Below are 144,179 nucleotides of genomic sequence, written 5' to 3' on the forward strand. Positions count from 1 at the left end.
CTTTTACACTTTTAAAAATTGTTGGTGACCTCAAAAATATTTTTATGTATGTGCACTTTATTGAAGTTTGTGTACTAGAAACTAAATCTGAGAAATTTAAAAATAATATATTATTTTAAAAGTAATAATAAAGCCCCATGTTAACCTAAATAACATAGCTTTTTTTAAGCAATTTTATTGAGATATATTAACATACCATACAGTCATTCAAAGTGCATAATCAATTGTTCACAGTATCATCATATAATTGTGCATTCATCATCACAATCAATTTTTGAACATTTTCATTACTCCAAAAAAATAAAAAATAAAAAGAGTAAAAATAAAATTAAAAGTAAAAAGAACATCCAAAACATCACATCCCCTCATCCTCCCTATTATTCATTTACTTTTGTCCCTATTTTTCTACTCATCTGTCCATATAATGGATAAAGGGAGTATGAGCCACAAAGTTTTCACAATCACATGGTCACACCATATAAGCTGTATAGTTATACAATTGTCTTCAAGAATCAAGGCTACTAGGGTTTCAACAGTGTCAGGTATTTCCTTCTAGCTATTCTAATACAATAAAGACTAGAAAGGGATATCTATACAATGCATAAGAAAAACTTCTCAAATGACCTCTCAACTCCATTTCAAATCTGTCACCATTGAAACTTTATTTTGCTTCATTTCTCTTCCGTCTTTTGGTCCAGAAGGCTTTCTCAATTCCATGATGCCAGGTCCAAGCTCATCCCTGGGAGTCATGTCCCACTTAGTGTGGGGGAGGGCAGTGAGTTTATCTGCAGAGTTGGCTTAGAGAAAGAGGCCACATTTGAGCAACAAAAGAGGTTCTATGTGGGGGACTCTTAGGCATAATTATAATTAGGCTTAGCCTCTCCTTTGCAGTAACGAGGTTCATAAGGGCAAACCCCAAGATTGAGGGCTTGGCCTTCTAAATTGGTAGTCCCCAATGCTTGCCAGAATATCAGGAATTCCCCAGGTGGAGTAGTTTAATATTTCCATATTTTTCTCCAGTCCCTCAAGGTAGCTTTGCCAATAATTTTTTATCTTCTGCCCAAATTACTCTGGGATGTATTGGGACTTCACATTAATCTGTAAAAACCAAGCAGATCTCACTTCCTATTCAAGGTTCCATGTAATCATAGTATTTGAGTAAACTCACCATACAAGTTAAATTATATAGTGTGCTACAGAAAATATAGATTTCATATCAAACAAACATCTCTTCCTTTGGTCTCACACAGAAGTTGAAGTTTTAAAACACAGTCAGTATCCTTTAGTCTGATTTACCTTATTCCTAACCAAGTCCATTTTGTTCATATTTCTAACTGAAGTCTGATCTCTTTTTCAGCTTCTTTAACATTTGCTGTATGGGGTAATGCTGACTTTCATGGCTGCCTACTCTGGCTCTGAGTCTCAGGTGTCACCAGATACCCAAAGTTCCAGGGACTGACCAGATTATACACAAAGAGCTCAGCATCTTAGAATTTAAAAATAACCATAACAACTCAGGAATAAGATGTGACTGCCGTAAGAGCTTACAATCTAGAAACCTTTAAAATAAGCCTTCTCCTGATAACCCATGTTCCCAGGTTCAATTCTCAGAGTTTGCACGTTATTGTCAGCCCATATTAGTGAAATGTTACAATGATTGTCTTTTCATTTCTGGCTTATTTCACTCAACTTACTGTCCTCAAGGTCTATTCACCTAGTTGCATACCTCATTAAATAACATGGTTTTTAAGAAAATAAATATATTTTCCAAAACAATGCATGGCACTATTACATGTGTGCAAATCTCTTTAATGTCTGGCTTAACGAAAGTTTGCTAGATTCTCTGACCTGCTTCTATATTCAGTCTTTTGCAAGGTGTTGTTTTGGCTGAAGTATGTGAGAAAAGTTTGGTCTCATAGAGATATGTAGTTGGAATGCCAAGTAGCATTTTGATAGTAATCTCAGATAATTGTAAATACTCTTCTTTGACATTACATGAAAATGGGACAAAAGGTAATTTCTTTTTAAGATTATTTGTAATGTGGAGTCTGAAACCGTATGATGAAATTAACAGCCTCTGTTGCATTAAGTTCCACTGATCTTTCTTGCACTTCAAATGCATCTTGTATGAATGCATGGTTTTTATTATGTCACATATTGGTCACTTGGAAAATATTGGTTCACTAACTTATGCAAACTTTTCTTTAATTGTTCAAATCTTGAAAGTCTGAGGTGCTTACATTTTCACAAACTGTGGGTGAGCTGTGAAAACTGTGAAGCCACCAAAAGAAAGCACAATCCACAATTCAGATGTGGCTGTCCAGCAGGAAGACAAGGAAGAACCTTCAAAGAGCCACAGAAAATGATGGACACTGATGATTCCTCCCCAAAATAAACTCGGGGGTTAATTAAGGAAACTCCCCCAACTCCAGAGTGAGCAGCTGTGCTAATGTCTCACTGACAGGATTTATGTATACTAAGGCTGTTTCTCCACTTTCTGAGGTTGAGTTTACTGAGGTTGTATCCCACTAAATATCATGTATGCATGATCACATAACTCATCTTCTTAGTTTATAGACCACCAGGCAATAAACAGGCAAATCTGCACCTAAAGGAGAAAGTTGTGAGTCACCCAGATATTCTGTGATTGGATCTGGTTGTGTTGCCTCAGTGGGACTTGGAGTATCTTCCTTGGGGCGAGAGTGAATGTTCCTTTTTGAGAGAAAGCGTGAAATGGAGATTTGGGCACAAGAAGGATGGACTGGGGAAGAGACCACTATAGCCTCCTTACATCCTGTTTTCTTTTCCTCTGGGTGCAGAGTTAGGCTATATGTCCCAGCATTTCTTGCAATTAAGTGGGGACAGTGAAATCTGTCCTCATGAAAGGGTTGCTCTGCACCCAGAAAGAATACTTGGTTGAGTTAGAGATCTTGAGAGAGAAGCGATGTCCTATTGTGATAAATAACAGACTTGCTTGTTGTTTGTTGTTGTTCTTTTTGTTACACTGGATTTACTTAGCTGATGTCAACACAACACGATTGCACATTTTAATGCTTACAGTATTCTTATTTAATAGTTGGTGGCTATACAGGGCCTGATTTGATAGCATTTCTGTGAAAAATATTATCTGGATGTATTATTTTACTCCTAACTCAGTGTAGTCCGGAGTATGACATAGTGGCTAAAAGCCTTGCAAAAAAATGTCCTTCCAAGAATGTGATAGAGTGAGAGGTGATCTTAATTATTCCATAAAAAGCATTCAAAGGAAAGAAAATTTGTTGCAGCAGCAACAATGAAAAGACCTTTCCTAGACAATAGGGCTTTCAACATTAAATAATTTCAGAAATATAGCCTGTAAAATGTTTCCATGTTTGGTTATACCATCATTTTGAACCTATACCATTTCTCTCCTATGAAGGGTTTGGTTATATGTACGTACACCCCAAATAATATCACCCTGAACTTAAATATCTATTAGCATTGAGGATATTGGAATAATTTATCTATATATTTTCCCTTGGAACTTAGTAGGTTTCTCTATTAAAGCAAGCACCTATAGGGAGAAATAAAGACAACTCTTAGAAATGAATGAGACACTATAACAATATAATATCACATTTAATGATAAACATATAGGAAATCATCAGAAATAATGGAGTAATGTTTAGGGACTTGGAGGAAAATCTTTTCTTTGAAAATATTTTCTAAAGTCAAACAAAGTTTAGAGAGTGGTCATTTTTCTCAATTGATAGATTAAGGTTATGAAATTGTATAACATAATCTCAATTAGATTAGAGAGTGTTTCATGTATCAAACAAATAGCAGAGACAGAAAGAGAATGCATTGAAAGGAAAACCTTAACTAACTAAGTAAAATAGATTCAGAAGCAATTAAAGAGTAGGATTTAGCTTGCAAAAAGTTTAATCAATGATACAATAAAACTAAGAAACACTGAGGATTAAAACAATTTAGAAGTATAATGAAACAGAAAATAGTACAAGGTAAAGTAATCTATGTATGAAAGGAACCTTTGAAAACAGAGCAAATAAATGACAATATATTATGAAAAGTAAAGCAGAAGAAAATTATCTGGGAACAAATGAACAAACAAACCTCTAAAATTGCTTAATAAAAGAACTAATCAATTTTTGCAACAAATACAAATAATTCCAGAGAATTAAGAGGCATACTGTTCATCAAGAATAAAATGGATAGAACTCTGATATATACATACAATGGAAAAAACCACACAGCGGCAGTTATGAATGAATTACACTATAAGAAAGAACTTGGATCAACCTTACGAATGTAATATTGACAAAAAAGAAGCCCAACCAAAGAGACTTTATATTTTATAATTCCATTTATGAAGCCCTATTATATGTATGACCAGATTTTTTTTATTTTTTTGTATTTTTATATGTGAAGACATTTTACTATTTCTACTATTAATGCCCTTAATAAATGTCCTGAGCTATTATCAAAACATCACAAGTTGTTTGATTTTGCTTCTTCTTATAGACTTCTCAAAATAGATGCAGCTTCCGAAAATATTGGACCTTGAGTCACAAGTATTTAAGTTGAGGTTTGTCTCTACTACAATACTAATATACAATCTTGGGAAAATCATTTTATTTCTTTGGAGATCACTTTCCTTTTTTGCATACCAGAGAGTTTGTGGTTTACTAGGAATAGAAACAAAGGGCATCTAATTCTTGGGACAACATAGTAGCAACTGATAATTATGACTTTAGCAACAACAATGATGACACTATCTCTTTTTTTCTGTACTGTGCAACTACTCCAAAACTCTGACATGTGGAAAATAATCTTACGAAGCTCTAAGGGAAGTTATGAAATGACTGTAAGCTATTATTAAAAAACAAATGGAAGAATCAAGCCAGTAATTCAAATAGTACACAGATAAAAATATAAACCAATGTTGACTTTATACTTTTCTGTAATAAAATGTACATATTTCTGAAGCAAACAAGAACTGTAGCAACTGAAAACTGCTTGCCAGTTTAACAGTTATTTGGAGACTGCAAATTATTAGCACTTGCACTCTACTTGGAAGCCATTTTTTGCAAAAAATAGAAAGCAATTTTAGCTAATATGGATTTTAAAGCAAGCACATTGGTTGTGAGCAAACACAGGGCAGAGATTTATACCAAACTGACACTTTGAATAAAGAGCGTCATGGGAAAACTTAATTTTACTTGTCTCTTGGAAACTGACCGGGCTCTGACCTTAAAGGAACCACAAGAAATTTTCTCTCTCAACAACAAAATTGATACATAAGTGTGTCCTTGAGTAAGCAAAAACTCAATAAGAGAATCCCTCTAGCAATGGATGACTGAATGTGCTTCTCTTATAAAGTTTTAAAATCACCGAGTTACAAAGAAAAATAAATTAGATCAACCATATTTCCATTTCTCAGAGATAACAAATTGGCATATTAATTCTCCATCTTGCTTTTATTCACTTAATATTCTATAGTATAAATTTCCCTACATCATTACTTACTTTTTAAAGTAAAATTTATTATGCTTAATGGGTCTATTATAATTTGCCCAACCATTCCTTTATTTTGGAGATTTACTCTTTTGCCCTTATTTACAAAGATGTGGTGAATATAGAAATCTTTGTCTGCATTTTGGATAATTTGATTAAAATTTTTGCTAAGAACAAATGGAGTATTGGATCATGGGGTGTCTTCATTTTGAGTGTCTTGAAACTTATTTTTAAATTGCTTTCCAGGAAAGTTTTATCAATTTTGTGTTCATAACCGGTGTGCTTTGAGGGACAGGACATAATTAGAATCTATTTGTCAACTGATTAAAGTATTTATTCCTCCTTGAACTATCAAAGGAAATAAAAGATATCTTTTGCACATATACAGTGTCTTCCTGTTAATGCCCTGCAAGGGCCCTGAAAGTGTATTTGTGTTATTTTAGCAAAAGCACCACTTCCTACTAATGCATACAGGCTAGTGCTAGTGCTTGGCTTAGTGAGGGGAGGTGGGATGGAATTCAGCCTACATACTCAGCCCCACTGGGTGACTGACTATCTTTGTACAGAGCTCAACCACAGCAGCTGCTTGTGACATCAGTCCCCCATAGTTCCCATGTTGGGATATTTCCTACTATGATTCACAGGCTTGACCTGGTGAGACTAGATACCTCCTTACCTACCCAGGTTCTGTATAAGTCATCATATCAGGATTAGGTAAGCTTAATCCTTCTAGACTATTTGCATTTAACATGCACCCTGTTTTTGACCTTGTGACTTCTAAGCATATGCTAACTGAAGAAATGCATCCTTTAAACATGCCCAAGTTTAAGTTCAAAATCTTCTTGGCATCTGACTTCCAGGAAGAAAGTTGAATCAGATTTTGCCATATGCACCAACACAGCCATCCAAGTCCCTAATAATTGCAGGTTTATGAATGTGTACCAGATATAACCAAACTATATTTGTCTTTGCTCAGGTTTAATAGCCAGATGTTTCATTGGACTAAAGTATATTGGCAAGAGGTCAGCAGGCCTTCAACATAAACCATCATTTGTGGAGCATAAAACTTTTCCTGATATGGCCTCAAACCAGATTATGAGGGGTAATATTATTGGCAATCAAAGAAAGTAAAACATGAAAACTCTGGATGGAGATCAATGGATCCTGAAAACCATCTTTATGAGTTTTTAATTATAGATAAATTTTAAAGGAGTTAATTTGAATTCTATAAGATAGGTACTATCCACAATTCTGTAAATTTAAGCCTGTGAGGAAATACAGTGTACTCTAATTTTCTAGAGTCTGTAGTAGAAGGACCAGGATGGAATACAGTCAGCTTAGTTTAATAAATTTGTTTTCTTATGTTCCAACAGGCAATCTCATAAATAGAAGCTGGAATTTATTAAACATTAACATTTGTCAGGGACTTTTCTAAACTTTTTTCATATGTATCAACTCATTTAAGAAATTCAGTTCAGCCAGGTCACAAGAAAATTGGGATCTGAAGATATTTCACATCTCTGCTTCTGTTTCCTGAAAACCTGAACATCAGTATCTGAAGCCACTTTTTGCTACCTTTCAGGAACTGCATGGCACTTCTCTCATGTCTGTTCCTCATAAATTATTCTTTTCCTGACCCATTTACTCGGTTTGCACATGGCCAGAGATGACTTGCCCATACTTGCCCACAGGAAATCTCAACTGCTAAGAGCAGAATCTGTCTAGCTTAGTTTATTCTATGGATTGACTTTTCTGCATCAAATGCTTGCTTGTGTCTAGTCATCTGCGGTGAGGTAGGTGGGGATCATGAGGTATAAACATTACCAGGGATTGCAGAGTCAAGGAAGGGTTATCAGGTGTCCTTGATTGCATCCAGGGACCCACTAAAAAATGGAGGCCTCTGCAAGAGGGAGGGACCTCTTGGTGCGTTTGGCAGCCGCGATTACTGCGGCGTGAGCTGCTTCTAGGTGACCCTGGAGATCCCAGGCTTAAGCCTTTCAGTCTACCACCACAGACCATAGATTCCTGAAGGTTCTTCCTCTGAAACATCTCTCAATTTTTCTACCATTGCTGTGTTACTCCACATCTTTATCCCTTCAGTTTGGGACCATTGAAGTTGATTTCTAACTGTGACCTCTCTCTTTTAACATCTGCCTTTCTTCCATGCCACAGCTAGGGTTATCTTTTGCAAATGAAAATTGATCCTATAGACTCACAGCTAAAAATCCATTCACTAATCTTTATGACTTGCATCAGCAGCTGCTATGGGGGACCGGGTGCACTGATAAGTCCCAGCCAGTTTTGAGTACTGGGTGGAATTCTAATAGGTTGTTGGGATTGGTGGGTACACTGTAGTTCTCGCTGCCGCCACTAGAGGGCAATGGTCACTTCCATGGTACTGCATTCGGGTAAGAGGCAGTTATGACCAGTGCCATTGGAGAATACATACTGAGAAACTTTGGCCCAAATAACAAAGCTGGAAAGCCTCTACAAGCCCTTTAGCATTCTCCATGACGTAGCTTCATCTCTGGTCTTTCTCCACCTACTGCCTCCAACTCATCCCATAAGGCCTAATATTCTACTTCTATCAGTCTAGTAGGTGTTTTTTTTGAAAGGCCTTTTTCTCGCTCATCTTCTTTCTTGCTAATGTTCTATATTTTGCTTAAAATGTTCTTCTCTATCCTCTCTTTGCCAGGCTGAAAAATTCTACTTATTCTTAGGGCATGAAGTCTTCCCTGTTCCCATCAGGCAGAGTTAGTCCATTTGCCCCTCCCCTGGTTTCCCCATACTGGCATGTTAATTATGTACTGAGTTTTGGTGCTTACCAAATTGTTATAAAGTTACGTGCCTGTTCTTCTAATCCTTATTGTGAATTCCATGAAGATGAGAGCATTTTAAATCATCTTCCTTTCCTTAGACTGAATTTAGCCTTTTTTACATGGCTTCCTTGAATGTTGGGGTTTCCAGACCTAGGGCACCCTCCAGTCCTCTATTTCCTTCATGACACTCCCCAACTGATCGCCTGGACAGTGGCTTGCTTCAACTTGCGTGTTCATAAGACTAGATGCAGCGAAGTCAGGAGGTGCTGAACCATTTCTTGACTTCCTAGACATTCTGGGAGTGTCTCTATTTAAAATTTTCATGTTATTTTACAAGAATCAAATGGCCCCTTTATCTCTGTCACAGGGTGAACAGACGTTCTGACTTGTCCAGGACCTTCCCAGTTTTAGCTCTGACAGTCCCACATCCCAGGAAATCCCTTAGTCCTTGGGCTAACTGAGACTATTATTCACCCTAATTTAGACTGCAGGTTTGCCCATTGCAGGGGCTCTACTCTTTCATCTTTTTATCTCTGTAAGTAGTGTGGTACTGGAGCAGAGGAAATGCTCAGTAAACCTTTGCTGAATGAATAAATGAATGAATGGATTAATTGCAAAAGGCTGAATATCAGCAAGGAAACAAACAAACAAACAAGCAAGATTCAAACTGCTTATTAAATGGAGGCTTTCCCCACAGCCCCCGTGGAACAGCTGAAACTGAGGCCTTAACCTAGTAGCATGTATTTCAGTGCTAATCACTTGATGGTAATTTATGATTCCCAGGGAAGGGAGAACACTGATGCTGAGTAAGCTGCGTACTTTTTTATCTGTTGCATTTCAAGTAGGAAGCAGAGAACAGAAGGAGGAGGCTCTGAGGACACAGGCTAAATGTGCTTCTAACTATTAAGTTGGCTGTGTTATTCACTTCTGGACTTGATATTGATTTCATTTATTTTACTCCCAGATTTGTGGCAATATAATTTCAACAGAAAGTTTACTATTCAGCAATGGTCCTTGTAACTGTAAAAAACTCTATTTCATTGCCAATTTTTCCAGCCTCCTAGTTTGGAGCTATGGATCTGATGACACAGTATGTTACAAGAAGGGGTTGAAAATGATTCTGTATAATTCTTGGACTCATTTGCACACCAGGGTTTTATTTCAAGCACTTGCCAGAATGAAAAAATAAAATCTACTTGTGCTTATTCTGTGCAAGGAACTTTCTGTGGCCAAATCTTCTACTCACAAAACCAAAGTTAAAGGGCTCCTGGATTAGGTTGGGTTTGGGGTTGGAGACACCTGGGTCCACTGTGGGGAGAGCTTGAAACATGGAGAAAGGACTCAGAAGGCAACGTGGGGAAGCACACATCAGAGCCATGTAAGCCATCCAGGGAAGTAAAGAAACTGAAGGGGGCTTGACAAAGAGAGAGAGAATGTAGACATGAGGTGACAGGAAAGATGCTAGGGAAACTCTGTGCAAGGAAAGAGGTTTGGAACGGAGAATTGGAAGCAGAATCTGGAGATGTTCCCTAATCTGAAAGAGAGGATGCAGAGAAGCCCTTTTAATTCCTGGGCAGGAAGGGAACCGATAAGGGCCAGCCTCACCTCCCTGATCAGTAGTCCACTGCACCGCTGGGAGAGATCCGGTCCTTAAAAACGTCAGTCTGAAGCGGTGCAGAGAAGCCCTGCTCAGTGGCAGCCAGAGGAATCAAGTCCTGTCCCACCTCCTTCTGCAAATGATTTCATTCCATCAAGCCTCAGTTTCATTACCTATAATACTAGGCTGAGAATCATGCTGTGCAGGCACAGTTTTTGAGGTAATTAAATGAAGTGTTTTGTGTAGTCCATGAAGCAGAAACTTGGTGATAGTTATGTACTGTCACTCATTCAAGAATCCCTTTTGATAATGTCATTCATTCAAGAATCTCTTTTGATAATGTCTATGAGTTGAAAGCACACAGTGAGGCAAGGACATGCAATGCCTAGTAACATGCACTGTGTGCCTACAAGGAGCTCTGCAAAACTGGGGAAGTTCCCTGCTATGAACGAGCTTGCAATCTAGGAGTCACAGTAACAAAAATATATGGGTGACTGTAATAAAAGATGATAGCCAGAAGTACAGCTAAAATGCCATTGACATTCAAATAAGGGAGAGAGTTTTCTCTCACCTGGAAAACCATGGAAAAGTCCGTGGGGGTGTCTGGAGAGGGGACATCGGGGCCACTGGTTCTTAACCTGGCTGTGAGTCACGTACGGAACGTTGAGAAGTTAAAGAAGCCTGGCCTCACCTCGGGTCTGATGACTCCAGTGGGCAGAGTCCTGTGCCGTGAACCAGACTCCCTGGGTGGCTCTGCTGCTCTTTCAGGAGCCAACCAGCAGTTTGGCATACGGAGGAGAAGATCAAGGGCAGTCCAGGCAGAGGCATACGCAAGAGCTGAGGTGGGCAGTTAAAGGGTATCCACAGCAAATGGCCAGTGGTTTGTTTTGGGCACATGCAACTCATAATGAAATGCAAATAGGAGGCTGTACTGCAACCAGCTCTGTGGGCTGTGCAAACGGGTTTGAGCAACTGTCAATGGATTTGGAGAAGACACACACTGTTAGATGTAAACTTAGGAAAGAGTCACCTTGGGAGCAGAAAATACACGTTTAGAGACCATGGAAATGTTCCAAGTGAGAAATGAAGATGGCTTTTGTAAGTGGTGGCTATGGGATTGGGGGCAGGAATTAGACATCCCTGTGAAGAGGTAGTTGGGGCTATTACTTGTTCTTCTATTATTCTTCTAACAAACACTGGTTGTGCCTCGTCTAAGTGAATCTCTGTGCTAGGGGCTGGGGCTAGAGTGGCAGTGGAGAAGATATACCTGCTGCCTCTGTAGAGTTTACGCTACACATTAGTTTGCTATTGGGGTTGTAACAAATTACCACAAACTTATTACCTTACAGTTCTGGAGGCCGGAAGTTTGACATGGGATTTATTAGACTACAATCAATGTGTTAGTAGGACTGCTTTCCTTCTGGAGGCCCTAGGAGAGAACCCATTTCCTTGACTTTTCCAGCACTTAGATTTCCACATTTCTTGGCTCCTGTTCTTTTCCTCCACCTTCAAAGCCAGCAATGGCCAGTCGAGCTTTTGTCTCCTCTCATGGCTCTGACACTCTGATGCTTTCATTTCCCTCTTCCACATTTAAAGGACTTTTGGAATTACACTGAGCCTTCCCGGAGAATCCCAGGATAACCCCCTTGTCTGAAAGGCAGCCAGTTAGCAGCCTAACCTTAATTTCACCTGCAACTTTAGACTCCATTGTCAGCTAACAAAACACAGTACAGCTTCCAGGGATTAGGAGGTGGGCATCTTTGAGGGACAACTATTCTGCCAACCACACACTACAGTGAGGGGCGACAGATAAACAGGTAAATAAGCATACATTCTTGGGTATATAGGTGTTTGTACATATACATAATTTCAAACTGAGGAATGTGCACTGGAAGTAGTTTGACTGTCAATAGTTTTCTTTTTTTCTTTTTTATGAACCTATATCAGGATAATAATGATTATAAACCTGACTTAGTGGAGACAAAAAAGAGCTATGGTAAAAGCAAGAGCTAGAAAATAGAGAGAGAAATTTTGAGACCTTTTAACATAGAATTAAACATGGAAAATGCATTATTGTAGTGCTCCTCCCAGAAATGTGGAGTGAACACCACTCAGCTATGGATGGCTGGAGAACGAACTTTGCTTCCTTGGAGGAGTAGGAGGAGGAGGAGGAGGGGGAGGAGGGGATAATGTAGAGCAAGGCTGTCCCCCAAGTCACCCCTTCAGATCTTGCCAGATGGTGGAGAAGAAGGAGACCAAACCAAATCTTGAGCACCTCATGTTTCCTCCACCACTTGGGGTTCCTGCCTTGGAATGGTGAAGGGATCTGTAGAGCAGCTTAATTGATATTGAGTGTGACAGAAACAAAAGGCTTGCAACAGACTTCGCTGGGTGTGGAGTTTGCAGTCTTCTAGGCCAATGGATCTCAAACTTTAGGGTCCATCAGAATCACCTATAACACTCTTGTTAAAACAGATTGCTGGGACCCACTCACAGCATTTCTGATTTGATACGTCTGGGGTGGGCACAAGAATTTGCTTTTGTGGTAAGTTCTCAGGGGGTGCTGGTTCAGGAGTTCTGAGCACCACACTGCTCTAGGGGTCGGCCGCTGTCCACATTAACAGAACAAAAGTGAATCAGCTGTGGGAAGCTTATAGCAAAATGATCCTGCAGTAGCATTTCTAGATGTCTTTGCCCTTCCTGTGCTAGGTAAAAAAACAGAATGCCCGTGTCCACCTACAGGGGCTGAGAATACAGGTGGACTAGCCAAGCTTGGGGTTAGGGTTAGGATGACCCTGCAGGCAGAGAGTGTGCGAAAGATACTGCAGGCAGGAACTTCTATAACAGGCACTGTTTGAGTAAGGGAGGAGGAATCTAAGTGATAGAATATTTCAACTAAAGAGAATAAGATTTAGCTAAGAAGAGTGTTTTAATTTTATAAGTTAACCTAGGCTTTGTGGTTGGTACTAAAATGTATTTTGCTTTATCTATTTATCTATCTATCTATTTATCTATTTTTCACAAGTAGCCAGTGGAAGATTATGTGAAAAATGGATTATAAATTAAATTTAAAAATCATTATTTTCTCTGCATGTAGTTTGAGCATGGTGCTGTAAATTTGGGATCTTACTACTTTTGCTCACGTGTTAATCATTAGACTGTAAGTCCTTTGAAGACAGGGACTTTGTCTATCATGGTCACCTTGATTTCTCAAGCCATGATTAGCACAGAGAAAGTGCTCAAAAGATATCTGATAAATTGATAAAGAAAGAGAGGAAAGATCAAAGTGGGATGGAAATGGTCACAATGGCATGAAGAGATATAAAGAAATAGCTCACAGCCATTTCTAATGTATTTTAAGTTACATAGAAATGGTTATATTGTTGTGTTCAGAGTAAAAACCAGAATTCAGTATATTTCCAATATGCAGAGGGAAACTACTCTGAGAAAATCACATCAAATGAACAGTTACTCTGGGAGGTGGGTGCATGGGTCATGTTTATTTCTCTCTTTATGCTTTTCTGCTTTTACTAAATTCACCTATTTAATGTTGGCACAGGCTCTTGGGTGAAAAACGCTATGCAAGTGCACACAAACATTGGCCAATGTGCCCCCATTAAAGAAGCATTATTGTAAATGGAAGTTAATGCTTTAAGGAATGTAACCGGGAGAACTGCAATGATCGGAGCTCTGGGGCAGGAGGAATGTAATTTAAAGGTCCGAGCAAACCATGACTGCATAATGCAAGCTAATGCCAGCGATGGCAAGTAAAAGGGTTACAAGTGTTCTAGCCAACTCAAACGCCTCGGCCTCCTGCAGCCCCCACCACATCCAGGATGTAGGAAGATGACAGCAAAAGGTGGATGTTTAGAGAAATAGGGGGGAAGATTGCCTCGCCAAAAGTCATCATCTTTTAATATCAAACACAGCAGAGGTATTCTCTATACACTGAATGCAGAGGAAACAAAAATGGAAACACTTCAAGGACATTATCTTGCTCTCCTCCCTTTTATCACATGGGTTGTAGGCAAGTCAGGTATAGATATAGATAGATATAGATAAAGAGATAGAGATATAGAGATATACATATATAGATACAGAGACCTAGAAAATGCTATAGATCTATATCTAGACATGGATATAGATATAAATATAGATATAGACAATACAGATATCAATGATGCAAATACAGATATAGATACACATACAAGTATAGATATAGTTACAGATATAGATATAGATGATATAGATACAGATACACATATAGATATAGACACATATAGAGATATGGCTGTAGATCTAGAGATCCTATAGCCTGACCTCTATACGTTTCTGCAGCCTCCTCTCCCTCCTTATTCCTCACGCTTTATGCCTCAGCTCTTCCAGATCCTTCACTGCTTTGTGAGTACACAATGTTGCTTCCCCTTGCCTTTTCTAATGATATTTCCTCTGTTTTCTCTTCCTCTGCCAGGCTGGCTTCCTCAAGAGTTAGCCCAGGAGTCACGCTTTTAGGAAAAATTTCCTATATCCTTAGGGCAGATGGATTAGTGTCCCTCTGCAATGCCCTGGACCCTCTGTGTACTTTTTTTTTTTTTTTTTTTTTTCTGCCTTGGGGTTGACCACTCAGGAAGATACTTGCTTTTATTATTAGGAGAGGTTTGGAGGGAAGCAGAAGAGCATGATAACGAATTTCTCAAACCGGGATCCACAATTTCTCTAGCAGATGCTTAGTTTACACCTGAGCACAGCCAAGAGCTTTTAGGGCCCAATGTGGGTTTGTATTTATAATCGAGTTGGTGCCAAGGAATATTTCTTTAGCCATCACAAGCTAATGGGAAAAGTACTGGGGTGAATTAATTCATAAATGATGTTCTTTCACCTCCTGGAGGCCAGATGGTACTGTGGCAAGCTGGACTGATGAAGTTTCATAGTAACTCAAAGGTAGAGAAATAGTGGTAGACATGAGTCACTGCAGACGTCTGGGCTCCCCGGTGCTCCAGGACTCAGATGCCCTGAGCAAGTCAGGAAGCTCCAAGCTCAGGACACAGGTAGTGATTTATTATTGGCAGAGCTGCATATCTTCTGCCTCATTTGCGTACTACTGCAAATTTAAATTCTGTTGGTTTGGTGGCTTGTGTGTAATTTGTAGATGTGTTGCATATTTTATTTGCCTACTGGCAAAAGGAATCTAAACTTAGGTTTATGTCTTTTAGACAGTTAACTTGACCGGAAGGGGACATGATATCCTCCAATAAAAGGGAAGTTTGAGAAATGAAGGTCTGGGTGTTAAGCTCGTGGAACCAACGTAGACTTTGGTTAAAATTCCTCCTTCTCTACTTACTCTATGGGTGACCTTAGGAAAATACGTGTTGAGGAATGAGTCATGTCCCACACAAAAGGCATGTTCAGGTCCTAAACTTAGTCCTGTGGGTGTGAGCCCATTTGTAAATAGCACCTTTGAAGATGGTATTAGCTAAGGTGTGCCCAAATTAAACGAGAGTGAGCTTTAATCCAGTATTGCTGATGCCCTTATAAGCAAAGGAAATTGGACACACAGAGAGAAGACACAATTGCTGCCAGAAGCTGGAAGTGAACAGAATCTGGGAGAGAAAGGAGAAGATTCCTCCATGTGCATTGCCAGGTGATGGAAAAGCCAAGGACCAAGGATCTTTGGCAGGCAGCAGTCAGCCCCAGAATGCCAGAGTTTTCGGGGAGGAAGCAGTGCCTTGCTCACACCTTGATTTTGGACTTCTAACCTCAAAACCATGAGCCAATAAATTCCCCTCGTTTAAGCCAAACCATTTTATGGTATTCATTTTAGCAGTTAGGAAACTAATACAAGTCCTTAAGCTTTTTAAGTCTCAGTGTCCTCATTTGTAAATGGGGATGTTAATACTTACTTTATATGGTTGTCATAGGGATTAAATGAGATAATCCATGTAATGTGTTTAGTACAATGCATCACACTTGGAATATGTTGAGTGTAAAAAAAGTTCGTTAAAATAAATTCCTTCTCTTCTCTGTAGTTTCTTGCAACTTGGCTTCCTATTGAAGGTTCAGACTCACCATGATGCCTGGGATGGTTTGAAGCAGTAATGTACCCTAGAAAATCATGTTCTTAAGTTTAACCCATTCCTGTGTGTGTGGACCCTTTGTAAGAAGGATCTATTGGTGAGTAGGAACTTAAGATGTGACCCACCTCATTCAGGATGGGTCTTAATCCTCTTACTGGAATCCTCTATAAGAGGATGAAATTCAGAGAGAGACAGAGACAAAGACACCAAAGCTGAGAGAGAAAGCCACAGAAACAGAGAGGAGGCACTGAAGCCAGAAGCTGGAAGCATCGAAACCTGGGAGAGAAGGAAGAAATCAGTAGATGTCGCCATGTGTCTTACCATGTGACAGAGGAGTCCAAGATCGCTGGCAGCCTGTCTTCAGGAAGAAGGTATCGTCTTGTTGATTCCTAGATTTCTACATTTTCATGGCTTCAGAACTGTAAGTTTGTAAACTAATAAATTCCCATTGTTAAAAGGCAGCCCTTTTCTGGTATATTGAATTTTGTCGGTTTTGGCAAACTAAAACAATGCCTCAGTAAATTGTGAATGAGGCAGAAAATATGTCAACGGCTCTGCCTTTCAACATTTGGGGCCTTTAATTAAAGCACCAGCCCTTCCCTGGAATATATAGCTGTTGACTCCTGGAACCCAAAATGGTTTTAGAAACTCCTCTGCTGCAAAGCAGATCTGTGTCCTTTTGTTCTATATAAATGATCTCTAGTTCCCCGACGTATCTTTAAATCATAACTTGAGTTAGTCCCATCCCCCACATCCATGCCCACTGTGTTGAAGCACAGACATTTGCCTGAATCCCCACGCCACATTTCTGGCCAGTTACTTTGCACATCCTCCAGGGCTACAGCATTCCAATGGCTCTGCTGCCTTCATTTGTTTTCACTTGCCTTCCTCATGGGGAGCTTAACTAACTTTGTCTTCATTCAGTGGACATGGATTTTGAAGGATGAACATCTCTTCATTGATCCTTTATTACTTCCTGATGCTTGGATCCCCTTTCCTGTTTGCCTCTTGCCACATGACATCTAACCTTGTTTAAACTTGGGTGCTCTGCCTGACGCACCCACCGGAAGCTTCTAAAGTATCCACTGAAACCGGAGCAGATGCCTTATCTGATATATAGCCTAATTCCAGGAGGGAATGTCTTGAGCCAGACACTGTTTTTTCCTGTCTCCTCACCTGACTAGCATAAAAGTGACTTACTTTAAAATCTTAAGACAGTAAAATTCGTTACAGATAAGAGTAGTGAGAGGATTCACAGAGGGTGAAGATCTTGGAAATGGTTATATTCATACAGGGTGGGATGCTGAGGCAGTTTCCCTTGTGACAGACTCATTATTAGCATGGACAACAGATAAAAATATGGGTGAAGATCTGAACAGGCATTTTTTTAAAAAGAAAAACAAAAACACATGTGTCCAATCAACCTATGGAGTTTTTTTTTTGACATCATCAGTACACAGAGACATGAAAATCAAGAACACAAGGAGACAGTATAAAATACCGAATCCTTTATTCAGTAGGCATATATGAAAAAGTCTTCAAATGTCAACTCTGGGGAAGACTCTGCCAGAGAGCATATGGAGGGCATAAAACAAACTCACTGCCTTACTTGTCAGCAGCCCTCTGGAGGAGGACAGGGGTTCTGAGGGGCAGGTGGGGCACAGCAAGGGGAGCCTGAGGTGTGGGGAGTGTTTGAGATGAGTGGGGACATCTGGCCCAGGTAGGACGGCATGGGCTTGGGGGCAGGGCTCCTGTCATGGGATGGAACAGAAGGTTCTGGACTGTCAGGACTGGACGCAGTAGCAGGGTCTAAGCAGTTATGAAGAAAGTGAATCTGGGAAAAGAGAGCACTAGTCAGAATGAGGCTGAACAGATGATAAATAGGGAGGGTTGAGGGTTGGGTCACGTGAGTGAGGAATGTTGGGGGCCAGGCTGGGTCTCAGAGGACATAGGAATGAAACAGAGTTCACAGAGAAGTGCAGACCCTGCCTCTGGAGCCCAAAACCAAGATCTAATACTGTCCTACCAGATGCTACTGTGTGATCTGCCTGAATTTATTAACCTCTGCGTCCCTACGTTTCCCTTTCTATAAGTTAAATAATATGCAATAACATAAAGATATATAATGTTCAATAAAATTTGTATTTTAAAAATGAATTATTGATAACATATAATATAATGCCATAGGAATTCCCTCATTGGGTTGCAGTGAGGATTAAAGGAGTTTGTACTTGAAAAGCAGTTACATGGTGCCTGAGCTATACAGAGGAAGTGTCAGATATTGTTATTTATAGAATTACTGTAAACGCTATATAAACCTTTTAAATATTGATTTTCCAACAGGTTTAGATCATGTGTCTACTGACAAAAGAGAATGTGTAGCTCCAGAGCAGACCCGTCGATATAATTTCCCAGGCTAGCAGCAGCCCCTTGCTCTTCTCTGTTTTCTCAGCATAAGGTTTGGGTAATCAACACTTGTGTTCAAATCCGAGCTCTATCATTTATTTGCTCTGTGATCTCTGACACGTTACTTAACCACTCTGAGTCTTAGTTTCCATCTTCAAAGCAGAAATAATACAATGTACTTCAAGATTTACTGTGAAGGTTAAACTACCTAACACGTCATCTTTGCTTTGCAAGGATGTGTGGAACTGTAAAAAATGACCATTCAAGCTGCAACTGTGCAAAGTGATCTTAATAATCAATGTGAAAATTCATGATTGGGGGGGGGGGGGACGTTTAAACATTTTTGTCAAAACATTAAAAATTCTCTTACTGTTGATTATAAATATATAAAGAAATAAACAGTAAAACTAATATTTGTTTAGTACACTGTAATTTAAAATATTAGAAACATTGAGAAATAAAGTGTTTAATTTCTTTTCAAAAATTTGTCAGGAGTGGTTCAAATAGTGCTTGCCTTATTCTCATAGTACAAACACATGATATAGAGTGAGCATCTGTACTCAGCCTTGGTGAATTGTCACACTCCTTTCTACATTTGAAATCAGTTTCCAAAATGTCCTGTGTGCTTTGATGCTGTGAAATATCACTGAGAGTTCCTTTAATGGGAAATCTTTGACTGACTTCTCTTCCTCTGTGACATCTTCATCCTTTTTGCCACTTTCCTCTTCTATGTTGATGTGTTTACTTTCTCTGAGTTTCTCTGGCTGCACATCCAGAGTCTCTTGAACAGTGAAAGTGTCAACATCCCTGCCATCAGCTATTTCTTTCACACTTTTATTTACGTTCTATCTGGATTTCACTTACAGCATTATTATTCTCATTTCTGGCTGCATTTCATCTTTGCAGGCCAGTTTTCTCTTTCCATGATTCATTTTTGTCTAATGTTGCCTTGGGTTTATCACGGGAGAAAGGAGGCAGCACAACCACAAGCACTGCTGTCTGTGTGTGACCTAATAACAGATGTGTGGCCACCAAACATGTATGGGCTTTGAGAGCAGTGACATGATTGGTTACTGACATTATGTGCATCTGTTATTTAGGCAGTAATTGGTGGACTGAAGAGCTAGCAGCTAAGTTTGTGCTTTATGCAATTACTCACAGTTAACATACCATGGCAACTGAAAGGAAAATGTGTTGTTGGAGGGACAGGTATTATTTAAATTGTGGTAACAAATTTGTGCATTTCAGAACTGTGCAAAAGGAGAACCACCTTTCTATGTTATTTGCTTTATCTTAGTACCAACCACATAGAAGATGCTCAGTGCTATTCAGTATTTCCTTTGGCCCTGAGTCCCCCAGGCACATGTCTGCCATTTCCATAATGTGGCCTTCATGTCAGGTGACGTTCCAGCTGCGTAATGTGTCATAGCATTCCTCAATGAGCATTGCTAACTTCCCCCAAGTGTGGTTTAGCTCCAAATGGAGTGCAGGGCCTCAAACAAGCCTCCACAGCCTGCTGTCTCAGGATATCCCTCCACTCACAACCCCAGCCGTCAATTTTAACTGGTTTGCTGCCCAACAACTAACTTCCGGCTTTCAGGTCTTGTCCCCCTGAGATGTGACACTATTCGAATGACTCACAAGGGGAACCTCTTGGCGAGTCAAACCTCAGTTCGACTCTGCTTGCTCTTCTCACTGCTCTCACACATTGAAGTTTCAAAGGATTTCCTTATTTATTGATATATTGATTTGTCGATTGTACTGAGTAATTGATTAATTCATTCATTTTCAAATATTTATCAAGCACCTGATATGTGTGGAGGACAATGCTAGTGTCTCTGTCATTTACAAACCCATCTCTGGGCAAGTTTCTTTACCTTTCTGTGGCTTCAAGTATGAAATGGGACAGTGACAGATCCTTCCCCCAAGAAGGGCATAAAGTTGAAGGAGGCAATGCTGGGGAGTGGTAAGCATGCTTCTGCTACACCAGGAGGTTCAGTAGGTATTAGATGTCCTCACTCTCACGTGGATGACGGTGTGGCCAGCTCCAGTCTGCCCTACCTTACATTCCTAGGTAAAGTCTCTTTTAGGATAGCCCGGGAGAATGGTGTTCAGCGCTGCCTGCACTGAACAACACTGAAACACAGACATCTGAATTTGAAGGAGACGTTTTAAAATGCAGTTGAAATCATCACTGAGTACCAATATTTCACCTGGAAAGAAAATTGAAGCATTCCTTTCTATGTTTTGCAGCAGGCAGAGACAGCTTCTCTTTGGCCTACTCCTTCCGGGCTTGCTGCCCTCGGAGTGGATCAATTTCCGTGGCAAATGAGGCACCAATCACTTGCTCCAGTGAAGGCAAAGAGAGGGCAGGCTGCTGGGAGGGGCCGAGAGCCTCCGAGGGGAACCTTACAGGAGCTGCTACTCAGGGCCCAGCCCCACTGTGGAGTCCCCTCTCCCAGTGGAGGGCCCGGCTGCTCCCTGTGAGGGCCAAAGGGCCGTCGACACAAACTCTGATCACCAGCACCCGCACGCGTCATTTCAGAGGCCACAGGGCGTTCATACGCATCCCCTTGTGTTTCTGAGGGCGCAGCACGTGGGGCTCCATGTGGACACCCCTAGTACCCCTGATGGAAACACGGTGGGCTCGCGGAGGGAGACGGACCCTTAACAGGCGCTCACTGCATGTAGAAATGGTTTTACCTCCACCCCTACACCGGGACTTTAAATCTTTGTAGGCCTTCAGTTCTTTCAAAGAGCGAGGTTGTCCATACAATCCCTGTCCAGAGCAATGAAGAAATGCCATGTGTCAGAACAGAGGAGAACTGAGAGAGCATTTACTTTAATGTCTTAATTTTAGAGAGGAGCGACTTGTGGCCGGAGAGATGGAGTATCATAGGGACTCTCCACTGTGCTGGGCACAGAATAAGACAACGTCTAGCACAAAGACTGCTCTGCTGACTGCATCATGTTAAAGGCAAAGCCAGAGGTTTGGTGTGGAAAACAATACATGTCAACCCTCTTTCACAAAGAGTCACTTTTTTTTTTTTTTTTTTCACTACAGGTGAATGCACATTTTGAATCTGAAAAAAAAAGTGGATCTTTTATGAGGCATTTCATAAACTCTGGTGAACAGGGTTTTTTTTGTTGTTGTTTTCTTTTTTTCCCCCCAAGAGCCTCTCACTGAGAAACACCCAATTCAGAAAAGTCGCAAGGGACATTGGCTGACACGCTCGTGATACCATTTTACCATTTACTGGTTTATCAGTGCTTTGTTCTTCAGGACAAAGACTCTAGGTCCTTTCAGATTTGTTTTTGTTTTTTTCCCCCCTAAAAAATACAAAGTAAGTTATTCTGAGTTGTTTTTATGAGAAATTATTTTTTTAAAAGTGTGTAAGGCACACTAATAAAATAAAACTGAGAAACAGAGTAGAATGAACTTTGTAGACAAGTGAACTAATAATTTGGAACCATATTTGGCAAGTTACACCCATGGGCCAAATCCAGGGCCAGGTGTTGTGCATTCATCAAGCATATTTGTGTTTTTCAGAATGGTTTGCACATTTTTAATGGCTGTGGTGAAAAAGGAAGAAGAAGATGCATCAGAGTCCACATATGTAACCTCAAAACCAAAATTGTTTACCATCTGGCCCTTTATAGAAAAAAAAAATGGCCGTCTTGTGATTTAGAAGATAAAATAAAGGAAACCCTCAAAAACATGGAGTGGAAATAGAGTAATGAAAATTATGTGGAGGAAGTTCAGAAACGTGGAGATACATGGATGATACCTGGTTGATAAAAGCTCCAGAATGAGAGGACAGGACATATGGAAATGAAGCAATAAACTTAAGACTTCAGTTCAAAAGGGCTCATTGAAGGTCAACTGGAATATTGAAGAGAGTTATATACATAGACCTTTCTTAATCAGATGAAATTTCAGGACTCTAAAAATAAATAGAAAATACTTCAAGCTTCTGATTGACCCAAAATCCCCCCAAATCAGTGGGTCATGTATTAAAAAAAGAAGTCAGAATATCAGCAGCCTTATCATCTTTACCACTAAATGCTTGAAGGCAACAGATGTATACTTGTGTTTCCAAGGTGTTGCAGGTGGTAATCCTAAAATTCTATGTCATTACTAAGTCAAAAGAAGATATTTTAGGATTAGCAAGGACTTGAAATCTACTTTCTTCCATTTACCATTTCTGAAATTAATTACTCAAGTAAGGATTCCAGATAAATGTTGAAACAATCAGAATAAAGTGTTCAAAAAAGTAGGAAATATTGCATATAGGTCTCATTGGTGGATAATAGAAAAGCAACTCAGATTACATTATTTGAGTAATTTTAATTACTATATGTTAGGTGAAAGAGGGGCAACAGCAGGTACAATGATTATGACTTTGCTTCAGGTTTATGCATTTTTTAGTGACCTCTGGAGAATTACCTTTCTCTGACATGCCTCTCATATGTTTTCTTTAATGGGGAAGCCCTGGATGGAGACTAGGTGTTAGTTTGATTGCTTCCTGGAGGAGTCTCCTTGCCTTCTGACTGTTTCCTGTATTTCTCTAGCAAAGAGCCCATGTCCCATCATCGGGTGCCAGTAAGAACAGAGATGTGCTGTCTCACTTGTGTTTGATTACCTCCTGGAGTTTCACACTCACTTTTGTGAGGTATAGATGTTGACTGGGCAGAAAAGGCACTCAGAGTACAGAACATTATGAATAATTCCATTCCATTGATCTCCTGTCCATGACTTCTTTAATTATAACTTTTATTATGTGAGGTTCTCAAAGGAAAAGCAAAGAGAGCAGATGGCAGTTTTACTAGTACATGTCATGTTAGCAGGGATGATTTCTTATAAAAAATTCTCATTGAAATGTCCCCTGTCTATTCAATGCAGCACCTAAAGCTAGCCAATTAACCTCTTCAGCTAAATATTATTAGCTGCAAGAGATACCTTTTCTCACTTCTTAGAAATGGGGTTCCACCAGAGCTGGCAAGGTAAATTTGGGAGTGGTTGTGATTCAGATTCAAAGTCAGCAAACATTTACTGAAGGCTTGGTATGTGTCAGTAGGTAGCTATATACATTTCCTTACATTATCTTAGTTAGGTTTCAAAACAACTCTGTGATGTTGTAATACTACATGCATTTTATAGATTAGGATGCACAAGCATAGAATATTTTTTCCTCCACAACTTTCCCAAGGAAACCCAGCTTTCAAAATTGGAAAGATAAGACTCAGGCTTCAATTCTGACTTACGGATATAACCTTAAGTGGAAACCTTGGATTTCTTTTCCCTAGATTCTTTACAGGGAATATAATCTCAAACTCCCTGCCATATATTTCTTATCTCACACTTAGGTTTAAGTGCCTGTATTCATGGATGATTGCCTGATGAATATTCAATTAATTTGTTCCTTTAGCTCTTCCCAAATGACTCTTTTATTTAACCAGATTAAAGGAGAGAGCACTTGGGACTCAGGGAATTGGCCCCTTTGCCAAACTGGATGTTCCACCTGCATGTTTGCTTTTTGTCATCTGCTGAATTGTAGATCACAGAAGGAACTGTTTGGAACTTGCTGTTATATTTATAGGTGGACAATGTGGAAGTTGTTGTTTAGTGTATTGCATGGGGTTTCATTTATGACTTCCAAGCAGACAATTGTAGACCCAAGTCTAGCAGCTGGCAATATACAGAGAGATTGGAAAGGTGCATGCACAGAGCCTTAGGGGCTGGGATATCTTTTTATAGTGATTGGGGAAGAAGTGGGGCCAAGGTCATGAAGAAATGTGGACATTGGATAGGAATCAAGGAATTATATCAACTGCAGAGGAAAATATAAGACTTGGATCCTGAAAGTGATGCAGAATGGAAGTAGTGAAAAATATATGGGACTTCAAGTCAGAAAACCTGTGTTGAACCCAAGTGATTTGCATTTTCTGAGCTTCAGCTTTTCCCTTATAACATGGGGATATAATACCAACACAGGAATGTTTGGAGGATTACATAGGATAAGGCAGATGAAGAACCTAGAATGATGATTGACACATAGATGATGTTCAAAAACATGGAGAAAAATCACAAGCAACCCCCACCCATGTGCCAGGGCCCAGAAGTCTGGGTACTAGATCAGAAAAATCTTAGCAGAAAATCTGAATGAATGCTTGCCTTCTGCAGATTTTCCTTCCTTACATCTTTTTCTTCTCTCTAGACTGGAGGACTTATATAGCCCAGAGTCTATAGTAGTGTCAGAAAATTGTTCCAGATGCAGAGAGAAAAAGCTGTAGGGCCAGCCAATTAAAGGGGCTGTTAGAACACTTCTAACTCCCTTACTGCTTCCTTCTGCTCCATCTTGGCACTTTCCCTTACCCAAGTTCAATTTGAAATGATGACCATAGAAATATATCTGCATAAACCAAGTCAGGGAAGTTCTGCAAGAAACTTTTCTACACAAAAAAAAATACTTCAATTTAAAGAAATTTAGTTTCCTTTGTTAGGCCATCTCTTGTGAGGCTCATGCTTGCTTAGTGTCTTTGTTGGGATATTATCATAAATACCACAAACTGGTTGACATAAACAAAGAAATGTATTATGTCATAGATTTTGAGGCTAGAAATTGAAAATCAAGGCCATGCTTTCTCCGAAATTTGTAGCACTTTGGTGGTGGCTCAATCTCTGCCTCCGTGACATGGTGATCTGTCTCCTCCAGTCTCTCACTTCTGATTGTGTCCAAATTTCCTCAGCTTATAAGGACTCTAGACATATTGGATTGAGGCCCACCCTGATTCACTTTGGCCTCATTTTAATAGGAACTTCAAAGACCCTATTTACAAATGAGTTCGCATCCAGAGGACTGGGGGTAGGGGCTTGAACATGTCTGTGTGGGGGGCATGATTCAATCCATAATACCTGTGGTCTATTTATTTTTGATATTAATTCATCCCCTTGGTTACCCTCTTTTGTGAATGCTTTCCTCACCTAAATCTTTCTCTTTCATTATCCAAGAACTGGAAAAATACACTCATTTAAATATTTAAATATTTAAATTCTTTCCTTCCACTATGGTACAGTTTCCATTTATTATCTTAGGAATCTGATTATATAATTCTCCTCACAAGGAAAAATAATTAGTAGGCCCAATTTTCTTTTAGTTTGAGAGATCTAGTTCTAAAAAGGGACATTAATGTGAAGAATGTAATGTTTAAAGAGAGAAAATAAACTTTAATGTTCTTATTCCTCTGTGTCCCAAGAGAAAGAAAGAAGGGAATTTTAATTTAATGTTTGCTTACTCTGTAACAGAAAATGTCTTGGTAATTTCATACACATTATCTCAATTTTTGGTCACAGACTTCCTGTGATGCAGTTATTATTTTTTTTTCCATTTTCTAGTTGAGCAAACAGGATCATAAAAGCCATGCAATTAGCATTTGAGGGGAACCAAGATTTGAAGGCAGGTTTGATTTAAAAACATGTTCATTTCTATTTATATTTGTAGAAAGAAATGAGTGCAAGAAACCTGTGGTGTTATGATAATTTTAAATCAAATAACACATTTCTATGGACCATATATTAATTGTGGGGGGCTCTATGATGATTGCAAAAAGTAAAAACATTAGCCTCTGACTTACAGATAATATTTTCTACTGATACCATCAGTAGATTTTCATGTTTTCAGTTGAATATTAGACTCAATAACAGATTTGATGAAGCCCATAATCACTTTATATGTCTGTCATGTTGGAGTTTGAGCAACCTTGCTCCTGGATGCTGGCGTTGGGTAGAGTGAGGGCTGTAAGATGAGCCCTATGGAGGAGGGGCACACTCCAATGGGAGTGTCAATGACCATGGCCACTTCTGGTTGACCAAGATGACAGTGTAGGATATACTCAAGCGTTCTGTCTCCCATGGAATCTTTGAATAACTAGGAAATAAACAAAACAAAACAAAACTAAAAACATAAAAATGGCAGAGCCATCTTCCTCCAAGCTCTGAAAAACAGAGTGTTGTAGTAATAGGAAAGCGCTGAAACAAGAAAACACAGTTTTAAAGGTAGGAGAAACTCATGGCACCCTTAGTAGCTTCTCTCCCACCACCTCCTTGGCAGTCTGGGGCTGGCTTATCCTCTCATAGTGGCTCCCTGGCTCTGTTCCAGAGGGAGCAGTTTACCCCATTGACATACTGGGATGTCTGTATGTCAGTGCTAATCTAACAGGAGGCAGCTTGAAGGAGTGAATCAAGACACTCATCTCTGGCTCACCTTCCAGAATTTGCCTAGCAGGCAGAAACAGCTTGCAGTTGGCTAAAGTGATGTTAGAAACAATCAAATTGAAGTGACTTGGGGCAAAGGATTACCAGCTTTAAGACATAAAACAGAGACCCAGAAAGGGAAAAAAGTCTTTTCAAAGGCAGTAGAGGGGACATTTGGATCCCTGTAAACAGGGAATTCCTAAGGCCACAAGCACATGCCCACGACAGAATGCTTGCTCACAAAAGACAGAAAGGGCCCCCTGTTTCAACCTTGTATGATCTCAGGAAGAGGGCTAAACTCTGAAGAAGAGTAGCGGTCAACACACAGCCAACTTCCAAAACTGAGAAAGGAATTTTTTGCTTTGTTCTGTTTGTTTGGGGACTCAGGGAAGTCTCTGTTATGTCACTAGCTGGGTATGAAATTAAGGAACAGACAGAAGGTGGACTTAATTCTAGAATTAATAAATTAAAATATTAAAATATACAGTGTGCAAAAAGGCATCAAAAGACAAAGAAACAGGAAATGATGGCCCATGCAAATGAATAAGATAAAATTTCAGAAACTATCAACAAAGAAAGTCAGACTTTGGACATGATTAAGGAAAAATAAAGATCTTTAATATGCTCAAAGAACAGTAGGAAAACATGGAGAAAGAACTAAAGGATAACAGGAAAAAGATGAATGAGCAAAATGAGAATCTCAGTAAAGTGACAGAAATTATAAAAATGAACTGAGGAGAAATATTGATGTTAAAGACCACAATAACTGAAATAAAAGATTCATTACAGGGGTTGAACAGCAGAGTGGAGCTGGCATAAGCAAGAATCAGTGAGCTTGAAGATTATGCAATTGAAATTATTCAAACTGAAGAATGAAGAAAAGTGAACAGAGACCAAGAAACCTGTGGGGCGTCATCAAGTGCATCAATATACACATTATGGTAGTCCCAGAAGAAGAAAGAGAAAAAGGGAAAGAAAGAATATTCAAATAAGTAATTGCAGAAAATTTCCTAAATTTAATGAAAGACATGAATATGCCCATTCAAGAAGTCCAACAAACCCCAAACAATATACCTAGATATGTAGTACACAAACTGTCTAATTCCAAGGGCAAGGAGAGAGTTCTGAAAGCTGTCAGAGAAAATAAATGTGTCACATGCAAGGGAGATCCAATAGGATTAACTGCTAATTTCTCATCAGAAACCATGGAGGCAAGATGGTAATGGGACGAAGTATTTAAAGTGTTGAAAATAAAATAATTGCCAACCACAGATTTTATATCTGGTTAGACTATCTTTCAGAAATGAGGGAGAGGTTAAGACACTCCCAGATAAACAAAAGCTGATGGAGTTTGTTGCCACTAGATGTATACTACAAGCAGTGCTAAAGGGTTATCTTCAAGTTGAAAGGAAAAGACACTAGACAGTGGTTCAAAGTGGCATAAAGAAATAAAGCCTCCAGTGATGGTAACAATATGGGTTGTTATGAATTCAAGTACCATTGTGTTGTACTTTCTGGAATATGAATACAATTTTTACTTCTTAAATATTCTAAAAAGCAAATACACAAAAAGTAATGATAAATCTAGTGTTTTTGAGCACACAATGCATAAAAATATAATTTGTAACGAGTACTACAATAAAGTAGGGGAATGGAGGGGTATAGGGACACAGTATTTTACATTATTGAATTTAACTTGGTATCAAATCATATAGATGTATAGATTTAGGGTGGTACATAAATTTAAGTGCTAGTGATAAACACAAAGAAAATATTTGAAAAACACACAGAAGGAAAGGAGAAGGTGGCTCAAAATGGTTCACTGCAAAAAATCATGAAAATAAAAAAAAATAGGCAGTAATGCAATAATTATATTGGACAAAGGTATAAAACTTAACAGATTGTAAAAAGCTCTACATTCTCAGTAGTTTCTTTAAATGTAAATCGATTACACTCTCCAGTCAAAAGACAGAGATTGGCAAGATAGATATAAGAATGAATGAGAAAACTCTATGCTGTTTTCAAGAGACTCACCTTGAATTCAAAGACATAAGTAGATTGAAAGTGAAAGGATTGGAAATAAAAAATGTACCATGCAATAGTAACCAAAAATAGCTGGGGCAGCAATACTAATTGGGTAAAATAGACATTAAGTCAAAAACTGTTAGAAGGGACAAAGTGCTTGATATACTAAAAAAGGGGTCAATTTAATTCAATATACATATCAGCAGAGCCAAAAAATATATGAAGCAATATTGACAGAATTGAAGAGAGTCAGTTCCACATTAATAGTAGGAGACTTCAATATGCTACTTTCAATAATGGATAGAACATCCAGACAGAAGATCAATAAGGACAAAGACTACTTTAACTGTAGTATAAACTAAGTAAACTTAACAGACATATATAGAACACATTTTTCTCTAGTGTATATGAGTCATTCTCCAGGATAGACCATATGTTAGGTAACAGAACAAGTCTCAATAAATTTTGAAATGTTCAAATCATGCATTATATTTCTGAGACAAGTTAACACAAATCCCACTCAAAATCTTCCAAAAAGTTGAAGAGGTGGGGACACTTCCTAACTTACTCACAAGGCCAGCACTTCCCTAACCAAACTCAGATAAGGTATCATAAGAAAAGAAAATTACAGGGCAATATCCTTCATGACTATAGTTGCAAAAATTCTCAACAAAGTACTAGCAAATGAAATACAACAACATATTAGCAGAATTCTATACTATGATCAAATGGGATTTATCCCAGGAATATAAGAGTAGTTCAACATAAGAAAATCAATTAATATAATACACCCCATTATTGGAACATAGGAAAAAAAACGACCATCTCAAATGACACAGAAAAGGCATTTGACGAAATCCAGCATCTCTTCTTGATGAAAATACTCAGTAAATGAGGAATAAAAGGAAACATCCTTAACATGATATAGGGCATATGAAAAACTCACAGATAAGATCATACTCAGTGGTAAAAGACTGAAAGCTTTCCCCCTAAGATCAGAACTACACAAAGATACCCACTGTCACATCACTGTTATTCAACATTGTATTGGAAGTTCTAGCCAGAGCAATTAGGCAAGAAAAAGAAGTAAAATTCATCCAAATAGTAAAGGAAAAGGTATAATTCCTCCTATTTGCAGATGATATGATTCTGTATTAGAAAATCCTGAGAAGTTCACAACAAAACTGTTAAAGCTAATAAATGAATTCAGCAAAGTGGTGGGGTACAAGATTAACATGCAAAAATAAGTGGTGTTTTATACACAAATAATGATCAATCTGAGGAGGAAATCCAGGAAATAATTCCATTTACAGTAACAATTAAAATAATCAAGTATCTCAGAATAAATTTAACCAAGGATGTTAAGGCCAGGTATATGGAAAACTACACAGCATTGCTGGAAAAAAATAAAGAAGACTTAAATAAATGGAAGGACATTCTATATTCATGGATTGGAAGACGAAATACCATTAAGATGTTAATTCTACCTGAAGTGATTGATAGATTCAGTGCAACTGTAATCAGAATTCCAACAGCCTTCTTTACAGAAGTGGAAATTCCAATCATCAAATTTTTATGGAAGTTTAAGGAGCCCTGAATAGCCAAAACCATCTTGAAAAAGAAGAGCAAAGTTGGAGGACTCACACTTCCCGATTTTAAAACTTATTACAAGGCTACTGAAAGCAGAAGCACATGGCACTGGCACGAGTATGCACAAAATGGACCAACTGAATCCAATTGAGAGTTCAGAAATAAACCCTCACATCGATGGCCAACTAATTTTGACAAGTGTGCCAAGTCCACTTAATGGGGAAAGAATAATCTCTTCAAAAAATGGTGGTGGAAAAACTGGATCTCCATGTGCAAAACAATGAAGGTAGACTCTTCCCTCATAGCATAAACAGACATTAATTCCAAATAGATCAGAGATCCAAATAGGAAAAGGATAATTATAAAATTTCTGGAGGAAAACATAGAGAAGCATTCTTCAGGACATGTATTAGTAATGTTTTCTTAAACTTTACACCAAAAAAACAGCAACAAACAATTAAATGGTACCTCATCAAAATTAAAAACTTTGGGGCATCAAAGGACTTTGTCTTGAAAATTAAAAAATAAAAAACACAAAAAGCTACTTACCAAATGAGAGAAAATATTTGGAAACCATATGTTTGAAAAGGATTTAACATCCAGAATATATGAAGAACTCCTACAACTTAACAGCAAAAAGACAAACAACCCAATTAAATATGGACACAAGACTTGTATAGGTATTTATTCAAAGATGCTATACAAGTATCCAATAAGCACTTGGAAAGATGCTCAACATCATTGACCATTAGGGAAATGTAAATCAAAACCACAATGGGATACCTTTTCACAAACACTATAAAGAGTACTATTTAAAAAACCAGAAAATTGCATGTATTGGAGAGGATGCACAGAAATATAAATGCTTGTCCATTGTTGGCAGAAATATAAAATGGATAGTCACTGTGGAAAGCAGTTTGGCACGTCCACAGAAAGTTTATAGAATTAGGACCCAGCAATCCCACTTCTAGGACTATACCCAAAAGAATTAAAGTAGGGACTCGAATGGATATTTACATACCCGTGTTCACAGCAATGATTCAGAAATGATTGCTAAAAGTGGAAGCAACCCAAATGTCCCTCAACAGATGAATGGATAAACAAAATGTGGTCTATGCATACAATGAAGTATTGTTTGGCCACAAAAAATAATGATGTTCTGATGCATGCTACAATATGGGGATTAACCTTGAAGACATCATGTTGAGTGATCTAAGCCAGACACATAAGGACAAATATTTTATGATCTCACTGATATGAAATAATTAGAATATGCAAATTAATAAAGTCAGAAACAAGAATACAGGCTACTAGGGGCCAGGAGTTAGGGAATGGGGAGTTAATGCTTGATTGGTGCAGAGTTTCTGTTTGGGGTAGTGAAAACGTTTTGGCAATGGATGGTGGTTATGGTAGCACAACATCATGAATGTTATTAACACCACTGAATTGTATAGGTGAAATTGAAAAAATGGGAAATGTTAGGCTGTTTATATGTTACCAGAATAAAAATTAAACTAAAAATTAACACTCATAGAGGTTTACAACATAAAGATTGTACTCTAACGTAGACTATGGACCATAGTTACTAGAATAATTATAGTTTCATCAATTTTAGCAAATGGACTACACTAATGCAAAACATTAGTAATACGGAAAAGTGCATGGGTGGATGGGTATATGAAAACTCGGCACTTAAATGCATAATTTCTTTGTAAACCTACAACTACAGTGCTACCAAAAAAAAAAAAAAAAAAAAAAATTAGCATGGCCCACACTGGCCTGGCTACATAGAAGGAGGTCTGTATATATATGCATCTCTATCTAAGGACTAGGACTACTGTGGTGGTGAGATGACCAGAGACTTTCAAAAGGAAAGCAAGGCCCCAATCATAATCTGTGTTGCAGGGGAGCATCAAAATTCAACCTTTGGGAAAACTGGATGGTATTAATGATAATAATAATTATCAAGGTAGAGATCATTATAATGTAAAGGTCTTTACATCCTTTAATGCTAATTTGCTCCACATTGCACTGAAGTTCAGGGAGGATATTTAACTTGGAAGCATTCAAACTCAGGAATGCTGAACTCTAAATCTGTGATCCTTCCTTCTACCTGGCTAAACTGAGCAATTTGGCTTTGGGGCACTTGTCCAATTCCAGGAGGAAACTAGAGGTTGCTTAGACAGCTTTGTCATACCAGACGGTCACTTTGTTTGTTCCTTAATTTCAGTCTGACCAAAATGCCCAGAGATATTTCTATTAATAGCAAGGGGAGTGGGCTAGGTTAGAGTTGTTTGAATCATGCATGTTGTTATGGATTGGGATGTCATAGTTCTCGGATGTTTTGGGATTGCTAACTGCTGGGGATGCAGAGATAAAGCAGTGGTCTTGAATGATTCTTATTGATGGGCAGACAGGGGTCTTGGTTTCGCCCCAGGGATCCTAAACATGGAAACCCATTTCTTGTGGCACTGGACAGCTTTGGCTCAGGTCCAGGGCAGGGAAGACCTGCAAGTTCTTTCTTTGAGAGTGCCCTTGGACTGCAGGGACTTACAGTCCAATAAATTTATTTTAGTACGTTTTCAAAAAGTCTCATTAAACTCAAGGAAATGCTTCCTATTCAAAAACCTGGAAGAGATGATTAAATCTTGTCTGTGGCCTCTTCTTTCTTCACCCCTCTGGGAGGAGGCATGCATTCTCCTGGAATACATCTTTCTGCCTCCAGTACTCCATCTGTCTCACCAATCCTTGCTCATTTATCTGGACTTCTATTCTCTCTCCCGGAGCCTTTAATCTGACTCTGGGTTTCTGCTCTGGCCAATCTATTCCATCTTTCTTCTGCTTCCTGGCAGTGGCTTTGGTTGCCTCTGGATTGATTCTCATTCCTCTTCCTTCTGTGACCTCAGACAGGCCCACAACTCAGTACAGAGAAGTCTGAGGATTTTTTATTCTGTTGAGGAGCAAGAATGCACATATGCACAAACAAATTATTTCTCCGAACTTATGCAATTATCAAACAGCTGTGTGGAGGATCCTGGAATTTTGAGTAGTCATATGCATTTGATGGGATAGACAGAGGTCATCATTGTGTAACCAGTGCTAAACTGGACGTCCAAAAGCCAGATGCTAATTATAGTTCAACTGCCTCTCTTGTGATGGTTGAAAACACTTAATTCCGCTCCACTTCTGGCTGCTCTTTTCTTTTGAGTGAGGTAAGCCTGTGGATTTACCTCTAGCAGTCTGGAGGGGAAAGATATTATTTCACTCCTTCCTTTTTTTGGGAGTTTTATTTATTTTCGCTATGGTGTCTTGCTCTCTCCAAACCCTCTTAACCCTGTGCTTGGGTCATTGGACAAAGAGATTGTCAGAACAAGGCACCCATTCTGTCTAGTTCCCTGCTGCATTTATTTATATCTTTGATAGACAGTCTACCAAAGTTCATCTGAGTCTTTCTTTTCTGAACCATCAGGATATCAAAAAATGAACTAGGTCCAAAGTTAGCATGCAATTTAAAAATAATACTTCACAAGCCACAGTTCTTCATCTATTCAGTTAAAGAGACAAAAGATTCAACCAGAATTTTTTTTTAACAAGTTATCAACAAAAAAAGCACTAATGGGATTTACTGAAACTATGCTTGGTTCATGAGTCTGTTATATTTGGAACAGATGGCTTTTTTGTAGCCATTGTCCCTGTCATTGGCCTCTCACACTGACACCTGCAGGGGAACTTGCCTTGCCCCTAAGAGGTCCAGCCATGGTTCCTGCATCTCAATCCAGTGCTTAGATGCCTCTGATCATTTCTCTTGATCTGAAGGCTTATATTCTGTAGCTGTTTCATCCATGTGTGTGTGGTGTCTTAGGCTCTTTCATTCACAGCCTTATAATCAGGACCCAAAGCACTTCTTTTCCTAAAATGAACTGACTTCTTATTTCCCTGCCCAAAGAAGCTGTGAGCTCTCACAATTCCTGAAATCTCACTTAATTCAGAATTCAGGTGCTGGGATATAGGGTCACTTTCTAATATCAAAAGCAACAAAGGCCCATGGATGTCAAGCAACTCTATACAACAGAAACTTATATTTATGTTAGGGGAGAGAAGAAAACAAAACAGAAAGTCTATAAACACCTGGGATTGACTTTGGGGCAGTATCTGTATCCAAATAGGCCTGGAACACATCCTAATCTCAGAGGACACTAAGAAACGCATTGTCTGATACCTAGCAGACACCCTAAGAATTTGACGGATAGATTAATGAATTACTTGGACACTGTTGTTGCAGAATGGATAATGGGTAAACACTGCTTCCCAGTATCATGCAAGGTGCTGTCCTCCAAAGAAAAATGCATGTCAAATTTTGTAATTAACATAGTACCTGGCATATGATAATTGATAAAGATGAGCTTAATGTAAATCTACTCTTTTTAATTTTCTTCTTTGTATTTTCGTATTTTTTAGATACTAGCCCTGGCCCTGGCCCCACAATGTCAAGTTAAATGCATCCAAACCTCCTGGCCAGTGCCTACAGATTTTCTTCAAGTCCTTTGAGAGAGTAGACTCTAAAACCGACAGAAGTAGGTTGCAATTTGTGAGCTGTAAGTAGGAGCTGAGATCGATTAGAGTCAAGACATTCTGAGACTAATCTAGGAACCTGTAAACACTTGGGCAGAAACCACACTTCCAATTTGAGAAGCTGTGACAAATCAGCACTGTGCATAATGCAAGCCTTGGGAGACATGGGGAAAAAGATGCAAGTCTCTGCAGAAATTGCTAAGGAGAGAGGTGCAATAAGACTAGAGACCTGAAACTCTGGTGAAGAAATCAGGCAGAAACACCACTGTATTTGAATCCCAAGCCTTTACTCCTCTCTGAAGCTGGTGAGCTTGCATGAAAGACGTATTGCCCACAGTATAACAATCCCACATTGGAATGAAAATAAAAACAATTGTGTTGCATATAGCTACTTAACTTTTCTATAACGGCTTTAGGAAAGCGAGTATCCCCCTATTGTCTTGCTTTAGAAAGAGGGATGGAATTGGAATAAGTAGTCACCAATTAAATCTTCAATGTTTCAAGTTCCAAACGATCAGACATTTTGTAGCAGATTCAGGTAGACAGAAAAAACTATGGACTTTGAAGTAGATCTGGTCTCAAGTTATAAGTCACAGTGTAGCTTGTTTCTATGCTTTTAGGGAAGTTACCAAATCCCCTCTAGCCTCAGTTTTCACATCTATAAAATGGGGCTGTGGCTTTGTCTCCAGCAACATAGTAAACTGAAGCAGTGAAAAATCTCTTGCTCAGAACCCATAAAAATGCTGGGTAAAATATAACATCAGGAGCAACAACAACGGAATCCATAGCTGTGTTCAAGAGAAAGAAAGAGAAATACAGAGGTGCCAGAAATGGAGAGAAAATTTGAAACCATAGGTGAGAGCTCAGGACCTGATGCTTTTGTCAGGGAAAAGGCCAGTGTGTGAGTTAAAGAGGGAGATTCCTGGGAATAGGGGTTTGGTCTGTGAGGCTGGAAGGTGGGGTCCACCAGTAACTGTGGGCTCCTGCAGTGGCTGCCTGTGGAAGTACCTAAAATGACCCCAAGTTTACATGAAGTGGATGAAAAAAGAACATAAAAAATTATATGTATACATTCCCACCCATGTGAGGAACTAAAAAAAATTCACGAGAGTGTTCTTTATTATTAATACACATGTGCAGTGGAAGTATAAAATGCAAAAAACACCACCTTTGCAAGGGACAGTTGCATAAGTTGTGTGTTAGGGCTCAACTATATATATAATGTTTTATTTTTTCAAAAGAAAAAGAAAAGAAGTACAAAGAAAGAAGAACACAAGAAACAAGGAAGCAAGAAAGGAAGGCAGGGATGTTCTGGAGAACACACGGTAAAATGTAAATATTTTACTAATCTGGGTGATACGAGCAGGGTTGTTTTTGTGCTATCTCTGTGATTTTTTAAGTTAAAATATTTTGTATTGAATAAAATAAAAAACGGAGATAAAAATACCTACTTTATTGTGATTGTTACATATTTTATGGTAAATATCTTCTAATGTGATATATTTAAATATTACACTAAATATTATGCATATTATTAGCACACTATATAAATGCTAGGGATTATATATCTAAGTATATGCTAATAAGATATACAAATATATCATTTATACCAAATTGGACACATAATCATTATATAATACATATGGCTTTTTATCTTATAATTGCTTTCATTGGGTTTAATTTTAATCAATATTTAATTAATTAAATAAATAAATTTAATAGCAATTAAAATTTAATTAATTGTAATTAATATTTTAAATCCAAATATAAATCTCTTTCTCTCAAGGATTTGAGCTTTTGCAATTTCACGAAGTCCATAAAAAGACACCACAAATGACTCAAGCCGGGTTTCCTGGTCTTGGTGAGCCCTGCAATGTGGAAGGGAGGTCTACCATCAAGGAACAGAGGCTGTGAGGCCAGACTGCTGGGATTGAAACCCAGCTCCCCTGCCAATCAGCCGGCTGGTTTTGGGAGAGTGAATCTCTGAACCTTGCTTTACGTGGTGTCTCATCTGTAACCTATGCACCATTGCAGCCACCTCAAAGATTGTTGTGGTGATCAAATTAGTTAATAGGTGAAAAGCACTTGGAACATTGCCTGCCACAAGTAAATACTGTGTATCATTGGTGATTTTGAAACTGAAGACAATGAAACTACAAAAGTGAATTTATTTCCATAAATTTAGACAAACATTCAGATTCAACTTGTGTGTAAGTTTTACTGACCTTCCCTTGTATATGATGGATCGCTTTTCTCTTGCTGCTTTCAGAATCCTCTCTTTGTCTTTGACATTGGACAATCTGACCAGTAAGTGTCTTGGAGTAGGTCTATTGGGATCTATTCTATTTGGGGTACGTTGTACTTCTTGAATCTCTAATTTTCTGTCTTTTATAAGAGTTGGGAAATTTTCAGTGACTATGTCTTCTATTACTCTTTCCGCTCCTTTTCCCCTCCCTTCTCCTTCTGGGATACCCACAACACGTATATTTGTGTCTTTCATGTTGTCACTCAGCTCCCTAAGACCCTGCTCATATTTTTCCATTTTTTTCACCATCTGCTCTTTTCTGTGTATGAATTCGAATGACCTGTCTTCCAGTTCACTGATCCTTTCTTCTGCCTGTTCAAATCTACTGTTGTGTCCCTCCATTGTGTTTTTCATCTCCTCCATTGTGGCCTTCATTCCCATGAGTTCTGCCATTTGTTTTTTTAAGTTTATGAATTCTTCTTTATGGTCATCCAGTGTCTTCTTTATATCCTTCAGCTCTTTTGCTACATCTTCCTTCATTTCATCAAATTTATTTAGCATTAGTTGCCTCCACTCCTGTATCTCAGCTGAGCTATTAGTTTGTTCCTTTGGCTGGTCCATGTTTTCGTGTTTCCTGGTATGGCTTGTAATCTTAAGTTGTCTAAGCATCTGATTCTCTTGATTAGTTTATTTTGGAGCTTGTTTTCTCTCTTTTACCTAGTGGTTTTCTTGTTGGTTGGCTTAGTTCTCTGGCCTCTGTTATTCAGTTCAACTTATTCTAGACCTCTAACTTAGGTTCTATTTAGTTGATCAGAATTTTTCCCCTCTTGTTTTTCTGTTTCTTGCTCTGCCTCTATGTAACCTTTTTGTGAGTGGGTCTCCTCAGATATGGTCGACCCTAGTCAGATTTTCCCAGTCTAGTGAGGCCCAGGTCTCAGTGGGAGGATATGGAGTTTTCCTGAGAATGAGACCCTCCTATGAGGCCTTTAGAATTGGTGCTTTTCCTCTCCTGTCCAGCAGGTGGTGCTTGCCAGCCCACAGCTCCCCCACCAGTGTAAGGAGGTGTGGAGCCTTTAGTTCTCCTGGTGACTCTGATCCTGTTGGGGGCGTGGCTGACTGAAGCCGGAATCTGAATTCCAGCCCCTGGGGTCTGAGTTCCCAAAAGGAGGACTGCCAGTTGAGCTGGACCTCCCTCCACTCTCCCAATCCTCAGAACTCCAGTTGTCTCTCAGGGGCACTATTCCCTTCTCCCCTCTCCTCTTTGGGGCCTCTCCAGGTAGAGTCCTTGATCAGCCTGAGTTGCCAATTAAAGACGGGGGTGGAGACCTTCAGTAGTGAATACGGAATTCAAAGACACTGTGGGTACTCTGTCTCCCCCAAGCCCAGCCTAGTCCCTCAACCTGGGCTTTCCGATAGAAAATAACCACATATATTACTTTTAGATTAAAAAAAAGAAAAAGAAAGAAAAATATGAAAAAGAAAAAAGGAAAAGAATCTCTTTTAAAAGTCTTTCCCCAGCCTGGAAGTTTTGTCAGTGTCAGAACAGAGCATTTAAGGATATGTTTTGGGCTATTGTCTGATAATTACTCTCCAACAGCTTCAGTTCCACCCCTGCCAGGGGCTATTGAAATGCAAAAAGATAAGGGATCAGTGAGAAGCCAGAGGGGACAAAATGTAGAGGAAAAAAAATGGCTTTTTTGGAGTCTGGGAATGGATGCCCGCTTTTAAGTGCCCCCACTTCTCGGAGCCCAGCCCTTCTTTAGCACCCCAGCTCCCAAAGTTAGTTAATTAATTTGTTAATTAATTCTGCAGTTGAGGCTGGGTTGAGCCTCCCTTCCTGCCCTCAGCAGATTGCTGTTCTTTGTTTTTTTTTTCCCCCCTTTCAGGGAGCCGGCAGCAAGACAGTCTGTGAGGTCTGGGTGGGGAGGGGCGCCAGACCCCTGGTCCGGGGAACTTACAATGCTCGCTGCAATCTCAGCTTTTCCTCCAATTCCAAACTTGCGTCCAATGTGTGACTGGTTACTGGAGACCCCGAAAACACTGTTTCATATAGTTCTTGGGTAATTGCCAGCTGCTCTAGGGGAGAGACGAAATTCTGCTCCTCAGCACTCAACCATCTTCACTGTCTCTTGTGTGTAAGTTTTAGTCAGCGGTCACTGATGCAGTAGATGATGTCTGAAGGATCAAAGAGAAACGTCTCACTGTTCTCCCACAGTCGGGCTTCTCCTCAATTCTCAAGTTTGAGCTGAGAGATGCAACTGCTGAGCTTTCACCCCGTTGCTGAACTGCAGAATTTCCTTATTTTTCAGCTACTTACTCATCTCATAAGGCTCAGGTTGGTACATTCATGGTGATATTTAACTCTAATTCCTTTCCCAAATTGTTGTCATGAGAGTTCAATAAACATTTAAAATAGGGTGTAAAAGGTAGACTCTATTGTTTAAATCAGCATTGCTATTTCTAGAGGCTTTGCCCTCCTGTTTTCCTGGACTAGTCTTTATCTCACCTTTTAAGGAAAAGAAAATAAAAGACCCAAATTTGTTCTCCAAGGCTAAGTACTGCATATTTTTATGGGTGTGAACAAGACTTATGAAGTGAGTTGTACGCTCCAGAGCAGTAACATTGACAAATTCCTAAGAGGCCTTCTAAAGAGAAAGCATTACTGGTAAGGTTTGTATTTTGCTTGCATTTTTCAGAGTGTGCGAGGTGAAAGGCACAGGAACTCTGCTTCTGCCTTCCTCCCCAAGTCTCTTCTTCCAATAACTACTGAACAAAGACTCAAAATGACCACTCTGATGGTCTAAATGAATTGTTTGCTTGCATGAGGATCCTACAGGTTTCAGCTGAGCCCTCAATACAATAATGTATAAAACAGAATAAAGCACCACAAAGACCCTGCAAGAGGCCTCTTCCCATCTGAGGAAATAGAAAAGTGCACAGGTAACTGCAGTACAGGGTGTGATTCCTAACCTGTAAACCAGCACTTGGTTCTCTGAGAGCACCCAGAAGTGGGGCACACTTTAGGTGGAATTGGGAGGTCTTCCCTGATCAAAAGCAAGAAGCCTGGCATTTTACAGATGCATTAAGACACTCTATGGCATTTTATGAACTCCTTTCTTGAGTCTTCTGGGTTGGCTATCTGTGATTCCTAAATTTACCACCTGAGAACTAACATCTTCATTCCCTTTTACTGAAGGCATCCAATCTGGTTATGTCTATTTATAACAATATAAAATCCTTCTGTGAATGAGGCTAATAATATAAAATGTATCAAAGGCATGTCCAAGGACTGCAGGGCATATTAATTTGCTTTCACGGGTTTTAACTTGGCAGTTGCCATTAACATTAATGGGATTATTAGTTTAAAATGCAATGTAATAAACAAAGAACAGATGATCAAAAATAGGCACACACAATTCACATAAGAAAAAAAAATTCGTTAACTTATATATTGAATTTATGTACTCGAATAGAAGTGCCACAGAAGAGAAAGTATAGTTATTCACTAATATGATCATAAAATCTAAATGCATGCTGGACTATAAGCTGGTCACTTAAACCCTGTAATTCCAAAAATGTGAGTCCCTCTCCTTCACCAGTGATTATTGCTAAGGAGAAACTCTTTCTATCCCAGAGTGGTTCATTAACAAAAGCATCTGTTATCCATGTATTATCAAAATGAAACTTTTGTTTTCAGAAGGTGAAACTCATGGGAACTCAGTTTTTGCTGCATGATTTTGGTAAATATCTGCAACTTCAATAATAACAAAGATTTCAAGCATAATGATATTAAGATAGGTAAAAGCTTGTCTGCAAGCTAAACAATTTCCAAAATGAGCTCACAACAAAAATTATCTTGGCAATATATATCAATAAGGATTATTTGTGCAGTTAGGAGTAAATGCAAAAATAGCTTCTAAAAATATACTCTTTTCTGAGCACCTAATTTATTATTTTTCTCAAAATAATTAGAACTGCAAATTAGGGTCCATAGGTAGAGTGTATGTAGGTATATATACACATATATATGTATGTGTATATGTGTGTGTGTGAGACACACACACATATATATACATACAGATAATAGAGTTTTTTTTTTTTAAACATTTTCAATTTTGTAGCACGCTATGTTTAAAAATGATGGGTTCACTTTCTCAAGAAAAATTCAGGCTGTTTAAAGGGATATGATTTCATTTCACTATTGCTTTTTTACTCTAGGTGGTAGAGCTGTTGATGAAATTTTCATCACCAATGCTATATGCTAAGTGCTGAAATAAGCAATCAAATTCAGTAATTAGTTTCCTTCTATAAATGAATTTTCCCAAACTTTACTTTTTTGGAAACTGTCTCATAACTCTGTGTATTCTCTCACTAACCAATTTTCCCTTTCACTCTTTCTCTTATTCCTTAAAAATGAAACATGACATGATGGTTGTTCTGGTTTGCTAATGCTGCTGTTATGCAAAACACCAGAAATGGATTGGCTTTGATAAAGGTGGTTTATTTGATTACAAATTTAAGAGTCTGAAGGCCATGAAAATGTCCAAATTAAGGCATCAACACAAGTATACCTTCACTGAAGGAAGGCCAATGGCATCTGGAAAAACTCTGTTAGCTGGGAAGGCATGTGGTTGGCATCTGCTGATCCTGGGTTGTGTTCCAGCTCCTGTCTCAGCTCCTGTGCTTTCTTCAAAATGTTGCTCTTGGGGCAGTTTTGTTCTCTCTTAGCTTCTCTGGAGCAAACGCTGGGCTAGCATCTCCAAAGTGTCAGCAAAAGTCTGCTTTCAGCAGCTGTCTCCAAAGTGTCTCTCTTAGCTGCTCTCCAAAATGTCACTCTCAGCTGCTGTGAGGCCCTTCTGTTTGTGAGCTCTTTTGTAGGACTCCAGTGATTAAATCAAGACCTACCCTGAATGGGCAGGGTCCATATCTCCATGGAAATTATCCAAATATTTCACTTACAGCTGATTGAGTCACATCCCTATGGAGACGCTCAATCAAAGGATTCTAACCTAATCAACACTAGTATGTCTGCCCCCACAAGATTACATTAAAGAACAGGGTGTTTTGGGGGACATAACATATCCAAACTGGCACAATGGTCAACATATGGGCTTTGGAGCAAGGTGGTTTTCACTGGGTTTTCATCTGGATTCTTCTTCTGTCCTACAATAAAAACTGGTCACTTTTCTCTCTTTAATATGGAGTTGCCAATTCTTAGTCTTCAAGATTATTGAGGGTATTTAATAATTTAATGTATTGTGAAAAACCTGATCTTGGCCCGAAGATAGTCATCAATATTTGCCAGTTTTTTCCTTTCAATGTGCAGTTCATTTACAACAAAGCAAAGAAAAAAATCCAGCAATCTTCAAATGCAACTTTAAATATACATTGTGTGGATTAATTTTCCAGGTGAATAAAACAGCCAGCTTTCAATCAGAAATTGTTATAAACATGTTTTTAATGGGTATATAATCTGTGTAGGTGATAGATAAATTACTGATTTTCTAATGAACCAGTAACAGAATCCTGTTTTTAACAACAGATGTTGTTCTATTATAAAAACCTCATATAACGCAATTGTCACAAATGGTTTCCCTTGTAATAATTGGGTTTGCATTTAATTCACATCATTATATGAAATATATATATCTATAGATATATAGATATAGATATCTCAAACAATGTGTTTTTCCTTAAATGTAGAAATGTATCAATGACAAAATCATTTATAAATCCACATTTAAGCTTTAGATCTAGAAACAATTCTAGAGCTGGTAATATAGATAATGATTGTTAGTTTCACATCCAAAGAGCCAGATTTCCTGGTTACAAATCTTGTCTTTTCAACTACTATTTCTGTACATTGAACAAGTTACTTCAATTCTCTGTGCCTCAGTTTCTTCATCCATGAAATGGGAAAAATGTCATCTCACTCACTCAAAGGTAAACACTTATGCAAAAGTTAGTACTGTAAAGACTCTACTTACCATGAAGTCTAATACAAAACAAAGGAACTCCAACTCTGCCAGGTAATACGTTTCTAAGTGGATTTAAAAATTATCATTAGCTAATCATTTTTGTCTTTCCAAAGTAAAAATAGTTTTATAGTTTATTAAGCATAATGAATTATATTCATTTTAGAAAGTCTAAATTTTAACAAAAATATTAAGAATAGAAAATTCCCCCATAAATTCTATAACTCATAGATAATGACTGTTAACATCCTTCCAAATCTCTCTCTTCTTGTACACATATGTGTACATGCCAAGGCATGCATTTTTAATAAACAAAATCATTTAATACACATTAGATTACTAGAGATTTTAAAGGTTCATGGTGATATTGCTAATATAATAGTTATAATTTAAGCTCTTTATGAGTTAAGGATTGATACTTTGTACTGGATTTTTTTAAGAGAGAGGTACACAACTTTGCTCATTTAATAAAATATTCATTTACAAAGATTTCTGAAGCATTGCCCAATGTTAGAAGCTGAAGATATGAAAAAAAAAAAAAAGGAAGGATAGGGAGTTTTTGCTTAATAGGTACAGAGTTTCTGTTTGGGGTCATAAAAAAAGTCTTGGTGATGATGGTAAAGGCAGCACAAGATTATGAATATTATTAATGATAGTGAAGTCCGTATGGAAAGTTTCATGTAGTTTTACTAAGTGGTTAAAATGGGAAGTTTGATGTAGTTTTACTACAATGAAATAATTAATGAGAAGTGGTCCTATGAGGGATTCAGAGAAGTTGATTTCTTCTGAACTAGAAGCCGGCTTTTGAAAATTGTATAGGACTTTTCTAGGTAAATGGTGGGTGGAACAGGGCCAGTGGAAGAGGAAAAGGGGCAGGAGAGAATGAACCCCACAGGCAGAGAAAAGAGCAAGGAATTCTGAGGGCATGAGGAGCAGCTCAAAATTGCTGAGCCAAGGAACTTCCACCTGAGCTGAGATTGCAGAGGTGGCCTGGATCTTAAGGGACCCTGCACAGCACTGAAAGGAGCTGGGACATCCGTGAGGTGACAGCGCGAGCACCTACGATGGTTATACATATTTTATCAATAGGTCAGTAAAAATTTTTCTAGAGAAGAAAGAAAGAAGAAAGTCAAAGATGAATCATAGGTTTCTAGTTGGGGGGACTGGGAGAAAATCAGTGCCAAATATTGAGACAGAAACAGAGATTTTTGTAGAACACTAGATATCCATTCCATTTTGCAGTCCTGGAATTCAGAATGGGCTGCTGGGAGAAACACGTGCTACCATCAGGTAATGTGCATGTGCTGGAGACCATACATTCCCTAAAGAAGCAGGAAGGGTCAGAAAAGGGAAGGGCATGAGGAAGCAACTTATTTATAAACTTCTACCTCTTATTTGTTACAGAGAAAACAATAATTTTAGCTTTGTTTACATTACTTTAGAGCTATGTGGTAGATTGAATCATGTACTCCAAATTAGACATGTTCTTAATCTTGTGGGCATGAACCCATTGTAAGTAGAACCTCCTGAGGACATTATTTTAGTTAAGGTGCGGCTCAGCCACATGAGGGTCTTAATCTGGTTTACTGGATGCTAGAAAGGAGAAGACATCCCTATGTGGCAGGAGGAGATAAAAGCTAAGGAACTGCCAGAATTGCTAGAGTCTTGAGGGAGAAGGCAAGCTTTGCCAGCATTTTGACTTTGGACTTCTTCTAGCCTCAGAACTATGAGCCAATAAATGCTAGTTGTTTAAGCTAAGCCATTGTATGTTATTTGTAATAGAAGCCCGGAAAACCAAGACAAGCTATATGTACATACACCACTCATGGGTTCCACAAAATTTTGAATAAAAGGTCAGACTATCTTTCTAAAAAGAGATGTTCAAATAATCATATTGATCCCTCACCCCCACTCCCACTTTCTCTATCTTATTATCACTATCCTGAATTTTAAGCAGGAAAACTAAGAGAAACATGAAGAAATGGGAAGAAGAAAGTCAAGAGAGATGAAAAATAAAGAATGGTCATTCTTGCTACAAGGAAATGGATTAAGAACCAACTTGTAAAAAAGATTTTCTGTTTCAATTGGACCTCAGTATTGCTAGAAAAATACACAAAATTCTCATTTGACCCTATCTCCCTGTTGTTTCCATTCATCCTGATTTTTATTTTATGCACTTCAATGTTTTTGAATTACAATGTATTTACAGTGATGGAACACGATTGATTTTAGAATATTTTAATCACCCCCCAAACTTCATATCCTCTAGCCATCACCCGCAACCTCCCCATCTGACCAGCCTTAGGAAACTGCCAAACTAGGTTAACTCTATCTACTTACTTGAAGAATGAGATGCTGAAAGGAGCTGACCAGAGCTGAAAAACTGGGAAATGGTGAACATCAACAAGACTCTACCTGTTGGCCTGGAGCCTAGAGGGAGCTCTGCTAGTGAGAGTAATTGTTTCTGGGAGTGAGGCTTCAGGAAGATATTTTTTGATAAACAAGAACCAACTTGATGGTCCAGTTGTCAAATTCCTGTCATATGCTTTTATACCAATACAGGCTTCAGCACTTATCTTTTAATGTGCTTCTTTTCCAAATGACGTTGGGACCCAATAATATGTAGTTTTGGTAGCTAAGACCTTTGTCTTCATGTGTAGAAAAAGGTCCATTCTTTATGTTGTATCTATACAAAATTTTTTTATTAGGGTTCCCTCATGAGTGATAAGTCATTTTTCTCTTGCTGCTTTCAAGATTTCCTCCTTGTCTTCGGCTTTTAGGACTTTTATTTTGATTCGTGAGTGGGAATCTCTTTGTACTTTTCCTCCTTGAAGTTCACTGTGTTTTCTGGAGATATATATATATATATATATATATATATATATATATATATATATATATATGTATATGTGTGTATATATATATATATATATATATATGTGTATATATATATATGTGTGTGTATATATATGTGTGTGTGTGTGTGTGTGTGTGTGTGTGTGTGTGTGTGTGTGTGTGTATATATATATATGTATGTATATATATTTGTTTTACCAAATATGGAAAGGTTTTAGCCATTATTTTTTGAAACTTCTGTTGCTCTCTGCTCTCTTTCTGGCACTCCCATTACACATATGATTGTGTGCTTGTGTTATCCCACATTTATCTGAGTATGTGTTCATTTTTCTTCATTCTTTTTTTCCTCTGTCTTCCCTGGATTGTATAATCTCTATCAACCTATTTCACTTTTGCTCATTCTTCTTTCTGCCAGTTTAAATCTACTGTTCAGACTCTCTAGAGGTTTTAGATATTGTACTTAAGGCTTTCCATTTGACTTTTTATAATTTCTGCATCTTTATTGAGAGTCTCCATTTGATGAGGCAACATCCTTTACTTCATTCCCTAAAGCATGGTTTCCTTTAATTCTTTGAATATACTCATGATCGCTACCTTGAAGTCTTTGTGAAACGCTTTCTCTCATCTCCTCACCTGTGTTACCAACTTGTATGACCTGACAGACAAAACCCGGTTACCCTATAGACTCCCCCAAATTAGTACTTTATAACTAAACACAAATACCCACAGAAGTGTAAATTTCCCTTCTTCTAATAGCCAGATAACTTGCAGTCTATGTAAACCTTCTACCCAATAAGTCACTTAAGTACTTTCTGTACTCCTTTATCAGAGTTGAGAGTATTATGCATTTGTGTATGTGTGTCTGTGTATGTGCATTCCTAATAGACATATATTTTCCTATCACGCCTCTGTTTGGAAGCTACTCCTCACTTACCACAGAACAATTCCAGTTTTCTTGAATAGCAATTAACACCCTCCACACTTTGTTTACAATCTATCTTCCAAAATCCCCTCCCCACAATTCCCCCCATTTTGCACTTCACTCTGCTGTTATTCTCATTGACGCATGGTTTCATTAGCACACTATGGATGCTTGGCCTTAATAATTTCAGTAGTGCAATTTGGATCTTTAGAATATTATCTGATAATGATCCATCCTGTTCATCAGAATCACAACACAAAACCAAAAAGCCTAGAAATGATGCATGTATATTTAAAGAATTATAATAAAGTGGACACCCCTGTAGCTACCATTAAGGTTAAAAAAACTGTGCTCTGCTCCCATTGCATCTCTCCCTCTCCTTAGAGATATTTTGATATTTGTAATAATTGTCTCTTTGTCATTTGTAATTGTATCACCTCTACATGCATGTCTGTGGTAGATTGAATCATGCCCTCCACAAGGACATGCTCAAGTCCAAATCCCTGCTTTTATGGATATAAACTCATTTTTAAATAGGGTCTTTGAAGATTCTACTAATAATCAGGCCAAACTAAATCAGGGTGGGCCTTAATTCATTACAGCTAGAGTCCTTACAAGCAGAGAAATTTGGATACAGAATTACAAGCCACAGGAGGAGACAGAAAGAGATAGATGGCCATGCTATAGGAGTAGAGATTGAGTTATGGATTGCCTGCAAGCCACCACTGAAATGCTACAGTCTTCAGAGAAAGGTGTGACCAGTTGATACCTTGATTTTGGACATCTGGTCTCCAAAACTGTGACAAAATAAATGCTAATCTCTTCCACTTATCCTTTCAATCCTATTGCAAAACCAAACTGCCCTATTTATTACAACTTCACAATAAATCTTAATGTTTGGTAGGGCTAATTTCGCCATCTTGTCCTATTTCTTTAAATGCCTTGTTTTTTGGAAGTGCAGAGAAATTTTGGAATTAATTGGTCAGGTCCCCCCTAAATCAAATAAGTAAGAAACAGAAACAAACAAACAAAAAACTCTTGAGGTTTTGGTTGAAACTGCCTTGAATCTAAAGACAAAAATCATAGACATGGAATTTTTAAAATTTTTAAAATATTCTGATCCATGAACATGATTTTCTCCTACCTGCTTTATACACATTTCTATATGTCCCATTATTATCATTCAATAATATCAATAAAGATAGCTATAAAATCTTTCAAATATTTTATTAGATTTAATTTTAAATACTTTATATTTTTTATATTACAGCAAACGGTATCTTTCTTAAACTTCATTTTTTCCTTATATGTAAAAAAGTATGATAAATTTTCAAATATTGCTTTTGTATGCAGTTTCCTTGTTAAGTATTATTACTCATTCTAATAGCTTACCTATAGATTCTTTCCTATTTTCTATTATACAGTGTAATCATGTGTAGAATAGATAGTTTTCTTTATTTCTTTCTGATTCCTATACATTTTAAAATTTCTTTTCCTTGCCTTACAACACCAGCTAAAACTATACCCTTGAGTAGCAGTGGTAAGCAGACATCTTGATCTTGTTTCAAAATCTCAAAAGAAGTTTTTTTGTGGTTGTTGATAGCCTTTATCAGGTTAAGGAAGTTGTTTATTTTTAATCTAGTATGTGAAGAGTTATTATTTTATTGTGTGTGTTTAATTTCAAATGAAGGTTGTAATTTATGAAATGTTTTTTTCTGTATCTATTGAGATGACCAAAACATTTGATACCTTAATCTATTAGTGTTGTTAATATTAGTTGATTTTTTTAAATGTCAAATCCATATTGTATTGCTGGAATATATCTTGACTTGATCATGATGCATCATCAATGTTATACATTGCATTATTTGGTTTGTTAATATTAGGTATGGAATTCTGCAACCATATACATAAGTAGCATTGGATTTTCTTGTACTGCCCTTTGTTTATATTGTTTTGCCTGCCCTAATTTTGCACCTACACTGCTACAAATATGTTCAGTGCAGATAAATATAAATGACTAAGGAAACACTCATGGCTCTTATTAATTTGAGAGCTTCTCAGACATGTGAGGGAGTTTCAGTTTTAACTGCTGCATAAAATGTGGTTTGAATGCTGGTATGAATACAAGAATATTTCTTGAACTAGTGAATATAATTTGAATTATCACTTCCTGGGCCTGGAAAAGGCCTGAACAAAATAGCTACTCTTTTACTAAAATCATCATTGATTTCTGCTGCTCTGGGAGAGGCTCAGATGCTGCACCTCACTGAGGGACTTAGTTGCCCACGTCTTTCTATTGGAAGTTCACTGCAGTGAGGCATGCGTGACAGTTAAAATGCCAATGGGATAGAATGAAAAAAAATTTGGCATAGTCATCTATGGCACGTTTATTATACTGCCTCTGTGCTGATGTTTTTCTCCAATTAACAGCTCACCTTTTAGACTAATTTTTTGCAGGAAAATACTTGGCAAAATTTCAAAGCCATGAAGTTTATAAGTATTCAGAGATCTAATTTGCATTTAAAAAATACTCCTCTGGCTGTTATATAAGGTTAGAGGGCAAGTGTGGAGGTGGAGAGATCAGCTAGGAGACTGTTGCTGTGCTTGAGATCAGATATTGTGCCAAATTTTCCTAGAATCAGAGAAATGCAGATGAGGAAGAAATAAATAGATGCATTTGGGAAGTTGAAAGGAAGTCCAGTCTCCAACATATAAGAGCTTGGAAATCGTCGCTCTTGTCCTTACAACAAGAAAACCAACTAAACAAACTGAAAATCAAAGACTTCTCTTGAATCCATTAGAGACCAGAGGTCACAGGAAAAACTGTTTCTCCCAAATCTGGAGAGACAAGTGAATCCAGAGAGTCACAGCTGAGATGTGCTCATCTAGGAAACTCCTAGGGGCTGCATATTAGGGGGTCCCCCACAATATCATGGATTTTACCTTCAGAAACCCCACCCCAGGTTCTCACAGTTAAGAGCCACACTTAGCTCTGACAGGAAATACCTGGAGAATTTTCCATAAGAAACACCTCGACTCTATGGAAAAAGACTAAACCAGAGCCTTGTCTAAACTGGGGGAAGGGAATTTCTTCTATTCCAGGCTCTTCTTGCCTCCCTGATTCACCTAAGTGTAAGAGAAAACACCAATAAACAATTATGAAGGTCAGAACCCAGGGGCACAGACACACTCAAATACCAAGATTCAGTCATAAGATTATAGATATTTTAAGATCTCCCCAACTCCTTTCCATCACACCAACAGGGCTCCAGTATAATAACAGTACATTATAGCTGAAAGAGCTGCCATAATGAAACTCTACCTAAGGAGGGGTTCTTAAAGAAGCTCAAAGACAATAAGGGACCTTGTGGGGACCCAGGACCTGGGCCCCCTCCCCTCCATAGTGAAAGTGAGTTACTTCATGTAGCCCCTCAATTGACCAGGACAGACATTAAAGGTCAACAGGTCTCCCAGGGGGTGAGGGGAGAAGAATGTACAAATGGTATCCCAAACAAAGCATTAAAACTCCCCTCTCTTAATCACTGTTGATAACAAACCTTCGCACCCCTGTGTCACAAGATCCTATGGAATGTCTCTGTCCTAATCTTTATAAACCACCCCCTGGCACCCTTCACTCTTTGTGGAGCACTAATTCTATTTTCCTAGGCTGGCCACCACCAAAAAGAGCCATCTCCTGTCCACAAGTCCTATTAAACTCATGTCTTACTCTGTGCCTGGTTTGTTCTTCTGTCTTAGGGCTGAACTGGGTGGGAACAGGGCAAAAACAAGGAAAGGAAATCTATATGAAGCCTCTGATACTTACAGCTACAGAAAACTTATACACAGCCCATCTCCTAGCCACATTAGCATAAATCACAAGTCCTCACACTTCATGCCTATTTACTTCAGTTATTATTGCCCAGTTCAACATGTTCAGCTTTCAATAAAAAGGCATGTTAAAATACAAAACAAAAACAAACAAGCAAGCAAACAAACAAAACATTCATGATCTGAAGAGACAAAACAAGCATCAGAAACAGACTCAGATGTATCAGAAATTTGGGGTTATAATATGAGTAAGTTAAAATAACTATTACAAATATGTTAAGGGCTCTAGTTGAAAAAGTTGACAATGTGCAAGAACAAACATATAATGCAAACAGAGAGATGGAAATGCCAAGAAAGAAGCAAAAGGAAACGCTAGAAATCAAAGACAGTAACAAATGAAGAATGCTTTTGGTGGGCTCAGCAGTAGAAATTGGACATGATTCAGGAAAGAATCAGTAAACTTGATTTAGGTTCATAGAAACTTTCCAAACTGAAATGCAAAGAGAAAAAAAAGAATGAACAAAACAAAGAACATAAAGTTCTAATATATGAATAATTAGAATATCAGAAGAAGAAGAAAGAGAGAATGGAAAAGCAGAAATACTGGAAGGGCTAAAAATTTTCCAAAGTTAATTAACACAAAACCACAGATCCAGAAAGCATGGAGCACACAAAGAAGGGTAAATTAAAAAAAAATCTATACCCAGGCATATCCTATTTATACTAAAATAAGTAAAGAAATGTCAAAACAGAAAAAAAAATAATGCATGAAGCCTGTGGGGGATGAGAGGACAGACACTTTATTTGTAGAGGATCGAGGGTAAGAATCAAAGCAACTTCCCATCAGAAACCATGCAAGCAAGAAGAGATTGGAGTGGAATTTTAGTGTTGACAGAAAAATGCTAACAACCTAGCATTGTATATCTAGTGAAATTATCCTTCAATGTGAAGGAAAAGTAATTTGTCAGACAAACAAAACCTGGGAGTATTTCACATTAGCATATCTTCCCCGCAAGAAGTTAAAAGAAGTTTTTCAGTAAAAAGGAAAAATACACAGATCAGGAACTCAGAACTACATAAAGAAAGGAAGAGCAATTGGAGAAGAAATAAATGAAAATAAAGTGAAATCTTGTGTTTTCTTATTCTTATTGGATCAAAAGGATAAATGTTTAAAGTAATAACATTAGTAATTTAATGGGAGATTTTAGCATATGGATAAGTAAAGTGAATGAAACAGTGTCCTAAGGGATAGGAGGAATTGGGGATATTTTGTTATCCAGTACTTGTACTACGTGTGAATGACTATAATCTTATTTGAAAATGGACTTATATTAGTTAAAAATGTGTAACGCAACCTCTATGGCAAATGACTTTATTTCTGTAAGTAGCTCTTTTGGTCTCAGGACATTTTCAACTGTCATCACCATTCAACTATCACCACTGATCTAACTTACATGGTTCTGGATCTTCTAATATAGTTAGTTACATAACAACATAATTTTACCATGTAAGTCAGCAATAACTCTCCTAGATAATTACTTAACTGATTTGAATACATATGTCCACAAAAAAAATCTGCATGCAAATTGTTGTACTAGCTTTATTTATAATCACGACAACTTGCAAGCATTGATAATGTCCTGCAATAAGTGAACAGATATAAAAACTGTGGTACAATCATAAAAAGGAATATTATTCAGTGATAAAAGTAAATGAGCAATCAAACCATGAAAAGTATGAATAAGTCTTTAATGTGTATTGCTAAATGATAGAAGAGAGTCTAAAAAGCTAGATACTATATGATCCCAATTATATGATATTCTGGAAAAGGTAAAGTTACAGAGACAGAAAAAATAACATTTTTTTTTCCAGAGGTTAGGTGAGGGGAAAGTTGAGTAGGTGAAATAAAGAGCATTTTCTGAGGCAATTAAACTATTCTGTATAATAATGGAATGGTAGGTACATGATGCTATGCATTTGTCAAAATAGAACTTTACAGCATGATGTATTTACATTAAAAACAAAAAGTGATTGAAAATGTCAAGACAATCCCAGAATGGAATGTAGAATGTGACCAAACAATCTAACTGGAAGATGAATGTATTAAACAACCTTATGATAGGGGTACAGGAAAAAGTCGTGACCTAAATAACTTTGGAAATGAGTGAAATGCCCTTGAGAATACTGGTTAATGATTCTGAAACTACTGTTAATATATAGTACATGTTGACAATTAGGTGAATAGATAGCAGATGGTGGGAACGAGGTTTTACATTGCTGGAGTCAGAGGTTATAGATAAGCAAGGAGAGAAGGCTAGAATGAGCTGTATGGTAATGTGATTAGAGCTGGAGACATTAATATGAACTCATTTAATCTTAATATAGATACAGATGGTCATTTATAGAAATATTTACGGATATGTGCATATGCCTGGCAAAGCATACACACATGTATTTCCCTGCTCTGTCTGCAACAACATCCTGATGGAAGCAAGTACATTTAGTGCTCAGATCTTGGTTTCTAATACCATTTACCAAAAAAGAAAAATAAGAACCAGGAGAAATGCTGATTCTAGACTGGGGGTGGATGGGAGGGAGTGGTGTTTAGATGAGCTTGGAGCATCCTGTAGTGCAGAACCTAGGAGCACTCAAATAAAATCCTCACAATGATACGGGCATTTCACAGAGGCACAGAAGACACAACAGAACAAGCTTTCAATCTCCAAACCCAGAGGAATTTGAGCAAAAGTAACAACAAATTTAAGTAGTATTGGATATAAACCAAAGTATAAAATAAATATCCTTGAGCCCATATTAATAAAAATAAATGTGTCAATATATATATATGTGAATAAAGGAGGAGAGAAAAATATCCCATGTGGGAATATTTTCATATAAATTATATAGATATTCACCCTCAAGGAAGAGGAACGTAACTCCCAACTCCTTAAGTGCAAGCTGCACATAGTAACTTCTTTCAAAAAGTACAGTATTGGAAGTAGGAAGAGAATACCTTTAAGATGGAGAAAACTGACAAATGCTACCTCAGCCAGGTAATTGAGGTCAACCTCAATAGAAATGTCATGTTGGTAGTATGTACACTTGATATGACATGATGAACATGACACTTTACCTTTGTGGTCTTCCCCTTCAAAACCCATAATCCCAGTATACTCATGAGGAAAACATCAGACAAATTTCATTTGAGGGGTATTCTACAAAATACCTTTCCAGTACTTCTCAAAACTGTCAAATTCATCAAAAACAAGGAAGGCATAGTGACTAAATGTAATGTAGGATCCTAGATGGAACCCTGGAAAAAAAAAAGCTATTAGGTAAAAACTAAGGGAATCCGAATTAACAATGGACTTTAGTTAACAAACAAGTTCATTAACTGTAACTAATGTACATACAAACGTAAGATGTTGCTGATAGCTGATTAAGTAGAAAATACTCAATATAATTATTTAGCTGGAAAATGCTTGGTATAGTCGTCAATAGACAAAAGAAAAAAAAACTTGTTTATTAAGATCACTTCACTCAAGCAGCCTTGAGTTATTCCAAGCATAAAAAGCCCTTGTTAAAATAATTTGTTGTTGCGCTAATCTCAACAACAAAAATCTTACTCCCTGTTCTCAGGAACTTTCCCAGCGCTGCCTGCAGGAAAATGCAAGGGACAGCACCATATAATATGATATCCAGTGTCTTCTTGAGAAAAGCATGGAGAGACTGTGACCAAAACGCTCTTTTTCTATTTTTTTTTTTTTTTTTCTCTTCTGCTTTCTTCTGGATCCTGGCCATTCCTTTGTCTGTTTGGAGTTATACAAGCCCAAACCACTCTCCTCACTCTGAACTGGTCTTGGAAAGTCTTTTTTTTTTTTCCCTCCAGTTCCTTGTTGATACATCTTCAATAAATTCACCTTCTCACCAAAACAGAGACTTGTTTCTTTGATGTGAGATCAGGTGGGCCTGACTATTTAGGACCACGTTTTCAGATGGTAACATTACTAATAGGCAGAATTGGGTGCGGGGTATATGGAAACTCTCTGTACTATGTTCACAATTTTTCTGTAAATCCAAAATTGCTCTGAAGAATTAACAAAAAGAACATACAATCCCTGCCTTTATATTTCAGGTGAGGAAAGCCCAGAGTGAAGGGTGTATCTTGCCTAAAGACAAGTTAGCTAGCTCTCCCAGTTCAGTGTTCTTTTTATTTTGTCACTTTGCCTCCCAGTTTTAATTTCTCATTATTTTATGTCCTCTCTCAAATATATACAAGATATAAACATAGAGGCATGTCTAGGGTGGTCTAAATACAGAAAAATCATACCAGATGCTGCAAGTGTTTCACTTTTAGAGATTGCAAGTTGATGGTGTCATAGATTTGCTTGAGCTGCTATGATAAATACCACACTAAGTGTTGGTGTAAACAATGGTAATTTATTGTTGCATGGTTTGCTTCCTCCCCAGGGTGGCAGCTTTCTGGTGGGCTGGCAGTCCTTGTGTTTCCTTGGCTTTCCTGTCACACAGCAATTTCCTCTTCCAGGTTCTGCTGACTTCCTGCTTCTGGCTCTTCTGTATGACATCCTTTTCCATGCTCATTTTCCCTTGCTTATAAGGACTTCAGCCATATTGGATCAAGGCTCACCCTATTCAGTTCAGCCACACCTTCACTAATAATATCTCCCAAGGTTCTATTTACTAATGGGTTCATACCCACAGGACCTGGGCATAACTTTTATAGGATACAGGATTCACTCCTCAACAGGTGGTGTTCCTCCTCTTTTATTCTGTTCTCTGTAGCTCCTTCCAGCACTTTTTTTCTCTCCCAAACTCCTCCAAAGATGTTTATCCACATTTTAATACACTTCATCAGATGAAAATGTGTCCAAAGTCAAAGTTATACATTTTTCCTCCACATAACAAAATGACATCTGGAACTAATAGATTTTAAAGATGTAGTATGCTTTTGGTGTGGAAACCCCTGTTCAATTTGAGGGAGAGGGCTTGCATCACTCCCATGTGGATGGCACATTCTGGCATTCTATGGTTCACAGCCTAAGGGCTAAGCCACAGGATTAGTTTGTAGTAATAAACTGAATGCCATTGCATATCTTAAACCAAAACCAAAAACGAAAAACAAACAAACAAACAAAACCCTATACAAAGGGTTTCTGACACACATTTTTGGTTTGTTATTGTGCTGGTTTGAATGTATTATGTCCCCCAGAAAAAGCCATATTCTTTGATGCAATCTTCTGGGACAGACGTATTAGTGGGGATTAAGTTGGAACATTTGGATTAGGTTGTTTGCATGGAAATGTGCCCCACCCAACTGTAGGTGGTAACTCTGATGAGATAATTTCCATGGAGGTGTGGCCCCACCCATTCAGGGTAGGCCTTGAACAGTGGAGCCATATAAATGAGCTGATAGGCAGAGGGAACTCAGTGCAGCCGTGAGTGACATTTTGAAATGCAGCTGTGAGTGACATTTTGAAGAGGAGCTACAGCCAAGAGGGACACTTTGAAGAAAACACAGGAGCTGCAGATGAGAGACTGAAGACGGCCGTTGAAAGCAGACTCTTGCTCCGGAGAAGCTGAGAGAGGACAAATATCCCAAGTGCAACTAAGGGTGACATTTTTGAGGAACTGCAGCTTAGAGAGGAACATCCTGGGAGAAGGCCATTTTGAAACCAGAACTTTGGAGCAGACGCCAGCCACGTGCCTTCCCAGCTAACAGAGGTTTTCCAGACACCATTGGCCATCCTCCAGTAAAGGTACTCGATTGCTGATGTGTTACCTTGGACACTTTATGGCCTTAAGACTGTAACTGTGTAACCAAATAAACCCCCTTTATAAAAGCCAATCCATCTCTGGTGTTTTGCATTCCAGCAGCATTAGCAAACTAGAACAGTTATCCATCATGAAGGATATGTTGAAAGTTGGTGGGAAAAAATGGAAATTATCATCTCTGTTACTATGTTATGAAAAGTCTAAAATCAACCTCTTGGTTATATATTATTCTAAAATATAAACATAAAATAAAAATAAAAAAATATAAAATATAAACTTAAGGAGCTGTTTAGCTATGATCTCCCAAACTAGGATTCTAAAACTTCTTTTGCCCTCAATTGATCAATCACTCAGTCCTGATTACTACCTGTAATTACATTTTCAAGGGTTCCCTAAATTTGGACTTTTCATTGTGAGAGCTGATAGTTTCTAAATGCACACTTTAAACTGAGAACTATACTTTTGTTTTGCTGTTTATTAACTTTTATATTTATAAAAGTATAAAGTGTATTAATTTAGTTCTGGTAAAAAACCTGAACAATGTGTGCTGTACACAACTTGATAAAATCTGTTCTTAATCCACACGGGTCCTGAATAGGATGGTCCTTTAGGCCAATCAGTCATTTTTCCATGAAGTGCTTCAAATTATTCTTCTTGTTTCTCATCTTGCCTTCCTCTCATCCATTTTTCATTCTGCAGCCAGAAATAACATTTTTAAATGTATCTAATTATGTCACTTCCATTTTTAAAACCCTTGGATGGCTTTTGAATGTCCTCAGGCTAAAGTCCAACTGTGTTACTATAACATATTTCTATAGCCCTAGCACAGACTGGCATATTCTTTTCCTACTTGTCTTGCCAGCTGATCTCTAGTCACTCCTCTCTGTGCATGATGCCATCCAACCGTCAGAAACTTCCAAACTGTTGCCTTTGTCTATTCCACTTCCCTCTTCACCTAATGACTTCTTACTCATCCTCCGGTTTTTAGTTTAGATGGCTTCTCCTCCAAGATGTCTTACCTGATAGCAAAGTCAAGGCTAGATAAGTTGACTATTATAACTTTTGATTTTGCTTGTCCAGCATCCTTTAGCCTCAGCTATCTCTATGATACCCAAACCACTTGTTTTCCAGGACTGATTATCTCCAACACTAGTGATTGTCACTAGGCTCAGTCATTCATTCACTTTATATTCAAAAATTTAATGAGCACCTACTGTGTACCAGGCACTCTTCTTCAAGAGTTCCAAGATCAGCAGCTAAGTGATTGGGATATGAAACAATAACCTGTACTCTAATGAAACTTTTATTCTATTTTTCTATTGGGTGTTGGGCAGACAAAAGTTAGCAAACATAAGAAGTAAGTGAATTAAATAGCATTTTAGAATATGGTAAGTGCTATAGACAAGAGGAATGGATGAGAATAATTGGATTGAGAAAGAAGGGGGTAGGAAATAGCGCTTGATATTTTCAAGCAAAGACTCGAGGGAGGATAGAGTTACACACAGGGATTCTGGGGTAAGCATATTTCAGCTGAGGTCCTAAATTTTTAAGGTGAGAAATGAGAGGAGTTTTGCAGGAATGGTAGGATAACTTTTGTGACTAGTGCAGCATGGTGAGGGAAGAGCATTGGGTGATAAGTCACAGAGGTGATAGAGACCCAATCATGAGGGTGTTGGGGACCAATGTGAAGATTTGTCTTGTGATCATGGGGCCCTGCTTCCTCACCATGGGTTTGGGGGAATGACTTACTCTTACGAACCTTTTCATCTCTTCCCTTGGAAACGAACAGTGATCCCAGCAAGACCAATTTGTAGCCTTTTGTGAGTTAATATAGACACTGTTCATTGGTTAAGAAAATTTTGGAAAGGAGTGGTTACTATCTTTACTTTAAGATTGTTACCTGTGAAAAGATTTAAAGCCTAGGACAGCTTGGACTGTGTTTTCTGCCACAATGAGGAGCTTATCTACGAATTAACCTACGGAGGCTAAGGTGGCGGCATAGAGAGGAGTGGAAGCCAGTTACTCCCTCTGAAACAATTCATAAACAGCAGAAAAATTAGCAAATAACCTGGAATAACTGCAGGGAGACAAACGTGACTGTCCACTCATCATACACCAGTATGAATTGGGAGGAATGCCTGAGATCGCAGCATAAAACCTGTAAGTAAAAACTGCCGACCCACACTGAGAGCCGAGAGCCCCTCCCTCACGGAAGCCTCGTGGTGCTAGAGAGCAGCACTCTCTGAACAAGCAAGTGTACCTCAGCCCAGCACCAACTGGGGTTTTAATGTTAACTGCTCAATACAGACAGCAAATCCCCAACAAGCAGACAGAGGTTTTTGGTGATGACTGACCTTGGGAGAGTCAGGGGACATATCTGTCTTAGGACAGGAAGCCCAGAGGATTGGGTGCTATCTCTTGCTGATGGGTAAATCCGGGGGCTTTCTGTCCCTTTTTCTCTCTGTCAACCTGGGCAGCTCAGTGGAGAAAGCCTCAGTCATTTTCAGCTCACAGTGCTTTGCAGTAAGGAAAGCCTCAGCCATTTTGAAATCACAGCACACTGACCCAGCCAAGGGTGGAGATAGCAGAGTCAGAGAAACAAAGAATCTATCTATATGCAAATGACCTCTCTCTAGAGTGCATAGGTTCCTAAGAGAAAAGGTGGAGGAAGGGCCCAGCTCTACTATCTGCATTACATTCAGAACCAAACTCCAGAGCCTCGGGGAGGAGAGCCACTGGCCACACCCCTTACACCAGGCCGTGACAGGCTGACAGGCACCACCTGCTGGGCAGAAAAGCACAGGGTGTGTAAATCCTCTAAGACACACCATCAGGGAAACTGGATACTGAATATTTCCTCCTTCTGTGACCTGAGCTTGTTTTCATCTGGGAAAACCTGATTGCGGTGGCCTAGGAGGCCAGATACCTAGACAACAGAAAACTACAACCTGCACTTAGAAAAACAAAGTTATGGCCCACTCAAAGGAACAAACGTAAACTTCAGCTGAGATACAGGAATTTAAACAACTAATGCTAAATCAATTCAGAAAGTTTAGAGAAGATTTGGCAGAGATAAAGGCTATAAAGAAAACACTGGGCATACATAAGCAGAAATCGAAAGTTCAAAAAAACAACTGGCAGAATCTATGGAAATGAAAGGCACAACACAAGAGATGAAAGACACAATGGAAACATACAACAGCAGATCTCAAGAGGCAGAAGAAAACACTCAGGAACTGGAGAACAAGGCAACTGAAAGCTTACACACAAAGGAGCAGATGGAGAAAAGAATGAAAAAATATGAGCAACGTCTCTGGGAAGTTAAAGTTGAAATGAAATAAAAGAATGTACCTATCATTGGTATCCCAGAAGGAGAAGAGAAGGGAAAAGGGGCAGAAGCAATACTACAGGAAATAATCAATGAAAATTTCCCATGTCTTATGAAAGATATAAAATTACAGATCCAAGAAGCGCAGTGTACTCCGAACAGAACAGATCTGAATAGGCCTACACCAAGACACTTAATAATCAGGTTATCAAACGTGAAAGACAAAGAGAGAATCCTGAAAGCAGCAGGAGAACAGTGATCCATCACATACAAAGGAAGCTTAATAAGACTATGTGCAGATCTCTTAGCAGAAACCATGGAGGCAAGAAGGAAGTGGGGTGATATATTTCAAATACTGAAAGAGAAAACCACCAATCAAGAATCCTATATCCAGCAAAGCTGTCCTTCAAATATGAGGGAGAGCACAAAATATTTTCTGACAAACAGACAATGAGAGACTTGATGAATAAAACACCTGCCCTACAGGAAATACTAAAGGGAGCACTACAGAGTGATAGGAGAAGACAGGAGTGACAGGTTTGGAACACAATTTTGGGAGATGGTAGCACAGCAATGTAAGTACACTGAACAAAGATAACTATGAATATGGTTGAGAGAGGAAGGTTGGGAGCAGGTGGGACACCAGAAGAAAAGAGGAAAGATAAAGACTGGGACTGTGTAACTCGGTGAAACCTAGAGTGTTCAACAATTTTGATAAAATGTACAAATATGTTCTTTCACAAGGGAGAGCAAGCAAATGTCAACATTGTAAGGTATTAAAAATGGGGCGGCATTGGGGGAGGGACGCAATCAACGTAAACTAGAGACTATGATTAACAGAATCATTGTGTTATGCTCCCTTCAATGTAACAAAGGCGATATATGAAGGTAAATACAGATACGAGGGGGGATAGGGAGGGGTGGGGGTGTGAGACACTTGACATTAGTGGTGTTGTCTGACTCTTTATTCTACTTTGATTTAGGGTTATCTTTCCTTTTGCTGCTTCCTAGCTGTCTTTTTTTTTTTTTTTGCCTCTTTCTTTTTTCTTTTTCTTTTGCCTCTCTACCTTCTTTGACTCTTCCTCCTGCCTTGTGGAAGAAATGTAGATGCCCTTATATAGATAGTGGTGAGGATGGTGAACAGATAAATATGTGACTATACAGGGAAAAAAAAAAAAAAAAGAATTAACCTAGTGGAGAAGGACAGAAAAAAATAATCCTGAATACATGATTTGAGATCCTGTATCCAACAATGCCAGAAGTCAACCATGCCTTGACTATTACGGTAGAATTTGTTTAGGTTAAGTTGAGTTAAATTTCCATTCCTTGCAACCTAGACTCCCAACTAATGCACTTCTCAATGATCCCAGATCCTCTTCTAATTTTTATTTTACTAATTACCACACTGAATTTCTATTACTGTGTACACATTATGCAGCTTCAGCTGTTAAGGCCAAACTGATTCATCTATATTCCAACCCACTCTCAATCCTCCACAATCATTTTAAGCAAATCACAGGTATTATTCAATGTTATTTGTAAGAATTTCATTGTATATCCAAAGTATTAGAACTCTTTTAAACACATAAACACCAATTGCACACCTAAAATAACAATAATAGTTTTTAATAGGATGCACAAGTTTAACAGACTGACAGTTTTGGTGGTGGCAAAGAAGGCTGCATCACTTCTCTTTGACTCGTGGCTTGAGTTCCTGTTGTGAATATTTTCCATTTCTTCAGCCTTCTCTCTGTGCTAAGATTATCTGGTACTATTGATTTCTAGCTGCACCTGGTGCATGAAGAAAATAACCTTCTTGGTATTGCTTTAAACAAGTGGGAAGTCCATGAGATAATTATCACCAGGGAAATTAAAATCGTCCATATTGAGTACTAACTACTATTTTCCTTTACAGAGATGTTGCAACGTTTGCAGGATCCAGAGCCAAAAAGGTTAACCTGAATAAATTAGGAAGTATTCTTGATAACTTTTTCCTGCTACGTCATATGGTCCCCACTGCTAAAGCCTCAGAGTATTTGCAGTGAGTAATCATTTTTAAATTGCTCTGGGGGAATTATTACCTGGATACAAATAAAATTAGGGAAACAATGATTAAAATCTGCCCAAAGCTTCCCACTGGCTATAGTAAAAAAGTTCCATAAACACGTGAGATGCGATAACAGGGCCAGACCCATCACTTCTTTAACCACAACTGAACACTATGGTTATCTTTATATTCCGAGACCTAACGCAGTGCATAATAAATGCCAAGTAAATTTTGAAGGAAAGGGAATCAGCGAGTGAGTTTAACCCCTATGAGTTTTATGCTCTCTTTTGAATTACAGTCATATGATTTGGGGAACTGTTTTTAGTAGAATAGCTTCCCCAAGATAATTGTCATAAAAAATGGTACAATGGCCTCTCTTTACAGTTCTCATGAAGGATGTCCTAACTCAGAATCTAGGCTATCTGGGACTGGACCTGCCGACATGTAAAACCTCTTGACTGCCCATTTAGGCACTCTGGAAAATAATGCCAGTGTCACGGCTTTCTCAGTGAAGGGTGGTGGTGCACCTCGAGCCCCAAAGCACTACAAGGAATGCTTGCTGAGTTGTGTAAGGCTCCTGTGCTGAAAGCAATTATTGACAAATTCCTTTACATTGAGAAAACTTGAGTTGTGAAAGAGAAATGATATTGCAGTGTGTTGGGCATATTTAAAAAAAGATTCTCATGAAGGCATCAGCATTTGCCACACTATGACAAATTGTCTGCACTCAGAGACCATATTTTTAATAATTCTGGTAACTCCAGAAGTTTTAGTCAATGGTGGTTTCTAGCACAATATACCAAATGTTAGGAGGAAGGACCGTAATTAAACCAGAAGAGCACAAATGAAAGAATAAAAGAGTGAGTTAAGCATTGCACTGCTTCTTCTGTACTCTCAAAATGGATCTCTGATAAATGTGTGTCTGTGACATAGTTTGCCTTCCATCACCTCCCAGTCATCATTCTTATTAAATTCCCAGCTAAGGGCAAGCTGGAAAGGACGTAACCTTCCTCATCCAGCAATGCTCTAATGCAGGGCATTACAAAATGGAGTCACAACCTTTACCCTCACCTACTTAGTTCTCTCCTGAACACATTATTCATTATAAGAGACTGTGTGGGTTTCGTTCTGCTCTGCTAAAGTGAAGTCTTCCCCTTACTAAAGAATAGTACTTTTCCCTTATTCCTGAAGAAAATTAAAAATCATCCATGATCAAATTCCTATAAATAAAATTCTTAATTACCTTCTCCCCCTTAGTTACAATTGGGAAGCACTTATATCTCTCTATATGTTTCTTAATCAACAACAGGCATTTTAAATTTGATTTATGTGTTTATATCCATGTAAAATTCTATTTTTAGATCCTTAGGCTTATCAAAAATGATAGATGATTAGGTTTATGTGATGGATATTCTTTTAAATATAGAATTCTGGCCTGAAAGGTCAGGGTTAAATAAGTTTACTTGCTTTTCTTGCTATATAGATTTGCAATGGACAACAATTAAATACTTTCCATACTCAGTCTAGGCAGGAATGGAAATTTTTTATACAAACAATCTATGAGAGATTCAAGTTTCTTTTGCCTTGTTGCAAAGAAAGAAAAATTTTCCGTTGGACTCTATTTACCTGATAAACTTCTTTAACTGTAAAACATTTCATTATCTCAAAATGAAAAACAAGTATCCTGAGGGTTTTACACATTTGCAGGACTAGTTCAAAAGTCCATGTTTGTAGACTATATAAGCTGTCTGTCTAAGCTGTATAGGTTTTCCCTACGTGCAAATCTGGACCTTTTCTATGTGCGTAGCAAAAGCAAAAGAGCTGAGAGAGGGCCCTTTAAGGAACTTTTAACTTTAATCAAGTGCACTGGAGTGATCCTTCAAAGGCTTGGGGTGGAGAGGACAGTGACTACATAGAGTTGTTAGAGTGATCTCTATAGTTTGGACAAAAGATGGCTAACCTATTGCTCAGGAAACACAGCAATTCTGATTTTGCTTAATTCTTTCCTATCCTCAGGAGAGTTTGTTTCTGTGCTGATTCTTGCAGGCTCCTGGGAACATAGCCCTTGCAAATTTTCCTTTGTTTATGGTTAAGATCATTTTCTATGCCTGGAGGCACTGATCCATACTGTATCAGCTGGTCTAGATAGCTTTGCAAACAATAGGATTTATGGAGAATACCTGCTTTTCTTCTGGGCATCTGGAGTTTTGAAGACCATAGCTGATCATACAGGTGGCATGTGTCTACATGACTAGACCCTAATAAAATCCGTGTCCTTGAAGACTCAAGTAGCCTTCCCTGGGCAGAAACATCCCACACTCATTGAGATAATCCATTTCTGGAGTAATAAGCATGTCGCATACAACCCTGAAGGGGAAGATTTTGGAAGTTTGCCTTCTATCCTTTAGACTGCCTTATTTGTCTTTTTCCTTAACAGACCCTGTTTTAATTTTTATCTGTTTTGATGCAAGAAACTATATCTATGAATAGACCTGCTTTTGGGTTCTATGAGTCCTGCAAATCACCAAGATTGTGGGTGTCATTAGACACCCCCCCAAATAGCTGGCAAGCATAAAGAGATCTCTGGTGCCATGCCTTCAAAATATCTGAAATAAGTGGTGAACTTAATCTAACTAAAGCTGCTACAAAATCTAGGCTAAGCTCAGCTATATATATTAGATTGAAGCTAGGGCCCTGAAGGAAGAAAGGGCATGCCTTTTATTGGAGTAAACAATATTTACTTTAGCATCTACTTTTATTTTATAAATAATATCTGGCACATAATAAATAAATATGCAATATGCAAAGAAGTAAGGAATTACACCCATTAACAAGAGAATGCATTCAATAGAAATAGTCACAAAAATGGCCCCAATGTTGGAGCTATCAAACAAGGACATTAAGATAACTATACTAAATATGTTAAAGAATTTAGTGGTACAGGAGGACAACATTTATAAAGATAGATGTCAGAAGATGTATATAAATTATAAAAATGAAGAGCTTGAAATGCCATAAATCAAAAAATACAAAACCAAGAATGAATTCATTTTATGGACTTAGCACCAGACTAGAAAGAAGATCAGTTCAGCTGAATACAGGAAAATAGAAATTATCCAAAGAGAAACAAATGAGAAGGATTAGAATTTGATCAATGGAACAAAGCTTCTGTGAGACTATATCAAACTGTTAATACTCATGTAAATGGAGCCTTGAAGAAGAGAGATAGGAAGGACAGGAAAAAAATGTTTTCAAGAGATAGCGGCCAAAAACTGAGTAAAAATGATAAGGAACAACAAACGCAAAGCAAGCATAAATATGAAAAAAGCATAAACTGGGCATATAATAGTTAAAATTGCTGAAAACCAAAGATGATAAATCGTAAGAGCAACCATAGAAAAGACACATTATGTATACTGGATACATTGTTACAAGATTAAGAATGATGACTGACTTCTTAGAAACAATGGAGGATAGAATATAGCTTAAAATGTTGAAAAAACTTGTCAACGTAGAATTTTATATCCATCAAAAATATAAAAAATAAATAACCCAATTTAAAAATGGGCAAAGGCTCTGAATACACATTTAGCCTAAGAAGAGACATGAATATCCAATAAGTATATGGGAAGATGCTCAACATCATTAGCCATCAGGTCAATACAAATTAAAATCACAATGAGATTGCATTTCACACTCACTAAATGGCTGCAATAAAAATGACAGAAAATAAGTGTCATCAAGAATGTGAAGAAATTATAAACTTTGTACACTGATGGTGGGATTTAAATTGAGGCAGCTGATTGGAAAACCATCGGGCACATTCTAAAAAGGTTAAACATAGAGTTACCAAGTTATCTGGTTATTCCACCCCAAGAGAAATCAAAACACATACTCATGCAAAAATTTCTACAAGGCCCTTTCTGGTGGCAATGATCCCCCTATAAGAACACGCCTTTGCAAAGGGCCTCCTTCATCCTTCTCCCAAAGAGGAGAAGAGAAAACACAATAAGGGTCTGGTGCCCAATTCCTACTTCATGAATGTAAAGTGTCCAGGATGCTATAAAATCATCACAGTCTTTGGCCATGCACAAACAGTAGCTTTATGTGTTGGCTACTCTACTGTCCTCTGCCAGACTACAAGAGGAATATGAAGGTTTAGAAAAGGATGCTCCTTCAGATGGAATCACCACTAAAAGCACCCTGAAGCATGATGAGTGGGACACCATCCCAATAAACATTTGGATGCAAGAAAAAAATTTCTACATGAATGCTCATAGTAACCTTATTCTTGGTAATCAAAAAGTGTGAACAACCCAAATGTCCTTCAACTGATGAATCATGGATAAATAAAATCTTGTTTATCCATACATTGGAATATTATTCAAAAGTAATGATGATACATAGATAGGTAGATCAATATAGATGATATATGCATACTGATAGTATAAACCTTTTGCAGTCTATTTAGAACACTCTACATATGCAAGAAACTAATCAAACACCAAGTAGGAATAAATACAAAGAAATCGTTACCTGGACATATAATAGTTAAAACTATTGAAAACCAATAATAAATTTAAAAGTTATTGTTATTTTCATTATTATACCACTTCAATAAAATATAAAAGCTTTATAAACTTACAGGCATCTTTGTTTTAGGTGTCATCTATATCACATCCACATGCATTGACAACCCAATAGACAATGCTATAATTTTAGTTTCAATATTGACTAACCTACAAGTATTTCAGCAAATTTGAAAAAATTGAGAGTAGAAAAATAGTCTTCTATTTTCAGCCTGACATTTGCTATTTCTGTTGCTCCTCCTTGATTCCTCAAGTTCTAAGTTTTCCTCCAGCATCATTTTCCTTCAGCTTTAGGAAGTTTCTTTCAAATTCCTTTAGTACTTCTTTCAAAGCAGCTCTGATGGTAATGGATTCTTTCGGCTTTACTGTTTCAGATAATGCCTTTAGTTTCTCTTCATTTCGGAAAGGTGGTTTTACTGAACATAGATTTTTGAGTTGACAGTTCTTTTCTGCAGCAAATTAGATTTGTTCCTCTGTCTATGTGCCACCTTTGTTCCTGATGAGAAATCTGAAGTCCTTCAAATCATTGTTTCTGTTTCATACAGTGTATTGCTTTCCTCTGGCTGCTTTCAACTTTCTTGTGTATATCTTAGGTTTCCAGTCATTTTATGGTAATATGTCTGAGCATGGTCTTTTCAGAGCTAATGTGCTTAAATTTTGTTGAGATTCTTCAATCTGTAAATGTATATCTTGCACCAAACTAGGGACATTTGGGAGTACTTTTTCTTAATATATTGTTAACAATCTCTCTCCTCTCCTTCTGAAACTCCACCAATATTAACTTTCTATTATAATCTCACAGGTAGATGATAAACTTTTCAGTTTTTATAATCATTTGTTCTCTCTGTTACTCAGACTGGAAACGATCTATTTATCAGTCTTCAAGTTCACTGACTTCTCTTTCTGTTATCTCCATTTGCTGTTGAGTCCATTAAAGTGATTTTTTAAATAAGAGAGCATATCCTTGCCTTGTTCTTGTTTCCAATTTAAAGGGAAAGAAAGTGTTTGGTCTTTTATAATTAGATATCATAGTACCTGTAGTTTTTTTTGTTTGTTTGTTTTTTATATGCCCTATATCATGTTGAGGAATTTCTGTTCTGTTCTTACTTTTCCTGGAGTTTTTAATCATGTGTGTGTGTTGAATTTTGTCAAATATTTTTCTGCATATAAAGAGAGATGATCCCACAGTTGCTTTTTTAATCTGCAAATGTGGTGAATTATATTAAATACTTTGCAAATAATAAACCAATCTTACATTCTTGGGTTAAATCCTGGTTGGGCATGTTTTCATATTTATGTACTGCTGGATTTGATTAGCTAATACTTTGTTAAAGACCTTTTCCTATATTGTATGTTTTTGAAGGATATTGTCTGTAGTTTTCTTTTCTTGTAATGTCATTATCTGATTTTATTGTCATGGTAATGAAGGCCTCAGAAAGTGAGTTGGGAAGCGTTTCCTCTTGTTTTCTGCAGGACTTGATCAGAATAAGGCAAATGAGGGACTCACTTTGAATGCAAACTTTAAAAGGACTCCAAAAAGCTCAGCAATTAAGATAAATAATATTTCATGAAACATGTTTTTAAATATAAAAGTTAATGCAAAAGATCCATGATTAAAAAAACATGTTTAAGTAAGACAAGCTGTTATTCCTTTCTTTTATGAATAACATTCCCTACATTATTGCGCAATAGGAGCAGCCATTCTCATTCAACCCGTGCTTACTAGGTCCAAGGGGTCTTCAGGTCCCTGGCAAGCAGGTTTATGAGAATTGACAATGTCATGCAAATGGGTGAACACGGTAGGGATTTATATGTGGTCATATTTTTTAACATAGAGCTTTTGCTAACTATTTTTACTTCACTCAAAATATGGGAGGGTATTTTGATAAGAGTAAAAGGAGGTACAAAATTTTCCTTTTGACTCAAGCTCCAATGTGGCTCAGTCGCAGCATTGATTTTCTGAAAGTGTTTATGTAAAAATGGAATAAATTATTTCTTAAATATTTTAAAACTCCAGCATTGAATTCATTTGGATGAGGGCTTTTCTTTATGTAAGGGTTTTTAATTATGAATTTAATTAAAAAATATATAGGGTGATTCATATTTTTCTATTTTTTGTCAGTTTTGCCAGTTTTGGTAATTTTCAGTTTTTTCAAGATCTTGTTCATTTCATTTATGTCCTCAAATTTATTAGCATATGATTCTTCATAATCTTCCCTCAATTTCATTTTCATGCCTTTAGGATCTCTAGTTATATCGCCTCTTTCATTTTTGAAATTGTTAGTTTGACTTCTTTTTTAAAATCTTGACCAGTATAGCTGGTGGTTTTTCACCAGCTTGATCTTTTCTGAGAACTGTCTTCTGGTTTCATTTATTTTACCTATTCTGTTCTACTTTCTGTTTGATCAATTTCTCCTCTGATGTTTATAATTTCCTTCCTTTTATTTACTACCAAATTATTTTGCTCCTTTTTTTTAGTGTTCACTTTAAGACTTTTCTTTAACTTTTTCCTCTTAACTTTGTACTATTTAGATGTATGTTAATTACTTTCCAAAAATTTGGGAATCTATGTAGCTCAACTATTTATTATATTATTTAATTATAGCATGGTCATAGAATATATTCTGTATGATTTTAATCCTTTTAAATTTAAATTAACTCAACAAAATTTAAATAGCATTAGCTCAGAGAAGACCATGCTCAGACATATTACCGTGAAAGAACCTTGTTTTATTTTCTAGTATGTAGTCTATCTTGGTGAATGATCTATGTATACTGAAAAAATATTGTTAGGTGTAGTGTTCCATAAATGTGAATCAGTCAAGTTCTTGATGGTGTCATCTAATCTGATTATGGATTTTCTACTTGTTCTGTCTTTCTAAGAGAGGACTGTGAAAGATTTAAATGTGAATTTTTAATTTTACCTTTCTATTGGTTTTGGCTTCATTTATTTTAAAGATCTTTCTTGTAATTTACAGTTTGATGTCTTCTTACTGAATTAACACTAATAATTTATTACACAATGTCCTTCTTCATCCTTTTCTAATTTTCTAATTTTCTAATTTGACTGATATTACCATAACCACTCACTTTATAATTTACTTGAATGCTATATTTATTTCCATATTTTTTCATTTTAAACTGTCTTCTTTATATTTAAGGGGAATTTCTTACAGACAGCAGAAAGTGATATCTTGCTTTTGGTCTTGTCTGATAAACTATGCCATTATTTAGAGTTAATTGCAGTTAATAAAATTGTCAATATGTTTGGATTTAATTCTACCATCTAGTTATTCATTTTCTATTTGTCTCATCTGCTTATTCTTTTCATTTTCTGTTTGTGCCAGTTTGGATATATTATATCCCCCCAAATGCCATGTTCTTTGATGCAGTCTTGTGGGGGCAGATGTATTGGTGTTGATTAGATTGGAATTCTTTGATTGTTTCCATGAAACTCAACTGTGAGTGAAAGGTTTGATTGGATAATTTCCATGGAGGTGTTACCCCACCTATTCAGGGTGGGTGTTAATTGGATCACTGGAGTAGTATAAAGGAGTTCACAGACAAAAGGATTAGAGAGCAACTGAGAGTGACATTTTGGAGAGAAGCTGCAGCTTACAGAGACATTTTGAAGATGGCCATTGAAAGCAGGGTTTTGCTGATGCTTTGGAAGTACTAGCCCAGAGTTTGCCCCGAAAAGCTGACACAGAGACATTTTGGAGAATGCTGTTTTGAAACAACCTGGGAGCAAGCAGATGCCAGCCACATGCCTTCCCAGCTAACAGAGGTTTTCTGGACACTGTTGGCCATCCTCCAGTGAAGGTACCCGATTGTTGATGCATTACCTTGGACACTTTATGGCCTTAAGACTGTAACTGTGTAACCAAATAAATGCCCTTTATAAAAGCCAATCCATTGCTGGTATTTTGCATAATGGCAGCATTACCAAACTGAAATACTGTTTTTCTTACTTCTTTTAGTATTCTGTTTTCTGTTTTGTCTTCTATTTTTTCTTTTAGCTATATCTCTTTGTTCTATATATTTTTTGGTGGGTCAGTTAGGTTTCATGACATGCATTTTTATTTACCACACTTTTCCTTTGTTATTTTAGAACTTCCAGTATAATGCCTGAACCTTACTATAGCATACTGTCACTTCCTCCATCTCATTGTTTGTGCTTTTTTCATGCATTTTATTTCAATCTGTGGCTTTGATCACAAACCCAAAACGTTCAGTACTATTTTTATTTATATAGTTTTCTTCTAAATTCATTAAGCATAGTATTTCTTATATAGTTACCCATATATTTATCATTTCTTAAAAATTGTATGTTTTTGTTTAGTTCTAAGTTTATATATATTTACTTTTGGAGAATTTCTTCACTATTTCTTTTAATGTAGATCTGTTAGTGAAAATTTAATGCAGATCTGCTAATGAAAATTATCTCTATTTTTTTCCTCAAAATGCCTTTATTTTGCCATTACTTTTTCTAAGCTTTATTTTGAAACAATTTTAGGTTTACAGAAGCACTGTAAAGATAGTACCTAGATTTCTGCTTACCATTCATCAAGCTTTTCCTAATGTTTACACCTTGCATAACCATGGTACATTTATCAGAACTAAGAAATTAAAATTGGTAGAATGCTATTGACTATAAATTATATTCAGATTTCCCACTATTATCCACTGATATCTCTTTTCCATCCTAGGATCCAATTGCATTGAGTTGTCATGTTTCCTCAATATCCTCCAATCTGTGATTGTTTCTTCATCTTTCCCTTTCTTTCACGACCTTGACAATTTTGAAGAAGGTGATCAGTTATTTTGTAGTATGTCCTGAATTTGGGGTTTGTCTGAAACTTTCTCATGACTAAACTGATGTTATAGATTTGAGGGAAGAAAACTGCAGAATTGAATTGTCTTTCTAATTGCATCATAGCTAGGGGAACATATCTCAACATATCTTATTACTGATGTTGACCTTGATTATTTGGCAAAGCTGGTGACTGCCAGGTCTCACCATTATAAAGCTACTAGTTTTCCTTTCTACACTCTCTTCATTAGATTCCAGTCCACATTTGAGGGAAGAAGTTTTAAGTTCTACCTCCTGGAGGGAGGACTATTAAAAAGACTTACGAAAATATGTTAAAACCACCACAGCAATTGGGAAATATTTTGGAAGTGATATTTTTATGCTATACAAATATCCTGTTTCTCCTTAAACCTTTATCCACTAATTTTTGCATTTATCCATGGATATTAACTGAAGCAATTATCATTGTGGTAATCTAATCATTATTTTCTATTTTCCTTATCACTTCTACATTTATTAATTGAAATTATTCTGTAAAGAGATTTTTTCCCAACTCTCCCATTTGTTTAGTTTTTTAAGCATACATTTACATCACTGTGGACTCAATTATATTTGTTTTATACTATTGGTTATAATACAATTCTACTGTTATTTATTTTTTTGCTCAAATTGTTCCAGTTTGGGCCATTGGGAGATCTCTTAGCTTTGCTTCTATGTTTTTTGACATGCTTCCATATCTGTTGGTTTGCTTTAGACCACTTCTTTGTTTTTGGGCATTATAAAATGCTATAGGCTTATCTTTTATTTGCCTTCTCCCAGTTCTAGTTCCAGCCATTTCTTCAAAGTTCCCTGGTTCCTTTTGTGAGAAAATGGTATTTAGAAACCAAGTTAGGGGCTCTTGATGTTTCTTTGTCAATGTTTCTTGGCTTTCCCGGAGGGCAGAGCTAAGGAAAATATATATATTATAATCCATTAGATTAGTATTAGTATATTGGCTTATTAATTTTCTACTGCCCATTATATTAGTTTTCTACTGTCATGTAACAAATACTACAAATTTAGGAGCTTACAATAACGACATTTTATTATATCACAAGTTCCACGGGTTGGGAGTCTGGGCATGGCATAACTGGACGCTCTGATTTGTCTCACAAAATTGCAGTTGTGTGCTGTCCATGGCTGTGGGTCTCCTGTGAAGCTTGGGGTCCACTTCCAAACTCCTACAGATTATTGACAGGTCTGGCAATCACTGGACTGAAGTCCTCCATTTCTTGCTGGCTGTGGGCTGACAGTCACTTTTAGTTCCTAGAGACTAAACTCAGGTCCTTGTCATGCAGCCCTAACTCTTCACATGGCAGCTACTTCTTCCTGGACAGCCAGAGCATGTCTCTCTGATACTTCCCCCTGTTTTAAAGCCTGTCCTGATTAAGTCAGCCCAGACCAGGAAACTCTCCCTTTTGTTCAATTTAAAGTCAACTACTTAATTAACTAATCACAAGAGGGATATCCCACCATATGCACAGTTCCCTCCACACTCAGAGGAGGGAATTACACAATACTTGTACAGCATGGCCAGTAATCTTGGGGTTCATTTTACAATCCTGCATATCATAACCTGTCTATATTTCTGAATATCTGTCTATCTATTCTCTAATCTATTTAATCTGTAATCTATATCCTCTATCTAATCTAATCATCCTTTCTATCTAATTTACCTATCAACTACCTAACATTTGTCTATCATCTAACATAAATTCATATCATCTCCAACTCTAATCCAGAACAACAGCATTCCTTCTAGCCTCTCCTTATTTATTCACGACTTCTTTCTCTGATAATAAGAGAACTCTCTCATTTTCTACAATATATTTACTTAGTTTTTCAATCTAGTATACATGTAATGTTATTTCAGAATGGATATTCTATTCTACTGTGGGAAACAAATTCACCAATTAGATTCATTTTCCACATTCATTATTCTTTCTTGGGTTTGCCTGACATCTTGGTTGATTTTTTAAAAATGTATTCAATAAAAGCCATTCTTTGTTGTGTACATTTATATGAGTTTGAGCAATGCATAATGTCATATATTTACCATCACAGTGGCTTACAGAATAATTCTTTCAACCTAAAATTTCCCTTGTGCAGCCTGATTGTATACCCAACCCTGACAACCTTTGATATCCTTTATGTCCCTGTAGTTTTGACCTTTCAGAATGTCATATAATTGGATCACTATACGTTGCCTTTTGATGTTGATTATTTTTCACTGAACAAAATGTGTTAAAGCTTATTGCATGTTGCTATGTTAATGAATTGTTTATTTAATTGCCTTCCCATATAAATTTTAGAAACAACTTGTTAATATCTACAGAAAATATTGCTGATATTTTTATGGTTAGAGATGAGTACACTTTTTCTTCTGCTACAACTTAATGTGGGAATTTGTGCTAATGTTGTCAGGAGTTGGGTTGGTTTTAAGTTTGTTTTTGCACCAGCAACTTTAAATTCATCTAGTGATAGTCTCCCAATTTAAATTTGTGTCTTCCTTTTTTGCTGCTTCCAAGAAAGAGTATGTGTCTTGCAGCTCTCCGAGCATAGTCCACTGCTAATTTTACTCATGATAGCATTAGTGGAACTGGGGGCTGGGGAGTGGAGCTTTCTCTGGTGTTCTAAATAAGCCTCAGTCTGAGGGTGGTATTGTGAATGTGTTCCTGCCCTTCCTCCCAGAGGTAATGCTGGGCCTGACATGTCTTTCTGCACTTGCTCCAGCAGGAGAGCTTCATTTTTGCTTGTTAATTTTTCCTTGTCAACCTCAGTTGTAGTGGGTTTCCTCCAGAGCCGGCAGATATGGTTCAATGCCCTGCCCCTGAGAACTACGAAATTTTGTTCATTGGGAAGATACTGAAGATGGGTTTGGGAAGAAGTTCTGCAGTGGCTCCTCTCTCCATCTCCCCAGTTATAAGAGGCTTCCCCCAGACTGCATGTTTCAACAACCTTCTCCTTGCAAGTTGAGTCTTTTCTCCCAAAGAGCACATGAGTCAGGGAGAAGTTACAGTGGTGACTGCAGTTCCTCTCCCACAACTTGCACCATAGGAGAGCCTACTCAGGATTCCCCCCAGTCTTCACTGAGGATACACGCTGGGATTCCTGGAGGAAAAACCTCCAGGAGGTTGCAAACACCCTGAGTCTGAGACCTCCAGGCTTCCCACTCTTTCTGTAGCTCATAGTCAGTCTTTAGCAATTCTCTGAAAAATTTCAGTTGGATTTCTCATCTATTTATATAGTGTTTAGTGGCATCTGTCCCAGCTTAGCAAATGCCCAGGACCTATTTTTCTCTGAAAACTCATGTGTCTCCCTAGATTTCAGGTAGGTTGCTTGCCCTGTGGTCTCAGATCTCTGACTGGTTCAAGAAAAGTCTTTCATTCTTGGCTTGTCCAGGATCATTCTTGTTGCAAGCATGGGGTGGGTACTTTTCCCAGCTCTCAGCAACTCCAAGGTTTAAAACTCACCATCATTTTTGAAGGCTACTTTCAATGCATATATGCATATTGAACTCTGAGCTGACAAAACATGTTGCTATTTTAGCACTTTAAATGTATATTTCCATTGTCTTCTGGTTTATTTTGTTTTAGACAAGGAATCTACTAATAATTCCTATCTTTGTTCCTTGGTATATAATGTGCTTCTCCCCCATCCCCACCAGCTTCTTCCCTACTTTTCTCCTTTACACTGGAGTTCATGGATTTGATTTTGATGTTCTGTGGGTTTGGTTTATCATGTCTGAAGTTCATCAAGCTTCTTGGATGATCAGATTTGGAAAAGTTCCGGTCATTACTTCTATAAATGATTTTTTCTGCCCCAAACCCCTGATTCTTTCTTTATATTCTAATTATACATATTATATTTAATATTATCTCATAATTCATGCAGGATCTCTCTGTTCATTCACTGTCAGCCTTTTTAATTTGTTTGTTTCACCTGCAGGAATACAGATTGTGTCTTGAATGTGTTTCTTTGTGGCAGACATGATTCAGTCATCAACTGGACCCTTAGATAGATTTCTAAAATTCATTGCAAATTCCAGCTACTTTGGCAGCCCCAAACTCTGATCTTTCCTCTCAGCTCAGAAATATTGCAGTGCTCTGTGTGGGATTTCAGTCCCTGTGCTTCCAGCTGGAAAGTATCCCCAGGCAGAAGCTGAACCATTCATGGTGCTCACACTGTTTCCTCCTTTCAGAAAATGCTTGAAAACAGTTATTTCATGTATTCTGTCTAGTTTGCTAGTTGCTTATGTTGGGGATATTTGTCTGTTAAAATTTACTCAACCATGGCCATGCAAAGAATGTTTGACTGCCAAAGGCACTGGATCTGTTTGCCTGATGCTGTTTCTACTGGTCTGCAGACTTCTTACTATGAAAACTGATGTATTAATTACAAAAGCATCCATCTCAGTCTTCATATCACAATTTCCATAAATTCCATGTCACTTAGACTTCATTAGTTGTATGCTTATTCTTAGCACTCTCTTTTCAATTGCTTTGCCCTTCCATCTCCATCCATCTGTCATCTATCTCTATCTATCTATCTATCTATCTATCTATCTATCTATCTATCTATCTATCCATCCATCCATCTGTAAGAATTTCATGTGGCATAGCTGTTTTTTATTATGGAAATAAAAGAGGCAGTAACACGTGTGATAACTTCTGTATTGCTCTAAAGCTCTGTATTGACCTTCTTGAAAGCACATTTGGAGCTTCCGGTTATTTCAAAAAAAATTGGTCAGAAACCCTGCTCTTGTTTCTCAGACGCTTCCTGATGTTAGAAGTCAGACAAGTTATCAAGTCAAATGAATAATTTTGCAGGGCAGGTAAGCACACAGATGGCTCCTGTGACCAAATTCAGTATGCTTATAAACAAAGGGTGAATTTAAGAAGTGTGTTGAGAATTGACTAATAAAGCGTAAACAAAATAGTTTGACAAACACAAAAAAGCCAGTGCCCAATGAGTACAAGACACATAGATGGTATTCAAGAAATATTTGTTAAATGAGTAATTAAGGAAGGAAGGAATGACTCTGTTATAGGGAGCTAAATGTGGTTGTGATGCTCAGTGAAGACAAACACAAGAAGCAGACACTTAGATGAGTAAACAGATGGTTTAACCCCAGAGATGTAGAATGAATACTAGTAGTAAAAATTTACTGATACTAGTTCACATTTAATAGTCTTAATGTATAAGTAAAACATTAAGTGCTATAGAATTTTCAAATATTGAAGGTTAAGTACTTTAGTAAGTGCTGTATACATGTATTTGTATGCTCATTTGATCTTTAAAGTTTTAAAGGATAATCATCACCATTATCATCATCCATCATCACCATCATTATTCCCTTGCTAAAAATAAAGGGACTGTCACAATAAAACCTGGTTTCAGTGATTCAAGTAACGTCAATTTCAGCTCATAAGACTTGGAATCAAGGATAAAGTTGAGAAAGGTTACATGAAAGGCCATATTCTAACAGCTGTGCTTTATCGCCTTTCTATGTAGGTTGGACCGGTACTTGCTCCCAGTCTGGTTTTGTGGATGGCTCAAGTGCATTTGGAGCATTCTGGAAGGGATGAGCTGGATTTCAACAGTTGTTCCTTTTCGTCATCCCTTGTGTAGCTCTTTCTTGACGCCCGCCTCTCCTCCCCTAGCTCCTCACTTCTCATCAGTTGGGTTAGGCAGCTGCTTGACATTGCTTTACTTGAATTTTGCTGTTGAATTGTATTGGCTCGATTACACATGGGTTGTAATTGGAAAAAGGTAAATGCTGCCAGAAACTAAGGAACAAATAATTAACCACTCAGTTATCACAAGATGCATCACATTCAGTTAAAAAAATAAAACAAACAAACTCGAAATGCAACAGAATTATTAGGGCACATTAAGTACCCTCTCCTTCTCTTCCATAAACAGACAGACGTCGTCAATAAATCCCATATTCAAAGGGAAATTTAAAAAAACGGTGAGAAACTTACTAGGTAGTTACCTTTCAACAGCTGCCTAGGAAGAATATCCCTATGATATTTTATTTATAAAATATCAATTAAGCACATTATTATGTCTAAAGAGGTAAAAATCTCCCTTAATAGACATCAAATGATTTTCATAAAAAAATTTTGTAATTCCTCACTCACAGTAACATTTCTATAAAGAAAACACCAGAATGCTTTCAAGTTATTTCCCTTTGCTAGGCATGTTCACTCCTGGACCCATAGTTTATCCAATTCCCTTGCCCTTTTGCTTCCTGGGTTGTAACAGTGCTTCAGTTTCATGAGAAATATATTTTCTTAAATCAAATTTATGATACAAAATAATAGATTTATGATTATTGAGCCATTTGAAGTAATGTGCAACCATATGTTCTCTGCAATCTACAGTTAAAATAAATTTATAAGTTTGAGGACACAAACAGGTATATAAATCATGCACAATGGTAGATAAACAAAAAACAATAAAAAAAAGATTAGTGCAGAAATGAGACAATTAGGACAAATATGAGCACTAAGATACCTAATTCTTCTTTCTTTCTCATTAATGAGACCTCTTGCACTTATTCTACAGCAATATAAATTGATATGTTATTTTAGAGACCCTAACTATAACGTGTCAAAAGAAAGGGTTTGGTTTTCTGCACTAATCTTTTTTTTTCATTATTGTTACTTTTATTTTGTTTAAAAATAATCTATGGTTATTACAAAAAATAGAAATATCACCACAAAAAATTGGTCAGAATACCAGTCCCAGATAATCATTATTAATATTTTTGTATATTTTTCTTGCCTCTTTTCTTCCTTTATATGACTTTTTATGGCAAATTTCAAACATACACTATAGTAGGGAGAATAAGAGAATGAACGCCCATGTCCCCATCACCCTGCTTCAAAAAATTTTCAACATATGGCCAATGCAGTTTCATTCATATCCTGCTACTTTCTTCACTTACTAAACACCACTGGATATTTCAAAGCAGTTTCATGACATCATATCTTTTCATCTGTGAGTAATTCAGCATCTATTTCTAAGAGAAGAGATGCTTTTAATATTTGATTTAATTACATGTGACCAAATCATAACCATAAAAAGTGTGCATTTGGGGAAGCCTTGCTTTCACCTAAATTTTCTCCATTACCATCCTATTCCTTCCATTCTCACCTAGGGCACCAATTTCATTGATTTATTATTTATTCTTCCTCTTATAAAAAATATTAGCAGAACTATGTTTCTTTCTTCTTCTTTGTTAAATAAAATATATGTTAGTTACTGTTCTGTGGCATGCTTTGTTCAGTGAAAACGTATCCTGGATACTTTTCAGCAGTAAATAGAGAGTTCCTTTGATTATTTTTACAGTTGCATAATATTCCACCATGTGCATTTATTATAGTTTATTGAACCTGTTTCCCATTTTGATAGTATTTAGGCTTTTAACCCTACAAAAAGTGCTTCAAAGATGAAACTAGGGCCTATTTTATATATTTTCCAGTTTGCCTTTGGAATAGATATCCAGAAGTGGGATTCCTCAGTTAAACTGTGATTCAGATGAAATTTTACTGGATAATGCAAAATTCTCCTCCTCATGGCTGATGCTTTGTATGAGAGTACCTGTTTTACTACAGACTCACAACCAGGTTGTATTACCAAGCATTTGGATTTTAGCCAATCTGATTTGAGAGAAATGTTATCGCAGTGTAGTTTTCTCTCAAAATTTATCAAAGCTTAGAATACATACAGAAATATTCATAAAGCATGTGTCTGGTTCAATGGTTTTTCCACAACAAAATGGTTCTACTGTTATCACATGTATAATCAGCCCCATTTGCCTTCCCTTCTCACCTGTTTATGTGAGATTCATCTTTGTGATTACATGGTATAATAACAGTTTGTTAATTCTCATTTCTGCATAATATTCCATTGCTTGAAAGACCCATAATTTATGCTATTTTGGATAAATATAAGGTTTTGCATTTACCCATGTAATTACCTTGACAGGAGATCTTTACTTCTTCACACTGCTCGAAGTTTCTATCTCCTGTTGTTTTCTTTCCACTCAAAGAATTCCCTTTAGCATTTCTTGTAAAGAAATTCTTCTCTTGGTGAAGAATGCTCCCAGTTTTTCTTTATCCTATAATGCCTTATACTCTTCCTTATTTTTGAAGAAATGTTTTGCTGGATAAAGAATTTTTGACTGGCAGGTTTTCTCTTTCAATATCTTAAGTATGTCATAATACTGTTTTTTTTTTTTTTTTTTTTGCCTCCACGGATTCTGTTGAGAAATTGGCACTTAGTCTTACTGAGGATCCCTTGTATGTCATGCATCACCTTTCTCTTGTTGGCTTCAGAATTCTCTGTTTCTCTTTGGCATTAATTTGTGTCTTGGAGTGTGTTTACTAGGGTTTATTCTATTTGGAGCCTGTTGCACTTTTTGGACATGTATATTTATATCTTTCATAGGATTTGGGAAAATTTTGGCCATTATTTCTTCAAACATTCTTTCTGACCCCTTTCCCTTTTCCTCTCCCTCTGTGATGCCTATAATGCATATGTTGGTATTCTTCATATTTTCCCACAGGTCCCTTAGGCTCTGTTCACCTTTTTTTCATTCTTTTCTCTATCTGCTCTTCTGACTGTGTTATTTTGATTATCTGGTCTTCTGGTTCACTGATTCTTTCTTGTGCATTCTCAAATTGACTGTTGAACAAATCTAGTATGTTTTTAATCTCCAATATCCTGTTTTTCATCACCATAAGTTCTGTTATGCCCCTTTTTAAATTTTCTAATTCATTTTGTTCACACATTTTCTCTTTGTATCCTTTAGTTCTATATCTATTTAGTTTATTTCAATCCATAGTTTTCTGGAGTCTTTAAATTGATTCAGGAGATCTGACTTAATGTCTTTTATTAGTTGTTCTATCCTCTGTGTTTCCTCTGAAGTTTTAATTTGTTCCCTGGAATGAGACACCTCTTCCTTTCCTTTGTATGGCTTGTGATCTCTCCTTGACTTCTGGGCGTTTTATTGATTTTATGTGTTAACCCTGGAGACAGTTTCTCCTTCTAGCCTAGGATTTAGTGAGATTGGCTTTGTGTTACGGCTCTTGTTCAATGCTTGGTCCAGTTTACACTGAATCCGTAGAGCTGCCGGTGTTTTAACAGTTGGGATGTTCTCAAGTCTTTCTGCACCTGCTTCTCGCCCTGGGCCTTCCCGGTGACTTTTCGGATTACTCTATATTGTGCCACAGTTTCCCCTCCAGGAAAGGAGTTCCTTTCCTCTGTTCCACCTCTGGGGGCCTGGGCTATTCTCTCTGTTTCTATTCAAATTTTCCTCACCAGTGGCTATTGTTTGCTCAAATCCTCTACGGTGCTCTGGACCACCTTTTCATTGAAGCTTTCAGCCGCGGGGTGCATGCTGCCTAACAGTAGGTCTGTTTCCCCTTTTGAGCGGCTTCTCTGTCTCTGATAACTCAAGGGATTCTGAGGCTTGAAGCCAGGTGGGGTCAGTGTTCAAAAACACCCATTTTGCATGTTTAGGTGCACCGGCAATTAGGGACCGTGCTGGGAACGTGCACAGCTTGCCAGTAGTTCCGCTACGGGTCACTCCGGAATCCAGGGGATTGCTTTGTAGGAACACCTGCTAGGGCCCAACCTTGGGCTTACCTGGCCTTGAGTTCCTGTTCCTGACTGTGCCTGGGGGTCTACGTCACTTCCGGGGGTGGCTCTGTGGTCAGCGACCTCAGCAGTAGGTGCCCGGGCGGGAGCGCTGCCGCCCTGTGTCTGTTAAACCACGTGGGACCAGGTGTGGGGTGGGGTTGGAACTGCCTACTCCACACCACTCTCCTACCTCTATTTTTGTGTGTTTTCCCTTAATTCACCATTTGTGAAGTCTGTCTCCAGTTTCTGTTGCCCTCCAGAGTTCAAAACAAGTTGATCTGCTATTTTATTTAGCTGTTTCTAAGGGGAAACTTTGCTGGGTGTGTCTTATGCCTTCATCTTCATCAATAGCCCTGCTTTCTTTTTTTTGTAATCCTATATGCACGTATTTTTTAAATGACGGTATTTAAGATAATGTGGTACTGGCACAAAGGAAGACAACAAAGCCAATGGACTCAATAGAGGACTCATGAAAAAAAAAATCATTGGTAAAGGGATGTTAGATTTATGACAAAGGTGATATTGAAGTGGGGAAATAGTGTCCTTTTCAATAATTTCTGCTGGGTCAATTCAATATCCAATTGGAAAAAAAATAGTATCTTGACTGCTGCCATAGTATACAGAAACAAAATGGATTGTAGATATAAATGTGAAACTTGAAAAACAGAGTATCTTCGTTATCTTGGTGTTGGTAAATATTTCATAAAAAAGATATAAAAACCAGTAAACACAGAAGAAAAAAGAATTTATTTTATATTAAAATTAAAACATTTTTGATCAAAAGAAAATATTAATATAGTGAGAGAAAAATCCTAGTATAAGATATTTTCATATATAAATATGATGAAAATGGGACAAAGTTTGGAACAGCACTTTACAAATGCCAGTAACTTTACTATCATTAGTTATCATGGAAATGCAAATTATAACTACACTGAATACAATTTCTACACACTCTCCTAAATTTGTAAAATGAGAAAAAAAAAAAAAAGATGAACAATATCAACTCTGGTGAAGAAATGGAGCAATTGGATCTCTTGTACTGAGCTGGTTAGTGTGTGTGCTGATAAAACCAGTTTAGAGTTCTAAACTTACATGCACCCACAACCCTGAAATTATGAACCTAACTATAGAAGCAATCAAAATGTATTTAGAAGACTGTTCATATAAAAATCCAAATAAAAGCAGATGAGATTGTTCATAGCAGAAATGTTTTAAATTGGTATAAAGTAGAAACAAATATCTGTCAATAAGGGAAGAGTTAAATTGACATATTCATAAAATAGGATATTATACAGCAATTATTATGAATGCACTACTGCAATTTCCAACAAAATGGACAAATCTCACAAAAACATATGTTGAGGAAAAGAATTCAAAGACCTTTATGTAAATTACAAAAGAGATAAAGCAAATACATAGATTTGAAGAAGCCAAGGTACTGATTATGTTTGAGTGGGGTTTGTGACCAAAGATGGCAGAAGACGGACTTCTGAACTGCTGATATTATTCTATCTCTTGATATTGGAGCTGTTTACATGGTTGAGTTCACTTTGTGACAATTCATCAAGTGTTTCACTTTGATGTGATAACTTTTCTGAATCAGTGTTACTTCAAAATAAATTTATAAAAAGTTGAAAAAAATGTATAATCCAGAGAAAATTCTGAATTGAATGGATTCCAGGGCAGAAGCACGCACAAGAAAAGTCCTGGCAAACTGTGAGATAGACATCAAAATAGAAGGAAAACTCAGGCTATAAAGGGGAATGCTTACTCAAGTTCCTGTAATTCATCAGAGCCCAATTTCACTATTATTAACCCAGGCCTTCATTTTAAGGACTCTTTATTTTATTACATTGACTTTCTTCTAAGATACAATGAGATCTTAATCAATAAATAGTTCAGTTATTAAATGTTCTCCTATACTACCTACTACAAATTCTGAAGAAGACTGATTCTTTTTTAAAGAAAAAAATCTCACTCTGATAGCCAAAATTTTACCAACTTAAGATATGTATTTCTGTATTTAAAGGGTCTAAATATATTTTCCAATCCTTTTGCTATCAGAAAATTATTTATTTGTGATCTTAAGAAATAAAACTCTGCATAGTCTGGAAGAGAGTTGAAAGAGCTGGAGGGTGAACATAGAAATACATTAATATTCTATATTTTATGTGTTGTATTTCTGTATATATATTTTAAATGTAATTCCCACATTGTTATGAACAGTATTACTTTGCAATGTATTGTTACTTTTAACCACATTATACTTCATAAGATTACAGTGAAACCCACCTCAAGTTATACTTCAAATGACAGATTTTAATACTTAATAAAATTTTGGAATTTTGCATTTGTTTATTTAAGATAACATGTCTTAATTTGATAACATTATGAAAATATTTCAAAAAATCAAAATTGTTGTATTTTCTTTTACTGAAAACATCTTTAAAACAGTTGATGAACCAAAAGAATCAATAATTTCTTCATCTTATTGAGAATAATTTTGGCAGATTCATTAATTTAGCCATGGATGATTGAGTGCAAAAGTCATTAAATATTATGGATAAAAGGCCAGATAACCCCCCACAAGGAGCTCCCTATAAAGAATTATACAAGTATAATCAACATATATGTATTTTATTAAGGGGGCAAAGGCAAGAGAATGACCACATTTATCAGTATAGCACTTGGACATTTGCATTAGGAATATAGTTATTTTCAATAAGATCTCTGGGTTGTATCATAAGTAACATGTTATTATGGTAGGTCACCATGAGACAGCCTGAAACAAAACCTTGTTGGATTTTGGAGCTGAATTCAACCGGAGTTGCAGTTTTGCTCAGAAATTCTCTACAGCACTGGGTTAGGCATGGATGGGCATGGAAAGTAGGGGAGATAAATTAACCACCAGGGTATTTGAGAGTAATATGAGGAAGACCAGCAGGTGAAGATGAGGGTTGGAATCCTTTTATGTGGTTCCAAACCCATACATCCAAGTTGGAAGAGAGATTGTTAGAAGTTGCCCTGATATAAACTATTTATTCATTCACTCATCTGTTAATCCATTCATTCAACAAATGCTTTTTTGAACATGTACTATGTGTCAGACACTGGCATTATCTGCATAAGGGAGGCAACTTGGCATGCTCGTTTATAGGTTTTGTCCCTTAGGCAATTATTAGGAATATCTGCCTTCTCTTTAGTCTGCCTGTTCTACTGCCTGGCGTCTCTCTATTTGCAAAGAGCTGATGTCTGAGGCTTGCTGCAAACCCTTCTCTTCCCACAGGCATACAAGAGGGTTGGCTTTTGCTGAATTAATAAATCTTGGTTTGGGCATTTTTATGATTTTTCATCTTTTTCCAGGATGTTCGTTAATCCCTTCTCTAGTTGTACTCTGCCTTTGTCCCAGTTTTCAATAATTTCCTTAGATATTATTTGATAGTATCTGCTTCATAAACCACTTTTTATGTTTTTATTCTCTTATTCTTGTATTTTATGATTTGAATTCAAGGTGTCAATCATTTGCTTCACATTACTCTTCAATTTCCAGGAGTCTACTTCCCCTTTCATATCAGTAAGCTGCAAATATAATAACTGTGTGAATCAAATCTAAGCAGAAAACCCATATAAAAGTGAAGAAACCATCAGAAACAAGATGTCAATCAGCCTTTATTGATTACGGTTCTAGCTATTCCAGGTGATGCAAAGTGAGTTGAGTGTAACTAATAAATCAGTGGGAGAGATAAGGTTTAAATGAGAGAAAGAATTGCAAAATCAGGCGGTGTGTTAAGATTGTAGAAATCAATAAAATATATCAGTTGTTCTTGTTCTCAGACTCTAATGAGGAAGTCAGACATGTGAATCAATATCTGTTGCACTGTTTGCAAAATTTTATCATAGGAATATAGACAAAATTCATTGGGACATTGAGAAAAGAATGACTGACTCTTTGTTAAGGAATCATTCAATCTCACAGCCTTTAAACATTCTTTGTCTTGGTAAAGTGACTGGGGAAAAGTGGCAAACATCTATCATTTTTTCCTGCAAAAGTAGACTGTATGACATTATAGCAGGATATTCTTCTTCTACAATCCAGGTGCTTCCTTCATTGGAAATTTAATTCATGTGACACAGTTGATTTCTTACCACCCTTTTGTGTAGCTTATTCTGATTGGCAAATTTAGAAAGATTAAAGTAGATGGGTATGACTCAGCTCCTCTTGGAAGTACACTGCTCCTAGGAGCAAGAGCTCCTTCTCTCCGTCAATATACCTGGGGAGGAAGTCCCTTTGTGTCCAGGAGTTTGTGGGTAAACTTGCTTAGTACACTTGGCAGGGCCATTTGGCTCCACACTAAACTGTATTCTATATCCTCCAATTTAGGCTTCATAGGAACTTAAGATAATGTTTTGGTTTCCATCTCTCTTACACTTAAACTTTTCCTGAATTTGTGTATCATCCAAGTAGAGGGCGAGAGGCAACATTCACTGAACACTTTCAACACCCAACAGATCTTCCTCTAGGAAGGGTTGTGTTACAAAAGGGCCACCAGGACAATCTCATGAACAAGAATGTGCTGCTTTAAACCCTCTAATACAGACAGCAGCTTGCCAGAGAACCCTGTGGTATGACCAGAGACAGAAATATGAGAAGAGAGAGAAAATGGTGCCCCTGCACTTGCCAAGATGTTCTTATTTTGAGCTCAACCATCACACTGTCAACCAGATTTATTTCTTGAGGGGAGTGAACCAGGCATTTTCTGAATGACAGACCTCATTGTCATCTAACTTCACTATTTACATCTTTCTGAAATGTATGGGCTGTTGGTATGTTTGTTTTTCCTCCAAGAATATTCTGTAATAGGTAATAACAGAGGAGTTTGAATTAGGGGATTTGGGATTAATCTTGTTTCAGGTTCGTGTACACTACAATATGACTCAATAAAAAGAATTCTGGGCTCAGTGTCAGCGTGTAATTGGGAATTTAAATAATATCTTGCATGCAGGAATAGCACAAGGATTAAGTAGCATTATATCTACTAAATATGTAACACGGTGCCTGACACATGGTAGAAACATAATACCTGTCATGTGGATGTATTCAAATATGAATGTGTGGATCAAGGAATAAACGGAGGAGAGATGAGTAAGATGGAGTGAAGGGACGAAAACCACAGAGAGAGAGCCCACCTGGAAGGCACTGGTGTTCTTTCAGGCATGAAAGGTATGGGATTGAAATGGAGTGATGGGGATGGAGTGGTCAGACAGCCTCAATTTTCAAAATCATTCCAGAGGAAAACTAAATGTCTTATATGGGGAAAAGGATAAGGAAAAAGTCAAATATGTGTTCAAGTGTGATCTGGAAAATGTAGCGGTTGGCACACTCTTGAGGATTTTGTTGGAAATAACATTTTAGGGGAAGCAAGCTGGTCGACTGAAAGGTGGTAAGCACACTTATATTTTTAAAAAGGGAGATGAATTTGGGTGTCCCTGATGAATGTCTTCTTTAAACATCTAAAATGCAGAGCTACAACATGGGTGAGAATCCCAAACAGGAGACATAGGCTTGATTTACCAATCAATGAGATACATCTTGTCTATAACTTATATAGACAAGATTGCTATATATAGGAGGTTAGAGTTTAAAGGAAAAATTTGTTACATTGCATTGCACTTTGCATTACATTATGTATCATATTATGTCATGCCATCATATATCACATCATTGTATTATATAAGAAATATTAGTAGAATGGAGGCCTTGTGGTGACTCCCTCTCTCTTCCTCCCTTTGGGCAATGAAAAGATGAGAGAGCAGAGGAAGACACCAGCTGCCTGAGTGTTTTGCCCCCTGTCAGATAGATAGAGGGCATCAGGAGAGAGAGCTCCTGACTTTTGCAGCCCTGATTGCATCTAGGAAGTAATTCTCTTGGCAGGGTGAAGTGTACATACACCATAAGAATTTTCACCTGCACATGTTGACTAGTGTGAGTTGGAGAAGAAACAGATCTTCAGTTCCAGAGCACCTTGAACAAGCAAACTCATTCACCCTTTCAGGCATGATGTGTTTTCCTTTCTTACATCTTTGTGGCACAAACACCTTTCAAATCCCTGCCTACTCCTGCCCTCAAAGTGCCAGTCACAGTACATAAATGCCAGCTCCCCTGTAATGATAGTTTCCTTTATATGCATATTTTATTTCCTCATTGGATTATTAGTAGCACAGAGAAGAAACCCTATTATATGGTGCATTCCCCATTCACCCTGAAATAAACCTTTTATTCCAATTCATTCAATTCCAACCATGGCCTGTCTTTCTTCAATTTTGTTGAACCAAAAAGAAAACATCCTGCGCCAATGACCTCCATTGTGTTTTCCTCTTCATACTTGCTTGTAGATTTATATCTAAATTAGATGAGACCAAATTTTTGTTCAGTAACTATCCTTGATACTTTCCCTCCCTCAATAGGCTGCATTCTTTCAGTGATCCATTCTGCCCATCAATACTTTCTCATTCAGTAAGATGTGCTTTATTAGGAGGTATTCTGGTTTGCTAATGCTGCTGTTATGCAAAATACCAGAGATGGACTGACTTTTATAAAGGGGGTTTATTTGGTTACCAAGTTACAGTCCTAAGGCCATAAAAGTGTCCAAACTAAGGCATCGACAAGAGGATACCTTCACTGAAGAACAGTGATGGCGTCTAGAACACCTCTGTCAGCTGAGAAGGCATGTGGCTGGGGTCTACTGCTCCCGGGTTGTGTTTCATCTCCTTTCTCAGCTCCTGTGCATCCTTAGCTTAGCATCTCCAAATGTCCTTCTGTCTGCAATTCCAGGCATCTCTGAGCATCATCTTTCAAGAGCTGTCTTCAAAATGTCTCTCTTAGCTGCTCTCTTACAGGACTCCAGTGATTTAATTAAGATCCAACCTGAATGGGAGGGGCCATACTTCCATGGAATAATTTAATAAAAGGTATCACCCACAGTTGGGTGTGTCAAATCTCTGTGGAAACACTCAATCAAAGGTTCCAACCTAATCTAAAGATTAATAATAAGTCTGCCCTCACAAGATTGCATTAAAGAATATGGCTTTTGGGGGGCATAATATATCCAAACCAGCACAGGAGGGTTGCCAGATTTAATAGATAAAATACACGGTACCCAGTTAAAGTTGAATTATAGATAAGGGTTTTATAAATTATAAATATATACCAATTATTTTCTTGTGTTTTAATTTTCAAATCTGGCAATGCTACCTAAACTATACTCAGTATTTTACTTTTACAGTTCTGTGTGTTGTCTATTTGGGTATTCTTTCTGTTGTCTCACTATGTTATAAGCTCCCTAAGGGCACAGTTTTTATTCTGTTTCATTTACTACTACATTCCCAATATTTAGAACAATATTTAGAACTACTACATTCCCAATATTTAGAACAATATTTATTGTGGAATAAATTCTTAAAACCCCCTTTCTCTGTCACTCATGCCTCTCATAGGCTGGACTATGAATTTAAATTCCAATGTTTTAACCACAAAATCTCATGGTATGTTTTTTTTTTTTTTTGCTAGGGTGGAACACTAATTTTAAGACATTGCTATTCTGTTCAAAGTCATAGAAGGCACAAATGTGTACTCACAGTATGCTTCCTGCTTTAAGATTTCACAAAGTTTGGTACATGGGATTTGTTGGTTTTGCTTTGTGAATGTAGAGGTTTAATTCTTTTCACAGAAGATGCTGATTTTTCCCTCTTTTTTTTTCTTGTTACTGTTTTCACTTAATAGTATAGCCTAGTAATAGTTTTTATCAGTGCATATAAATAGAACACATTCTTTTTAGCCAAAGATAAGAGGGAGCAACTTATCTTCCCCCAAACTCTTTGAATTGCTGTGAAAATACTATGCTGTCTCAAAATTTCAAGACTCTAAGAACCAGGTGCTTTTTGTGAATTCCGATAATCGGAGAGAAGAATGTGCATTATCAGTTGGCAGCCTGGCGTAAAGCTGTATGTAATTGTGTGTTCTGTGGATAGGCAGGTCTAGATGGGACTCTGACCCTTCCCAACCCCTTCAAAAAACCAAGGTATCTGACATCACATAAGAGAGAATCTGGGCAAAGCAGACGTCAAATCTAACCTAAGCGCAAATAGACCTCAATATAGCAACTCTAAATTAATAAAGTAAATCTTTGAATTAATTTGGAACTGCTGGGAACTCTTAATTAAGAAGTTATCGTCTCAATGCAGAATGTGTTTGCCTCTGTCTCCCTCCTCAGGGCAGGAGGGAGACACACTGATGTGGCAGAGAGAGAGGTTCCCGGGGAAGTATAGCGGAAAGGAGGCATTGACCAGAGGGTTTGGAAATCGCTAATCCTGTAATGACAGGAGTTCACTTTTTTAATCAAATTCTCCATGAATAAAGAGGTATCAACCTTCTTATCCCTAAAATTAGGGACCACAGAGCTGACATTTTTATAACACTTTCTAAAGAGGCTCAGATTTGTACCATGCCAGAGACAAGGCCAATCCAGGGACTGGGATGAGGTAAAGATGAAGAATATTTGGGTACTTTGCCCATAATGACCCAGAGCAACTTGCCATTTTTTCTGTTTTATACATTTCAAGTTCAGGGTAAGATTTTAGAAATATTTCTTATATTAGGAAATAGTCTAAATGTTAAAGGTTACGAATAATAAATAATAAAAATCCAGATTGAAAATTTCTTACATCTTGCTGCATTTGCTTTAGATATTTGTGAACGAAGATTTTATTGAGATTATTGTTGATTCACATGCAGTTGTAAGAACGAATACAGGGAGACCCCACATACCCTTTATTCAGTTTCTCCTAGTCATACCATTTTTGAGAAACTCCAGCACAATATCAAAGCTAATATTGACATTGATACAATCCACTGTCTTATTCAGATGTCCCCAGTTTTATTTGTATTCATTTGTGTGAGTGTATTTAATTTTATACAACTTTGTCTATTTGTCACTGTATAATCACATGTGTGGATTTGTGTATCCAACACCATATAAAGGTACTGACAGTTCCAACATCCCAGGAATTCCTCCTGTGGCCCTTTCAAAACACAGTCATCTCCCTTCCACCCACCACCCACTGCCTCTAGCCACTGGCAAACATGAATCTATTATCCATTTCTAAACTTTTGTCAATTCAAAACTCTTACATAAATGGAATAATACAGTATGTAAGCTTTTTGGCTGGATTTTATCATCTGGTGTTGTTTTCTTTTCATTGCTAAGTAGCCGTCCATGGTATGAATATACCACATTTTGTTTAACCATTGACCTTTTAATAAAATTATTTATATATTTTTTTCTCTTCATTTTATTACTCATCTGCCCATATACTAGATAAAGGGAGTGTAAGTCACAAGGTTTTCACACTCACACAGTCACATAATAAAAGCTATGTAGTTATACAATCATCAAGAATCAAGTCTACTGGATTACAGTTCAACAGTTCCAGGAATTTCTTCTAGCTATTCTAATACACTAGAAACTAAAGAGGAATATCTATATAATGCATAAGAATAACCTCCAGAATAACCTCTCAACTATATTTGAAATCTCTTAGCCACTGGAACTTTATTTCATTTCTTTCCCCCTTTTTGTCAAGAAGGCTTTCTCAATCCCACAATGCCATGTCCAGACTCATCTCTGGTACTCATGTCCCATGTTGCCGGAGAGATTTATACCCTGGGAGTCATGTCCCATGTAGGAGAGGGGGCCGTGAGTTAATTTGCAGAGTTGTCTTAGAGATACAGGGCACAACTGATCAACCATTTACCTTTTGAAGGACATCTGGGCTGTTTCCGTTTTTGTCTGTTACAACTATAGCTGCTAGAACTTTAGTGTATAGGAGTTCATGTGAACAAAAGTTTTCATTTCTCTGGGATAAATGCTCAGGAGTACAATTGCTGGGTCATGTGGTAGTGGAATGTTTTGATTTTATAAGAAATTTTTCCAGAGTGGCTGTACCATTTTACATCCCCACAAACAATGTATGAGTGATCCAGTTTCTCCACATCCTTGTCAGCATTTGGTGTTGTCACTATTCTTTGTTTTATCCATTGCGCAAATATTTTTTAAAGAAATCAATGGTATAGGTACAACTGAAGTCACTGCTTCTGTTTTGTTTTGTTTTGTTTTTAAATCCCATACCTTTCTATTTATTCTTTTTCTTCTTCTCTTTTGGTATTAATGCTAGTGAAGTTAATATACATCCATCAACCAACCATGGTTTTATAACATTGCAACATAAGTATGTGTATGTATAAATATATATTGCATGTTTTAAAAACTGAACATGGCTAGCATTATATTGTCTATAATCATTTGCAGTTTCTTCCTTTTCACTCAATATTGTATTTTCAAAATTTCTCCACGTTGGTAAGGAGATGTCCCCCTGCCTCCTCAGAATGCCTTTTCAAAGAGGAAATATACGAGTCTTAATTTCTGAAAAAGTTTCAACTGTTATCACTTTCAGCATTTTTACCATTCCTTCCACTGTTTTCTTTTTAGAATTCCTGCTAGACATGTATTGGAGTCTTTCAATTCATTTTCTGTAACTCTCAAATTCCATTCTTGGTTTCTCATCCTTCTATCTGGTTGGATTTCTCATTATTTTTCAATGATCCAATTCAGTATTAACATAATAAATAATGCAGCCCATCTAGTTTATGTCATCTTTTGAGATTTTAATTTCTATGAATATTTTTTCAATTTTTTTGTTGTTTCATAATTGTTCATTGTTTTAATATATGTGTTCCTTTATTTATCTCTTTGAGATTTTTGTGAATACTTTAAAATATTTTAATTGCTATATTAATGTTTTTCTAGTCAAGCTTATAATTATGGATTTTGTTTGTTGTCCTTTGCAATAGATTTTAAATTTTTATTTCAGAATTGTGGTTTAGAAACTTTTATTGCATGGAAATATTTTTACTTTTCATTCTGCATTCATTCTTCTCTAACAAGAGGTTTTGCAATTACCTGCATTGATGTCACTGGGTTCTTAGATGCGAAGTATATCTTAGAAGTTAGTTCTGGTTCCTGTTCCACAGCAATACTGGGGACAGCACAATCCAAGTCACCAAGTTAAGGTACAGCTTCTTTCATTTCCTTGTCATAAGGCTGAGTCCTCTTTCTCCATGTTTTCACAAGCAACTTCATATGAATCTTAGCTCAGTGAAGTTTCTGAGCACCTGCCTCTAAGGCCCTGGTACTGTGCTCATGTAATCATAGGTTTTTTAAAAATGCAAAAAGGTATTTCAATCATAATCACTTAAGATCACTGTCTTGTTCCACTCCTGTTTTTCTTTTTCAAAATCCTCTTGTGTGCAGTGGTTTTACAGTGGATTTTTGAGCTCCAGCTAAGGGAAGCTGATTTAGGATACATTTACTTTGGGCTAAAAGATATATTTACTTAATGTGCAGCCACTTCTGTGTACAGTTAGTTTATTGCTGGCTATCTCAATTTAAGAGGGTTTTCCAGAAATACTCCCCTAGCTCAATAGCATAAGGACAAAAACGGGAGGGTCCAGAGATTTTATCAGATGGGCAGTCTGCCCATTAGAAAATTACTGAAGCCTTGTAACATAGATGTGGTGATATCTTTTGGACTCTCTCCATATATTCAAAGACTGGAAATAAAATATCAAACACAAGCAGGATGCAATTTTAATCAAAATGTTGATAAACCTCTAACATAAAATTTTAGTACAGTTTCCAAGGAGATTTTGGAAAATTTCAACAAACGGGAGATATTTCAAATATATACTGATGGACATTGTCCTAGTTTCCTAGCTGCTAAAATATGATGAGTTGACTTAACAGCAAGAATTTAAGGCTCACAGTTTCAGAGTCTAGGAGGCTTGCTTCCTCCCAGACTTGGTGTCTTCTGGCTAACTGGCAACGTTTGGAGTTCCTTAGCTTTTTCATCACGTAGCAACTCACATGGTGAACATCTTCTTCTTTCTCTTCAGGGTTCTGCTGACTTCTAGCTTCTGGTTGCTCATCATGGCTTCAGACTCTGTGTCCAATTAAGGACTTTGCTTATACTGGATGAAGTTTCACCCTTATTCAGTTTGGCTGCACCTTAACTAATAACATCTCCAAAGGTCCTGTTTACAAATGGGCTCACACCCACAGGACTGGGGTTTGGGACCTTAATGTGCCTTTTGGCAGAACATGAGTCAATTCCCAATGGACAATTTGTCGGATACCTTCTTTTGGCATCTTTAAATGTTGTTATTCAGATATTGAGAGAAAATCATACTAAAATTTAAAATATAAAATTGAATTGGTGATGGCTAAGATGGCGGCATAGAGAGGAGTGGAAGACTGTTAGCCCCCCCGGAACAATTCATAAATGACCAAAAAACTGGTAAATAACGTGGAATAACTGTAGGGAGACAAACGTGACTGTCCACTCATCACACACCAACCTGAATTGGGAGGAATGCCTGAGATCACAGCATAAAATCTGTAAGTAAAACTGTGGACCTGCACTGAGAGCCAAGAGCCACTCCCTCACGGAAGTCTTGCGGTGCTAGAGAGTGGCACTCTCTCAGCCCAGCTCCAACTGGGGTTTTAATATTAACTGCTCAATACAGACAGCGAATCCTCAACAAGCAGACAGAGGCTTTTGGTGACAACTGACCTTGGGAGAGTCGGGGGACATATCTGTCTCAGGACAGGGAGCCCAGAGTATCGGGTGCTATCTCTGGCTGATGGGTGAAACTGGGAGCTTTTCTGTCCCTTTCTCTGTGGAGAAAACCTCAGCTGTTTTCAGCCCACAGTGCTTTGCAGTAAAGACAGCCTCAGCCATTTTAAAATCAAAACACTTTGATCAGCAGAGTCAGAGAAACAAAGAACTTATTGATATGCAAATGACCTCTCTAGAGGGGGCATAGCTTCCCAAGAGGAAAGGGAGGGGCCCAGCTCTACTGCCTGCCTTTCCAGAAGCAGACCCCAAAGTCTGGGGGAGGAGAGCCACAGGTCACAGGAGAGCCCTTACACTTGGCAGTGACAGGCTGACAGGTGCACCTGCCAGGCAGAAAAGCACAGGTGTATTAATCCTCTAAGAAAAAACCATCAGGGAAACCAGATACTGAATAGTTCCTCCTTCTGTGACCTGAGCCTGTTCTCGTCTGGGAAAACCTGATTGGGGTGGCCTAGGAGGTCAGATGCCTAGACAACAGAAAACTACAACCTACACTAAGAAAAACGAAGCTATGGCCCAGTCAAAGGAACAAACGTACACTTCAACTGAGATACAGGAATTTAAACAACTAATGCTAAATCAATTCAAAGAGTTCAGAGAATATTTCACGAAAGAGATAGAGGCTGTAAAGAAAACACTGGGCATACATAAGGCAGAAATCGAAAGTTCAAAAAAACAACTGGCAGAATCTATGGAAATGAAAGGCACAACACAAGAGATGAAAGACACAATGGAAACATAAAACAGCAGATCTCAAGAGGCAGAAGAAAACACTCAAGAACTGGAGAACAAAACACCTGAAAGCCTACATGCAAAGGAGCAGATGGGGAAAAGAATGAAAAAATATGAGCAACGTCTCCGGGAACTTAAGGATGAAACAAAGTACAAGAATGTACGTATCACTGTTGTCCCAGAAGGAGAAGAGAAGGGAAAAGGGGCAGAAGCAATAACAGAGGAAATAATCAATGAATATTTCCCATCTCTTATGAAAGACATAAAATTACAGATCCAAGAAGTGCAGCATACTCCAAACAGAATAGATCTGAGTAGGCCTATGCCAAGATACTTAATAATCAGATTATCAAATGTCAAAGACAAAGAATCCTGAAAGCAGCAAGAGAAAAGCAATCCATCACATACAAAGGAAGCTTAATAAGACTATGTGCAGATCTCTCAGCAGAAACCATGGAGGCGAGAAGGAAGTGGTGTGAGATATTTAAGATACTGAAAGAGAAAAATTGCCAACTAGGAATCTTGTATCCAGCAAAGCTGTCCTTCAAATATGAGGGAGAGCTCAAAATATTTTCTGACAAACAGACAATGAGAGACTTTGTGAACAAGACACCCGCCCTACAGGAAATACTAAAGGGAGCACTACAGAGTGATAGGAAAAGACAGGAGTGACAGATTTGAACACAATTTTGGGAGACGGTAGCACAGCAACGTAAGTACACTGAACAAAGATAACTATGAATATGGTTGAGAGAGGAAGGTTGGGAGCATGTGAGACACCAGAAGAAAGGAGGAAAGATAAAGAATGGGACTGTGTAACTTGGTGAAATCTGGAGTGTTCAACAATTGTGATAAAATGTACAAATATGTTCTTTTACGAGGGAGAACAAGCAAATGTGAACTTTGCAAGGTGTTAAAAATGGGGAGGCATTGGGGGAGGGAAGCAATCAACATAAACTAGAGACTGTAACTAATAGAATCATTGTATTATGCTTCCTTTAATGTAACAAAGGTGGTATACCAAGGTAAATGCAGATGGGGGGATGGGGGGCATGTTAGACACTTGATATTGGTGGTGGTGTCTGACTCTTTCCTCTACTTTGATTTAAGGTTACTTTTCCTTTTGCTACTTCCTAGTTGTCATTTTTTTCCTCTTTCTTTTGCCTCTCTACCTTCTTTGACTCTTCCTCCTGCCTTGTGGAAGAAACGTAGATGCTCATATATAGATAGTGCTAAAGGTGGTGAACACATAAATATGTGACCATACAGAGAACTATCGATTGTTTACTTAGGATGGAATGTATGGTGTGTGAACAAAACCATCTTAAAAAAAAAATGGGTTGAAGACAAAACCTAAAGGGCAATATACTGAGTGAAATAAGCCAGACACATAAGGACAAATATTGCAGGGTCTCACTGCTAAGAACTAGTTATAATAAGTAAACTCATAGACATGAAATATAAGGCACCAAGATACAGGATGAGGCTTAAGAATGGGGAGTGGTTGCTTAGTATGAGCAGAATGTTCAACTAGGATGAACTTCAATGTTTGGAAATGGACAGAGATGTTGTTAGCAAGATGTGAGAATAACTAACAGTGCCGAATGGCATGTGAATGAGGTGGAAACGGGAAGCTCAGAGTCATATATGTCACCAGAAGGAAAACTGGAGGTCAAAAGATGGGAATGTATAAACCTGAATCCTACGGTGGGCAATGTCCATGATTAAATGTACAAATACTAGAAAACTCTTCCATGAACCAGAACAAATGTATGACAATACAACTAGAAGTTAATAACAGAGGGGCATATAGGGAAGAAATATATACCTATTGCAAACTATATACTACAGTTAGTAGTATTTCAACATTCTTTCATAAACAGTAAAAAATGTGCTATATCAACACTACGAGTCAACAATTGAGGGGGGTTGGTTAGGGATATGGGAGGATTCGAGTTTCCTTTTCTTTTTTTTTTTTTCTTTTTTTTATCTTTCACTTTATTTCTTGTCTGGAGTAATGGAAAGTTTCTAAAAATTGAACAAAAATTAAGTGTGGAGGCGGGGAAAGATGGCGGACTGGTGAGCTGTATGTTTTAGTTACTCCTCCAGGAAAGTAGATAGAAAGCCAGGAACTGTGTGGACTGGACACCACAGAGCAATCTGACTTTGGGCATACTTCATACAGCACTCATGAAAACGTGGAACTGCTGAGATCAGCAAAATCTGTAAGTTTTTGTGGCCAGGGGACCCGCACCCCTCCCTGCCAGGCTCAGTCCCATGGGAGGAGGGGCTGTCAGCTCCGGGAAGGAGAAGGGAGAACTGCACTGGCAGCCCTTATCAGAAACTCATTCTACTGATCCAAACTCCAACCATAGATAGACTGAGACCAGACACCAGAGAATCTGAGAGCAGCCAGCCCAGCAGAGAGGAGACAGGCATAGAAAAAAAAACAACATGAAAATCTCCAAAATAAAAGCGGAGGATTTTTGGAGTTCTGGTGAACATAGAAAGGGGAAGGGCAGAGCTCAGGCCCTGAGGCTCATATGCAAATCCTGAAGAAAAGCTGATCTCTCTGCCCTGTGGACCTTTCCTTAATGGCCCTAATTGCTTTGTCTCTTAGCATTTCAATAACCCATTAGATCTCTGAGGAGGGCCCTTTTTTTAAAATCCTTTTTTCTTTTTCTAAAACAATTATTCTAAGAAGCACAATACAGAAAGCTTCAAAGACTTGCAATTTGGGCAGGTCAAGTCAAGAGCAGAGCTAAGAGAGCTCTGAGACAAAGGCAATAATCCAGTGGCTGAGAAAATTCACTAAACACCACAACTTCTCAAGAAAAGGGGGGTGTCCGCTCACAGCCATCATCCTGGTGGACAGGAAACACTCCTGCCCATCGCCAGCCCCATAGCCCAGAGCTGCCCCAGACAACCCAGTGTGACGGAAGCGCTTCAAATAACAGGCACACACCACAAAACTGGGCGTGGACATTAGCCTTCCCTGCAACCTCAGCTGATTGTCCCAGAGTTGGGAATGTGGAGCAGTGTGAATTAACAAAGCCCCATTCAGCCATCATTTCAGCAGACTGGGAGCCTCCCTACGGAGCCCAGCAGCCCAGAACTGCCCTGGGGGGATGGCACTCACCTGTGACATAGCACAGTCATCCCTCAACAGAGGACCCGGGATGCACAGCCTGGAAGAGGGGCCCACTTGCAAGTCTCAGGAGCCATATGCCAATACCAAGGACTTGTGGGTCAGTGGCAGAGACAAACTGTGGCAGGACTGAACTGAAGGATTAGACTATTGCAGCAGATTTAAAACTCTAGGATCACCAGGGAGATTTGATTGTTAGGGCCACTCCCACTCCCTGACTGCCCAGAAACACGCCCCATATACAGGGCAGGCAACACCAACTACACACGCAACTTGGTACACCAATTGGACCACACAAAACTCACTCCCCCACTCACCAAAAAGGCTAAGCAGGGGAGAACTGGCTTGTGGAAAACAGTGGCTCGTGGACACCACCTGCTGGTTAGTTAGAGAAAGTGTACTCCACGAAGCTGTAGATCTGATACATTAGTGATAAGGACTTCAATTGGTCTACAAATCCTAAAAGAACCCTATCAAGTTCAGCAAATGCCAAGAGGCCAAAAACAACAGAAAATTATAAAGCATATGAAAAAACCAGACGATATGGATAACCCAAGCCCAAGCACCCAAATCAAAAGATCAGAAGAGACACAGCACCTAGAGCAGCTACTCAAAGAACTAAAGATGAACAATGAGACCATAGTATGGGATACAAAGGAAATCAAGAAGACCCTAGAAGAGCATAAAGAAGACATTGCAAGACTAAATAAAAAAATGGATGATCTTATGGAAATTAAAGAAACTGTTGACCAAATTAAAAACATTCTGGACACTCATAGTACAAGACTAGAGGAAGCTGAACAACGAATCAGTGACCTGGTAGATGACAGAATTGAAAATGAAAACATAAAAGAAAGAATGGGGAAAACAATTGAAAAAATCGAAATGGACCTCAGGGATATGATAGATAATATGAAATGGCCAAATATAAGACTCATTGGTTTTCCAGAAGGGGAAGAAAAGGGTAAAGGTCTAGGAAGAGTATTCAAAGAAATTGTTGGGGAAAACTTCCCAAATCTTCTAAACAACATAAATACACAAATCATAAATGCCCAGCAAACTCCAAATAGTATAAATCCAAATAAACCCAAGCCAAGACATATTCTGATCACACTGTCAAACACAGAAGAGAAGCAGCAAGTTCTGAAACCAGCAAGAGAAAAGCAATTCACCACATACAAAGGAAACAGCATAAGACTAAGTAGTGACTACTCAGCAGCCACCATGGAGGCAAGAAGGCAGTGGCACGATATACTTAAAATTCTGAGTGAGAAAAATTTCCAGCCAAGAATGCTTTATCCAGCAAAGCTCTCCTTCAAATTTGAGGGAGAGCTTAAATTTTTCACAGACAAACAAATGCTGAGAGAATTTGCTAACAAGAGACTTGCCTTACTAGAGATACTAAAGGGAGCCCTACAGACAGAGAAACAAAGAAAGGACAGAGAGACTTGGAGAAAGGTTCAGTACTAAAGAGATTCGGTATGGGTACAATAAAGGATATTAATAGACAGAGGGGAAAAATATGACAAACATAAACCAAAGGATAAGATGGCTGATTCAAGAAATGCCTTCACGGTTATAATGTTTAATGTAAATGGATTAAACTCCCCAATTGAAAGATATAGATTCACAGAATGGATAAAAAAAAATGAACTATCAATATGTTGCATACAAGAGACTCATCTTAGACACAGGGACACAAAGAAACTGAAAGTGAAAGGATGGAAAAAAATATTTCATGCAAGCTACAGCCAAAAGAAAGCAGGTGTAGCAATATTAATCTCAGATAAAATAGACTACAAATGCAGGGATGTTTTGAGAGACAAAGAAGGCCACTACATACTAATAAAAGGGGCAATTCAACAAGAGGAAATAACAATCATAAATGTCTATGCACCCAATCAAGGTGCCACAAAATACACGAGAGAAACACTGGCAAAACTAAAGGAAGCAATTGATATTTCCACAATAATTGTGGGAGACTTCAACACATCACTCTCTCCTATAGATAGATCAACCAGACAGAAGACCAATAAGGAAATTGAAAACCTAAACAATCTGATAAATGAATTAGATTTAACAGACATATACAGGACATTACATCCCAAATCACCAGGATGCACATACTTTTCTAGTGCTCATGGAACTTTCTCCTGAATAGATCATATGCTGGGACATAAAACAAGCCTCAATAAATTTAAAAAGATTGAAATTATTCAAAGCACATTCTCTGACCACAATGGAATACAATTAGAAGTCAATAACCATCAGAGACTTAGAAAATTCACAAATACCTGGAGGTTAAACAACACACTCCTAAACAATCAGTGGGTTAAAGAAGAAATAGCAAGAGAAATTGCTAAATATATAGAGACGAATGAAAATGAGAACACAACATACCAAAACCTATGGGATGCAGCAAAAGCAGTGCTAAGGGGGAAATTTATAGCACTAAACGCATATATTAAAAAGGAAGAAAGAGCCAAAATCAAAGAACTAATGGATCAACTGAAGAAGCTAGAAAATGAACAGCAAACCAATCCTAAACCAAGTAGAAGAAAAGAAATAACAAGGATTAAAGCAGAAATAAATGACATAGAGAACAAGAAAACAATAGAAAGGATAAATATCACCAAAAGTTGGTTCTTTGAGAAGATCAACAAGATTGACAAGCCCCTAGCTAGACTGACAAAATCAAAAAGAGAGAACACCCACATAAACAAAATAATGAATGAAAAAGTTGACATAACTGCAGATCCTGAAGAAATTAAAAAAATTATAAGAGGATATTATGAACAACTGTATGGCAACAAACTGGATAATGTAGAGGAAATGGACAATTTCCTGGAAACATATGAACAACCTAGACTGACCAGAGAAGAAATAGAAGACCTCAACCAACCCATCACAAGCAAAGAGATCCAATCAGTCATCAAAAATCTTCCCACAAATAAATGCCCAGGGCCAGATGGCTTCACAGGGGAATTCTACCAAACTTTCCAGAAAGAACTGACACCAATCTTACTCAAACTCTTTCAAAACATTGAAGAAAATCGAACACTACCTAACTCATTTTATGAAGCTAACATCAATCTAATACCAAAACCAGGCAAAGATGCTACAAAAAAGGAAAACTACCGGCCAATCTCCCTAATGAATATAGATGCAAAAATCCTCAACAAAATACTTGCAAATCGAATCCAAAGACACATTAAAAAAATCATACACCATGACCAAGTGGGGTTTATTCCAGGCATGCAAGGATGGTTCAACATAAGAAAATCAATCAATGTATTACAACACATTAACAAGTCAAAAGGGAAAAATCAATTGATCATCTCAATAGATGCTGAAAAAGCATTTGACAAAATCCAACATCCGTTTTTGATAAAAACACTTCAAAAGGTAGGAATTGAAGGAAACTTCCTCAACATGATAAAGAGCATATTCAAAAAACCCACAGCCAGCATAGTACTCAATGGTGAGAGACTGAAAGCCTTCCCTCTAAGATCAGGAACAAGACAAGGATGCCCACTGTCACCACTGTTATTCAACATTGTGCTGGAAGTGCTAGCCAGGGCAATCCGGCAAGACAAAGAAATAAAAGGCATCCAAATTGGAAAAGAAAAAGTAAAACTGTCATTGTTTGCAGATGATATGATCTTATATCTAGAAAACCCTGAGAAATCGACGATACAGCTACTAGAGCTAATAAACAAATTTAGCAAAGTAGCGGGATACAAGATTAATGCACATAAGTCAGTAATGTTTCTATATGCTAGAAATGAACAAACTGAAGAGACACTCAAGAAAAAGATACCATTTTCAATAGCAACTAAAAAAATCAAGTACCTAGGAATCAACTTAACCAAAGATGTAAAAGACCTATACAAAGAAAACTACATAACTCTACTAAAAGAAATAGAAGGGGACCTTAAAAGATGGAAAAATATTCCATGTTCATGGATAGGAAGGCTAAATGTCATTAAGATGTCAATTCTACCCAAACTCATCTACAGATTCAATGCAATCCCAATCAAAATTCCAACAACCTACTTTGCAGACTTGGAAAAGCTAGTTATCAAATTTATTTGGAAAGGGAAGATGCCTCGAATTGCTAAAGACACTCTAAAAAAGAAAAACAAAGTGGGAGGACTTACACTCCTTGACTTTGAAGCTTATTATAAAGCCACAGTTGCCAAAACAGCATGGTACTGGCACAAAGATACACATATAGATCAATGGAATCGAATTGAGAATTCAGAGATAGACCCTCAGATCTATGGCCGACTGATCTTTGATAAGGCCCCCAAAGTCACTGAACTGAGTCATAATGGTCTTTTCAACAAATGGGGTGAGAGAGTTGGATATCCATATCGAAAAGAATGAAAGAGGACCCCTAACTCACACCCTACACAAAAATTAACTCAAAATGGATGAAAGATCTCAATATAAAAGAAAGTACCATAAAACTCCTAGAAGATAATGTAGGAAAACTTCTTCAGGACCTTGTATTAGGCGGCCACTTCCTAGACTTTACACCCAAAGCACAAGGAACAAAAGAAAAAATAGATAAATGGGAACTCCTCAAGCTTAGACATTTCTGCACCTCAAAGGAATTTCTCAAAAAGGTAAAGAGGCAGCCAACTCCATGGGAAAAAATTTTTGGAAACCATGTATCTGACAAAAGGCTGATATCTTGCATATATAAAGAAATCCTACAACTCAATGACAAGAGTACAGACAGCCCAATTATAAAATGGGCAAAAGATATGAAAAGACAGTTCTCTGAAGAGGAAATACAAATGGCCAAGAAACACATGAAAAAATGTTCAGCTTCACTAGCTATTAGAGAGATGCAAATTAAGACCACAATGAGATACCATCTAACACCGGTTAGAATGGCTGCCATTAAACAAACAGGAAACTACAAATGCTGGAGGGGATGTGGAGAAATTGGAACTCTTATTCATTGTTGGTGGGACTGTATAATGGTTCAGCCACTCTGGAAGTCAGTCTGGCAGTTCCTTAGAAAACTAGATATAGAGTTACCATTCGATCCAGCGATTGCACTTCTCGGTATATACCCGAAAGATCGGAAAGCAGTGACACGAACAGATATCTGCACGCCAGTGTTCATAGCAGCATTATTCACAATTGCCAAGAGATGGAAACAACCCAAATGTCCTTCAACAAATGAGTGGATAAATAAAATGTGGTATATACACATGATGGAATACTACGCGGCAATAAGAAGGAACGATCTCGTGAAACATATGACAACATGGATGAACCTTGAAGACATAATGCTGAGCGAAATAAGCCAGGCACAAAAAGAGAAATATTATATGCTACCACTAAGGTGAACTTTGAAAAATGTAAAACAAATGGTTTATAATGTAGAATGTAGGGGAACTAGCAATAGAGAACAATTAAGGAAGGGGGAACAATAATCCAAGAAGAACAGATAAGCTATTTAACGTTCTGGGGATGCCCAGGAATGACTATGGTCTGTTAATTTCTGATGGATATAGTAGGAACAAGTTCACAGAAATGTTGCTATATTAGGTAACTTTCTTGGGGTAAAGTAGGAACATGTTGGAAGTTAAGCAGTTATCTTAGGTTAGTTGTCTTTTTCTTACTCCCTTGTTATGGTCTCTTTGAAATGTTCTTTTATTGTATGTTTGTTTTCTTTTTAACTTTTTTTTCATACAGTTGATTTAAAAAAGAAGGGAAAGTTAAAAAAAAAAAAAGAAAAACAAGGAAAAAAGATGTAGTGCCCCCTTGAGGAGCCTGTGGAGAATGCAGGGGTATTGGCCTACCCCACCTCAATGGTTGCTGACATGACTACAGACATAGGGGACTGGTGGTTTGATGGGTTGAGCCCTCTACCATAGGTTTTACCCTTGGGAAGACGGTTGCTGCAAAGGAGAAGCTAAGCCTCACTATGGTTGTGCCTAAGAGCCTCCTCCCGAATGCCTCTTTGTTGCTCAGATGTGGCCCTGTCTCTCTGGCTAAGCCAACTTGAAAGGTGGAATCACTGCCCTCCCCCCGACGTGGGATCAGACACCCAGGGGAGTGAATCTCCCTGGCAACGTGGAATATGACTCCCGGGGAGGAATGTAGACCCGGCATCATGGGACGGAGAACATCTTCTTGACCAAAAGTGGGATGTGAAAGGAAATGAAATAAGCTTCAGTGGCAGAGAGATTCCAAAAGGAGCCGAGAGGTCACTCTGGTGGGCACTCTTACGCACATTTTAGACAACCCTTTTTAGGTTCTAAAGAATTGGGGTAGCTGGTGGTGGATACCTGAAACTATCAAACTACAACCCAGAACCCATGAATCTCGAAGACAGTTGTATAAAAATGTGGCTTATGAGGGGTGACAATGGGATTGGGAAAGCCATAAGGACCACACTCCACTTTGTCTAGTTTATGGATGGATGAGTAGAAAAATAGGGGAAGGAAACAAACAGACAAAGGTACCCAGTGTTCTTTTTTACTTCAATTGCTCTTTTTCACTCTAATTATTATTCTTGTTATTTTTGTGTGTGTGCTAATGAAGGTGTCAGGGATTGATTTAGGTGATGAATGTACAACTATGTAATGGTACTGTGAACAATCGAAAGTACGATTTGTTTTGTATGACTGTGTGGTATGTGAATATATCTCAATAAAATGAAGATAAAAAAAGTTTAATGCAGGGACGCAGTGTTTTCTCAAGTATTAAAATAAACAGAGAGAATCGATAACACTGGTCCCTTGATTAAAAACACAAATACAATTAAACTCTAAATTGTACTCTGGTTTGCTGTTCTACAAAATGAGGTTATGATAATAAATGAGTTGGACCTCTTGCACCCATGCAGATATCCCGGTATCAGTGGCCTCTGGAGAAACAGTCTTCCCAACACAGATTGCCTATGGATGGAATTTTAGAAAAATGGTAGTACTAAGCATTGTTTCTAAAATCGTTGAAGGCTAAGAGACCATGTGACCTAATGGAAAAATCATGGGCTTTGGAATTAAATAAACCTGGATTTGAATACTCAAAAAAAAAAAAAAAAATTAAGTGTGATGGATGCACAGCTATATGAGGGTACCAGGGGCAACTGAATGTACACTTTGGATCTTTGGATAATTGTATGGTATTTGAACAATCCCAATAAAAATTAAAAAAAAAATTGAATTGGTAAAGATGAAAAATGGGGTAAATGGAAATTAGTCTTTTTTGGGGAAGTGAATAACAAAACAATGTTCAGATCACACTGGAAAAAGGAGTTTATTATAAGGAAGAGATATTTCAAATAGTAGTAACAAATAGATTCTTAGATCATTTGATTATCTTATTAATGGAGAGAAATCAATGACCTTTTTTAAGAGAAAGTGTTCAATTCATTGCTAGTAGTATTTTTAAAAAATAACACTGATAAAAATCCAACCATTACAAAGAAGGCTTCCACAATGCACTGGCTATTGAGTGTTAAATCAAGAGTATTTGAGATTAGTTACTACTCAATACATCTTGAAATGCCCTACATCTTACAACTTATATATGAAAGAAACTTAATAGAAGTTTCCCCAAATTTGACAATGCTCCTAAAAGTATACAGACCATCATCAATAACAAATTTTAGAGCTGAAAGAAAAAAACATAATGTGTCACTATTATAAAAATTATTTACACCATGCTAGAGCAAAGGCTGAGTTATCTTTACATTCTCCTACTGAAATTATATAATGCCATTGTTCTGTAAAGAGTTAAGTAAAGAGAATTCAGGAAAAAAAGAGATGAGTAACTAAAAATAAAATGCAAACATTATTAAAGAACGGAGGTTTTAGGTAAATAAATATATTATTTCTTTAGACTTGTGAGGCTTGAAAAATTTTAGCTTTTTTAAATGTGTAACATGTTGTGATTCCTTTTCTGGGTCTAGACAAATGTTTACATTTGCTTCCAATTTAATACTCATAAAATTTTATTCTCTCTTAAAAAGAGCCCGCAGAATGCAACTTCTCCTGCTGTAGCCCCAGAAAGTGATTTTTTAATTTTATCTTTTTACTTTTTTTAATCAGAGAAACTGTACATTTACAAAAGTTATGCATTAAATACCGAGTTCCCATGTACTACCCTATTATTAACAACCTGCATTAGTGTAGTACATTTGTTTCAATTCATGAAAGAACATTTTTTATAATTGTACTATTAACTATAGCCCATCATTTTCAAAAGGGTTCACTGTGTTATACAGTCCTGTGTTTTGTTTTTTAATTTTTATTCCAGTAACATATATACAACCTAAAATGTCCCCTTTTAACCACATTCACGTTTAAGTCAGTACTATTAATTGCATTCACAATTTTGTGCTACCATCACCACCCTCCATTACCAGAACTTGGCGGTCAACTCAAATAGAAACTCTGAACAATTTAAGTCTTAACTCTCCATTCCCTCTACTCACCCTGACCCCTGGAAACCTATACTCTAGATTCTGGCCCAAGAGTTTGCTTATTCTAATTATTTCATATCACTGAGATCATACAAGCCTTGTCCTTCTGTGTCTGGCTTATTTTACTCAACATGATTGCAACAGCTTTTTATTTGAGGCTCCTTTGAGGAGTGCTAGAGCCCCACGCCTGCTGATACAGCTTTGCAATTTTCTGAGTTTGCAATCTGACCCAGAGCCAGCAGGTCCAAAGCTTCAGCCCTGCTAACCCACTTATTCTTCTTTTACATTTCTGGTCTACGGAGATATTCATCATTTTGTGACCATAGCTATGAAATTTTAATTTTCACTTCTCATAGTTGATTAATAATTGCCATGGGTTTGGAACAAAGGTAATGTGAGTATACATATCCATCTTGTCCAGAATCTTAGGCCAAATAAATGTTTAAATTTCATCTCGTTTATCATTGTTATGTGTTTCATAGGGGAAAGTCACACAAAATGTGCACTTGAGAAGTAAACTTGACTGAAAGTCTAATCTGATTGAGATTTCACTTGATATAGAGATTCAAATCATGTAATCAAACAAAACCCAGTGGACTTCCCTATCCCCCATGTCCCATTCAGCTCCAGCTCCTTGAGAATGAGTGATAATAACACACTATTCTGGCATGACTCGTAAAAGTGGCATAGTAGTTTTCTTTAGGACATGCTTCTAATTCATCACAGACGTCTTTCCTTGGCAGTGCTCATCCAAAGAGCAACAATAAATGATAGTCAAGGTGATCTCAAATAATTGGGAAAAGGGGAAATGTTCCATTTTGTGCTTATAAATGAAGACCACTGAGTAAATTAAAGAAATATTAGTCACTGCTTGGCAAGAGCATATCCAGGTTTTGTGGTTCTTGGTTCTTATACACTTTGGAGCCATGGTGAATAAACGAATTAAAAAATATGAATTAAATTTAGACAAGGAAATCGATTTTCTCAAATGCCTTTTGTTTCATTGGCATTAGAAAAATCCAGGCCATTTATATTTCTTAGGATCTATCAATCTAGCATGTGGCTATTTCATGATTGCTATTAAATTTTATTCTCCTGAATCCCTTGACTGTGTTTTCCTTAGTATGGTTAATTGATTGATTGCTTTATTCATCAAGTACTTTCTGACATTCATTCTGAGCTAGGCTCTGTGGTTGCAAACATTTATGGAGCAAACATTTATTAATATTGTAAGATGTATCAAAGTCTGTTGTAAATGTTTTCTAGGTGTCGTTTCATGACATCCTCACCATAACACTGAGGAGGCTTTGCTGTATTGTTCACTTTGCAAGTGAGGAAAATGAGGTAAAGAGTTGAAATGTTTGGTCAAGGTCACAGAGAAAATAAGTGGCAAAACTGGATTTAGAGTCCAAGAAATTTTAATCCAGAGCCTGAAGGTTAATTCTGGGGTACACTCTCTCCCTGTTTGGCACCATGCTAGTAAGATGCAATGCCTTTTAGTCTGAAGAAGCCAAAAGTCTACTGAGGATAGCATCACATATAAGATGCTTAAATGAGCTGGTGCTATGGTTAAAAAAAAAAAAGAAAAATCACAGGATGCTATGGAAGCAGCAAAGAAGGCATTCCAGTACATCTACCTGAATAATGAAAGATTTTGTAAGTGAAAGTGGAGCTTATCAGTTACCTATTTTTAATTATGCTATGGAAAAAAACCACACACACACAAAATCCTCTTTTATTTCCTGCTCACATTATGCATCCAGATCTGTCTTTACATGGCAGGACAAGACAAGAGAAGCAGCCCCTCGTGGAAATGTGCTTAAGCTCTGCTCATCTGCCCAGCTCCACATCAAGAAGTGGAGATTGATGACTGCCTCGGTGACAGTCACATGGCAACGAGTGCGGGTGGGTAATGCCTTACAGGGAACAGGAGAGCGCTTATACTGGGAATTTATTAGTGAGAACAATACACAAAATCCACACATTCTATTTACATATTAAACAAGAACATCTACCTCAAAATGCACCAGGTTGATTCATTGGCAACAGACTGAAGCAAAATTCCGAATTAAAAACTTAAATCAATTAAAAAAAGTTAGGTTTGATATAAATACGTTTTCCATAGAGTCTCCTTGCCTAAAGCTAGCTCGTGCAGAGAAAGGACTAAACTCCAGAGAACATGTGCAAAACAGCCCCTTTCAACTCATGGGAAGACAGTTTCCTATCAACCAATGATGCAGCTCGGGTCTCACCACTGCTTAGTGTCCCAGAACTCAGGCTCTTCCTTCCTGTGGCAGATTTTTCTCACTGTCTTCAAAGGTGGGTTTCTCTGTGCTCGATACCTCCTGGAGGTTAACAGGTGGGGAGCCAGTTGCCTCTCAGGTTTCCTATTGTCTTACTCCTCAAGCACTGGAATCTAGAACCCTGCACTCTAACTCCTTCTGACCCTGAGTTCTAACTGCTCACCTCTAACACAGGAAACAGCATTACCAGGGAGACTCCTCAGCTTAAGGGTTACATCAACCTGATGGTGAGGGCTGGTCTCCTTCTTACCAGATGTGCAAAGTCGCTGAGCCTGCTTCCTCACCTTTCATAGGGTTGGCGTCATCTCTGCTTGCCAACTGGGTTATGATGGCCGAGTGGGAGCACCTGCTTGGAGCATGGACTCCGGGCCTGTCACAGCCCCCAGGTGGGCTGCTGAGTCAACTGTGGGTTCAGGGGTCTAATCGCTGCTCGGAACCACTGTCTCAGAAACATTTGTAGGCTTCACTCACTCCCTGCACCTGCCAGTGTGGATGGGCTTGCTGCAGGAGATTCACCACCAGGGGGCTTGTTGCTTCCCTCATCTCTCAGAATGAAGTCCACTGCTTTTCCTGTGAGAACTGTCCTGCTAGCCATGACCTCTCCCAGGCCATGCTACTCTGTGTCAGAAGAAACTTCCGTGCTGACTCCATATTCTTCAGCATTTAATCCACTGGTGGAAACTGGAAAGTGCCATTCATGATTGCAAATTGCTTTTTCATTTATTTAACCCACATCTGTCCTCGCATCTCCTCACTCAGGAGTGCTCCTTTCTCTTGTCATCAGTTTTACACTTGCACCTGGAAAAGTAGAGGGGATGCTGTCTTGTAAGTGGAAAGTTTAGGTGTGCAAAATGGAATTGCCTGATCACCATCTAGTTTCATCCTCATGCTGGAGGGAGATAAATACCCAGTGATAGTAGAGTATATTTGAAATGAGATTATCAAATCACAACATGCAATGTCATTACCTTTACTATCATTCAACCAAATAATTCACAAGTAAATATCAGTAAGTTCAGCAACTTAGAATGACCCTGTAGACTCTGTGCTTTATGGGAGAAGACAAAGCCATGGTAATCGGTAATAGCTTTGTTTGTATATGTTAATATCAAATTACCACTGAGAAAGAGAGGGGCATTAGGCAAAATTTCATAATGTGGGTAATCACAAATTTAGAAAATTAAGAGAGGTTTTTTTTTTTGGCTACTTATATATTGGAGGCTTAAAATACATTTGCTGAGAAGATAAGTAATGAACAAAAGGAAAAATACAGAAATGGTTTCAAAATGAAAAATTCAATCACTGATATTTATAAAACATGAGCAAGTGGCTTGACTCAGGATTCCTTTGCTGTGTTTTGTTTTGAATTTTCCACTGAATAGTTATTTGACCATTGAAAATCTAGGTTCAAGACATAGTTTTCCTTGCTACTTACTTGGTTAAGTAATTCTTTTAAACCATATACCACCCACAAACTTCAGTTTCCTCACATAAATTTAGAATACCCACCATCCACCGTTTAAAATTACTGACGGTGTTGGTTGCTGCTGCTGCTATTAAAACAACTACTCATACCACTACTGCAAAATCACCAAGATATTGATAAATGTAAAAAGCTACTGGCCTACATGCATTGCTCAAACGAGTTGTACTTTTTTCATAAAGATGCTACCACCAAGTTCTCTAAGCTCTATTTTGTCCAATGTATCAGTCCACATTGAATTTTAAGAAACAACTACGTGACTTGAGGAAAATGTAGTAAAAAATTACATCACTTATAATTACAACTATTTCTTAAAAAAAAATGATGCATCTCTTTGTTCCAAAATAATGACTGGATTTGGAAATCTAAAGGATGATGGAATGAGAGAGCTTCCAGGAAAATTTTGACCTATCTTGAGAGTTAGGATTTGGGGTTTTATCATGGAGGGGTCTCTGGATCTCTAGGTTGTCACCCACCCCACTCTAGGCTAACATTAAACTGAGAGCATCAAAGCTAAACATAAAGTCCCCAGTGAGATAATGGATACAGAGGAGAGCATGACATACAGGGCCATGGGGTGGGGGTTTGGGGGTGACCTACGGGTTGCCAGAAGCATCATCCCTGGTGTAGGGGATTGAATTATGTCCCCCACCCCCATCCCCCATAAAAAGACACATTAAAGTCCCAATTTATATAAATGTGAGTGTGAAACCATTTGCAAGCGGACCTTTGAAAATGTTATTATTAGTTAAGGTGTGGCCAAACTGAATGAGGACTGGAGCCTTAACCCTTACAATGGGAGCCCTGATAAGGAGACGAAATTCAGACACAATCAGTAGTAGAAGCCAGAAGTCAACGGAAATCAGAGAAGACACAAGGAGAGAGGACTGAGGGAATCCTACAGACTCTGGGAGAAGCCAGCCCTGCTAGTTCCTTGATGCTGGGCTTGCAAACCACAAGACAATGAATTCCTGTGGTTTAAACCATCCAGTGTGTGGTACCTGTCATAGCAGCCCTGGAAACTGAAGACATCTGGAACCTGATGATTGCCCTGAGGATTTATGTTAAAGGAGGGGCTAGCTGGGTTCATGGCTGGGGATAGGGGCTGGAGGCAGTAAATGTGAAGGCAGCAAGAGCACATTGTGGATGTACTAAATGGCGGGCGGCTGAGGCTGGTGAAATTTAGAATCTGGAAGAACATCAAGGAGGTTCAAACACAGAGAATGAGTAGGAAACAGGCATAAAGTCAGGCTGTAATTGTAGCACCAGATCCTGCGGGACATGGTATGTCTGACAAAAATACTGCCAGGTATCAACTACAGGGTTCCCCAAACCTTGCCTCTTGCAGGCATTGGAGTAGGAGACTCTGATGGTGAAACTTTGTGTATCTCTATTGTCAAATCATGCCATGGCTTGTCAGCACCTGTGGACTGTTGAAATTGAATCATGTCTCTCACAAAATACATGTTCAAACCGTAATCCCTGGTTGTGGCCATGTGTGTGTGAACCCATGTAAACAGGATGCTTGAAGGTGTCATTAGTTAAGGTGAGGCCAAACTGAATTGAGGGGGCCTTAATGCAACATGACTTAAGTACTTATAAACAAATGACCTTGGACACAGAAGTAGTAGCCAGAAGAGGACACAGAAAGAGACAGATGCCATGTGACAGAGCTAGAGACTGAGCCACCACCAGAACAATGCACACTTCAGAGCAAACATTGCCTGGTATACCCTGATGCTGGACTTCTAGCCTCTAAAACCTGTGAAACAGTAAGTTCCTCTTGTTTAAGCCAACCCATTTTGTGGTATTTGACATAGCAGCCATTGCAAACTAAGACAGTCATATTATGTAATTTGATCTTTATCATAAAAACAATTAAAGGTATTGAACATTCAGATTGGAATTTTGAAAAGATACCTTTGGCTTTATGTGGAGAAGGGAAGGAAGGGTGAATAAAACTAAATGCTTAGGGTGTTCCCAGTGAGAAATGATAATAACTTTGACCAAGAAAGTGATAAGGTGGGTAGACAAAAGTGAAAAGATATCCTAGAGATAACACACAAGGACTGAGTGATAATAAGCAGAGGGTGAGGTAGAAACTGGTGTCCACACTTTGTTCTAGCTTTCTGAATTGTATAAAATGATAGATGATGGCACCATTCATCAAGAGAAAGCACTGGAAGAGAGTTTGTTTTTCAGGGAAAAGATCATAAGTTAGATGATGCATTTAGATCATAGAAGAGCACTCTGGGGTGGCAATATATCTTGACGAGTCTGCTGTGTGCCTCTGGTGAAGTTATGGGCATGGATGAAAACATCTAGGGAGAGAGAATAGATGAAAATAGAACCTGAGGGAGGCCAATGAAAATGGGAATCCTTCCTATCCCAACCTATAAGACTCACCAAAAGAGAAATGCACAGACTACTATTAGAGAAAAATGGCTAAAAGTAAAGTATTCATCACAAGAAATTAGAAAAATGGCAAACAAACTTAGGGCAAGTAGCAAAATCCATTTCTGACTCCTTTTCCCTGGGTTCTGAAATTGTTGCTTATTTTCAAAGAACCAAATATTAGGGCAATTTTGTATAGGACATTATCCATGATTTCAATCAACAAAGAAGCCCTTAAAGGGTCTGTAAACAGCATAAAATACCTCCAGTGCCTAAAATCCTGCATGGGACATATTAAACAATAAATATGAGATGGATAAACGAATGAAAGAATTAGTGCATAATGGAAGATATGCCTCATTTTTGGTCATATGGGAATGTGTTGGACTGGGGAAGGAAAAAGATCTGAAAAACAAAAGACCAATTAACTCTTTCATATTGTCTGTACTTCTCTAGAAACTAAACTGTATTCCTAGGCATTAGAAAAATAAGACAATCTTTTATTGTTATACAGTTATATAATGCTTAAAAATAGCACTGATTCCAAATGTCATAGAAACTCGGAGAAGTTTTGAGGTTTAATGCCATACAGTAATTTCTTTCTGGTCCTATCCCTAGTTGTGATCTAGTCAGAGTTCCCAAGTTCCTTTATCATGTTCTATTTCCTTATACCAGGTGGAAGATAGTTCGTTACCACCCTCTATTTCGCCCTGACCCCCATGTAAGGAGAATATATGAATCTTTAAACTTTCTGTTACTTAGGTCCTTATAATTAAAAAGCAAAACTAACAAAATGAGATGAAATAGTTTCAGTGGCTGAGAGATTTCAAATGGAGTCGAGAGGTCACTCTGGTGGACATTCTTATGCACTATATAGATAACACCTCTTAGGCTTTAATGTATTGGAATAGCTAGAAGTAAATACCTGAAACTACCAAACTCCAACCCAGTAGTCTGGACTCCTGAAGACAATTATATAATAATGTAGATTACAAGGGGTGACAGTGTGATTGTGAAGACCTTGTGGATCACACCCCCTTTACCTAGTGTATGGATGAGTAGAAAAATGGGGATTAAAAACTAAAGGACAAATGGGGTGGGATGGGGGGATGATTTGGGTGTTCTTTTTTCACTTTTATTTTTTATTCTTGTTCTGGTTCTTTCTGATGTAAGGAAAATGTTCAGAGATAGATTGTGGTGATGAATGCATAACTATGTTATCATACTGTGGACAGTGGATTGTACACCATGGATGACTGTATGGTGTGTGAATGTATTTCAATAAAACTGAATTTAATTAAAAAAAAAAGATGCAAAACTAAAACTTTAATCAAAGTTTCAGTGGAGAAAATTTAAACAATTATGATATTTTGAGATTCTAAGCATTTGATTGATTTTAAGGAAAACATACTGCCAGGGTCAGATTTTCTTCTTTTTGGGAGGCCTTTCTAACAATGTGACATTTCAATAAGTGAGTATAATAGCATCTGGTCTTAAATATTGCTCTTGAGAAAACCAAGGGAAACTTCTTTGAAATAACTTGCTGAAGACTCAATGATAAAATGAGAGTTTGTCATATTATCATTTTAAGGTTCAGTTATAGCCTTTTATCTAGGCAGTAAATTATCCTTTTTAAGAGAACATTTTCATTTCTAGTGCATGAGTATTTGGGGAGAAGAATTTGTTAACCTTTATAGGCATAAGGTATAGATATTCAGATTAAGAGAATTATAGAAAAATGTTATCTCAAAATTGGGAGATATTCTAGAAGTGAGCTGGAAAAACTGATTTGCTTTGCTATCTGCCAGTTTTATAGAACTTCATCCTCGTTTGATGCTGTCACTTTTATTCCTATTCACACATATTAAACAGGAAGCTTGTACTAAGTAGACTTGCCATAAACCAGGGGGTACTACATTTTCCTGGTGAGGAATTAGGAAAGGAGATTCAATTAAGCCTACAGTGGGTATGGCAGTTATAACCCAGACAGCTTTCTGTAGGGCTATCATTTTTAAGAGAGGGGAGAGGATGAGAGTTTACTATTCTTTATCTGGCAACTTAATATTATAGATTAAATGTATATTTGTATGTATTTCTTATGCATGCATGTATGATGTGTGTATTTGCTTTTTCTGATGAAAATTTGCATATTAGATAAAAATATCCACTGACTTTTAAGCATATATTCATAATAGAAAGAAAAACTATTCTTTCTTTCTAGAAATTAAATACTATTTCAAATTATCTGCAACAAATGAAATCAGGAATACCTAGGGCACGCCATACATTTTACACATTATTAGTAATTGTGAATATGAGAGTGGTCTAGGAATCTGAATATATGCATGTGAGACTGCATTTTGTTACTCAATTTGAGCAAGTTATCTAAGAGGCTCGGTATCCTCAAATGCAGACAGAGTGTCTTGACTATAGACTGTAAATATAGGCAACCACAATTTTATCAAAGATTTGCAAGAAATGTGTATGAAATTATTTGGCAAAGCAAAATATGCTGTACAAATATTAGTCCATCCCTATTATTCTTCAAAGTCAGTTAGGATAATAGAAATATCCTATCATGAGATTGACTCGACATAGGCTTAACATGCAGTGATAGGAAGTTTTCTCGGGTTAAGGTATAATGAGATGCTTTCCTTCTCCATTATAATCTTCACTGAGGAGTTAAATGTCTAGCTGCAGCCAAGATTTAGCAGACTTTTGGCAGAACAGAAAAGGTCTAGAAGTAAGGTGTTTTCCTCTTGGCCCTTGAAACTTACCCCGATGCGACTTGATTCTTGTGTTGATTGTCACTTTTGAAGGTAGTACAATCATGGAATGGTTTCCATTGTTTTGACATTGAAGGAATAAAAATAATCATTATTTTGGGGGAATTTTAGGCGCAATAATCCCTTCAAAATAAGAGGGAAGCTATTGAGATATAAATTAGATTGTGCCCTTGGCAAATATTGACAGGTGAGGAGATTTATAACTGTTGCAAAGTGGCAACGAAAATTGCAACAAAAATTGAGGTGCATAAAGATTGGAGCAGTTTCTGAGCAGAATGAGAGAATATATCTAAGAGTAACTAAAGTTGGCTGTCTTGAAAAGCCAGGGTTTTGCTTACAAAATTGTGAGTTTAGAGAGTAATTTTTTAAAAAATAAGGGTGAAATTCAACTTCAGGGAAAAATGGTATCAAGAAACAACTTGAGAGGAGCAGTGTTAAGTATATAATCATTGGAGAAAAAATATCCAGTCAGATTAAACTTTGAAAATCTCACAATGTTTCAACAATCCATGTAGTTACCACAAGACACTGAGTAGATGATCTTACACATGAGGAACTTTGAACTTGAAACTCTAGCACTGAATCTATATGTGAAACAGAAAATAGTAAATGAGTAGTTTATTATTATTAACGTTGGTGCAATCTTTGTAAGTTTTGTCACTCTGTCTATATACATATATACGTGCATATACACATGTCCATATATATATATATCAAAACTCACTTGAATTTTGCATATCAATCAATTTTAGGTAGCATAACTGAAAATTATCTTCAATTATTAAATCAGTTTTGTCCAAGTAAGCATTGTGCTTTGGAGGTAAGAGGTTTCCTGGGATCAAATATTAGCCCTTTGACACACTATCTATGCTGTACTTTCACATTTCCCTGTTTAAGCACCTGCTTCACATTGATAAAATGACGCCAATATAGAACCTGTATCAAAAGATTGTTAAGGGGACAAAAATGAGACCATCCATGTGAACCATTTAAAAGCTATGAATAATTGTTTTGATGACAATGATGATGATCCAAAACTAGAGATGGATTGGATAGAGTGTAGAGTGGATAATGGGACATGAACAAGACTGTAGCAGGATTCAAGTCCAAGATGTGCTCTCTTAACCATTCCCAGCTGAAAACTTCCCCAGTTTCTGGTGGGAACATTAGCAATTACTTACAGGTCCCTGCAAGGGAAAAGTGGTAGCTTTCCCCCAAGCAGCACTGCTTAGGGTTGGTGTGGGGCATCTGAGTTATAAATACTGTCTCCTTCCATTTTTATTAAGTGGGATCCTTCAGTAAGTTACTGTCTATCTATCAGTGTTCCCATTTTTAACCTAGGGAGTTTCAAGGATCAAACAGGGTACATTTCAACTAAGGCAATAAATAACTATAAAATTTGTAAATTTGTAGCCAAAATTTACTACTTTCCTGCTATATGTGATGCACTCAGGATGCATTATCTCATTTAGCATTTACTCACCTGTCAGATAGGCATTCTTCTCCATTCCCAAGAGAAAAAGCAAGCTAACAGAGGGTAAGTGATTTTCTGAAGACCCTTGCTAATAAGTGGCTTTGACTGGATTTGAAACCAGGACTCTCTGGTTTTTTCCTTCCTTATGTCATAAGAACTCATGGTAGACAATGCAATAAATAGGGTTCTGATCTTAAAATGCATTTGGTGCAGTAGAAGTAAAAACAAAAGTACTTACTTTAAGGCAAGATCCTGATTTCCATAATGTGATAAGTGGTAAAAATCCTATTTTATTAAATCAGATATGAACAAGCTATATTCTTCTTTATGTTTACTTCTAAAAATAAACAGCATCATCTTAGTTCCATCTGCTTCATGCTAGAAGAGATTACCATGCACTAACTATAAACAAGTTATTCACTGGACTTTGCAGTTATGAGAAAAGAGGTGTCCAGGAGGTCAGCTTTATTCGGTTCTTGCTTATCTCTGTAGACATGGTAATGACCCTTGACCAAGCTCTGCAAATTCGATTTCTGAAATGTTCACACAATTACTGCATAATGATGCTACTTGGTCAAGGTGAACCAAACTATCATCAGCATATCTAAGGTAAACATGAAGATTGATGATGTACACCTGGTACTTGGTTTGGGGTTTGTACCCATGGCTGGTTACATGGCAAGTATTTACCAAGTGACCAGATCCCTTTAAGAACCTTGCATTCTGAGACTCAAGTGAGCTTACTTGGGCAAAGACCCATCACACATATCCCTGAAGTTTGCAACTGGTGAGACATACATTCCTGTGGTTGTAGAGTGAAGGCAAAAAGCTTTCATCTGGGCTCTCTAGCCTTCACCTATAGAAACCATTTTCCTGCTGTTCCTGCGCTAGTCCCTTTGCTTGGATAAATCTTAATTATGAGGATACTTTACTTTGAGTCATGCTTTTCCCTCCAGCAAATCACTGAACTGTTTGCTAGTCATGGGGACCCGGAGAGAGCAGTGTTAGGTTCAGAGCCGTTCAAGAATCCACACAAACGCAGCGAGTCATGGTTTAAGTAGAGAATTTAAGGTTTATTAGAGGAAGAAAGCAGAAGAAAGCAGGTGGGAGCCATCAGAAAGGAAAGAAAGGAAAAATGGCTCCGGCCCTCTATCTGAGAGCAGCATTTTTTAAAGGAAAAACCCACGTGGGGAGGGAAGGGTGTTGGGGGAGAAGGGTGCCTGCTGAGTGCATCCTGTGCCTCGACTGGGTGGGGGTCTGTCAACTTCCAGGCTGATAGGCTGTTAGGATTCTAGCCTATTATTCTTCTCAGAAAAGCAGCTACATTATCTATCTAGGGAGAGCAGGACTTTTCAGTTGTTTGTCCTACAGAAATACCTGATCTTGCTTTTACCCGCCTTTTGGGGTTGGGGCACCACTGTGGCGGGGACAGCCTTAAACAGCCTTCATTCTTTAGTTTATGGGGTGCCTGTTTTCTGTGAGATAACCTGCAGGGCCTCTGGGTTAGAAACTCCTTCTACATGTTAGTTCCTTTCTTTCTGGGATCTAACAAGCAGGGGCTTTATTTCACACAAGCACATTCGGATTTAAGGCAGTCAATGGTAAAGCCGTGTCAGCCAGGAGTTCTCCATTCATCGAGTCTATCTTGGGCATTCAGCTGCTATTTATACTGTTATGATTTTATGCTGAAACACTGTGGGACATTGAATCTTTTCTCATCAGTCCTTGAATGATGTTATGTCATGCTTCTGCTAAACCATTATCCTACCAATAATGTCACATTATATTTGTGACATTCTCAGAAAGAGAAACAAATATGAGCAAATTATCTACTTCACACTATAGTTAAATATTACATTTGTGTTGAATGTGTATTGATTTATTTCTTCTCTCCCCATATGATGAAGCTACATGGATAAAGAAAACAATTCACATAATAAAATAAAAAATAAAATAAATAAAATTTGGGAAATATTTTAATGAACTGATAACATTTATAAAATGTTAAAATAGTAGGACTTTGCAATGCTAATGAGGTTTTTGAGAACAATAAAACTCTTTGAATTGCTAATATCAAGCATTGTACATTGGAGGAAACATTGCAGAAAGAAATTTGAAATATTTTTCCAAACAGTCCTATAAAATCTGGCTTCAGTAGTAAGAGAAGAAAAAATTCTACAATCAAAGATGTACATTTTTCTACAATTGTAAAATATTACAAATGACCAACATGACCATGAGATTTTTATAAAGATAGGATAAGAATAACAATATAGAAAAATGCTTATAATATTGTATAAGTGGCAATAATGTAGTTATACCTATAATTTAATTGAAACTTTTAAGAATAGGTAGAGGGAATGGAAAAGAACTGCAAAAAAGATGTAAACATTGAAAGCTTATTTGATATGTGTAGGAATAATGATGATTACTGAAATTATGTGGATATTATATTATCTAGGCAAGACACTATTGGAAACGTAACAGCAATATGTTGCTCTGCCTCTAACCCTTGCTTTATATAGGATTTTAAATGTAGTTGTTTTAAGAAATGTGTTGGGTAATAATTGCTTCAAAATAAGAAATTCAGTTTTCTTTTCCTGTGATAAAAAGTTATGTACAAAACATTGCCAGATTTTTACCTCCTTATTTGAATATTCCTATTCATGGTTACAATTTCCATTTTCTTGTGTTAGAAAGATAAACCAAAAAACTAATCATGGCATATGGATAATTTCTGGAAGCTTTGGAATTCAAACGTCCATTTTTAAAACCAAAGTTAAATGTCTTTAAGAAATTTAAGCTTTGAAACAAGCTTAACATATGGAAACAAACGGAAACAAATGTTATCAATAACATATGCAAACAAATGTTAATGATAACAATCCAAATGCTGAATTATTTACATGAAAATGTAAAACTATAGAAGTAAATGCAATATGAGTTTTAAGATTATTTTATAAGTTTCCTTTAATTAAATACGGGCATCACTTGTATTCATTTCTCAATAGTTATGCATAAATAGCCACTGAATGAGAATAGAGATACATCTTTGGCTCAGCTGAAAAAAAATTTGATTCTTTTATTTGATCATTCCTTGAAGAACTTGGAAAAGTTTTAATCAAGGTTTATGTTAAAACAGAGGAAAGATTGAAAAATAACCTTGTGGCACTAATGCCCTGTCTTTCCAAGGATGATGGCATTACAGAGACAGCACCGACTACCCAACATTCAGCAAAAAGGCCCAATGCCTTTTTTTTCTGAACCGTCAGTCACTGTGCATATTAGCTCAGGCTAGCATGACCTACAAATACAGCACACCAAGGGAGAAGTGTTTGGAAAGTCACAGACAAGGCAGCCCTTGCCCAGACCTCACCTATCCCACATCCTTCTCTGGGGAAGTCACACACACATGGTAAAAGGCCATGGCTACCAAATCCTTTTCTATTGTGTCCCTTTCTACAACCCGGGGGAGATGCTAAGTCTAATGAAAAGGCCTGACCAGAACTTAAACCTAGAAACTGGGAATAAGCAGCCCCAGATGCTTATCTGCTCAGGAATTTCCCTCGGAGGATCCCCTCTCCCCAAGGTGGATAAAAACTACACTCAAACAGTATAGACAGGCCTCTCTTCTCCAGGGGAAAGTAGGGTGTGCAGGGCTGCCATGCATCCACCCCACTTGGAGCAGTTTTCAGCCACTCCAGGAGACTGGCCGTGATGGGACGCCTTCCCCTGCTCTTTTGGACTCTTTGTGCTGAGTCAGTGACAATGGCATTATTTGCCCTTTCTGAACTCTTTACCATGTGCAGAGAATAAAGGAATCATTTGCTGAATGTTTCTATTGTGCCCTGAATATGTGCTCCCATGACACACCATTGTAGCAACTGGCTCCACAGGGAGGGTAAGTCATTTCATCCTTGTTAAGCAAGTTTTCAGTTGGAACAAATTGCTCTCCTATGAACCCCAAATATCATCAGTTCTCATTTTTCACTTATGTGGAAAAGAGGAAGGACTGTTCTTCATGGCATCCCACTTAATGGACTGTCCTATTCACCATGTTTTTGAAACTGGCTCTTTCTAATTATAAAATATTGTGCACCTCCCCACAACCCACTTCTTCTTCTAGACAACATCCACTCTATTCCATATAGAAATAAGTATTGTCTTTGAGAAAAGGGAAAGAACAAAATGGAGTTACTATGGCTAAGGGATTTAAAATGGACTTGGGAGGCCATTTAGGAAGTGATTCTTATGCACGTCTCAGCCAGGTATCACAAACTGCCAAGGTGAGCAAATCCAAGAGCTTCAATGTTTCTGAAGATATCTGGATGCCATGGATCAACCCAAGTTAAAGAAATCTGTAAACTGTCTAAGTTGAAGGACACTTGGAAAGCCCCAAATATCCACCAATCATAATTCTTTGCAAAGAACTTATGTCGTCTTTTTCTTTAAAAACACTTGTTGAAAGCCAGAAAGAGGGTATGCAATTTAGGTTGCTACCTGAATCTGTGCATTTTGAACTGCAATCCTAAGACCCCAAAAAATGCTTTCCACCTTGCAGCCCAGCCTGTTATTTATCAGTTACTATCTTTTTTTATTTTTGTTTTTTCCTTCCCAAACAAGAGTACATGTAACGATAATGGGTCCCTGGTTCAACTCAATTCACACATATGTAAGAAGAAATCAACCTGGAAGTAATCTGATTTTCATTCTCTTTTGCTATATCTCTGATATTTGTATGGTACTTTCTGGAAATTAAAACTTTCACCTTAAGGATAATGAAGATAATTATTTTAACGGGTGCCATTTATTGAATCTACTAGATGCCAGTAGGCTGGGACAGGAGACACTGTTTCGTTTACTGCAATGTTATGGAAGCTCTGTGAGGTAGATCCATTTTACACAGGAGAAAAATGAGGTCCAAAAAAGTCCAAAACATGAGCACAGTCACCCGTTAATTAATGGAGAATCTGGTATGAATTCTGTTTGACCCCAAGGTTTAATCTCTATGCATTGTACCATACTCTTCCCTTATAATCTTGCAATGTTATTTATTCTCCAGAATAGCCTTCTAATGCACTCATTTTACATGTTAATAAACTGAGTTTCAGAGCATTGCATATCATACTTAAGACCTTCTGGGGAAGTCAAAGACACAGTTAGCAGCAGCCATGTCCCCAGCCCTTGCCAAGCCCCTTTCCCCCCTTACATTGTGTGTCGATGTTTCCATTCCACAGCCTGGGAGAGATGTCGCATCTGACCATACCTTAAACCTGGGAAACCAGGAACACACAGCTCCAAATGCTTATCAAGGGGGGGACTCACAGTTCTGGGGTGTACAAATACTCAATACGAAAACAGCACAGGGTATCTCCTCTCCAACATGGAGTGGGGCGTAAAGATTTGCCATCCACTGACCCTGATCCAAGCAATTTGGCCTCCCTGGGAGAAGAGTCACAATGGGATCTCTTCCCCTGCTCTTTCAGACCCTTTGTGCTGTGAAGGTGATACAGCAGTAATTTGTTGAAAGTTTCTGTTGTGCCTCAGCCTGGGCTCACAAGATGCACCATATAGCAACTCTCTCTACAGACCTCTTGAAGAAAAACAGACAAATCTGGGTCTTGAACTTTAGCTTTTTGAATGTAGGTCTTTAGTTCATTGCATTATACAATATGAGTGACAAAATGTTTAAATATTTTTAATATGTGTTAAGATATAAGATTAAGGTGAAAATAAAGCTGACCAAAAAATCAACAAAATCCAACAAAACAGCTAATACAGAAAAAGTGGGAAACAATTGTAGAATTATTAGGGCTATGAGGGTCCTTGCATCCTGGAGAGTGTCTTACATCAAGGAGATGCTCAATACTCTTAATTAAAAATGAGTATGTTTTTTTCATGCAAAATAATAAAAAATAATATTTAGGCAAATCCAGGCAATTTCTCTTTCAATGATGTACTAAACAAACATTTCCAGGTCAAAAACATCCAGGTTATATAAAAAGGTACAAAAATGATGCTGGCTTATAAGACACATCATTGAATCCCAGTAAAAAATGTACATTGTGTTCTGAATTTGGAGGATAAATAATTCCAGTTAATATAGGCTTATCTTACAAGATGTCTCTCTGGTCACATCTTCCAGGTAGAACATCACTTGCTTTTTAATATCCAATCTGTATAAAATGCATATATTTTGCAATACATCATCTTCCGGTAAGTACATATTGAAAAATGTATAGTTGCTTCCCTACAACTCACTATAACATTTTTAAAAATCTTGTATTCCATTCCAAATACAAGTGTTAGTTCATCATAATCAAGAGTAGCATTTTGAAATTTGTTCCAGTGTTAACAGGGTGTAGGTGTCTCTTGAATGTCACCAACCTCCTTGAAAGATATACAAGTGATGGTTGATAAACAGTCATTAATGGTTTAGTGACCCTAAAGAGAAGGTTCTTAATCATTTTACATTTTAACATGATGGTTTTTTATATATAGTGTTTTTATTTTGTTTTACTTATGTATTAGGAAACCATTTGGGGATATTTGGTTGATATGCAAAACAGTAATTCATTTCACAATTAACTGTAAATGGGCTCAGAGTTAGTGTTTTGTATTGACTGTCTGATGTTAAGTAGGAAATGCCTATGTAATTACGGCAGTATATAATTTATAGATGTTATATAAATATTACACATATTCAATTATATATAATTAAGTTGCTAAAATGAAGTCAGACATAAAATGTTTAGATATTTTTCTGTCTAGTTGTTATTTCTGAAAACATGTAAATACTTAATTTAACTGAACCTAGATGAAGCAAATTAATTAATTAAAGTAATTAATTCAAGAATGAGATAGTTATAATATAGAAATACTACCATGATAAATCACAATGGTTAAATATGTAGCTTTAAGTAAAAACACATCTACAACTATGACAATAAAAGTTATTAAAATAAAATACTACATATAGAATTTAATATGTAATATAAAATGTTAAAATAATAGTTTCTTGATAAAGTATAAGATCTGGATGGAAGGATTAGAGAAATGTTTCAACTTTCTTTACTTACATACCAGGATGATCAAAATTATTTTATCATTCTTAAATTTGACAAATAAATCCATAAAATGTTTTTTTAAAATTAGCATATAGCAGAATATACACATAAATAGAATATACACCAAAACAAACAAACAATGAAAAAACAGCACCACAAAAGCCTAACACCAAATTCCTATAACAAGATGATGTTTATAAGAGTAAATGTTTTATTAATGACAGTCATCAATCATAACAAAAGAAAGTTACTGGTAATGTGTTAACAAAAATAAACAAAATTCCCAGCCAAATTGAATTGGGGTCTCTTTCTAAAAGGGAAACATGCAAGTATATGAGAGAAAAATTTATATATAAATTGTGTGTTGAATCCCCATTAGCGATGGGAGCTTGTACAAACATATGCTATTCTCTCTCCCTCTCAAGATTTCATGAAAATAATAATAAAAAATGTTTATTAATTATACAAAAAAAGAGGGTATGTGATTGAAGAGGGGGTTGGGAAGGGAAAGAAAGAGAAAGAGGGAGGAGTGGGGAAAAAGGATCATGAGAATTAAGTGGAATAAGGCTCCCATCAGCATCTGTTTGCTAGGAGACAATGTTACAGTGAGTTCAATTTGTTAATTGTTCCTGTGTATCTTTTCCTGCAAAGTTATTAAAATAGGTTTTACAGAAAACTAAAAGTAAATCAAGAAAAAGAAAAATTACAATCAAAGAATTGGTGAATCCAACCAAGGAGACCATTCAAGGCCTGTTACAGACAATTGTACAGAAAGTCTAGAGAAAGGCCAGTCCAGACTGAAATAGGAGAAAGGAATGATCTGGAAAGGAGGCTGTTCAGGAAAATGAAAAAAACTGCTCAAATATCTAATATGATAGAGTTTTATAAGTTGGGGGATTATTGATTCCTATTCTCAAAAAACGTCAGTGTAATGGAGGACTAGAACCAAAAAAGGAAAATTTATGAAGACTTGTAGATTGATGGAAAATTTATGAACAATTATAGATTAAAGGAGAACAAAGAGCTCTGACAGCTAAATGCCATGGATGATCCCTGATTTGAAAAAAAAAAAAAAAAAAAAAAACCTATAAAAGACATCATTATTGGTAAACTTAAATATGGTCTTTATATTATATTAAAATAGTGTATCAATGTTGAAATTCCCAAGTGAGATTGTTATACTGTAGCTAACAAAGGGAAATTTTCTTATTCTTAAAAGTTACCTACTGAATTAGAAGTGAATTGATAGCATGGTCTGTGTTACTATGTTAAAATGATTCAGTATATGTGTGCAGGTTTCTCTGTAGAAACAGAGAGAGAAAGAGACAGAGGGCAAGAGACAGAAGTGTGGCAAAATGTTAAAAATTTCTGCTATAAGTGCAGCTATATTGTATAATACTTGCAAGTTTTAGGAAGGTTTGCCGTTTTCCAGAACATAAAAAGATGATAAAGGAGACGATTATTTTAAGTAGTTGTGAAGAAAAAGAAAAGAAAAAAAATCAACTCAGAGAAAATAAAATATATATGCCAGGAAAAAACAAAAGATAATCATGGTAAATTATTTGACTCTTCAGTAAACAACATTTTCATAGTCATCATGCATACTCTGTTTACTGACTCAACAAAAATCATTGACATAAATCTAGTGGTAAGGCAAGAGCCGAGCAGGGGTTGAAATAAAGCTAAATTTTTATCTGTCAAAACTGTATATAAATAGCAGTATCTAAAACAGAAAAATAAATTATAGCATTAAGGATATATTACCTGGATATATGGATGGAACAATTTAGAAGAAATAATTCAAATCATGGCAAGTGGCTGCCCTGTGACAGAGTCCTGTATAGATGGATGTGGCAGAGCCCATTTGTATTTTGCTACATGCCTTGTTTTACTAAAATGTTTCCTGTTTGTTATGTGTGTGTATTTCTTACTCTAAATATTTAAAATTAAATTATTATAGGTTATTTTGGTAGTTATAGAAAGCAAAAGCACAAAATTATTGGAAGGATGTAGGGCATTTTCAAGGAAAAACACAAACAAAGGAAAAGCAGCTTTCTGATTGGACCTCAGGAGAAATTCAAGACCTGAATATTATGAAAACTCACCTTCTTTTTCATTATAAACTAATTTACTCAACATTCAAGCAAAAAGTAATCCTTGAGAGTTCTTACAGTTTTAGCTATCAGATGTAAAAGGAGAATGGTCTTCTCAACCTCAAGTACAAAAATCCACAGCAAGTTTATTGTCATGACATGAGTTGGGTTTCTACCCTAGATCAGTCAACTGAGATAAGGGAGGGGAGTTGAGATCTCTGAAATATGGCAGAGTCTGAGAACTATGAATGCTCTGAGATTTTACTCTACTTGTAAGTTTAAGGTTGCCACAGTTTCATGGATGCTGACAGAAGATGTGAGATTCCTGGGTTAGATACCACTCTTACAATACAACAATAAAAGGCAGACAAATTTTTTAAATGGGTAAATGACTTGAATAGACATTTCTGCAAAGTAGACTTATAATTGGCCATTAAGCACATGAAAAGCAATTTGGTTATAATATAACTTGGTGTATATTTCTATATATTTCTTGTGATTGAATTTTGTTGATCTTCTTGGATCTGTGGGTATAAAGTTTTCATCAAAATTGGAAAAATTCTGGGTCATTATTTCTTCAAATATTTTTTCTGCCTCTCTTATTCATGGACTCCAATTTCATATATGTTAGGTCACTTAAAGTTGTTCCAGAGCTCATTTTCTTTCTAATCAGTCAATTTCTCTGTGATTCTTTTTGGGTAACTTTTATTGCTATGTCATCATGTTCCCTAATCTTTGCTTTTGCAAAATCCAATCTGCTGTTTATTCCATCCAGTGTAATTTCTTGGCATCTCAGAGTGTAATTTTCACATCTAGAAGTTCAAAATTGGTCTTTTCTTTACATATTCCATCTCTCTATTTAACTTTTTAACATATAGAATAAAGTTATAATATCTGTTTTATGTCTTTGCTAATTCTAACAGCTTTATCAGTTCTGGGTTTTGTTTTTATTGACCAGATTTTCTCCTCATTAAGGGTCATATTTTCTTACCTTGTTGCATGTCTGGTAATATTTGGCTGTTAAAAATTAAAACTTGTTTTGTGATGGTTGTTCTTTTATTCCTACAAATATTCTTGAGCTTGGTTTCAGGATATGATCTAGCTTCTTTGAAAGAGTTTGATAATTTCAGATCTTGATTTAATAATTGTTATGTGGGACCAGAACTGTGTTCAGGTTAATTATTCTCTGCTACTAATTCAGGACATATCTGAGTACTTTTCCCAATGTCCCATGAATCTTGATGCTTTCCAGGCTGGCTGGGGGGAACAGGTAGTCTTTTCAGCTCTATATTTTCACTAATTGCTGCTTCCTCTAGTCATTTCATGTGCCTCTTTTCCCAGATGTGTGATATTTTCCACACAGGTGTGATTGGTACTCAGATGAAGACTCAACGGAAACCGTATGATGTTCTCCACTTTTTGTTCTTTGTACAGCTCTCTCCTCTCCAGTACTCTGTCATCTGGACTCTAGCTGTCTTGGTCTCTCCATACTTCCTGTTTCTTCAACCCACAGAATCCACTGGACTCTTTTTGGGGGTTCCTTCCCCTTGCCATGGCTTGTGCCTATTGTCTCAAGAAAGTAAAGAGGGTCAGTTGCAAGAGTCACCTCATTTGTTTAACATCTCTCAAAATCATTGTCCTTTGTTGCCTGACAGGTAGTGCCTTGAAAGCATTGCATCATACAATTTTCCAATTTCATGGCTCTTTGTAAAAAGGAGAATAAATCCTGTCCCTTTTATTCTATTTTAGTGGAAAGTGGAAGCCACCCCAATCCAGTCTTTAATATTAAAACGTATTTTTTACATTCTATTCAGATTTGGAAATCTTATTGCAAACATATACACAGACACATGAACTCATATCAATAGTTTCTTGAAACCTGTGAGAAATTATCAAAAGCCTTCAAGGAGATGGAAGAGGATGGCAGCATAGAGAGGAGTGGGAGCTAGTTAGTCCCCCTGGAACAACTAATAAACAACCACGAACAGCTAGTAAATAATCTGGAATAACTGCCGGGAGACAAACGTGACTGTCCACTCATATTATACCAACCTGAATTAGGAGGAATGCCCGAGATCACAGCATAAAATCTGTAAGCAAAAACTGTGGATCCAAGCCAGGAGCCCCTTCCTGCCATGGCCCTAAATGCAAAGCCTTGTGGTGCTAGAGAGCAGCACTCTCCCAGCAAGCAAATATAGCTCAGCTGAGCTCCAACTGGGATCTTAATTAACAAACGTGGACTGCTCAATACAAGATACAAATTCCCAACAAGCAGACAGAGGCATTAGGTGACGACTGACATTGGAGAGTCTGAGGGTGGCTGCATGGCCCAGAAGGGGGCTTTTTGTCCCTTTTTTTGGCTCATTGGAGAAAGCCTCAGCCATTTTCATTTCCCAGTGCTCTGACCCAGACAACGGTGGGAATAGCACAGGCAGAGTGTCTATTTAAATGCCAATGACCTCTCCCTGGGATGGGTATCTTCCTGTGCCAGTTTGAATGTATTATGTCCCCCAAAATACCATTATCTTTGATGCAATCTGTGGGGCAGATTGATTACTCTTTTTGATTAGGGTGTGACCTTTTGATTGGATGTTTCCATGGAGATGTGACCCACCCAACTGTAGGTGATAACTCTGATTGGATAATTTCCATGGAGATGTGGGCCCACCCATTCCACATGGGCCTTGATTAGTTTACTGGAGCACTATAAAACCTCAGACAGAAGGATCAAGCTTGCTACAGCCAAGAGGGAAACTTGGAAGAATGCACAGAAGCTGAGAGAATAGCTTCAGATAAGAGATAGTTTGAAGATGGCATTGAAAGCAGACTGTCTGGAGAAGCTAAGAAAGGACAAACATCCCAAGAGTGATTGAGAGTGTCATTTTTGAGGAACTGCAGCCTAGAGAGGAACATCCTGGGAGAAAGCCATTTTGAAACCAGAACTTTGGAGCAGATGCCAGCCACATGCTTCCCAGCTAACAGAGGTTTTCTGGACACCATTGGCCATCCTTCATGAAAGTACCTGATTGTTGATGACTTACCTTGGACACTTTATGGCCTTAAGACTGTAAGTTTATAAACAAATAAACCCCCATTATAAAAGCCAATCCATTTCTGGTGTTTTGCATTCCGGCAGCATTAGCAAACTAGAACGCTTCCCTAACTGGAAAGAGGTGGAGCCCAGCTCTACTACATGCCTTCCATTCAGAACCAGACCCCAGAGCCTGGGGGAAAAACAGCCACGGGTCACACCTCTTTACACCAGTTGGGAGCTACAGGCTGACAGGCGCCACCTGTGGGGTGGAAAAGCACAGTAACTTGAGGCCTCACAGAGTGTGCCAATCTTCTAAGACACCCTCAGGGAAACAGGATACTATTCCCTCCTTCTAACACCTTAGCCCATTCTGGTCTGGGAAAACCTGATTGGGGTGGCCTAGGAGGTCAGATGCCTAGACAATAGAAAACTACAACCTACATTAAGAAAAACAAAGTTATGGCCCAGTCAAAGGAACAAATTTACACTTCAACTGAGATACAGGAATTTATGCAACTAATACTAAATCAATTCAAAAAGTTTAGGGAAGATATGGCAAAAGAGATGAAGCATATAATGAAAACACTGGGCATACATAAAGTAGAAATCAAAAGTTTGAAAAAACTATTGGCAGAAACTATGGAAATGAAAGGCACAACACAAAAGATGAAAGACACAATGGAAACATACAACAGATCTCAAGAGGCAGAAGAAAATATTCAGGAGCTGGAGAACAAGGCACCTGAAAACCTACACACAAAAGAACAGATAGAGAAAAGGATGGAAAAATATGAGCAACGTCTCTGGGACTTAAGGACAAAATGAAATCAGGACTGTACGTGTCATTGGTATCCCAGAAGGAGAAGAGAAGGGAAAAGGGGCAGAAGCAATATGGGAGGAAATAATCAATGAGAATTTCCCATCTCTTGTGAAAGACATAAAATTATGGATCCAAGGAGTACAGCATACCCCAAACAGAATAGATCTGAATAGGCCTACTCCAAGACAATTAATCAGATTATCAAAAGTCAAAGATGCTTCCTTTAATGTAACAAAGGCAATATACCAAAGCTAAATGCCTATGGGCGGGGGGAGCATAGGGGAAGGATCTGGGACTTCTGGCATTGGTGATGTTGTCTGACTCTTTATTCTACCTTAGTTTAATGCTATCTTTCCTTTTGTTGTTTTCTAGCTGCCATCTTTTTTTTTCTCTCTCTTTCTGTTTTTCTTTTTCTTTTGTCCCTCTACCTTCTCTGAATCTTCCTCCTTCTTTGTGGAAGAAATGGAGATGCCCTTATATGGATACTGGTGATGGTGCTGAATACCTAAATACATGACTATACAGGGACCGAACAATTGTGTGCTTAGGACAGAATGTATGGTGTGTGAAGAAAACAGTCTTTAAAAAATGGGTTGATGAAGAAACCCTGAGGGCTCTATATTGAGTGAAATAAGACACACACATAAGGACAAATTTTGCAGGGTCTCACTGATATGAACTAATTATAATATGTAAAGTCATAGACATGAAATATAAGTTACCAGGATATAGAATGAGGCTAAAGAATGGGAGCGGTTGCTTATTATAAGCAGAGTGTTCAACTAGGGTGAACATAAACATTTGGAAATAGACAGAGGTGATGGTAGCACATTATGAGAATAACTAGCAGTGCTGAATGGTGTGTGAAGGTGGTGGAAAGGGTAAGCTCAGAGTCACGTATGTCACCAGAAGGAAAGTTGGAGGTTAAAAGATGTATAAAACAGTGAATCTTGTGGTGGAAAATGTCCATGATTAACTGTACAAATATTAGAAATCTCTATCATGAACTAGAAAAAATGTATGACATTATAACTAGAAGTTAATAATAGAGGAGCATGTAGGAAAAAACTATATACCTATTGCAAACTATATACTGCAGTTAGTAGCATTTGAACATTCTTTCATCAACAGTAACAAATGTGCTATACCAAAACTATGAATCAATAATGGAGGGGGGTTGGTTAGGGGTATGAGAGGTTTGCATGTCCTTTTTCTGTCTTCATTTCTTTTCTGAAGTAATGAAAGTGTCCTAAAAATTGAAAAAAAAAATAATTTTGGTGATGGATGCACAGCTGTATGATGGTACCATGGGCAATTGATTGTACACTTTGGATCTTTGGATAGTTGTATGATATGTGAACAATCGCAATAAAAAAAAAACCTTCAAGAGGGATGCTGAATTACTTGCAACTTGGGGGTTGTACCATCTTGCTTCTTAAAATTCTTGCAATGCCCCCCTTGCCTAGTGTAGTGGTTTGAAACTGCATGTACCCGCAGAAAAACATGTTCTTAAAGTTAAACAATTACTCTGTGTGTGAATCATTTATAAGTAGGACCTTTTGATAAGGTTACTTCAGTTAAGGTGTAGCCAACCACAGTCAGGATGGGTCTTAATCTTGTTCCTGGAGTCCTTTAAAAGAAGAGAGAAATTCAGAGAGAGAGAGAGAGAAAAAGCCACAGATGGAGCAGCTAGTAGCTGAACATAAGTTCAGTAACCTAACTCAACCAGGACATGGTCATTATTGGAAATGTGATTTCTAATTCAGCAGTACATTTTGAGGGATGCTAAATGAATTATAGTGAAAGTCTATGAAAATAATCATTGTCTTGGAAGTACAATATTGCCTCTAAATATAGTTACAGTTATGATCCCTGGTTGTCATGTATCTCTGCATCTGTATATATGTTATAGTGAGAGTGAAAGTAAATAAGGAGAGAACAAGTGAGTTATCATCACCACTTCAAAGTTCAAAGATGGGTTGAGATTTCTGGGAAAGTATAAGGACTGCTGAATTCCTTCCAGGCTTAGTTGTTATCTCAGACTGAAGCCGCCAAAAGATAGTCTTGCTTTAATTGGGTAACCATGTGCAAGTAATCAGTATTCTATTAATTTAAAATCAGATAACATAAAATAGAAATATGTTACCTAAAATCACAAGTGCCTTTTTAGTAAAATATACATCTTGCTGTTTATTTTGGCCATAACACATCCACTATTTAATTCAGTTACCTTTACTTTCAACTTAAAAACACATGGAAGAGGCATTAAAGAAGATCTGCAGAATCTGAGTTGCCTTTAAAAATACCAGTGTTTAAGTCCCACCTCCATAAAGTCTGATGGAATATTGCAGCCTGGGCTTCAGGGCTTTCATAATCTACTAAGGGAATTCTAATGTGTGATCAATGTGGAAAACCACTCTGTTAAAGAAGAAAACCTTCCCAACACTAATTTTAAGCATTTTCCAACTAATTTTGTTTAGGCATATGCACTTTTCCCTTTGGCTTAATCTGAGTTTTAACAATTAAGTAGATTTCACAGTACAGTAGAAATATGCAAACTTCCCATGACTTCAGCCTTTACCCTAAATATTTTCCATTTAAAATCATAAGAAATATTGTTGTTAATGCTGTCAGTCCCAGCTGGCAAATGCAGAAATTATCATCTTTAACTTCCTCTACCCTAGAGTGAATCAAATATTCCCAGTAACTCCTGGACATACGTTTTCGAAAGCAAGCTGGCCTATTTGAAGAGAGACAAGTCTTGGCAGTGAAGAGTAAGCCAAACAGAAGATATTATAGTCAATGGGATAGATCAAGCACTTTAAAAAATAAACGAGAAGACTCCTAGGTAGAATGCAAGGGAAAATGTCAAGAGAAAGGTAACTTTAGAGTAGTTGAAATGATGATTTGGGCAGAGTTCTCATGAATAGAAATTAGGTAAGGCTTCATCCCGAACACTTCTTTGAGGAAGTGGCGTTTGGAATTCTGTCTTAACACAGCCACCCATTTGCACACTTGTGCAGTCCCTAGGGAGGGTATATGAATGGAGGACCAAGTCTGGAATATGGATTCTTGATGTTTCTTAATGCAAATACCTGCAAATTATCCTAGAAGACACAGAGAGTTGGTTTTACCCAGCTGGTGACTAGCCTAAGTGGCTGAAAATACTGCAAGATGGTCAAGCGATTCTTTAAGCATCTTTAACCTTAAACGTATACCCAAGTCTTGGACCTTTAGCAAGGCTGCTCCAGAGGCTTGGAGCAGAACATGTCTCCTCTGCCTACCATGGGTCTCTCTAAAGCAGGTGGGTGCTGTAGGCTCCATGCTACACCAACCTCTAGGAGCTCTTGACCCTTTCCTCATAACCCACACTCTTCCGTCGAGCACCCTGAGTCAATAAACATTTTCTTTTTGCCTCTGTCCAACTTTCCATGTGGTGTGTAAGACAGAGCAAAGACTTCGAGTCCCACAGCAAACAATCAAGCACATTGTGTTAAGTCCCCATGTTCACAAGGTTAAAATATATGACTTTTATGCAAGTATAAATTGAATATGTGTCAGAGATTTTGCTCAACTCATGAGTTAATGAGGGGACTTGTAATACAATATCAGTCAACAAAGCATTTGAAATAATAGGGAGGGATGAGGGAATGGGTTGTTTTGGGTGTTCTTTTTTACTTTTATTTTTATTTTTATTTTTATTACCTTTTTTTGGAGTAATGAAAATGTTCAAAAATTAATTATGGCAATGAATGCATAACTATATGATGATACCATGAACAATTGATTGTGCACTTCGGATAACTGCATGGTATGTGATTATATCTCAATAAAATTGCAAGGGAGAAAAAGTATTTGAAAGTCTTGGTATATATAGGCAGTTTACCAGATGACTGGTTTAGATGTAAAACTGGTTAATATCCTATAGGGCTATAAACCATACAAGTTGGAATTATGTGTTCCATTAGGCAGGATTATTTGCAGCAATACTGAATAAAAAGCTACATGTTATCTTCTGTCCCTACAGAATGGTCCAGTATTTAAAAAACCAAGACCAGCACTGAAATGAAAGCATACCTAGTAATTTATTTTGCCTATTTCCAAGTTTCAGGTGAGTTTTCTTACCGTTTTCATTCATTAGTTTGGTTTGAATGCTTGTATGATATGGTAGAAGCAAATGGGAAGTTTCCTCTATACCAGGCACTGTGGCTAGCATTTTTATTCCTCACTCCATATTGACTGTTGTAGCTCATGTTTTTTGGTGAGGAAACTATGGCTTTGATAACTGAAGTAACTTATTCACAGATACTCTAGAGTTAGGGAGGCTGAAGCTCCAATGGGAACAAAAGTCTATCTAATTCCAGGATCTTAACTTCCTACACTACAACTCTTTGCTTTTCCTAAGAAGATGTGTGCCCCCACTCATTCAGAGTGATCCCCACCTTGCAAAAATCCATATGGACCCTGCAAAGCATGATTTGTTGCACCCACAGTCTTCATTCACAGCCTCAATTCCATGTCACTCTTCAAGGAAATTTATTCAGAATTGATTTTGATCTGGTCTAAATTCCCTAACTCTAAACTTTTGCTTATTCTGGACAATGAGTCTGGTTTTTACCCTGGTTACTTTCTCTTATTCCGTCTCAAGAATAAACTTCTGGGAAGGAAGAGGTTAAACAGCTGCTTTAGGGAAGAAAAGAAGGTGATTCAGTCAAATGCCTTGTAATGGGGCTTTACAGGGTCCTTAGGGAGAGGAGAGAGTCCTTGTCACTGGGAAGTTTAAAGCAGGATGGACTTGCTTGTAAAAGATTGCTCATGATAAACCTGACAGACAAACCTGGAGACTATGGATTTATAGGGCACGACTCCTGGAAAATGTCACATAAGCTAGGTGACTCTCCGAGTACAAATTGAAGATGTTTCATAATGCTTGGAGACTTTCTTTTCTAAGAGCCAGCATATAAAAATTTGTACTGAGTGTCCAATGTTGTGAGAAACTTCTTGGAGAACTGTATCAAGAGTCATTCACTTCTCTTTCCTGCACCTGTACCTTGTGCTTATTTGTACCTTTGAAACTATGAATACAGCTTGATATTGGGAAATAGCTCTGATTTCCATCAGTCTGATTTGACAATCTGATCCTCTTTCATTTCATCTGCTTTCTAAATTTTCCCCAGAAATAAATGGACCACCAGTGAGACAGATACTTCACAACTCTACAGGGTGCTATTTACATTGTATACTGTTTACAGTCCACCACTTGAAACTTGCCCAAACTGTGTGATTGCATGTAGCAGTTTGCCTCTAGAATAAACCTTGCTTCAAGGGAAAGAGCTAGGCAATAGGAATCTTCATATTATTAATGGAATTTTACAGTTGAGAAAAATTGTTACAGTTGACATGAAATGTGTTTAAAACATAAAATTAATTTGGATGCATATAATATGTGCAACCATATGTTATGAAGGTTCTTATGGGTGACTTTATAATCTAAGTGTAAAATATGTTACCTGTCTAATATTTGCATGTGAAGAACCATCTTCTATTAGGTTCACTCCCTCTTTGGGATTGCTCCCATTATGGGGAAACTAACTTGGAAGGTTCAACATTACCTACCTCAATCAATCTCAGAGGAACATCATACAATATTGAACAAGACCACTGATAACAGAGAAGACATCATGCAAGAAAGAATAACTACCAACATTATTGAAAAGGTAATCGGCTCATGATTTAGAATAGTGGTCCACAATTGCTTTTTCTGTAAAGGTCTGGAGATGAAATATTTTAGGCTTTTGGGTCATAGGATCTCTGTTGAAACTGCTCATCTCTGCTGGTGTAATGAGGAAGCGGTATGGGCAATACAAAAATAAATGACCAGTCCATTGAAACTTTATTTATGAAAACAGACAATGGGCCCTTGTTTACCAAAACTTGGTCTAGAGAGAAACATGTCTGTTGACTTACGGCCATCCCAGGAGTGATAGATCACATCTTAGAAGAGTTACCCACAGAAATACTTAGAGGAGATTTATATAGAGAGAAGAGGTTCATTCCTAAAACCCACAGATAGAACATCTACTATGCTAGGAAGACTTGCTTGGAAGCAATCGTTAGTCTCTGAACAGACAGGGTCTCCTGGGAGTAATATTAAATGTTATCCTTGTTAGAAATTCCATACATTCTGAGTATTATAAGTGGCAGTGGGGGAACATATGCCATGACCTCCCAGTTTCACCAATCTTTTTGAAAAGTCCAGTATTGCATCCACCTTGCTGATGCACACTAGTGTGCATGACATCTAGCTCATGGAGGTGAGAGTTATTATTTCACACCAGCCTTGGGCTAACAAGTCATATGGAATGACTTACAAGGAGACATGCTGGGGCTGTTGTTTAGTACCGTGGGCTGATGGGGGGTAAAATTTTCAGCAGAGACTGGGGAAAGAGACTCAGAAGCATGTACTCCTCCAAGTTCTTTTAGCTTGAGCTTGAATAAGGGTCTCAGAGACCAGGCAGCAAGGTGTCATTCAAAGGCAGAAATGTAAATGAGAGCAAGAAGCAAGAATCAGAAATAGGAACAAAGTGTTTCTAGATCAGGGACAAGTGAAGAAGCTCTAGAGATCACTGCAATCAGTGCAGTGTTTTAGTACACTAAAAATATGTGTGTCAGGCTACCTAGAAGTAATATAGACACATATAGTTAATTGTAGCTTGGAAATAACAATAAGAACATGATAATAAGTCTGACCATTTCCAAGTGTTTCAGATGTCTTTTCTCTAACTTCTGTGATCTTGCGTTACTGTTACAGGGAGTGTTCAGAAGTGGAAGGATTCTGCAGAAAGTACAAACAAGACAGACATCTTTGTTTGCAGTTAATCTTGACTCCCTTGCATAATGTGGCATTTCTGGCCCATCTTTCATTTCCCCAGAACTGATTTCCGAATGAAAGGTAAGTCTCTTTGTCTTCTCCACAAATGTGCAATGGAACATTTATGCCTGGGTTGTCACGCAAACATATTCCCTCTTTCTTGTATATTTCTACAGTTCATCATAACAATGAGCCTCAGATATCTGTTGTCAGTTTTCAGATGTCATAATTCAAATCATTAAGGTATTTATGTTGATTTTAGTCAGAATTGTAGAGGGATAACTTTTTTTTTCTGGAACGGGAGAATTCCATACTATGCTGCTTTTTCTATATGAGTAAACATTTGGATCTGTTTCAGAATTTAAATTGCTATGCATCCTGAAGGAAAAAATATGCATATTTTTAGCTTAGAAATGCCAGTTCTTTTGACTTCCCAGAATGATTTGAAATGTAAAGCATTTCTTTTGAGTAAATGGAGGGTTGTTATGGTGTTCAATACCTAGTGCGGGCTGAGTCAAAATGAGAAAGTCTTGATTATTTTGGGGGAGCCTAAATCATGGGCAACACAGGCCACAGTCAAGTCACTATAAACTATCTGCATTGTGCCTAGAATTTGGGTTACATGGGAGTAGAAGTGTCATCTAAGGAGGCCAGCTGTTTTCCTAGGCTGTGCCATTTATAGGAGCCCTTGATCTGGATTCTGATTCTTGGTCTTGAAGCTTCAGCAATTTAGACTTTTCAAGGCACCCAGAGTGGATCAGATGCAGGATGAGAAGCAGATGTGAAGCAAATATCAAGAGGCTGGCTTACCAATGAGGATGCAAGGCTGCTAAATTCGAATGGGCAATATCTTTTCCTGGGGACCGGGATTCTGTGTCTCCTGACCAAGTAGTACTTTCTCTCTTATCAAGAAAGCCAAAGGAGTGATATCGTGAGTATGGAATCATAATGATTTAATAGTAGACATTTATCGCATAGAAGCTGTGTGCCGGGCATTGTATAACTATGTTATGTGGAAGATCCTATTTACAACTCATAGCAACATATAAGGTAGGTACTATTATTGTCTTCAATTTCCAGAGAAACAGGCTTTTTTCTCAGTCAGAGGTAGCAGCTAATGAGTGATGAGGCTGAGGTGCGAGCCCAGGCGGGCTGGTTTCAGACCACTTTCTTTCTTCTTTTTTTTTTTTAAATTCAATTTTATTGAGATATAGTCACATACCATGCAGTCATATAAAGCACACAATCAATTGTTCACAGTACCATTATATAGTTGTGTTCATCACCAAAATTAATTTTTGAACATTTTCATTACCACACACACAAAAATAATAAGAAAAAAAATTGAAGTGAAAAAGAACAATTAAAGAAAAAAGAACATTGGGTGCCCTTTTTTTTTTTTTTGTTTTTTGCCCCCATTTTTCTACTCATCCTTCCATACACTGGACAAAGGGGAGTGTGGTCCATATGGCTTTCCCTATCACATTGTCACCCCTCCTAAACTACATTTTTATACAATCATCTTCAAGATTCAAGGGTTCTGGGTTGTAGTTGGATAGTTTCAGGTATTTACTGCTAGCTATTCCGAGTCATTAGAACGTAAAAAGGGTTGTCTATATTGTGCATAAGAGTCCCCAACAGAGTGACCTCTTGGCTCCTTTTGGAATTTCTCTGCCACTGAAGCTTATTTCATTTCCTTTCACATCCCCCTTTTGGTCAAGTAGATATTCTCAATCCCACGATGCCAGGTCAGACCACTTTCTTAACCTTTAATGCACAAGCAAATCAGCACACAGATATGTGCTGTGAAAGGCTTCCAATGTGATTACCTCTTGTTGTGCTCATTGGACCAGGCAGGATGCAGTGTCATCGCTAGGGCTTGTTTTATGATTATCTCTGACATAATGATTTGAAAATCACACAAGCACAATTTTGTTACATCATCACATTAAGTTCAGTTCTGTTCAGTTCATGTCAATTGGACTAAATTCACCATTCACTGAGCATGTCCTAAGTGCTTAACCCCTGATACATATTTCATTAAATCCTCAGGATAGCTTGAGAGTCCTAGGCTCAGTTCTCTTAGTTAATTTTCTCTGAGTCTCGCAAGTTGTGTTGCGAAGTGGTGAAGAGAAGCCTTTGAAACAGAAGATCCTGCTACTGATCAAGCTGTTGCCTTTTACTCTCTCACCGATGTTGGGTGATTTATAACCTCAGAGATAATATCCAGATGACACAGAGGCATTATTGAGACAGAAGGTGATTATTCATATGAAAGTGCTTTTTAAACAGTATGTAGCTCTTCTCAGGAAAAAATGGCTGAATAAAAATGGTGCTGCCAACTTTGCTTCTTGGAAGTCATTCAAAAACAAGAAGAATGAGAAAAAGAAATTCAAACTCCATCTTCAACGATACTAGGAAACATCCATAATTCGAGATGCAATACATGAGGAATGGCTGCTGAGTCAAGTGAAGTTCAAGCAGGTTTATGGGCTGAAGTCTGAAGCCGCAGATCCTAGACAAATGAGGGAATAACAGGAGAGCTCTCTTCACCCAGGAAGCCATGAGGTAGGGTAAGGGAGAAAAGTTCTATCTCGTGAGCTGGGCTGAATGCAGAGGGTCAGGGAGAAAGACAGGCTCAAGAACTCACACATACACACAAACCTCTGTCCTAATGAGCACACTACTGATCAGCAGAAATCCATGCCTGTCTAGAACATGATCCTCCTCCTCCTCCAAACAAACTCTTTTGCAGATGTCTGGTCCAGGAAGACTTCCCAATCATTCAAAGGTGAATGATGATCAAAAAAGAATCAAAGAAAGAAACAAATGAGAAAAAGTACCTAAAAACCAAACATCAACAACCACGAAAAAGGAAAAACAAATGGCAGAAGACGATTCTTCAGAAAACAATGCCTTGGTAGAAAATAAAAATTAGTGACTAACTATATTGCCATGGATTCAAAAATTTCTATGAGGTGAGCTGGTAGAGCTCAGAAACAAGTGTCAATGATTAACTCTCCAAAGTCCACCAGAAAAATGCACAGATCAAGCCAAGATTAGTTTATTAGAATTTCTGCAGTGAGGACAGTACCGTGTTAGAGTCTGGAATTGATAGGGTTTTAGGGCCTGTTCTGGTGATTTATAAGTACGTGATGGTAACTCCAGGAGTAATAGTGATATCTGGGGTAAAAAATATTAGGATTATATAAATTAAATGCAACAATAATAAAACTTAAGGTTACTACAGAAAAAGTATCACTAATGTTGGTAACAATAGTAGCAAAATAATAATAATAATAATATTTAACAGAACAATCCAAAGGACTGTCATTCCAATGCTGAGTACTAGAACTTGACCAACTAACTGGGCATTGTCTTTGAGCAGGCCATTGTAAAAATAACAAGTAAAAATTGGTATTTGAGTGTTTAGATATAGTTCATCAATGGAAGAGATAGCATATGTACTAAAATTATAAAAAAAAAATGGATGGGGACAACACATTGCTGAGATAATAGTAATGATATTGGAGACCCTGCATATGAATGTGAGTGGGAAGATGCAAAAGCCATATGTAGAACCAAAACTTACCACTTAAGGATGGGAGTTTTTTATAAGAGACTTGGACTCCTTATTTGGACCAAATTTGTCCACATGGATGTCATTGTACTAATAAGGGATTACGGGAATGATAAATAACCAGTTTTCCAATGCTGCAGGAGTGGAAGACACACTCCAGACTGACAATAGAATCCCATAGACTTAATTTAACCATACCTCACATGAGTCTCACACAATGGGCTAAAAATGTTTTTGATACCACTCCGCTAGAGGAATGGGTGAGGAGACATAAAGAGAAAAAATAGTGTAAGGAATTGTAACTTTACATTTACATATGTTAGAAGTTAGACCCCCCCAAACTTACTCCTTTGTGGTACAAATAAAGCTCTAACAAACAATCAAATAGAGTGGCAAAAGGCACCCGGTTGAAGGTGATCCTTGTAGAGACACTACAAGACTGCTGAATATGATTGGGACCAAAATATGCATGGCATCCATTAAGTCATTAAGTTCATCTGTTGCTTGCATACAAATTTAATGCTGCAATATTACAATGTCTGTAGATGGTCAGAAACCAAGAAGTATTGATTTGACTTCCTTACTGATGGATCTGGAATGTAGTCAGGAGAGAAGTTCAAGGAATTCAAGTTTAGGCATTGGCCTAAATGATATGGGGAATTACATAAATCTCGCACAAATAGTACTTGCTCAAAATGTTGGAACCCTGTTGATTCAATAGCATTAGATCAGATGCAAGGCTAACGTATCACTATTAGCAGTCAACTTTAGGAGACGAGTTGTTGAAATCTATAAAACAAAGCTAGAAAGTAGGGGTATAGGAACTGGGACAAAATTAGTCAGTTTTTCCCAAATATCACCTACTGCCAAAGATCTTACCATTTGTGAAGGAACAGGATTAGGCCTTGCCTCCTTTAAGAAAGTCAATTTATAAAGACCGGGATGTCAAAAGCTTGAGCAAACATTTAAATAGAGTGGGAAAGGATCAAATGGGTATAATGAAAGGCCTGACTTCAGGGGATATCCATTGGTAAGTGTTGAGATGATGAAGTTAACTAAAATATTAAGTGATATAGATGGCATGATCAAAGCAGCAGAATTTTAATATGACCTTAAAAGATTTAGAAGACTAGAATAATACATCATATAAAGCAAGCAAGTATATGAAAGGAAAAATGTATGAAGATACAATATCATATATCATCTGGTCAGTGGATCAAAGGAATTGGTTAATGCTATGGCTGGGCAAAATGAAATAAAATGAAACACATGAGCCAAGTTTATGAGTTCTCAAATGGACAGGATTTAAAAAAGGAAAGAAAATCAACAAATAATGATTGTGATACTAAGGGAAGAAATCATCTCTGAAGAGGAAGAAAAAATTTGACACATGACATTATTACTAGACATTTAATTAACCAGTCACGCCTATACTGCAATGTGACCTGATCTTTGGATAATAGAAAGCAAATTCTAGTCTAGAAAAAAATTGGATTAGGTTAGGGGAAAGGGTTTATGTATACTTACAGTGAGAAATAATTCCCATAATTGATTCCTAGCTCTAAAATCACTGAACAAATAGACTCTGGGAAATTGGAGAAGTGCTACCTCCCTAGATGGAAAGCTAAATGAAAAGAATTTGAAAAGGGGTTTTGGAATGTGTATCAAGTAAAGAACATGATTTAAAAAGGGGAAAACATGGTATTGGCCAGACAGACAGACAACCTGAGAATACCAAAAGGATATCTGGATTGCTTCCAAGTTTGATTTTTCTACTACAAGACCATTAACTTTTCTGAGGAAATGAAGGAATGGTGAGAAATAATCATCTGCTTACATAGCACAACATACTGGTAAACATTGACATAATGAGCTCAGCATCTTCTAGTCACCAAAAGTAGGAGGTGCTCAAGCAGACAAGTAATAAATACTAAATATAGAAAATTTAATTATGAAAAATTCTCTGGTATAGACCAAGTGTAATAATGTTTGAAGTTACATCTCCTCTTGATTTGAAGAATAAATGCAAATATTCCAGTAAGATTATTGAAATTACCAGACCAATTGGAATCTTTTTGATATCTCTGAGTTAATAAAATATATTATTCTAATAGGTGCAATGGGCAATGTTATTGACAATAAGCAATAAGAGACAACGCTTACATTCTATAGAGGCAGAATCTGTGCTATGGGATGATTCTTAAGTTATCATTACAAATCTAAATTAAGAGGGGAACTGATTTAATGGAGATAATCATATCACCCCACTATTAAAGATGTATTTTAACAGCTTTATTGAGATTCAATTTACATACAAAGCTTACCATTTAAATTGTATAATTCAATTGTCTTAAGAATATTTACAGTTATACAATTATCCCAGAATGCAGTCTAATTTTTGAACATTTTCTTCATCCCCAAAAGAAACCTCTTATTGCTGATGGTTAACTCCCTGCCCATTACTACTCCCTGCCTCGGCCCTAACCTCGTCTTGCCCTAGGTGGTCACTACTTTACTTTCTGTTTCTATAGATTTGCCTGTTTTGGGCATTTGAAATAAATGGGATCACACAGTATGTGATCTTTTGCAATGACTTCTTTCACTTTGCATACTATTTTCTGGGCTCACCCATGTTGTAACATGTATCAGCACTTCATTCATTTTTATTGCTGAAACATATTCTATTTTATGGGTATACCTCATTTTGTCTACCTCTTCATCAATTTGAAGATGTGTTTTTGAGGCTAGAAATCTTCCAAAGCATTTTTTAATCATACTTTATTGCTGAACATGCCATTTGCAGAAATTACTGCCTCCCCCCCACCAAAAAAAAAAATCCTCATGGTATGACAAAGTAAGAGAATTTAAAGATGAGTCATTTTAGAGTGGATTGTGTTAGGTATGAATTGAAGCTTGTAAATCCTCTCTCAGTCTCAATTTTAGTGTGCACATACATGTGTTTCCTGTATTAGAACCTGAATTTCCCACCAGAGATATTTTCATCTTAAAAGTAATCACCTCAAAGTTGTAAGCAAGCTGTCACAAATGTGTTTCGGAATGTACCGACAGGTTCTGGGAATGTATTGCCAAGAAGCTGCATAATTCATCAACAAATTGTATAACCAGTTATGTAATGTGTTATACAACTTTGGGCAGAACCAAACAGAAGATGGCTAATGGAACTGTGAGCAAATAGCATGTAAGGTGCATTTAAAGGGTCTAGGACTCTTCTAGTTAGTGTTTGACCCCAACCTTCCTAACTTGCAAGGAGCATTGAATCTCTGACTCTTGCTGGAGGTGCTGAGCTTGCAGCAGAGCACTGCACACTGGCCATGGGTGACTCTAATCCCTTGTGATGACACCACGGCCAGAGGTCACCAGACTTATGGACCAGGATTTGAGCAGCTTCCAAGGCAGAGAGAAACTGATGAATCCTTACACCAGATCAGGTGTGTCTTGCAATCCCTTTCTCTCACTTGCTTACAGTTGCCGATAAGCTTGATGGGAGGAATAAATGAGTAAAAATTGTGCCAGCTAAGTGGTGTTGGTGGGCCTTTTCTTTTGGCATTTCCTGTTCATAGAATTCCCAAACAAAGGAGGATCTTTGCATTGACCTTGAAGTGCTGTTGCTGGGAATAATTGAGGTTGCCTCTGCCTCGGGAAAATGGGTGGCTAATAATCAGGGGTGGGAAAAAGACTTTTTTTTTTTTGCCATTCACCATTTTGTACATTTAGTAATTATATTATCAGCACCTATTGCCATATCAGAAAAAAAATAATCAAACTAAATTAAGAAAAGTTAAACATGCTAGTCCTGTTGTTAAGAATTGCATGGACACTGGCATATTTTATTTTTCCTACTTGGGTGGCAACATTTTTATAGGAACAATGTGGATCCTGGAATCATAGAAATCTGGATTTAGATCCTGGTTATGTTGTATAACCTTAGGCAAGTGATTTAATCCCTCTGGACCTCTGTTTTCTCATTTGTAAATGGGGATAGCTGCAGATGGCTATTGTGAGTGAACAATCAGTATAATGTCTGACACGTGACTGATAATCACTGAAAATTTGGTTTCCATTTCCTCTGTTACAATGAAGTATTTAATGCCCATTGCTCAGAAGAAATTCTTACAGTTAGACCTAACTAGAAGCAGCGGTCTGAAGACAGTCAGTGCTATAAGAAAGACAAATGATAAAGATAAAAGATAAAGATAATGATCAAAGGTGGGAAAACCACGTAAGGGTC

General features: G+C 37.5%; 1 pseudogene; it reads left to right on the forward strand.

Annotated features, from left to right (window-relative positions):
- The first annotated feature begins 14,891 nt into the window (after positions 1–14,891).
- LOC119535486 lies at positions 14,892–66,044 on the forward strand (annotated as a pseudogene).
- The last annotated feature ends 78,135 nt before the right edge of the window (positions 66,045–144,179 follow it).

Source organism: Choloepus didactylus, chromosome 5 (genome assembly GCF_015220235.1).
Source record: "Choloepus didactylus isolate mChoDid1 chromosome 5, mChoDid1.pri, whole genome shotgun sequence".
In the NCBI taxonomy this organism is placed as follows: domain Eukaryota; kingdom Metazoa; phylum Chordata; class Mammalia; order Pilosa; family Megalonychidae; genus Choloepus; species Choloepus didactylus.